The 144,179-nt window shown below is 43.3% G+C and overlaps 1 protein-coding gene across 1 annotated transcript; it reads left to right on the top strand.

The window, feature by feature from the left end:
* The first annotated feature begins 73,062 nt into the window (after positions 1–73,062).
* Positions 73,063–122,060, top strand: LOC148525427 (sialic acid-binding Ig-like lectin 16). The gene is made up of 11 exons (XM_088470949.1): positions 73,063–73,213; positions 80,384–80,746; positions 87,700–87,996; positions 95,139–95,168; positions 98,136–98,390; positions 102,603–102,650; positions 105,250–105,498; positions 107,906–108,196; positions 115,444–115,546; positions 118,009–118,099; positions 121,538–122,060. Exons 2-11 carry the CDS (start codon positions 80,398–80,400, stop codon positions 121,694–121,696), a joined length of 1,872 nt encoding a protein of 623 aa, XP_088327075.1. The 5' UTR covers positions 73,063–73,213; positions 80,384–80,397; the 3' UTR covers positions 121,697–122,060.
* The last annotated feature ends 22,119 nt before the right edge of the window (positions 122,061–144,179 follow it).

Below are 144,179 nucleotides of genomic sequence, written 5' to 3'. Positions count from 1 at the left end.
GTGCCGCTCCCAGCCCCCCAGAAAGGCAGGCAAGCCTCCCGGCAGCCAGCAACCCTCCCGACCTCCCCCCAGAATAAAGTAAAAAACCCCACAGCGGGGGGAGCCGGTGACGCGATTCACACTGAGTCGCGTCACCGTGGCCCTGCCCCCTGCTTCACAATGCCGAAAATAACGGCATTGTGAACAGGGGGCAGGGCCATGATGACGCAATCACGTGCCCCAGCCCCCGGCTCTGCCCCCAAAGTGTCGTCAATGGCCGGGCACGCCCCCAGCTGTTAGCCGACAATCAGCTCCCTCCCGGAGAAGGGAACAAATTGTCGGCAAGTATGGTCTAGATCCGCCACTGATTTGTATGGGTGCAGCACTCTATGTGTGTGGGGGTGATCTGAGTAATTGGGGAGAGATGTGTGTGGGGGTGTGTGATGGTCCAAGAAAATGTTGCTATGGAGACCCCCAAGGTCTAGTTACGCCCAAGTAGTTGTGTGTGTATTGTTATGCAGTTGTTTGTACTTAAAAACACCTTCTCTGCCAGCTGACTAACCATGCACATGCCCATACAATGCAACAAGCAACAAAAGAGGTTTTGGCCCAGTAAACCAAATCCTTAAATACAGACACGCCCTCTAACTTGATAGGATCGTACACCGCATGTGATGCACAGATAAGCCGGCCCCAATCTAGAGGTATGAAAGACCTCATTTTTATTCCAGTCATTTGCCTCCCTTTTAACTTACCGGTCAACATGCAGGACAGTCAGTGTACAGAATTCTTTACATCACGGGCTGAAGAATACTGAAGAATTACCTGTGAGGAGAAGTGTTTGTGGGTGTAAAAAATAAAATACAATGATTGGCTGCAAAGCTGAACTACACGACCTTCAACCTCTGCTCACACTACTTTTTCCTCCCCTAGTATTTTATTATAGGTTAGAGGTGACATTTCCATAGATGTCCCTGCACATAGCAAATCCCCTTAGTACTATGCAACACACTCACAGCAACCATTCTTCCCACCACTTCCAGGTGCGTGCTAAACTTTTGTGAGCCTATTTTTTACCTTAGTCCTGCACTAAGTTACCGGTCTGATTGACTTGTGTCCTGAGGAGGAATAACAGAAGAATCTACATGCCATACCTGTATATTCTGCACTTGTGGTCCTTTCACTTGTCAATTCTCGCAGCCCCTGACATGCAAAAAATTCCAAGCCTTAAGTTTTAAAAATTAAACATATTAACTCTGCCTCGTAATCAATTGAATATCTTTGTGCTGTTCTTTCCATTTGGAAAGTGCACGTTAAAAACAATTCATCGTGCTTGTTTTTTGAGCACGAGAAAAATGATTTTGAGTGCATGAAAAACAGGAGCAATGGGATAGCATGTGATTTTTTTTAACAGAAAATCTAGGAAAAAAAAATCACGCGTGGCACGTAATATTTTTTTCAGTTTCCCTTATTTATATTGATTTATATGATATTCATAAATTGCTTTAAGAAATGTTATACCAATTACTATAATCTGATCCATCCTAATATGTAACTATATTTATTTATACAGCACCGGTCACTCTTTTAACCTCAGCAATCTGGCTGGGCCAATATGCAGAATTTATCCTGGCTCCTGGCGTATCAATACCTATTTACAGTAACTATAGAGTGTAAGCTTGTGAACAGGGCCCTCTTACCTTTGTCTGTCTGTTATTACTGTTTTGTTCCAAATTGTGAATTGAATTTGATAGTGTTGTAAGTAAACGTTAATAAATAAATAATATGAATATGCATTTTTTTTTTAACTTAACCCATCTTTTTATGTACTGTATATGTAACTATCCTACAAATAATTAGGTTGATAATAACATCATATTTTATTTAAGAGAAAGAAATGACCACAAAGTATCTGTTCTCTTGAGGTTTTTTTCAGGAAGCTCATCTGTAGCCACAAGTTCCTCTTTTGATTGACTTCTCATTATAAAATAATTTTCATAAATTATTGGCACAATCATCTTAGAGGATCACCATAATTCAGTGATCTTGTAATGTACATCTTAGTCAATGTTATTTAACAAAGTTACAAAAGGAATGTATCGAATATTGTTGGTGCTGGTCTAACAGTTTGGGCTAAATGTAATTGGGTGCGAGTTGCATTTTTTTACAACTTGCACACGTAATAAGGTGCGAGAACATGCAAACTTGCATGTTACTTGCATTACTGCAACTCGCAATTGCTGAACTTGCATCCAGGGCTGTAGCTAGGGTAGTGCGGCCGGTGCCATCGCACAGGGCACCACAGGTCAGGGGGCGCTGTTTGGGCCTGTAAAATTTCTGTTTATTATCATTCTTGCTTGTAGCTTCCTCTTATTTCATCCCCAGCATCTCCTGGCCTCTACTATCTCTTCCCTGGCCCTTCCCCATGAAGCCATGGCCCTTTTTTGGGTGCATTATGTCGCTTTGAAAAATGAGGGGGGCGCCAATGCTCTTTCTGGCACAGGGCACCAAAAAGTCTAGTTACGGCTCTGCTTGCATCCATATGTATTCCCATGGAAAACATACAACTCAGCCAATGAAATAGAGTGCAAGTTTTTAGCTCGCACAAAACTACTTTAATGAAACTCGCAAAATAATAGACCTGCTTCAGCCTGGCGAGTTTAGCATAAGCAGGTGCGAGTTTCACAGAAGCCTTCACAGATCAGTGAGATCCGTGAATGCTTCTATGTGTAAAAAGCAATGAAAGTACTGAAAAAAAAAAAAAAGACATGGGGTCCCCCCCGAAAAACACAACCAGCACTGGCCGTGTGAGCACCAGGTTGTGAAGATACGGTAGGGGGGGGGGAGATGAAAGATACTACCATATTTTCAGCAACCAGCACCAGGCTCAGTGAGCCTGTCTGGGTTGTGGAAATATGGGGGACGAAATGAGTAGAGGTCCCCCGTATTATCAACAACCAGCACCAGGCTCTTTCTCGCAGGGGTTTAATGCTGTCGCCATGGGACCCGCTTCACGGTGTCCCCCGGCCAAAGCATCCGCACCCCATGCAGGTCAACCCGGGCTGGAGATCCCTGGGGAGGTGGAGACACCAACCAATAAAGGGGTCCCCTCTCCAGGGCACCCCAGGCCTGGGCTGAAGCTCAGGCTATCTTCTGCATCCCTGGGCACCAAATTATTGCATGAGTACAAACTCGCACCTTGCCTGCACATTTTGAAGGCACAAGTTTATCCCGCAACTCACAAATGTAATAAGGTGCGAGTTTGCGGCTGTGGGTTTGACTGGAACCAAGGTTACTGGAATCAAGAGGTATGTGGTATGTATTTTCTTTTACAAGTATCAATCTGGATTTTACAGGAGAAGGGGACAGACAGGCACTAGGGACAGGTAAGTATGTCGTCTGAGTGAAGGTGAGTGTGAGTGAGTGAGTGTATGTGTAATAAAATATTACAACCTTTGGCGTGAGTCTTGTCTTCTTTTAATATTTCTTTGCAGGTGAACTAGAGGAACAAGTGGGCCCTTAATGCGCTGCATGGTGGTACTTGTGGTTCTCCAAGTATCAGCATACTGGGGTGGCTTGCTGGGACCTCTAGTTCTCCTGTAAAGGACAATATATTTTCACTACTTATACACTAACAACTTGGCACCCACCACCCATGGATGTCGGGGATAGCCCCGGGCTTCAGCCTAGGCCTGGGGTGCCCTGGAGAGGGGGGTGCTGCTTTATTGGGGAGGTCATTACTGCCCCAGGGATCCTCTGCAGGGGCTCACTAGCACGGGGTGTGAATGCTTTGGCCGTGGGGCCTAGTGAAGCAAGTCCCACGGCTGTGGTATTACACCCCCGCTAGAAAGAGCTTGGTGCTGGTTGTGGATAATATGGGGGACCCCTACTCATTTTGTCCCCATACTGTATTTCCACAACTAGGACAGGCTCAGTGCACCTGTGCTGGTTGTTGAAAATACAGTGGACCCCTATGCCATTTTTCCCTCGTATTTTCACAACCAGGCCTGACTCACACAGCCTGGTGTTTGTTATGCTTTAGGGGGGGACCCAACATCATTAATTTTTATTTTAACAATTTAATAGCTTTTTTGACATAGAAGCCTTCATGGGTCTCACTGATCTGTGAAGGCTTCTGTCTATCTTGCACATGGTAATGAAAATCGCATTACAGTGTCAGTTTCCCAGCAGTTTAACGCGCATGCACTCACATGCCAGTCAAACTTGCACCTGCAAACTCCCACCCTATTACATTTACGAGTTGCGTGACAAACAGAAACTTTAATATGTGCGAGCAGGTGCAAGTTTGTACTCGCGCATTAACTCTCTCCCAATTACATTCTACCCTTTCTATGTTTTTAGATGATAGCTACCTTAGAATAGTGTAACTTACTGGATAGATTGATCTTTCCAGAAATAACATTGTAGCCATCAGAGACAGAGGCTGTGTAATACTAACTGCAAGAGAGGGGAAAACTGGTTCTGTAAATTTAAAAACAATGCAAAAATCAATAGTTCAATGTATTAGATTTGGATTTGAAAATCTTCTTTTCCCCTAGTTGCCACTTGTTTGTAGATTTGTTAGAGATGCATCGTGCTACTGTTTGGAAGGTGAGAGATGAATATACAGTAGCTGCCTGGCGGCTCCATCCCCCACTCCGAGTAATAATCTAGTAATGAGCCACATACAGCAGGAGCCAAGGGCTGGCAAGAAAGCAGTTGGCACCAATACTAGAAATGAGGAAATAATAGTAAATAGGAATGTCATATCATAACATATCCTGGGACAATTGTTCTACAGTCCTGGTGGAAACCTGGATCCCAAGATTGTAGTGAAGGCCAAGGCCAAAAAGGAACATTAAACCTCACTATTTTTCAGAATCTACACTTTTTAGCAGTAACTCACACTCCAATGCATTGTGTGGAGCTGCTAGAGATTACTCCTGTACCCAGGGCCAAATGCTTGAACTGAGAGCCTGGTGTCATGTCACTGCTCTCCAATCAGAATGCTGTTCTCCTTCTTAGTAGTGAATATAATGTGACCATTATCAGACATACTGTTCTCTAGCAGCTTCTTTGACTTCCATTTAATACCTTAGAAATATGCCCAGCTACATACTTGCCTGTAGCGCAGCGAATCGCGCCATGCGTGGCGTGAGACGGACTCCTGCGATCGGAGATGCGCATTTGCGTCTCCATAGGAATGAATGGGAGAAGCACTCCCACAATCGGAGATGCGCTGTAGTGTACCGTGGCGCGCGCACATTTGTGACACGATCAGCCACAATGAACTTGGGTGCATCTGTATATGCCTGAAGGCCAGTGAAGCCAACCATTGTTTTTATTAAAATGTTAATTTACTTTTATAATGACAATGATAAAGTGGGTGGAGCCAAGTTGTATGTGGCAAAGAGCATCATTATAGACATGCTGCATTATGATGTGAAACGCGTCACCACATTCCTCTACTTGCCACTATGACATCTTCTCCAAGATCTCCCAGGGAGTGGTTCCAAAATTAGGCCTAACAAATGCCATGCTGGCTTAAACTACATTGCAGGGGTTGCGATATAGCAGGAAGCTAGAGGGATCCATAGAGACTTCACATTCTGCAACAGCAGTACTTACGCCAAAGGGAAGTCCAAACGCAGAAGGAGAGCAGGTGCTACAGAAGGACAGATTACATTCAGGGGCATAATTCTACATTGCCAGGCACCAGAGCAAAACTTTCAAAGGCAAAGTATTGGTCTGCCCCTAGATATCACTCAGTATATGCATTGTTGTGTTTCCGTACCTTTAGAGATAAAAATAATATTTTAGCATACAAAAAGGAGGTGCTCTGCTATAAAAGAAGCACAAGGAATAAATATATGACAGTAGCCCACACCAAAACTTGCTAGCAACCTGCTCAGCAAAAAAGTTTAAAGTTGGGATGAAGAAAGGATTCTCTGTTGTAAGAGCATTGACATTATGACATGGACTCCCACAAAAACTGGTATTGGTAAAGGCTGTAGAAAGATATGTAAAAATTTTACACATAAAGAAATAAAAAAGTATAAATTAACATTAGCCTTGTGGAGTCTGATATTAGCATAAGGTAGTAAATCAGGTTTCCCCGGCAGCCCGCAACCACGGCCATCTTGTGTGTAACTCAGAATCAGCCCCAAAGGATCAGGCAAGAGCCGATCACAGCAAAGCGGTTTAGCAGTAAAGTGATAGCAAACCAGTGTTGGACTGGGGCTTAAGGGCCCAACAGGGAATGCAATGATAGGGACCCAAGCTTAAGGGGTGTGGCCAGCCAAAGCAGATGGACTTGGCCAACCATTAGAGAGAATATGCAAAGAACAAGGGCCTTTTATAAAAGAGGGTACAGGGGTGTGTCAGCATCACCCACTTTGATTGGCAGGAGGGCTAATCTTAGTGTAGTTTCCATACAAACAAATCAACCACCCAAGTTCTTCCATGACCCTGCTCCACCACTAGAGGAGGGGCTGGGGCCCTTAGGCAGTGGGTCCCAACTGGGTTTTGCCCTGTACCCTGTGGGCCAGTTCGACCCTGTAGCGAACGCTATTGTGCATGCCGACATAAGACTGCGCATGCACAATATGCTTTTGTGATAAAGTTGAGGGAAGGGCTTCCTCATAGGAGCAGATGATGATGGCATTAGCCAAGAAGGGCAAGATCCGAAAATCCGCCATTTGCACATGGTTTTGCCCTTAAATATTGTAGACCTCAGAGTTTCTAATCCTAATCCTGTTTACTTAGTTGCTACTCAGGGGTCTAGTTACTAAGCAGTGTTAGGAGACAGAGTGAAAAGTGATAAGGTGCCAGCCAATCAGCTCCCAACGGTCATTTTTCAAACACAGCCTGTGAGATGGCAGTTGGGAGCTGATTGGCTGGCATCTTATCACTTTTCACTCTGTCTCCTAACACTGCTTAGTAAATAGACCCCTCAATGTTGTAAAACATAATGTTTTGTTTATTGTCATTTAAAGTGCATTTCTAGAGCTGTATGGTGCAATACTATACTGTGCAGCCATGCGTTGATTGTTTTTTCTGTGTCAGAATGAAGTGATCAGATGTCACTGGATTGTACATTGGCTTATGTTTGGCATTCAGGAAGTAGATATCAGGATCCAACTAAATGTTTCAAATTCAGACTTGAATGAAAATCAGAAAATCACTGTGTAGTACATTACACGGGAAATTACACCTTTGCCTTTTGCCAAATACTAAAGCACAAACTTTATAAATGTGACCACGTAGAGACCATTACATACATAAACTCACACCAACCAATAAATATACATATACGAGGGTGGATCCAAAAGTCTGTTTCCTAATGTAGTAGTAGATGTCGCCCCATAATGATGTTCTGTATGTATGTACTAGGGTTCTTAGTAGAACACTACGGAAAATTACAGCAATATTTTTCATTTATTTTTGAAGATATCTATACTTATAATAAAGTTGTAATGGTTGTGTCTGTACATATAATTATTTTGCAGATATGTACTCTTTGGGACTGTGTATGGACCATGGAGGCAAAAAAAAATTCGGAATATTTGTTTGTTTGTCTGTCTATTCGTTCCAGCATCACGTAAAAACTACGGGATGAATTTGGATTTTGTTTTCATGATTGTATAGCTTAGTCACCTAGAAATAAACTTAGGTATGTATTATCTCAAAGTGACATCTGGGAGAAAAGCAATAAAGGTAAAACCAGATGCTTGACACTAGGCGCGTGCAGTGTGCAGGCTCCTCAAGTCAAAAATGACTAGATGTAAATAAATATAATTATTTTTGGACAAATATACTATAAGGGAAAAAGTGAAGATGCTTGGTTAATAACAGTGTTGCTCCTCCTTCCCTCAGCTCACGTCACCTCAGGGGATATGAACGCAGTGTCAGAGTGACAATGACACTATAAAGCAGTATGGTGTATGTACGAAATGTACTTACCAAGCGATGTGCCTCTGCTGGTCCGTCATTCTTCCCCACGTCCTCCGGTGTGCGCATGCATGTGAGTGAGGGGTATTGGGAGTAAATGCGATAAGAATGATGAAACTAATCAATCATAAATGATGATTTATTGTGACTTCAATATGCAAAAGAATCCAACAATGTACAAAGTACGGTATTGATGGAATGGGTTAAAAAAGTCTATGGGTATAGTCTCTATGTCCCAACGCATTTCGTCCCTATTAGGGACTTTTTCAAGGGCAAATGTCTCATGTTGTCCCATCTCCTCTTAAATAGGGATGCCAATTGAAGTTCAAAACCTCCGGTGTGCGATGTGAATGCCGCACTTCCGGGTATCGTGTGCGCGCATGCTCAGTGCCGCACTGAATCTAGAAGTCAGTGGACACTGTCCCTGGTCTATTGTTACCTGCAGCCTAATGATTGCTTAATGTGAATCAGTCTCTATATTCTGTGCGTCTGGGCTCCACATACAGCGGCGGCCATCTTTGGTGGGTCCGTTTGTTACTCTATGACGTGTAGCTTCAAGCGGCCATTTTTGTTGTGGTTTCTACCCCTCTGTGAACGCTAATACATTTATCTTTGCATAAACAATATATCCGTATATAGCGTTCATGTTACATAGCATAATCATTAAGTTACAATTGTGTCCAATAATTGAAGTATATTGGACACTTTAAATGCAATATTCCAGTGATTGAATTCGGCGTAGGTTATCCTAATTTTTGCACCTAATATATCTATTAAGGGAAAATTGGAGGAACACACTCAATGTTCCTACAGTGAATTATAGTTTGATTAATTAAATATTTGAATGGAAGAGTATTATGATAAAATTGTAATGGTCTTGTTAAAGGGCCATTCTGTATGTGTGTATAATGATTTTGGTCTGCTTGTACCTAACCATAAGAATAGGAATTATAAATGCAAGATAAACATTAAGGGAATTATTGTCCTAAATAAGGAAATAATCATGATATGTGGCATCTTGGGGGCATCAGTTTGTGTATATCTAATTTTATTATTTTTATTTTATTTTAACTCCTAAGTGTTGGAGTTTGGGTAGATGTGTTATCCTTCTATCTAAACTGTTCTACCTGGAGTAAATCTTAATATTATGACATGGGAGTGATAATCCCTAAATATTGTCTTTCATGGCTGCTCCTAACATTTGAAACTATCTTCATATAGAGCACTGGTTTTTGATGATGGATTGTCCTGATGAACATCCACAATTGTTATACCTTCTGGGCCTGATCAGAGTAGGAGTATCGTCAGTTAATATTCCGGGGTACCCTCATTGGCAACTGATACTGGTGTAATATTGAGAACAACAATTCTGACATCCAGATTATGGTTATGTGCGGTATGTATAATTGGGGTTCTGTCAGTAGTTCTGCATTTTGATTATTATTATTGGTAACCTATGGATCAATATTTAGACCTTCTGGATGTAGTGTCTGTAATTCGTAAATCCATCTGCTTTCTATGCGGTCAATTTTTTCAATCTTGTTACCCCCCTCTCCAGTTGAATTGTACTTTCTCTATTGCTGTAAATTTGAGATCCTTCGGGTTGCATTCATGTTTGATCCTAAAGTGTTCTGAGACACTATGATTTGTAAAACCTTTCATGATATTGCGGATGTGTTCTCTAATGCGGACCTTCAGAGGTCTTGTGGTCCGTCCTATGTATTGTAGCCCACAGGTGCATTCTAGTAGGTAGATTATATTACAAATCATAGTGTCTCAGAACACTTTAGGATCAAACATGAATGCAACCCGAAGGATCTCAAATTTACAGCAATAGAGAAAGTACAATTCAACTGGAGAGGGGGGTAACAAGATTGAAAAAATTGACCGCATAGAAAGCAGATGGATTTACGAATTACAGACACTACATCCAGAAGGTCAAAATATTGATCCATAGGTTACCAATAATAATAATCAAAATGCAGAACTACTGACAGAACCCCAATTATACATACCGCACATAACCGTAATCTGGATGTCAGAATTGTTATTCTCAGTATTACACCAGTATCAGTTGCCAAGAGGTACCCCGGAATATTAACTGACGATACTCCTACTCTGATCAGGCCCAGAAGGTATAACAATTGTGGATGTTCATCAGGACAATCCATCATCAAAAACCAGTGCTCTATATGAAGATAGTTTCAAATGTTAGGAGCAGCCATGAAAGACAATATTTAGGGATTATCACTCCCATGTCATAATATTAAGATTTACTCCAGGTAGAACAGTTTGCCAAGATAGAAAGATAACATCTACCCAAACTCCAACACTTAGGAGTTAAAATAAAATAAAAATAATAAAATTAGATATACACAAACTGATGCCCCCAAGACGCCACATATCATGATTATTTCCTTATTTAGGACAATAATTCCCTTAATGTTTATCTTGCATTTATAATTCCTATTCTTATGGTTAGGTACAAGCAGATCAAAATCATTATACACACATACAGAATGGCCCTTTAACAAGACCATTACAATTTTATCATAATACTCTTCCATTCAAATATTTAATTAATCAAACTATAATTCACTGTAGGAACATTGAGTGTGTTCCTCCAGTTTTCCCTTAATAGATATATTAGGTGCAAAAATTAGGATAACCTACGCCGAATTCAATCACTGGAATATTGCATTTAAAGTGTCCAATATACTTTAATTATTGGACACAATTGTAACTTAATGATTATGCTATGTAACAAGAACGCTATATACGGATATATTGTTTATGCAAAGATAAATGTATTAGCGATCACAGAGGGGTAGAAACCACAACAAAAATGGCCGCTTGAAGCTACACGTCATAGAGTAACAAACGGACCCACCAAAGATGGCCGCCGCTGTATGTGGAGCCCAGATGCACAGAATATAGAGACTGATTCACATTAAGCAATCATTAGGCTGCAGGTAACAATAGACCAGGGACAGTGTCCTCTGACTTCTAGATTCAGTGCGGCACTGAGCATGCACACCGGAGGTTTTGAACTTCAATTGGCATCCCTATTTAAGAGGAGATGGGACAACATGAGACATTTGCCCTTGAAAAAGTCCCTAATAGGGACGAAACGCGTTGGGACATAGAGACTATACCCATAGACTTTTTTAACCCATTCCATCAATACCGTACTTTGTACATTGTTGGATTCTTTTGCATATTGAAGTCACAATAAATCATCATTTATGATTGATTAGTTTCATCATTCTTATCGCATATACTCCCAATACCCCTCACTCACATGCATGCGCACACCGGAGGACGTGGGGAAGAGTGACGGACCAGCAGAGGCACATCGCTTGGTAAGTACATTTCGTACATACACCATACTGCTTTATAGTGTCATTGTCACTCTGACACTGCGTTCATATCCCCTGAGGTGACGTGAGTTGAGGGAAGGAGGAGCAACACTGTTATCAACCAAGCATCTTCACTGGTACTGAACACCCAGCCAAAAGTTTTTGCCCACCAAGCTGTAGCGTGACTGACAAGCACAAATATCATTATACACCAAGTCTAAATAGGAACTTGGGATACACATCGAACACTCAGCCGAAAGTTATTGCCCACCAGGTTTCCGCATATTGATATTTTCTCTCAATTTGGGACAATATATTGATTACCACGAATTCCCAGCCCCAAGTTTTTCCAACCAGAATTTTATTAAATATTCATATTGACATTTCCAGACAGACATATATATTACTTATTTATATTATTCACCACAGAGCGCTGTTTCTCCTCCCCCCCCTTTTATGCTATTATCTATATTTCGGGAATTATAGGACATTCCCTGAGGTAGCAGCTAGTGGTGTCATCCAATTCCCCCTTCAGGAGCGCTGATCGCCTTTTGTATTATTTATAAGGGAAAAAGGGACTGATTCAGAGCCACTCGTAAGCGGCAGTACGCTCGTTCCGAGCGATGTTCGCCCATCTGCGCATGCGAACGGTTTTTAGTACGCATGCGCAAACCAGTCAGTGCGGCCGAAAATCGTTTGTTCGCTATGTAGCGAGTGCCTGCTATTTTGAGTGACAGAATGAGGCGTATGTGGGTGGAAACAGGGGAAGGTGCTTGAAAACGGGGAGTGGAATTCAGAACGCAGGCGTGCTTAAAGGTCAAAGCGGGCGTTTCATGGGTGTGCATAATTAATACAGGAGCATCATTGACCACGTCACTTGGTTGTTTTATAGCCAGAACTGCTCGCAAGATAGCGGTAGGAGAAACCAACCACAAGAATAGCGAGCAGTACATACGCTGTTCGATGTACTCGATTAATCTAATAAATAGCGGACATGACGTATGGTGCGAGCGGCCAGGGGGCGTTTTTATCTAATAAACGAGCGTATGTTTTGCTCGCTCGTTCAGACATGGAGGCGGCATCAGACCGCAAAGAGCGAACGGTTCATTTGAATAGCCACCCCCTTTTTCTGAACGAGCGAGCGCTAATTGCGAGCGGCTCTGAATCAGGCCCAAAGATACCTTGTATCGAAATGCGTTGGTAAGGGAGGACCATCTGTAATTTTGGACTAGCACTTGTTCCTGGAGGCGTTCACTGACCTGGAGTCTGGACTTTTCCATCTATTTACAGGTCAGGTCACCTCATTTGTTTCATCTGTACTTTTGGAACCCCTGCTGTCCTGTTTTTATATTATATTATTTTGGCTGAATTAAAATGTAGGAAATTGAGGGAGATTCCTTCTTTATTCTTTCATATGTCTGGTGTCCCCCCTACGAGTTGAGGGAGAAAAGACCAGAAGGGGTTGAATATACGACCCTAAAGAAACCTTTATATGCATTTACAAAGATTGATCACTGTAAGTGGGGTATGTTTGCCTTCACTGTTGGTTTGATGTAAGCACAGCTTCCTGTGGTGAAAAAGGGATTTAAGAAAGAAACCATTATGTGCACAACACCTTCCTGATTACTGTGAGTTTAAGTGATTCAAGGGAACTTTATATACTTGTGATTTTAAGAATATACCTCGGACCTAGGACATACTACACTATAAGTGCTTCTTTGGTCTTTTTTCGGTTCCATAACCTGGGGGAGACAATACTCAAGGAAAACTTCCAAGGGCACAAAACTGTTTCCGTCGATCTGGATTAGATGAGGAATAATCCCATTGGAATCTTTTGAGGATTGAGTATACTGATACTCGATTATAGGATAAAAAGTGGGAGGCAGATATAGAAAACCGTTGTAATTCCTACACCGTTCACCTGATTTGGATGTAATTACCCTCAAATTAAATCTGAAACTCTGCATTTAAAGTACATCTTGTTTGTTTCATTTCAAAGCCATTGTGGTGGCGAATAGAGGCCAAAATATGAAAATTCTGTCAATGTCCCAATATTTATGCACCTGACTGTATATGATAAGGGCGCAGATGTGCCCTTATATTTCGGCTGAATCTAAAAAATACAGAATTCTCCCATTGAGAACTCCTAAGGGGGGGAGGGCATTGTGTTTAAGGGGCAACACCTCAAAAGATATTAGGGTTACCAAGCTGAAATTTGGCAGCAGCTGGTAGAACTACTGCTAGGTGCTGCATGCCAAATTTCAGGGCAAAGGCTTAAAAAATTAGAATTTGGGAGTAATCTAAATTTCCAACTGTTAGTGTTTCTGACACTCTCAATTAGGACCACTTTTTTGCTGTTCTCTGTGGGGGATTTTTGGGAAGGTATAACTCAGGGTAGGGGGCGAATTTAGACTTGGGGTTTGTTTTATTAGGTAGCTATTGTTCCCGGGTAGGTGCTTTTGGGGTTTACTTAATTGAGAAAGTTACAGTTTTTAAACTATTACCTCACGAATCTGCCATTACAGAGATTGGAAGTTTCAAATTGTTATGCAGCCTCAGTAGGAGCCTCCAGCAGGTGTACTCACTGTGGCTTCACTTTGGTGCACCAAGATGGCAGGTCAGTGTGGAAGGTAGCGGCGGTGAGCTCAGGGGAAGGAAGCGGCCGTTATTTGCGGCCGGGACCCGGGGGAGGGTGGTAGAAGGCATTAGCTGCTGCCGGGACCCAGGGATGGTAGCGGGCATTAGCAGTGGTGGTGCGGGCAGCAGAACCTGGGGGAGGGAGCAGCATACACATGCAGGCTCAGATCTGAAAGATCTGTGATACCTGCATCAGTGTTTAAATAAACAAACACAGAAGCAGGGACAGGATCAGTGAGACCCGTCTGTGCTTCTGTGTTTAAAAAAAATGAAAACCTGTGTAAAAAAAAATAAAAAAATTGCGTGGCTCCCGCCCCCAAAAAAACAACCAGCACCAGGCTTTGGAAACCCAGTACTGGTTGTGCTAAATACAGGGGACAAATGATGTAGGGGTTCCTCATATTAAGCACAACCAGCACCAGAATTTTTAGAACCAGTCCTGGTTGCCAAAATACAGGGGACAAATAATGTAGGGGTCCCCCGTATTCAGCGCAACCAGCACTGGGCTCTGAGCTGGTCCAGGTTCTTAAAATACTGGGGGGGAAAATGTGTAGAGTCCCCCTGTATTTACCAGAACCAGTACCAGTCCCTTTCTAGCGGGGGGGGGGTAATGCCGCAGCCAGGGCAGCCCTTTCACCGGGCCCCCCCAGCCGAAACATCACCCATGACCGCTGGTCAGCCCTGGCTGGGCCCCCTCTCCAGGGCACCCTAGGCCCAGGCTGATAGCCCAAGTAAAAAGTTAAAATATTGTCTTTTGCTGTGAAACTACAGTTCCCAGCAAGCCTCCCCCGCATGCTGGTACTTGGTGAACCAAAAGTACCAGTATGTGGGGCATTACGGGCCCGCTGGTACCTGTAGTTCCACCGCAAAAGCAATATTAAAAAAACACAGAACACACACCATAGAAAGTAACATTTTATTAAAACATACATGTACACACACATGTACACCCACTATCTCACATACTCACCTATGTATCCCTATAGCGCATAGGTCCTCTTCTCCAGTAGATTATCCATAGGATACCTAAGATAAAAAAAATCCATACTCACCTCCTCCTATGCATGGATCACATCCTCTTCTTTCCAAAGTAGGCAATCAAGGGTCTTAGCAAAAAAAAAAAATTAAACACGCGGACCAGCGAACTTTAGTACTGTCCTCTAAGGACAGTACTACACGAATGACAGCTCTGCCACGGGATTTCAGTACCGAAATCCTGGTGCAGAGTGCTCATTGACTGAGAGAGGCGAGTCTTCCGCCTCTCAGCCAATGAGCGGTTCTCACCATTGACCCATTTCTAAAATGGCGCCTCAGCACCAAATTTGAAATTCAAAGATGGCCGCGGCGAGCCAATTCGAAGCTCGTGACGTCATCACCCCACCCCCTCAGTTGGCTTGTATAAGCCAGGGAAAGCAGCGGCACGGCAGTCTGACCGCAGAGGGGCAGCGGGTGAAGACTGCCGAAGAAAGAAGATGCCGGGGAAGTCCTGGTTGGGCGGCGGCCATGTAAAAGAGCTTAAAGGCCACCGCCCTCCAGGTGAAGATGCAGAGCAATAAATTATTAAAACAAACAGTGTCTGTTTTTTTAAAAAATATTTATTTTACAGGGGTACTATAGGTACCAGCGGGCCCTTAATGCCCTGCTTGCTGGTACTTGTGGTTCTCCAAGTAGCACCAAAGCCCATGCATCTATGAATTATTGATTTGATTTTCTCAGGTGCATGCCCAGCACCAGTAAGTCCCTCTGTCGCCCGCTTATGTTTCTGTGCACGCCCTGTTGCTGCCACTGCTCCACACCCCTGCTGCTTACAGCCATGCTAATGTACATATTTGTTGTCCTTCTGCCCTGCAGGTGGCCCAGTATGCTGATCCCCCTCTAGTTGGCCAGCCTTCCCTGCTCTGCCCCCTCCAGTCCAGCCAGCTTTTCCTGTGCCCCCACCCCAGTCCAAACTGCCAGCCTGCCTTCCCCTGCCCACACCCGCCCAGTCCAGCCTGTCTGCCTTCCCTGTCCCTCCCTCAGTCCAGCCAGCCTTCCCTGCACCCCCCTCCCTAGTTCAGCCATCATGTCTTCCCTGCCCTGTCCCAGTCCAGCCAGCCTTCCCTGCACCCCCCCTTGTCCAGCCAGCTTGTCTTCCCTGCCCCAATCCAGCCAGCCTTCCCTGCACCCCCCATACCAGCCAGCCAGCCTGCCTGCCCCGCGCCCAGTCCAGCCACCCTTCTCTGCCCTTTGCCTCCCCTAGTCCAACTAGCCCGAACTGCCCCAACAGCCCAAACTATGAGCATTTATAAACTGGTTTATGCACCAATTGATGCCACTCCAAAGTAGCTACACCCACATTAGCCACAGCTACTCCCACCTCTGCAGCATTCCTCCGGAGGGGAGGCCCCTTCCTATTTTGCCAGTACCAGGCCCCACAATTTCTGATGGCAGCCCTGGATGGCGACAACCAAGAAAACATATCCGTCACTACACAATCTCCTACAATTTGTCTGCAAGCTGAATCAAGCAGGGGAAAACACCAGTGCCCATGAACTGTGCTTACCGCTCTGCTTAACATAGTAGTGTTCTTGTGCATAGTATTCTTGAGAATAGGAAACTGCGTGGTTTATGTGGAGACCAAGTGTCAGCTTGCCATGCCGAAGAAGAGGAAATTAGAATATCATCATTTGTTTTGACTATACAGCTGTCTTCAGGTGAAGCATGAGAAATATAGATATTGAAAAGGGGAAGTAGAAAATGAAAAAACAAATACTTTGATTAATGATCATCAAAAGAGTAATATAAATCAGTATTATTATATTGTCAGGGACAGACGTGGTTGTGTGGGCTTTTCCACATGTGGGCTACATTATATACTTTCTGCTTTTGTGACATACTGTAGGCAGTTTAACATGAGCAAAAAATCACTGTTCGTTTTTCACTTCTAAACCTACCACAGTCACATAGGGGGAGATGTATCAAGCAATGAAAAGAGTGGGGAAGTGGACCAGTGGAGATGTTGCCCCTAGTAACCAATAATCTTTGAGGTAGCTTTTATCAAGTACATTCTGTAAAATGATAGGTAGAAGCTGATTGGTTGCTATAGGTAACTTCTCCACTGATGTACTTCTCTCTTTTTCATATCTGGATGCTTCTCCCCTCAAATTCCCAAACATGGCAGTTGTAAAAGAGAACACTTTGCTATCCTGGAGAATTCATGCCAAAAGGTAAGCGTAAAGCCACACGACGAGGTTACTGTGTTATTTTCATATTTATTTGATGTTAGCGGGATATAGATGTGTCCTCTTCCATCTTTGCTTCTTAAACGGCAAACGCGTTATGTGATTTGCCGCGCATGCGTGCGCTGCCATACGCCAGGCCTCTGCATCGTTCGCACCCTGCCTTCCTATGGATCGTGAATGCAAATGTACCGTGCGTACCCGGTCATGTGACTCGCGCCATATGTGCCGTGATTTGCCGCATAAGCAGCAAAGATAAAAGAGGCCACATCTGTAGTAGGCCAACCAGTAGTTTATGTGATATTAAGATGGTCATTTCTTTGTCCTGATTCAAATGGGACTGCTGCTCCTATATGGTATATACTAACAAGTCAAGAATATAGAAAAATAGGGTTTTATCATGTGGTGCACTATCAGCCTTATGTCCTAGGGGCCTGATTCACAGATGTATACAAACCCAATGGCAGGAGGAATGAGCATGTGCAGAAGGGGTCCTGCAAGATCGCTCGCAGTGCCAACTAAGCCATTTGGGGGTGGGGGCCCCTACCAGGTCTGTTTTACAAAATGGGGGCGCATTGCCACCGTTATGTAGGCATGCTGAGGCCAGCGCCGTCCCTCTCTCCCCGCGCTGTCGCCCAGGGTGGGAGGGAGACCGAAATGGGGGCATGACCACATGGGATGGGGGCGTGGCCTCGTGGCCCGAACTACGTGGTCCAGTTCTTCTTACCGGTGGTGGAAGTCAGGTGTGCAGGAGGGGAGGTGCGGACTGCCTTGTGATTGCAGTGGCGGCTCCCTCACAATGTCAGGAGCCGAGTGTTGCACTTAATAATACAGTGCAGCACCTGGCTCCTGTCACTCAGGGGGAGTCTGCATCTTGGTGTCACCCCTCGGTGGGTGACACCCGGGTGCGGCCCGCATCCCCCACACCATCCTTGTGACGCCACAGGCTGGGGCCATGGCTGAGCCATTTTGTTAAGCAGTCTGAGTAAGCTTAGGCTCCGATGCTGTGTCTTCAGATGCTGCAGTGGTGATTTCAGTGATGGGACTGCAACATGGTCCAAAATTCAAATAGGGGATCAACACCAACTGCCAGTGATATTTGGCAGCATTTGGGGTGGCAGTTGGTGTGACTCCCCTATTTGAATTTTGGACCATGCTGCACCTCTGGAGTCGCCACTGAGACGCAGCGCTCGGATCTACAATACTGACAGGAGGCGTCTTTTGTCCACAGACCCCTCCTGCTGCATTAGCACATTTCTGCTATTAATGTCCATCTCTGAATCACCCCTTAGGTTAGCCAAAACATATCTTTCAATAATATGTATTAAATCTAGGGGAATATTACAATATATCACTAAAAGCAGCTAAATAAAACTGACATTAAGTTAAAGAAATAAAAAGTAACACTAAGTACAGTCTGTTTTTCTCTCATTCACATATATTGTGTGTAATACCCCTTTTCCACCTAAATTCCGGGTCTGACCCGGAGTTGGAACAAAGTTCCTATCCAGATCAGACCCGGAATTTTGCCGGCGCCGACTCGGGATATTCCCGAGTCAGCGCCGCTCACACCGGAGTCGGGTCTGCATAGACCCGGCTTTTGCGGAGTGAAAGTGGTCGCTTGGAGATGACGTCATCTCCAAGTGCCACTGAAGCCGGACCAATCGGCCAGCTAGCAGCGCACTCCAGGTTATCGTGACCCGGAGTGCGCTGTTCTCACTACAGGGTTTCACGGGCTACGCCCGTGTTAAACCCTGCTAGTTACCTGGGTTGGATTGCCGGGTCACTCGACCCGGCGATCCAACCCTCTCCCCTTTTACACCAGGGAGCTGCCCGGGTTAACCCTTCAAAAACCCGGGTTTTAGCTCTGGTGTAAAAGGGGTATAACAGTGTGTATGATAGATTACACTGTTAACACTGACAAGTATACAACTCCATACCTTTAAATCAGATGTGTTCCAAGTCATTCTATTCCTTAGCAAATTCAGAATACATTACATTAGTAAACAGCATCACATTGGAACACATCCGAGGTAATAAAACACCTTGCAAGGAGATATACTGTAGCACAATACTAGGGGTGTGCACCGGCCACTTTTCGTGTTTTGTGTTTTGGTTTTGGATCTGGATCTTTCTTCGTGTTTTGGATCTGGATTGGTTTTGCCAAAACCACCCTTCCGTGTTTTGGGTTCTGGGTTTTGTGTTTTGGATCTGTATTTTTTTGAAAAAAAGCATAAAAACAGCTAAAATCACAGAATTTGTAGGTTTTTCTGCTCCTATGCTATTATTAACCTCAATAACCTTAATTTCCACTCATTTCCAGTCTATTCTGAACACCTCACACCTCACAATAGTGTTTTTATGTCCAAAAGGTTGCACCGAGGTAGCTGGATGACTATGCTAAGCGACACGAGTGGGCGGCACAAACACGTGACCCATCTAGGCGTGATACTGCAGTGGCAGACAGGATGGCAGTTTGAAAAACTAGGCCCCAAACTGTACATAATGCAAAGAAAAAAAAGAGGTGCAAGATGGAATTGTCCTTGGGCCCTCCCACCCACCCTTATGTTGTATAAACAGGACATGCACACTTTAACAAACCAATCATTTCAGCGCCAGGGTCTGCCACACAACTGTGGCTGAAATGATTGGTTCGTTTGGGCCCCCACAAAACAAGCTGGCAATTAATCTGTCCCTGCACAAACTGGCTCTACGGAGGCAAGATGTCATCCTCATCCTCCTCATCCACCGATTCCTCACCCTCTTCAGTGTGTACATCCTCATCCTCACAGAGTATTGATTCGTCCCTGCTGGAACCACAGGTCCCTCTGTACGTTCTGGAGGCTGGTCTCCCTGGAAGAGTTGATAATTCATTTTATGAACATCATCTTCTCCACATTTTGTGGAAGCAACCCTCTACGCCTTTCGCTGACAAGGTTCCCGGCTGCACTAAACACTCTTTCGGAGTACACACTGGAGGGGGGGCAACTCAGGTAAAATAGAGCCAGTTTGTACAGGGACCTCCAAATTGCTTCTTTTTCCTGCCAGTACAGGTACGGACTGTCTGACATGCCTACTTGGATGCTGTCACCGATGTAATCCTTTAACAGACAGACGCACGCTTGTCGCTGCTGCTTTAAGGATGCAGGTGCGGCTACAGCCCACACAATTCACAAAGACAGAAAAAAGAAGAATATTTTTATTGTTTGTGTAGCACACTTTGAGGGTGTCACCACCCTTTAACAGACAGACGCACGCTTGTCGCTGCTGCTTTGAGGATGCAAGTGCGGCTACATCGCACACAAGTCACAAACACATTAAAAAAATAGTTTTTTATTTTTTGGAGCACTTTGAGAGTTACTCCACCCTTTAACAGACAGACGCACGCTTGTCGCTGCTGCTTTAAGGATGCAGGTGCGGCTACAGCCCACACAATTCACAAAGACAGAAAAAAGAAGAATATTTTTATTGTTTGTGTAGCACACTTTGAGGGTGTCACCACCCTTTAACAGACAGACGCACGCTTGTCGCTGCTGCTTTGAGGATGCAAGTGCGGCTACATCGCACACAAGTCACAAACACATTAAAAAAATAGTTTTTTATTTTTTGGAGCACTTTGAGAGTTACACCACCCTTTAACAGACAGACGCACGCTTGTCGCTGCTGCTTTAAGGATGCAGGTGCGGCTACAGCCCACACATTTCACAAAGACCGAAAAAAAAAGAACAATATTTTAATTGTTTGTGTAGCACACTTTGAGGGTGTCACCACCCTTTAACAGACAGACGCATGCTTGTCGCTGCTGCTTTAAGGATGCAGGTGCGGCTACAGCCCACACAATTCACAAAGACAGAAAAAAGAAGAATATTTTATTGTTTGTGTAGCACACTTTGAGGGTGTCACCACCCTTTAACAGACAGACGCACGCTTGTCGCTGCTGCATTGAGGATGCAAGTGCGGCTACATCGCACACAAGTCACAAACACATTAAAAAATTTTTTTTAATTTTTTGGAGCACTTTGAGAGTTACAACACCCTTTAACAGACAGACGCACGCTTGTCGCTGCTGCTTTGATGCAAGTGCGGCTACATCGCACACAAGTCACAAACACATTAAAAAAAATGTTTTATTTTTTGGAGCACTTTGAGAGTTACAACACCTTTTAACAGACAGAGGCACGCTTGTCGCTGCTGCTTTGAGGATGCAAGTGCGGCTACAGCCCACACAATTCACAAAGACAGAAAAAAAATGAACAATATTTTAATTGTTTGTGTAGCACACTTTGAGGGTGTCACCACCCTTTAACAGACAGACGCACGCTTGTCGCTGCTGCTTTGAGGATGCAAGTGCGGCTACATCGCACACAAGTCACAAACACATTAAAAAAATATATATATTTTTTGGAGCACTTTGAGAGTTACAACACCCTTTAACAGACAGACGCACGCTTGTCGCTGCTGCTTTGATGCAAGTGCGGCTACATCGCACACAAGTCACTAACACATTAAAAAAAAAAAATTATTTTTTGGAGCACTTTGAGAGTTACAACACCCTTTAACAGACAGACGCACGCTTGTCGCTGCTGCTTTGAGGATGCAAGTGCGGCTACAGCCCACACAATTCACAAAGACAGAAAAAAAATGAACAATATTTTAATTGTTTGTGTAGCACACTTTGAGGGTGTCACCACCCTTTAACAGACAGACGCACGCTTGTCGCTGCTGCTTTAAGGATGCAGGTGCGGCTACAGCCCACACATTTCACAAAGACAGAAAAAAAAAGAACAATATTTTAATTGTTTGTGTAGCACACTTTGAGGGTGTCACCACCCTTTAACAGACAGACGCACGCTTGTCGCTGCTGCTTTGAGGATGCTGGTGGAATCTAGACGGGATTTGGAACCGAGGACACACTACCTCCATCAATTGTCTAAATCCCACTGCACTAATGGCGGATACCGGACACACGTCTAACACCAACATAGCAGTCAAGGCCTCAGTTATACGTTTTGCTTCAGGATGACTGCTGTCGTACTTCACCCTCATCGCTAGGGACTGTTGAAGGGTCAATTGTTTAGTAAAAGTAGTGATGTTCCTACTTCCTCTCTGGGATGATGAACAACTCCCAGCAGCAGCAACAGCACTAGGAGGAAGTGGTTCTTGATCTTTCCCTATTTTATTTTTATCGGAGAAAGTTTGGTCCACCATTTATGTTATATTGATATATACGTGCGGCTAAAGCGCACACAAACACAGAAAATATTTTTTTATTTTTGCTGGAGAGTAGTGCACTTTGTGGGTTACACCACCCTTTAAGAAATGAGCCAGCCGGCTCTTTACTTATGGGACACAGGCGCACGCTTGGCGCTGCTCCTTTGTTGATGCACGTGCAGCCACAGTGCACACAAGTCACAAACACAGAAAATATATATTTTTTTGTTTTGGAGTGTACTTTGGGGGTTACAGAACCCTTTAACGGTCAAGCCAGCCGGCCCTTTACTTATGCCACAGGCGCACGCTTGGCACTACTTTGTTGATGCACGTGCGGCTACTGCGCACACAATTCACAAACACAGAAAATAATTATTTTTTTGGTTTGGACTGGAGTGTACTTTGGGGGTTACAGCACCCTTTAACAGTCAAGCCAGCCGGCCCTTTACTTATGACACAGGCGCACGCTTGGCACTACTTTGTTGATGCACGTGCGGCTACTGATCACACAATTCACAAACACAGAAAATAATTTTTTTTTTGGTTTGGACTGGAGTGTACTTTCGGGGGTTACAGCACCCTTAACGTTCAAGCCAGCCGGCCCTTTACTTATGACACAGGCGCACGCTTGGTACTACTTTGTTGATGCACGTGCAGCTACTGCGCACACAATTCACAAACACAGAAAATAATTTTTTTTTGGTTTGGACTGGAGTGTACTTTCGGGGGTTACAGCACCCTTTAATGGTCAAGCCAGCAGGCCCTTTACTTATGCCACAGGCGCACGCTTGGCACTACTTTGTTGATGCACGTGCGGCTACTGCGCACACAATTCACAAACACAGAAAATAATTTTTTTTTGGTTTGGACTGGAGTGTACTTTCGTGGGTTACAGCACCCTTTAATGGTCAAGCCAGCCGGCCCTTTACTTATGACACAGGCGCACGCTTGGCACTACTTTGTTGATGCACGTGCGGCTACTGCGCACACAATTCACAAACACAGAAATTAATTTTTTTTTTGGTTTGGACTGGAGTGTACTTTCGGGGGTTACAGCACCCTTAACGGTCAAGCCAGCCGGCCCTTTACTTATGACACAGGCGCACGCTTGGCACTACTTTGTTGATGCACGTGCGGCTACTGCGCACACAATTCACAAACACAGAAAATAATTTTTTTTTTGGTTTGGACTGGAGTGTACTTTGGGGGTTACAGCACCCTTTAACGGTCAAGCCAGCCGGCCCTTTACTTATGACACAGGCGCACGCTTGGCACTACTTTGTTGATGCACGTGCGGCTACTGCGCACACAATTCACAAACACAGAAAATAATTTTTTTTTGGTTTGGACTGGAGTGTACTTTCGGAGGTTACAGCACCCTTAACGGTCAAGCCAGCCGGCCCTTTACTTATGACACAGGCGCACGCTTGGCTCTACTTTGTTGATGCACGTGCGGCTACTGCGCACACAATTCACAAACACAGAAAATATATTTTTTTTTGGTTTGGACTGGAGTGTACTTTCGGGGGTTACAGCACCCTTAACAGTCAAGCCAGCCGGCCCTTTACTTATGACACAGGCGCACGCTTGGCACTACTTTGTTGATGCACGTACGGCTACTGCGCACACAATTCACAAACACAGAAAATAATTATTTTTTTGGTTTGGACTGGAGTGTACTTTGGGGGTTACAGCACCCTTTAACGGTCAAGCCAGCCGGCCCTTTACTTATGACACAGGCGCACACTTGGCACTACTTTGTTGATGCACGTGCGGCTACTGCGCACACAATTCACAAACACAGAAAATATATTATTTTTTTAGCACTTGGGGGGAGCACCCCTGATGGACAGAGCACTGCCTGGACAACACTACAGCACCCCTTTAGGACTGGGACACTGCACAGGACTTTGGAGTGGACACAGCCCCTATGGAGAACTGACTGCTCAACACAGTCCAGCCAGCCCCTATGGACTTTGAAGTAGTGGACACAGCCCCTATTAACAACAGCAGCACAGCACAACACAGCCAGCCCCTATGGACTTTGAAGTAGTGGACAACAGCAGCACTACACTACACTACACTACACAGCCCTAACTCCCACCCTCCCTCTTCACTGTCCACAGCCGAGTGAGAAAATGGCGCCGACGCGGGTACCTTATATAGGATCCAAAACCCGCGAGACTCGGAAGGCGGGATGATGACGTTTTGCCTCGATTTCAGATCCGTGTCAGGTGGGAAAAGTCGAGCCTGACTCGGATCGGACTCGGATCGGGGGGGCTCGGGGGGGTTCGGATTTCAGAAATCCGAACCCGCTCACCCCTACACAATACCATGCGGAGTAAGGAGAACATTACGGGTGATATCCTAACATATAAGAATGGAATGTGCTAACAATAAACGTCTGATTCATAGGCAAATGCAGGGGGGGGGGTGTTCCGTCTGCCTGGAAACCCCCCTCCCCAGCCCACACCATGACCACAATAGAAATAGTAATATAATGGAATTTTACTAGCGCTGCATGTTCTTCTCAGTATCACAAATTAAATAATAAGCACCAACTGGGGATCTTTTAACATGTATCAGTCAGTAAATAACCTGTGCACCAATTAGGGAATTTGGAAATATGTGCTGTTCGGGATGCACTGCTATAGAGTCCAATATGTACATATATGTCCAGGGCAGTGCTAGGTTCTTCTGCTGCTCCTCCAGACTCCCCGACTTGCTCCCATGTTCTGGAATGGTGCCCACATCTAAAATAAAAACATTCAGCTCAGGCAGGATGGCCCTACTCAGTGGCAAATGCAGGATTTCTAGAGAGGGGTTTCCAAATGCTTGATTTTAGAGTGAGTGTGGCCAGTCCATCAAGAGGGTATAATTAGTACTTATCCAGCTTTAATATGTTACATACAAAGTATATTGTGTTGCATAATTCCAGCATATACGGGACCAGCGATCACAGTAAGCCATTAGATGCGGCAGTAGGTCCACCCTGTCTGAGCAGTGTCAAAGTCAAATAATTGGGTATGATCGCTTTACAATTATTATCTGACGATATAGTCGTCTACAGTCTGATGGCGTGTTATTAGGATGCTACTTTGCGTTGGTGCAATCCAATGCGCACAAATGCGAACACACACATGTATTCACATACACACACATACACAGACGCACATATGCGAATTCCACACACAGACGCACATATGCGAATGCATACATATAAAATGGTTCCCACACATTATAGATAATAATCAGAGTTATTAAAGGTATTGTTAGCTAATAATTAAGATGTAAGATGTGCTTAAAAGAGAATTAAGGTTCAGAATACAGTGGACATGTCATGTTTGGTATCATACTAAATCCCTGTTTATTTGCAGACATACATTTCTATCGGCAAAGAAGTCGCATCATGCGTCCGCTAGTTATGGATGATAGGGAGTTATTGAGTAGAATGCTATTTCTTGTATGCAGTGTTGTAGCCAGTTTTAACCAGTTCTTCAGCGGAAGATACACAATGTGACCGTTGGATGACTGAGCCATACCCCTGATGACACTGTATGAACTGACCAATGACCAGATTGACCAGAAGCAAGAACCAATGAAAACCTGCCAACTTGTCCCTTTGTTATCTCTGTAACCTGTACCGTATATAGGCCTGTGTACTGGCTTCAGTGTACAGACATCTTCTTTGCGACCGCAGACTTCTGGAATGAATGACTGTATACTGGGACCAGTGTGCATGCGTATGTATTGGCTGTACCTATTGTTCATTTTCTTGCTTTTTACTCTAATTGTTAAACTTATATCGTGTTACCCCTTTTTACATAAAAATAACTTTTGTGCTTTGGAACCACACGATTAGACTGGAAAGCAATTCTTTCTAAAGTCACTTGCACCGCAAATTAGCGACTGAACGGCATTCATAGCAGAATGGTTTTTTTTCAGATGTGGGCATTGGAGCAAGTCCAAGAGTCTGAGGGAGCAGCAGAAGAACCTAGCACTGCCCTGGACATATATGTACATATCGGTCTCCTTATGTACTGGATAGTGTATTATTATACAGTGTTAATTAATAACCCTATTGATGGTCTATAGCAGTGCATCCCTAACAGTGCATGTTTTCCACATCTCCTAGTTGGTGCACAGGTGTATTTATTACTGGCTGACACATTTTAAAAGATCCACAGTTGGTGCTGATAATTTCATTTGTGATACTGAGAAGAACATGCAGCACTAGTAACATTCTATTATATTACTATTTCTATTGTGGTCACGGTGTGTGCTGGGGAGGGGGGTTTCCAGGCAGATGGAAACCCCCCCCTGCGTTTGCCTATGCTACTGCCGCATTTAATGGCTTACTGTGATCACTGGTCCTGTATATGCTGGAATTATGACACACAATACACTTTGTATGGTGCATATTAAAGCTGGATAAGTGGTAATTATGCCATCTTCATGGACTGGCCACACTCACTATAAAATCAGGCATTTGGAAACCCCCCTCTAGAAATCCTGCGTTTGCCACTGTGATTGTGACAATAGCATTCGGACAAGAGATGTTCCCCATTAATAATTAATTAAGTGCCAACCAAAGAAGTAAACTTGACATTGATAACAGTGTAATTTATCATACACTCTCTCACGCACAATATAAATATTATAAAAGCGAAATATACTGTAGAACTGTTTTTATTGGATTTATCTTTATTTATTTCATTCATATATATTTTTCTTTTAAAAAAAACACACTCCAGACTATATTGGGTTTACGTGTCTCCCTCGCAGACACCGGCAGCCCTGACATATCCCCTCAGCTGTGGACTCCAAGTGTTTATAAAACAGCGCAGCCACGCTCAGATATCACTGGACTGAACACAAAAGCGGTAACTATTCTTATAACAAATTGACGTGGACTGTTCCCTTCTTTCATGCTTATGGCTGCCTATATTGCTTTTGCTACCTTATGCTTTTATTAACAAGATACCTGCTATATCACAGGAGAGACTAGCGGGCTCACGTTATACTTACTGGGATGTCAGAATAGGATAGATGTTATTACTAACAAAGAAAAATATTCTTAAGGTTTGCTCAGGTTTTTAGACATTAACCTGTTCATACGGCTATTGCTTTATTTAACACTAAGGGGCATATTCAATTGCGTGCGTGAATTGTAAAAATCCCTGCGAGGTTTTTCCTGTACTTTAGGTGCGGTATTTTTGCAATTCAAATAGGTGCGAGTTTTTTTCTTCTTTGACTGTCGGGAGGTTTTTTTTTTCACGCAACCCCAGAGCAAGTGTGATTTTTCCTAAAATCTTTATTTTTAGGAATAATCAGTGGGACTTGCTCTGGGACCCCGGGGGCTCCCCCCCACCCCACCCCACCCTTAGGACTAATTAAGCAACTGGAAGTTTCCAATTAGCTTAATTAGTCCTTAATTACTCTTCTGCAGCGCTGTCTTCAGCATCTTCTTGTGCATCCAGCGTCGGGAGCCAGCTCTTCTGCAGCAGGGTGAGTATGTCAGTGTGTGTGTGGGTGTGTGTATGAGTGTTGTGTGTGTGTGACCCCCGGTGTGTGTCCCCCCAGTGTCTGTGTGTCCCCCCCGGAATGGGCACTGGGAGAACTACATCTCCCAGCAGCCCTTGCCCCTCCCACCAGCCCCTGGCACCTCCCAGCAGCCCCCTCTACAGTAAGAAGATAGAGGGGAGGCCACCGGGAGCCGCGGAGACCACATAGCAGGTAAGTGTTTTTTTTGGGGGGTGGGGGTTTACGTGGCGTGGGGTTTTCTGAGCTGAAAAGCCTGCGACCAATATTTTCTTAAATGGATACCGCAGGTATCGGGAGCGCACATACCCACGGTATTCCAAAATTGGGCGCAAGGGGCGCAAAGTTTCTTCATCGCTAAACCTCGCACCCAATTGAATATGCCCCTAAGTGTTCTATTCAGCAATGATTTTTATTACATAAAAAATGCGGAAATCATAATTTCCAAATTTTTTATGTAAATCCCCTATTCAGCAATGGAATCATGGAGAAGATAATGCAATTATCAGGGATCAGCCATTGATATCTACAGTGCTTTAATGCTCTTTGCTATTCAGCAAAGCAAAAAGTGTTAAATTACTCGATAAATCATTACTTTGTATAACGCCATCTCAGAATGGCGTTATATGAAGAAAATGCATAAAATTTCTGAAAACTGCAGGGACAGAGGGAAATTTTCCCATAAGCCCCTGCAGCATCGTGTAAGACCGCCCAGTCTCCGTACCTGCTTCCCGGTGATCGCCGGCAGGTAAGACCAATTAGAGCCTGTTAAACCTGCCGAAAGTGATTGACATGTGTATACAGGCGTTATACTAGCCTGTTATATATAAATGTTAAATATAAAAGCACATAAATATACATGTATACAGACTAATATAAAGCCTGTATACATATGTCAATCACGTTGGATATGCTGTATTTGCACTTACCCGTCTGTGGTCACCTCAAAGCCGTACGGAGACTGTTCGGAAGCTCATGACTGAGCATGTGCAGTAGCAGCAACAGAAGGTATTGTTTTCGGTAACTGATAACAATGCCTTCTGTAATATCGCAGGGACATAGGGGGTCATTCAGACCCAGTCATTAGCACCGATGCGCTCGGACCGGGTCGATGGCCCCCCACAGAGCATGCGCACGACGGCACGGCGCCGTCGTGCGCATGCGTGAGACCCGCTACGACCGACAGCGCCGGTCGTAGCGGGTCTCTATCCAAAGGGGGCGAGCTGTCGATGTTGATTGACAGCTCGCCCCGTTTGGAAGGCGGGCTGGGGGGGTGGCAGCCCAAATGGGGGCGTTCCCATGGGAACGCCTACCATTTGGGGGAGGCCCCACTGACATCACTAGTGAAGTCAGTGGAGAGCTTCCAGCTCAGACAGAGCCAGAAGCTCTCCGGGGCTTACGACAAGGGAGACCCTACCCTAGGGTCTCGTCGTAAGCCCCGATGGTCGCGATGGTCTCTGACCATCGCGACCATCACCCGAGCGGTCGTTAGAGCTGTGGGTGTTAACCCACAGCCTAACGACCGCAACAGAGGCGGGCGGTCAGGATGCAAGTGGCCGCCCAGTTTCTGAGCGACCGCTTGCATCCTCCGACCGCCTCTGAATGAGGCCCATAGTGTTACCGCAACCGTTGTCCCTGCAAAAAATAATGCTGAATAGCATTCATAAATTGTAATAATTCATAAAAAATCATGACGATGTTGCCCGATAATATTCTGGGCAACATCATCACTTTTTCTGGATAGACCCCTAAGTGCTATTAACTAATGACACACTGCTCGCTTCTTGCACTTTTCTTTTGAAGAAGAGATTACCGAGCTGATTGTGATTCTATTTTTATATAGTGCTAAATTTATCTTCTTATGTCTCATTGTAATATGTATTTCTATATGTAATGTTTTTATATGATTTATTGTAATAAAGTAAAGAACTAAATATGCATTCTGGAGTCTGTGTGTCCACACTGAGGGGGAGATTTATTAAAGCTCTGGAAAGTGATAAATTGGAAAATGATCAACTGCCAGCCACTCAGCTCCAAACTGTTACAGGCTGTGCTTGAAAAATGACAGTTAGGAGCTGATTGATTGGTAGTTTATCACTCTCCAATTTATCACTTTCCAGAGCATAGTACATCTGCCCCTGAATAAGAAGCAGATATATTTTTATTGACCTATTTAACTCTGAGCACAACGGTCTTATGTGACGATGTCTTTTCTTTTATGCTGCATTTTAAATATGTTATTAAAAATTAGATTTTTGATTTTTTTATAGTAAATAAGGGCCCATCATAATAAAAACCTGTGGTTCCCTTTTTTCTGGGAGAATTGCCTGCTCTCCTGGGAATCCCAGAGATCTCATCCTAATTTAGGACTAGTATCCCAGAAATCCAGGAGAATATGAAAACATGATTTTAATAGATTACATTTGTATTCAACTATATTTTGCTTTCTTTAGGGACATATTTATTATTGTGTACTAGACCTAATAATTTAATTTATAATCCCGCTTATCACAGTGATAAGAAATTATGTAACAAAATGCACATGCGGGGACAGCGTGAAGATGGCGCTTCGCATTCTGGATCTCGCTAAATTTGCCATTTGCTTAAATGCCGAATTTAGTTATATTTAGCCCCCATAGCTTTTCTATGGGGGTCTGCTTTTGCGATCAAAAATTGGGGATCACTAAGGATATCTTTGATGTCTGATGTGGTCCCCTGTAGATATATTCAAGGGATTATTAATATTTGTGTTCTGGGGATATCTTGCAAATATGTTCTAATAAATATGACCCTTAGTATGTTATGTTATGTTTATTGATTTTAAGTCAGATTATGGTTGGATCTTGCTCAATGCTGTTTATATATGATTATCTAATGCATATTGAGAATGGAGGTTTCTACATTATGGACCTTATTCAGAGGCGGCCGTAAGGCCTATGACCGCACGGCCACCTCGATGTTTGGCCAGTGCGCATGCGCACGAGGGAGCCGGCTTCCTCGTGCGCATGCGTGAGACCCGCTACGACCGACAGTGCTGGTCGCAGCGGGTCTCTTTCCAAAGGGGGCGAGCTGTCGATGTTGATTGACAGCTCGCCGTGTTTGGAAGGCGGGCCGGGGGGGTGGCAGCCCAAATGGAGGCGTTCCCATGGGAATGCCTACCATTTGGGGGAGGCCCCACTGACATCACTAGTGATGTCAGTGGAGAGCTTCCGGCTCTGACAGAGCCAGAAGCTCTCTGGGGTTTACGACAAGTGAGACCCTACCCTAGGGTCTCGTCGTAAGCCCCGATGGTCGCGATGGTCTCTGACCATCGCGACCACCACCCGAGCGGTCGTTATAGCTGTGGGTGTTAACCCACAGCCTAACGACCGCAACAGAGGCGGGCGGTCAGGATGCAAGTGGCCGCCCAGTTTCTGAGCGACCGCTTGCATCCTCCGACCGCCTCTGAATGAGGCCCCATGTGCCCTAACATTTAAGTGTTAATGCTCTAGCGTAAAATATATTCATGCTATTCTGCACTGAGAGTATTATTCTCTTTTTTTCATATACTTATATAATATGTTTATATATACTGTCATTTTTTTTTCACTACTTTGATCTGCAATTTGCGAATATGTTATTTATACTAGGTGTTCTATATTCGTGATAATTAGTGTTGGTTTTTTTGTCTGTTTTATTGTTATATTGTATTTATTAAAAAAATATCAATTAAAAAAAAAATATGACCCTTAATATTCTATTATACTTTGATGGGGAACAGGTGGTCCATGAGCTGCCAGCCAACCAGTGGCCCTTCACCTGTGGTTCCTGGCCAGCGGTTTACTATCTAATTTATACTGTGTTTTAATATAAAAGCAGAAAGTAACATGGAATGAGAGCAACCAACTTCCTCTGGACATCACAGACATTTCACGGTGCATATACATACCAGGGGATGGGGAAGTGCAGTGTGGTGTGTTTCCTTCCTCTGCGGGAAGGAGGAAGAGCAGTAGCTTCTAGTAGAAGCCGTAAAAGTCAGCAAAAGTGGTGAAAGTTTGAGAAGCATGTGGGAATGTCGAATAGTCATGTATAAAAGGCAAGTTGGGAGGTATGATGGCATGTGGCAAGGTCTGATGGCTGGAAATAGTCATGTGGGGTAGTGTGATGGGCATGTGGATAGTCAAAATAAAAAAGTGGTATCACCTGTTGCGTAACAGCCCATGCAGCCTAAACACCATAAAAAAGGGGTTACACCAAAAACCCCACAGACAGTATATATATATAATAGTAGTAGTAGTAGTAGGATCCCAATTGGATCGAAACGCATTGGTGGGGACTTCTGACATTTCTGTCTACTGTGTGGATCCACCCAAAGGACAATAGGAGGGTTCTTGTTCGTGGTCATATATTGGGATCCCTTTACCATCTACCATGAAAGGACTCTGCCCTTACCATCTGACTGCTCTGGGTGTGGATTCCATTCATATTTTTATGTAATTTTATGGATTTGTGATTTTTTAATAAATACTTTTGGTGATTATACCCATCTTTTTCTGGCACACAAATAAAATCATCTTTGGAATATTTGAAGGATTGAAGGGATTTTTCCATTCTGGATCGACTAAAGTACATGCTACATGCCTACAGATCAGTGAAAGCTGTGATTGTTTTGTGTTTTGTGAGGTGATTGGTGCAAGTCAGAGGATTTGGAGTACTATATGCTGCTATACCAGCTTCCAGCTGTGAGTGCCTTGTGTGGGGGGCAGCCCCATTACACATGCTTTTTACCATAAAAACCAGCTCATTCCATAACATTTGTTTTTTATTGCACAATATTTGTCATACTGGATTACACGATTGTTTATTGTATCTTTTCTTCTCTTTTTATGTTATCCCAATATGTGATTTGTCATCCAGTGACATATAACTACGGAAGGAATCAGGGGAGTACTGTCTATTTTATATTCAGCATGTGGATAGGTCTTAGGGAAATGTGGGGCACGAGAAATGGTGTAAGTGGCATGTAGGTGCATGTGAGTAGGTCTGATGGGCATGTTGGGGTATGCAAGTTGGTCTTAGTGGCATGTGGGGGAAGTATGAAGTACATTTGGGTTCTGAGTGTCTGTGAAGGTCTAAATCAACATACCGTATGTTATTATTAATATGCTAGGCAATATTTTATTGGATTGTATTAGTATGATTATGTTGTAACTGTTGGCAGAAGTATCGTTGTTTGATAACCTCAGTCAGCCCTGAAAGCAGGTGATGGCATGAGTGGCTATCCTTGCCTTTCAGAGTCTATTGTCTAATTAGGCCAAACAACAGGAGTATGCTTACTGTCCTTTAGCAATACCATACTTGGATAAGTAAATTAAATATACTGACTCACTAAACAAATATTCCTCTGTGTAAGAGAACCCCATAGCTCTTTTCCAGATTGAATTAAGAAATGAATAGTCTGCTAGTTGTGTTATGTAATTATATCCAGGTAAATAATCCTAGTGATAGACTGTGAGAGAGGTGATGACATTTTGTAAACCACGCCCAGACAGTGTGGAGCTTTTCATCCAGGGATGCTCAGAAGAAATGGGCTAAAACTTTTCATTTAGAGCCCCTGAAAGGTTTGAAAACTAGAGCCAGATCTAAAGTGGGTTGCTGGACACCTGGAGTGCAGGCCCTGACTAGGCATTGTGGTGCTGTCAGTGAGGAGACTTCATGAGTATGGTGCTGTGTGAGATGGTTTCCCATGCCAGGAGACACATGACTACTGCCGACATTTAACAGCAGACTGCAGGCATCTGTAATTCATAAGCTATTGACATGTGATAGGAGGGATAATGGCAGTATGCCTCTTCCAGAAGTAGAACCCTCAACTAGAGGAGAGCCAACATCTATTTATTTTGGATGCTATTGGATTTGTTCTATATCAAATTTGATTCACAGGTCTTTCTACAGACACACGGAACAGCCGTGGGCACCAAGTTTGCCTTAAGCTTTGCCAATGTGATAGAGAATATGTTCAGGGTGGCCCATTTGGGGAAGACTTTGGCCCTCATTCAGACCAACTCGCGAGCGGCTGTCCGCTCGCAAGTGGGTCGATGGTCCGCACTGCGCATGCGCGAGACCCGACGAGCGAAGGACTTTCCTTCGCTCGGAGTGTCTCATCAAAGGGGGCGTGCTGTCGATGTTGACTGACAGCACACCCCCTTTGGTGGGCGTGCCGGGGGCGTGCCTGCCAGATGGAGGCGTTCCCAAGTCACTCCCACTGACATCACTAGTGATGTCAGTGGGAGTGATTTTGGCTCTGACAGAGCCAAAATCACTCCTGGCCATGCGGTTGAAAAACTCAACCATAGGCTTTTGCTTGCAGTTTTGATGGTCGCGATGGTCAAGACCATCGCGACCATCATCCTGCACGATCGTATATGCTGTGGGTGGTGACCCACAGCTATACGAGCGTCCAGGAGGACGCTCCATATTAATGGAGGTGGGCCCTGATTCAGAGCGAGCGCTCTGGTCAGAGCGTCCGGCTCTGAATCAGGGCCTTTGTGCATTAAGGCAGGTTTATTGATTATTATAATTTAGGTATTGTGAATAATCCTCTATTTCTGACTTTATTTGTTATTTGAATACAGTATTAATGCTTATGGGTTAAGCTCCACAAGCACTTCTAGCCATTTAGAACAATATTATTTCCACCAAGACATATCAAAAATTGGTTTGTTGATTGTAACCATTATCTTTACTATTCTAGATGTCATCAAATAGTCTGGAAAGATTACTACCACGAGGATACTATTTGAGATCAAAATGAGAGTTCCAAACATGAGATTTTTCTTGAGCGAGCAGCAGTCTTAAAGAAGCTATTCAATGGTCAACTTATATAATGTGAAACTTTTAAAGATGTTAGATAGATAGATAGATAGATAGATAAATAGATAGATAGATATTCACTATTGACATTTAAAAAAAGAAGAGAAAACATGGCAATGATGAGAATGATTTTTCAGTAATAGCACTGTTGGAATTTATATGAGTCATGGCCAATCAGCTCCTGGGTAGAAATCATGTGAGCAACACATGACTGCAAATGCTCCTGACCAGCTGTAATTAATGAGCAGTAAGAAGCCTAGCAAGGCTAATGAATCAGCTGCAGAAGAATTCTTATCAGTTGAGGAAGGCAAGGTGACATTTGGTTGCCTAGCAACCTCAGTACACAAAAACCAAACTACAGAAATTCAACGACATTACATCACATAATCAGACTGGTGATAAAAACCACTCAATAAATTCAAAGGTTGTTTTCAATGCAGTAAAATATATATTTAACATGTGTTAGTATAGATTTTAGTTCCTCTATATTTGAGCAAACATTTAAGATAGACAGTTTTATTATTTGTCTGTCCACTTACAGTATGTAATTTATCTGATCAGCTGTATTTGCGGAGGGCAGTTTGAACTGTAGGATGTTTTATAACACAGTCATAATGTTGTAACAGATATTAATCACAGTTTCACACAATATTATGTAAATCTCCACAAGGGTGATATTAATATATTATCTGTGCAGGGGATTGAATATACCCCCCAACTAAAAGGGATGGTTGTAGTTTCAATATACTGTAAAAACAGGTGTTCTGGATTTTTTCCCCTTGGAGCTTTTTTCCCTCAAGGTTTCGATGAATCAATAGAACTAGTAAATTTACTGTATATAATAAATATGTGTTCAGAAAACCCACTTTAAGTTGAAAAGTACTAGGAGACTAATCACCTGGTATAAATTGAATAACAAGGGAGAAATTATTTGAAATGTTATAACAAAATAAAAATTATTATATGGGGAATATTCAAGAGTTGTTCTGTAGAGACGACATGTGGACCTATTTCCACAGAAAGTAATATTGACATGATGCTGTTCTAGATTTAATATTTGAAGTTTTAACTTACTAAAACACTCTAAAAAAAAATTTGATATCTCTACAAATATTTTATATTTGTATATTTTAAGTGATGCCTATGCATTGATGTCTATTTATGTTTTCTAATTGTATTTAATTTGACAGAAATACATTGAACAAAATGGATTACTTACTAATTAGTTAGTAACAACAATTGAACTGTGTCCAGGGGTTTAAAAAGAGCATAGTTACTCCTCTGATTAAAAAACTAAAATCAAATGGAGAAACACGTAGGACTGATTTGCCAGTGATCGAGTTTTACCCTCTATATGTAGTTGCAGAAGGATACTAAGTGAAGGCGATATATAAACAGATTCAGCATTCATTATAACAGTGATTGTGTTGGGTGTAATTGGATAACATTAGCATGTGACTGAAATATTGCTCTTAACATCTGTTTGTTGAATGAGACCTTGGGAAGGATTTAGATATATTCCCAGCAATAGATGACAAATATTGAGCTTTGATCTTTTCACAGGAACAAAGTAGACTTTTGTCACTTGGATAAATAATTTACTGTTAACCTGTATGTTTGATTGGAGTGAGTCTATTATCACCTGGATAAGGGGCACCTAGACAGTTCCATATTATTATTATTTTTTTGTTATTAGCAGTTAATTATATTATACACCACATCATTTGCTCTTTCTAATTTATGATACTGCTTGTTATTACATTTTGTCGGTATGATAATGTATTTTTACTTGTGACGCATATTTTCTAATTATCATTGATGTTTTTAGTGTTTATTTGCAATATGTTTTTAATAAATTTTCACACTATTTTGCATTAGCATAAGTAACTAAAGAAGTACATTTTAATAATTATCGTAAATTACACTGCACAGTCATGTTCTATATCCATTCCAATTACCAGCTGAACTGTCCTTTGCTAGGTAACATCACACCTCACCTGACAATCATAATCTCTTTAGCAAACATATCTTGTTGCATTTAATCTTACGACATGCTTGAGGAAACATAGGAAAGATGAATGCAGAATAGGTCATAAAAGATCTCAGTAAATTAAAGACGGCAATGGGGTCCCACCGTACATGTAAAGTTGGGTACACACTACTGCCGACCTATCTGACGATTGGTAAGTGTGTACACACTTACCAATGCATCTGCCCGATGTGCCGGGCTTGACAGCTCAAATGGGCAGGCATTTAAATTGTCTGCCCAGTTGAGCTGTCAAACACCGCCGGGTGCCGCAGCATGTGTACAGACGATCAGTGGGTCGCCCGTACACAGCACCAGATGATGGATATTTCTTTCAGATATATCAGCCATCCGCTGTCCTGCACAGTAGCTCGAATATGTCTGTGAACCACATCGTTCACAGACATAACCACGGTACACACCCAACAATGCACTATAGATATAGAACGGGCGATATACTGTATCTATCAGTGTGTACCCAGCTTTAGAATCTAAAACAGCTTAAAAGGGGTAATCTATTTTAGGGTAAATTATTCCTAATGAAGTTTGTACCCATTGTTTTTAAATAGCCACCACCAACAGTAATAGGTCACATCACCTGATAGCCCAAGTCCATCCAAAAAGAAGGAGCTATCCATAATAGCATCTCACAATGGCGATGTTTCTGAGTAGCACTCATCGGTGCCTGCACCTGCATCTATTGCTGGCCGCACATCTGCCACTATATGTTAATTCTGTTACAAGCCCTTCCATGGTGTACAGGTGTGCATCTGACTGTGCAAGGACTGTGATGCCCACTTTGAACCCAAATTCTGCTTGGTTGCACCTTTAGATGTAACCATAGGTCGCGTCATCAAAACTTGCACCAGCCCCATGCTATAGGTGCAGATTCTCCAATGTGGGCGATTGAGCGCCTGAGTTTACGAGTTCAGCGATGTCCCTGTAACACTACTATGACATGCCCATCAGACAGACAATCTCCATACGTTCGCTTAGTCACCTCCCTGTGCCCGAACGTTTAATACATTTTCAAGACATTTCTGAGACAAAGTATCTCCCGTGCATCTAAATTGCAACTGCAACTATGTGTGACTCTAGATCAGGGGTGGCCAGACTTTTGGACTCAATGATCTACTTTTAAAACTTCAAACCTTTCGTGATCTACCGAGCCAAAAACGGGGGCGTGCTATGTAAAAAAGGGTGTGGGTCCTCATAGCAATGCTTCAAGACTTTTTAGCTTGTTCTAAACCTCTTTTCATATCATCCGTAAGTGGGGAAAAAAATCTACAAAATTCCCTTTCCTAATCTTTTCCTTCACACTCTTATGCAAATTCCTCATAACTGGCGTTTTAGCGCAATGAACTATAAAAAACTGATTCACTTTCGACCTGACCGGCAGTAACCACACCTTTCTTACGCTAACAAGATTTCTTTACAAGCTGCTGCACAATTAAGTTGCGGGCACTTTGGTGAACCATTTGAATGTGAGCTATCACTAGAACTAGACATGTAATATAAATCAAAATCAATCAGTGGTTCATACTCACCAACACCTGATGCCCGCGGGAGACCTTGAACTTCAACCTGCTGGACACTACCTGAAGCTAAAACCTGATCACCTCCTTGACTTGTCAATGACATTCTTCTGGCCAAAATAGTTTTGTCTTAAATTATCACAGACATATTAAGAGCAGGTACTAACATAATGACTGATGGAGGGGGATGGGGGGAATGGGCAGAGCCTATGAAGGAGAGGAGGTAGTGGCACAGGGGAAATCCTCTAATCTGGTGGGGGCAGAAACCCATGGAGTGCTTAAAAGGGGGTACGGAAAAACTTGCTGAGGCCATTGCAGTGGTTGAATATAGTCATGCTGAAAGAAAGCATAGCCTGACCCATCACCAGTTAGGTCTGACACCTGTAAGGGAATTGCTGGCTAGCATTAGTGGGAGTAGCATAGATAACCTGAAAGGTGACAGACAGAGTAACATATTGTGATGAAGAAAAAACAGGATGGAGAAAACCAGAACTCCATGTAGGCATGAGGGAAGAGACAGCTATAGAACCATAGGAGAAAGGAGGAACCTGTAGAACAGATGGTCTGAACAGCAACATGGCAGAAGATGCTGTAACAGTGACAGGATCAGGTAAGTTCCCAGCAGATAAGAACCCCTCAGACCTACACAAAACTGGCCTGACCAAGGTTAATGTAAAACTTGTGGAGGAGGTCAGTGTATGCTGCACCTCTTGAATCACAGAACCCTGCTGTAATCTGATCCACAAAATCTAAATTGGCCTTCCGTCTTGTCATGGCGCCCACCAGACTGAAACCTCTGGGAGCCAAGTGGCTCCTCTCAGTCAACACTCCCTGCCTCATCCTGACTAGGCTTAGAGCCTGCGGGTCATCCAGTACTGTGAGGCCACTTACTAGTGCCTATCGTGCCAGCATGTTAGAGCTGTGTCTAAAGACTCTGGTCCATATTCAATTTGTGATCGGAGGTTTTGGCTGCGATAAAGTATCGCGCTCGACCCTGCGTATAGTTGTTTTCAATTCCAAATCGGCGAAAAAGGGACCCAGCAAAACTGAAATGAGTGAAAAAAATAAAATTTTTGGGGAAATCAGCCTGACACCCCCCAAAAGATGCTCTGACATGGGGGATGACTATGGGTACCCCCAAATAGCCCTGCTAAAGGTATTTGGGGTTTTTAAATGGTCTCAAAAGCTGCTTTTTTGCATCTTTGAGAAGAATAGCATTTTGCAACTTTTTTGGGGAAAAATAAGTAGTCCCACCAAATTTGGTGTACATGTAAATGGGTGCAAGCATAGTTCAAAATCACTAAAATCAAGCTTTAAAAAAATGCACCTTTAGCAAGCTCCTGCAATAAAAAAAAAACCTCCCCCATACTTGCAGACCCCCCCAAAAGGCTATTTCGCTAGTTTTTGAATTTGTACCCCCACTTTTAACTTTTTAGCCCACTTTTTCAAACTGCTTTTTGGGGGTGTATTTGTGTTTTTTTCAGGGTTTTTTAACGCAGTTAGCATCAAGGGGGGTGTACAGAGTGTGCAGAGTGGTTTCCGCACCTCTGCACCCCAAAACCCCAATTCTGCACTTTTTTCCGCCGGCTATTCATAGGCGAAACCTATTACATTGCATTGCATTTTTGCACCGCCGAAAAGACGCTAAAATTGAATACGGGGATAAGTGAAAGGCAGCAAAAATGACATCATCGGCGAAAAATAAGCGGCAAAAACAGCTTTTCTACGCTAATTGAATACCCTCCATTGTCACTGTCGCCGGACTTCATTGCAGCACCTGCAGACTGTCTCCCAGACTCAAGACAGCTACTCAGTTACAGGTAGGAGGGAGGATTAAAAGAGGAATAGAAATAAATAAAGGGCAAAAGAAAGGTTAGCAAATAAATAAGAGAAGGACTTTATAAACACTTAGAAGAAAGATAAAAACAGAACGATGAAAGGGAAAAAAATCTCTGAGGTGAAGTGTGTGATACAGGGTACTTATCAGTAGGACATCTAACCGATAACATAACACTCTAGAAAACCAAACAGCCTATTTATAAACTACTGATGTGTCCTCAGTCACCGAGCATCAATGAGCCACGGCAAGCAGTGTAGCGTAGCACATTTTCTTTACATGTGCATGTTTTTCGAGCTGCAAACACAATGAAACACCACTCAGTCTGTACCACAGACTACTGTGACTTTACCTGCACAGGAATTAGTTATCTATCTTTACAAAGTCACAGAAGAAGTCACAGCTTTTATTAACGGAACTTGGCGTGAATAAAAGCTGCGGCCTCTGCATTGTAGCACTTCCAAATTCCTATACAGATTAAGAGCCTGATTAAGACCCGCTCGCGAGCGCATAGCGCTCACAAGTGGATCGATGTTTGGCCCCTGCGCATGCGCCGCCTCTGGCGTACTCATGCGCAAGCCCCAGCGAGCGACTGAAGCTCAGTCGCTACGGGGCTCACTACAAGGCGGGGCGGCTGCCGATGGTGAGTGACAGCTCACCTCGTTTTGTAAGCGGGGAGGGGGGTGGCTGCACCAGGCCCGCCAAGAGCCACGGCAGGCCCCTGTAATAGGAGGCGTGGCCTAATCGTGGGAGGCGTGGCCATGCCCCCTACCGAGAAAAAAAAAGATTTGCAGCTGGGGAGGGGGCGTGTTCTGAGCCCCCTCAGCCCGGCGCAAAGCCAGGGGGGGCGCGATCAGTGTGATCGCTCCTCCGCACAGGCATAGGAGACTGCTGTGGCTGCTGCTCACCAGCCACGAGCAGTCTCCAACTGCAGCTCAGCACACGCTGTGTTCTGGGCTGCTGTGAGGGGGGGGGAGTGGCGCCGGACCCGGGCCTCCGCCGGGCCCCTCAGGAAGCCCGGGCCCGGGTTATCTGTACCCGCCCCCCCCCCTCTCGGCGCCCCTGGGCTGCACAAATGCAGGCATTCCATAGGAACTCCTGCCGTTTGTGGGCGGCCCTATTGACATCACTTGCGATGACAGTAGTGGATTTCCTGCTCTATTAGAGCAGGAAGACCACTCGGGATTGCGGGAGCCGAGACCCTCCTGCAGGGCCTCGACGCAAGCCTGATGGTCGCGATAATCGCAACCATTGCCAGGCCGCTCGCACTAGCTGTGGGTGGTCACCCACAGCTTTGCGAGTGGCCTGGAGACCGGAACCAAAAAAAAAAAATTGCCCTAATTCAGAGCGAGCGCACGCAAACAGCGAACTCCTCTGAATCAGGCCCTAAGACTCACAGATAAACAACTGTCACACCATCAAATTAATTAGTGCAGTGTTGTTAAGTGGTTTTATCACATCCGCTTGTTTCATTTGTGTGTCTAAGGGTGGGGTGCATGACGCATTGCATTTGGGATGCGATGCCTCCTGCCACCCTTCACATACACGCCACCGCTAGCAATGCCAGTATGCATGACGAGCACCGCAAATGACCGCTCTCTCAGTAAGAGCATCCCTTTGCGTTGGAGAGACTTCCAGGTCTATGACTAAGAAGTCCCTCTGGCGTCCTTGTGCAGATGCATAGAAGGATGCATGCGCCGTGGAGGGTGCTGGGAGGGATTGCTCTCACCGCACTCTCCTGATAGATGCCATAGGCTTCTATAGGGTAATACCAATCAGGACATGGCATTACCCACTGCAATCAAGTCCTGGAGTGCATCGCATTTTTGGGTTTGGTGCATATGAGCAATGCGGTCAAACCCGATTTTTGGGGGTTGACCGCATTTTTTGCTTCACTGCATCCCGGCCTTAAGCCGCATACACACTAGACAATGGCCCTCATTCAGAGGCGGTTGCAAGAAGCGATCGCTCTCTCTGAATGAGGGCGGCCGCTTCTTTTTTTTAGTGCGGCCTCATGGTCGCTAGCTAAGCTGTGGGTTACAACAACCCACACCTTAGCGACTGACCAGGTTGATGGTCGTGATGGTCAAGACCATCGCGACCATCGGGGCTTGCGACGAGACCCTAAGGTTGGGTCTCGGCAACCGTAAACCCTAGGGTCAATCAGAGCAGGAATCTCCCCACTAACATCACTGCTGATGTCAGTGTGGCCACCCACAAAATGACAGGCGTTCGCTTGGGAACGCCTCCGGTTGTGTAGCCTCCCCCCCGCCCCGCCTACAAAACAGGGCGAGCTGTCGATCAACATCGACAGCTGGTATTTTATAGTGAGCTCCGGAGCTAGAGAGTTTCACTCTCGCTCCGGGGCTTGCGCACGCACAGTGCGGCCGCTGCGCAGGGCCTAAACATTGACCCGGTTACGAGCGCTCAGAAAAGGTCCAATGTGTGTATGCGGCGATATCATCATCGGTGAACCCCGGCAGGGGTGTCAGTATCGGCAAGTGTATATACACTCACCGATGCCGACCAGTGACGGACGACGGCAGGGGGGGAGGGGCAGCATGGCATCAATCACGATATTCCCAGATTGGGCTACTTGTACAGCTGACAGGGGATATCGTAAATGACCAGCGGGATTGCTCATCGCTGGTCGTTTTTATCATACACACTTGCCGATATTGTGTACGATTGAACAATAACGATATCGATATCGTTCAATCGTTCAAAATATCGGCAAGTGTGTACACGGCTTAAGATTTACATTCAAGCGAAAAAGAAGCTTAGCACACGTTGAGTCACACGGGACCTGGCGTGTTGAGAAGGGTGCAATAGGGTATGAGGACACATCTGTACTCTGCAAACACACCCCTCAAACTTAATTGGATAACACTCTAACTGATGGAAGCAACGCTACCCAGCAACATTTCTGCCCAGCAACTGGGTTCTATTATTCAGCCAATTATATATAAACTTATGCAGCTTTCATCTATTTTATGATTTTAGGAACCTTACATGCACTAACCAATCAGATTATGTAATTTAATCTAGTGTGTTTTACACATTAAGAGCTCATGTCTGGTTGGTTGCTGTGCGTACATTTTCCTCTGCATAATTTTTTTAATAGACTAATATAAAATAATCAAAATTACATGCACTGTGAAACCCCGTAATTAAGGTCTGTGGACCTCATTCAGAGTCGGTCGAAGCGGCCGCACGGTCGTACGCCACCGTAGTTCGCTATACTGCGTATGCGTTAAGTTCGCAATGCGCGTGCGCAAACTAGCCGCTATGATCAGAAATTTCTCTCTCCTTGAACACAGCCAGGTCGGTAGTTTGAGAGACAGATAGAGGCGTTTGTGGGTGGTAACAGGGGAAGGTGCTTGAAAACGGGGGAGTGGAGAGCCGAACGCAGGCGTGCCTAATTATGCGAACGGCGTTTTATGGGAGTGCGTACGGTTTATGGGAGTGTATACGGTTTATGGGAGTGCATAATTAGCAAAGTAGCGTCATGGCACATGTGACATGGGAGGTTTTTACACTGACATGATCGTAGAGCTTAAGAGAGGGTATTGTCAACCTTAAGCTCTACGACCAGTTCCAATGGTTACCGATGCTCACGATTAATCCTTATATGCCCGGAGATGACGTGTAATGCGTACGAGAAGGGGGCGTATTTTATGGTCTTCCGGCCGCTTCCTCCCCTTGGTCGGCCAGTAACCGATCCGAACTTAGGGACGCAACTTGCGAGGGAATCATTTGCATATCCGGCCCCTTTTCCCGTACGACCGTGCGGCCGCTTCGACCGACTCTGAATGAGGTCCTGTATCTTTACCCAGTCCTATTACCACTCAGACCGTCCATGGCTTGGTGACAGCAGAATGCATAGTCTGAGGACAAGCTTCAGCAGTCAAGTCTTACTAAACAGCCTGTTATACTCTATATCTCTACAGAAAGAGGAAATGTAACAAGTTTCAAGATAATAGAACATATTAGCGCAATAAAGTAATAACTGCAATGCAGAGACAATAAAAGTCAAAGAAAATAATTCCACTGTATGACAACCTTTATGTTTGAATAAACTCTTTGGACCTGATTCTGAGGTGGGAGTAAAGCAAAAAAAAGCAAGTTACTGTGTTCCTGGACAAGCCATGCTATAATGCAAGGGGTGCAAATACATTATTATTATAATTATTATTATCATTATTATTATTATTATTATTATTATTATTATTTTTTTTTGCATGCAGGGTAAATACTGGCTCCTTTTGCATAAAACTCACAACAATTGGACAGCTTTGTGCATTTAGGGCCTGATTCAGAGCCGCTCGCTATTTGCGGTCGTTCGTTCAAAAACAAGGGGTGGCTATTCAAATGAACCGTTCGCTCATTGCGGTCTGTTCACGCCTCTAAGTCTGAACGAGCGAGCAAAACTTGCGGTCGAAATGTTGAAAAATATGCCCCCTTGCCACTCGCACAATACGTCATGTCCGCTATTTATTAGATTAATCGAGTACATCGAACAGCGTATGAACTGCTCGCTATTCTTGTGGTTGGTTTTTACTACCACTATATTGCGAGCAGTTCTGACTATAAAACAACCAGGTGACGTGGGCAATGACGCTGCTGTATTAATTATGCACACCCATAAAATGCCCGTTTTGACCTTTAAGCACGCCTGCGTTCTGAATTCCACTCCCTGTTTTCAAACACCTTCCCCTGTTACCACCCACATATGCCTCATTCTGTCACTCAAAGTAGCAGGCATTCGCTATATAGCGAACAAACGATTTGCGGCCGCACTGACTGGTTCGCGCATGCGTATTACAATCCATACGCATGCACAGTTGTGCGAACATCGCTCAGTGCGAACGAGCGGCCGCTTACGAGCGGCTCTGAATCAGGCCCTTAGTTATGACTTAGGACACACTCCCAAATATAGATCTCTCTGCACATTTTCTGTCTGCCCCACCTGCAGTGCACCATTTCTTTTGCCAAAGTGCATTTACTTGCTCTTTTTTGCTTTACTCCCACCTCAGAATCAGCATTCCAACTTCACTTCCAGCATTCTGATTGTTCCTGTGTCAGCTCCTTCCACCAGTGCCTCTGGTCTTGTGCCTTCCCCCTTACATTCATTGTAATACGTTGACCCACAGTGGTCTCAGCTTGTGCTAGCTACAGTAGGAGGGCCACGATCTGTGTGCTCTTGGCAGCAAAGTCTATCCTGCCTTGCGGCGGTCCATGGTGAAACCCAGAGAGTGCGCTATACTCTGTGCCTCCAGGTTAGAAGTGCCAAATTAGGGTATATTTGATCAAAATCCTGCACTTCACTAGACAGTGCGGCTTTGTGGCTTCACAGATTTTTAAATCGTTGACTAAAATAAAACATTGGGATGCTATTTCTAATATAATATATAGTACAATAAATACAAGTGCTCTGCAAAGTGGAAGGTAAAATAGAAATATACACTGAATGGCTTCACCAAACATACTATGGAGAATTAAAGGAGTAATCACAACACAGAAATAAAGTAAACTCATTTATGTTGAATGTGCTGTAAGTAAATGTGCCCCTTTATTGGTAAGTCATGTAACAGGGATACAGGAGATATTCGAGTAATCAGACGTGATGATGGTGATTATAATCATTGTTTATTTATAAGACACAACACCATTATGCAGAGGGTAGGTAGGGTCTTACTCTTGTATTGACATTCAGACGGCTGACAGAAGATCAAGCCTAATGGGGGTTAGACCCTAAGGCAGTTGAGGGCTATGTATGAGTCAGATTGTTTCCATAGATTAGTTAACCAATGAGGTAGTAGGGAAATGGAGGGGTTTTTAGTTAAGGATTCTGCACCTCCTCCCTTGTTCTTGTTTTGTTTCCTGGCGGTGGGAGTAAGTGTCAGGTCAGAAATTATGCTGTGCTAACATTGGTATTCTTTTCTGAAGGGCATTGGCTGACTTTGCTCGTAACTAAGGGTCAGCGGCATCTTTGTTGGCACTATTTGGTGGATGAGAGACCGCTTCTTTCTCCTTGCCACCACACAAGTTATAGTTATCTCTAATCATTGAATTGATGACCACATTTAACACCAACTCTTGTAGACTGTGTGGCTATTTATTAATGTTTATGATTGTTATTACACTGTCTAGTTGTACATAGACGGTCTATGCCGTCAAGGGGTTTAGTATCGGTGAAGTCAGTATCCCGTAGTGTCTAAATTCAAATCAACCAGTCCGGTATTCAACGATATGGATTCAAACCAAGAGATCCAGATAGACTTTTGAGGCCTGGCAGGTCAGGGTGACACCTAAGATATACTTAATATCAACTGGATACAAGAACACAAGGGGAATGCCAAAGGCCTCAATTACTGTCATATTTATCATGAGTGTGAAGGGCATCTGGTGAAAAGGTTGGCAGTAACATTGGAATGTTGACATGGTGCAAACTGTCGATAGGCAACATGTCAACATCCTCACATGGTGACAGTTCTCGAAACCTGCCGCTATGTGAAATTTCGACATGCTGAGGATGCCAATACAGGTTGAGTCTCCCATATCCAAAGTGCTTGGGACCAGGGATATTTTGGATAACGGAATATTCCGTATTTTGGAATATTTTCATATCATAATAAAATATCTTGGGAATGGGACCCCAATATACACACAGAATGCATTTATGTGTTATATACACCTTATACACACAGCCTGCAGGTAATTTTATACAATATTTTTAATAATTTGTGCCTTAGACAATGCTTGTGTACATTGAACCATCAAAAATCAAAGGTTTCATTATCTCAGTCATGCCAAAATTATTCCGTATTTCGGAATATTCCGTATTTCGGAATATCTGGATATGGGAGACTCAACCTGTAGTTAGTCATGGCTGGGAGGGTTAGAGTTAGGTTGATGGGGGAGGTTAGGGTTTGGCTGCGGGGGGAGGGTTAGGGTCTAGAGGGAGGGGTAGGATCAGGGTTAGGGATAAGGGATGAAATACTCACCAAAACTCTCGAGCATTGGAGGTCCTTACTTGAAGTGACTGTGACATGGCCACTGGGACCCTGAAGAACACACTGGAGCTGCCGCTGCCACCAGGGAGAAGGTAAGTGATCAGTGGGCTACCAGGGATGGTTTGCCAACAGTTCATCATGTCGACATATCATCCATGTAGACTTGATGAGTGTTGCTATGGTCACTGTCGACAAAGCATACCACATCCGTGTAGAGTGATCGAGTGCTTTTTGTTTATACTTGTACGCCACTGTAACTAGAAAAACACAGACAGCCAGAAAGGGGAATCAGTGCATGTGAGCCAAACATTACTTTTGTGCCAACGCTACAGTACCTGCTTTTAAAAAACAGTCCTGACCACATTTTCAGTGAGTCAACAGATAATTTTAGTGCACTCATCCCTCAGAAATAGGGTTAATCCTTATAACATGTAATTTTGCAAAGGAGAGCAAATTGTTCTTTATATTAAATACAAACTTTGTTATCAAAATTTGGAAAGGCCTACCTACCAGTTTTTGGGGTAATTGTCAGTTTCCTTAATTTTGGCTGGATTTTACGAGATTTAGAGCTATTTAGTGCTCAGACTGTAGAAAATAGCAACTGTGCTTATGTTCTTGCTAGAGATGTGCAGTTCGGTTCTCCAGAAATCTGAATCCACCCAAATTTTGTGACGCTGGACAGATCCAAGTTATGGTTCTGATATTCCGCAGTTTGGAATTCGGATTTTTAATACAATTTTCGGGTTTCGGATTGTAAAAATTAGCTCTTTTTAAAAACATTTTATACTGTACATTTAAAAAAAAAAAAAACCCAGATCCAAAACCAAAACACTTGAGGGTGGTTTCGCAAAGCCAAAACACGAAGATGAATAGATCCCAAACCAAAAGCAAAACACGGGGTCAGCGCTCATCTCTAGTTCTTGCACAACAAATCAGGCATCAGTACCAGAAACACAGGAGGAAAAAACAATGACCTTACCAGTTTGAGGAATGTTTATATTTTCTGCAGCTGTTTGTGCGGGGTTAGGTATGAAATAACGACGTCTTACAAGCCGCTGGTTCAAATCCCGACAAGAGAAGCCCGACAGATTAAAATTCTGATGCCGGCTCGTAAGTATATTAAACCCTCCCTTCTCACCCCCATAACCCAAACCCTCCCTTGGGGGTGCCTAACCCTAAGACTCGAGGGGTGGCACCTAACCCTAACCCCCCTAACCCCCCTCCCCGCACACTAAATCTCCCGGGAGGGTTCCTATCCCTAATCTCCCCCCCGTGGTGCCTAACCCTAACCTCCCTTTCCCCTAGCCTAAACCTAACCCTCCTGGGGGGGGGGTGCCTAATCCTATATCCCCCAGGGGGGCCTAAACCTAACTCTGTCCCCCCACAGCTAACAGGACGCGACGCCCGGCTAACCTAAGTTTGGTATGCCGGGCGTCGGGATTTCGGCGTGGGGCTAATGATAGGCATTGGTATTTAGATGCCTATCTTTAGTCCCATGCCGGGCATTCAGTGTCGGGATTCAGACGGTCGGCATTTTGACCGCCAGCATCCTTACTACTTCCCGTAATTAATTAATTACCACCTGTAATTAATTAATTATCGATGCAGAGTAATTGTTTTATTACTTTTAATATAGATTTATTTAACAAAATATTGATTTTAATTCCTCTCTTTGTGCTATAAATCACAAACACACAGATTATTACCCTTTACTTGAGCAACCCATTTCTTTCTCCTAATGTCAGCAATGTGTGTATCAAGATACAGAATTGCAAAGCTTTACTGGAAAGAATATCTCTTCTTCCTGCCAGAGAATTGTCACTGGGTGTCACAAGGTTCCTGTACAAAGAACATTTGAAAGAGGAGATCACATAACAGGTAGACCTCAGTTATAAATGTACAGGTTTAACCAGTTCTTTAATTGTTTCTGAAATATTATAGATTTAACCCTCCCCTCTACCATGAGAAAAGCATCGCCCACTCAGGTCTGTACTGTTCTTTAAGATAGCTGGAAAGGTATGTGCTGAAGAGCTTACAGCTATGGTTTAGTAAAATGAGAGAGGATGGGTGGGAACGCTAATATTTACATTGCAAATGTTCATTAGAATTCTGCAAACTATGATTACACAAAGAATGTATCAGAAGAAAAACCCCAGTCTCTGGATGTCATTCATACCCTTTGTACATTAAAGTCCTGGGTCGGACCCGCTATTTGGAACATGGTTGGAATATGACATCAAGCTCCTAGGAGCAGGGTCCTCCTCCCTACTGTCTCACAGCCTTCTTCTCTAGCACTTCTATGACAGCCTTCACCTTCCCAGCTGTACTGTGTATGGGGAATTGTGTTTGCTAATTGTTACTTATGCTCTGTTTATAAGTTGGTTACTGTATTGTAATGTAATGTTCTGTGTATCCTTTACTGTATGTATGGCGCTGCGGACCACTTGTGGCGCCCTATAAATAAAATGTAATAATAATAATAATCTCCAAGTGCAGGGGGAATGTGGAAATTGGTGTGCTGTAAGCAGGGCCTGGGTTGGACGAACTGGTTACCGGTTTACAGTGGCGTAAGTTCATCCCAGACGCCCGGAGGCAAGTTATAATTTGGAGGCCCCCCTCGTCACAGCCAAGGGCACTGTAATGTAGCAATTTGCATGCAGACAGGCTATAGATAGACAAAGGCAGCAGCTGGTGGTCTGACATGGAGCTCTCCACTAATGTATGGTGGCTTCTCAGGTCCCGGGACGGGGTGCCATGTATTAGGCGGCCGTGATGGTACACTTTGGGTACATAGTTACAGCCCTAAGTGGGGGACATGGAGGAGCTGCCCCTTCAGTGCTGGTGCCCGACGTCTCCATTGTCTCCCATAGTTCTGCCCCTGCCAGTTTACACTGCAGGGTTGCACGAGTAGCTCCTGTGGTAAACTCTGCAAGCTACCCGGGTTGAATTGCCGGGTCACTCGACCCAGGAATCCAACCTTGGCAGCAACCCGGGTTAACCTGGCAATTAACCAGGTTTTAGCTGCGGTGTAAAAGGGGCATTACAAAGTTGTAGGTCACCTCTCTGCAGTGCACACACCCCAATGTATTTGAACCCCATTGATGCTGAGCCTAGTTTGGGCAGGTCACGTTCCAAAATCAATATCAGTGATTAATTATGCGACACTCACACACGTGTTTACATATGTGTCCTTTTTATATGTGTCTTCAGACGTGCCAAATACCCCATTTTGGCGCACCAGGGGTCTGCACGAGTCCGCCGCACTGAGCATCTTGTTCCCTTCAAATGTGTGCCTTATTCACATCAATAAAGCAACTATGATTGACAGAACTGCACTGCAAGTGTATACTGGCCACTGAGGTGTGTGACATTTGTATATCTGTGCACAAATGAGTCTGAAACTGTATACAAAGGACTTCGATGCAGCTCTATGTTCCAGTGTGCTTCATTTGCGACCTTGTACATGTGTAAAACCAACTCCTGTGTGGGTAAAGTCGCAGCCCAGCGTCTCTAGTAGACTATGGGGTATATTTACTAAAGTGCGGGTTTAGAGGAGTAGAGTTGTTGCCCAATCAGATTCTAGCTAATATCTTTTAGAAGGTGCTAGATAAATGCTAAGCAGATTCTAATTGGTTGCTATGGGCAACATCTTTACTGTCTATAAACAGGCACTTTAATAAATATACCCCAATGAGTGGATTATTTCTGCATCAGCATTGCGACTAAGGTCCTGATTCAGAGGCGCTCGCTATTTGCGAGCGGTCGCTCTGAATCAGGGCAGATTTCTTATTAAAAAAAATCCGCATCCTGGTCACTCGCATGGCTGTGGGTGACCATCCACAGCTTGTGTAGGCAGTCTGGCGATGGTCGCGATTATCGCAACCATCGTGCTTGCAACGAGACCCTTGTGGTAGGGTCTCGTCCACCGCAAGCCCTAGTGAACGTCCTGTTCTAATAGAGCAGAAAGTTCACTACTGACATCACGTGTGATGTCAGTAGAGCCGCCCACAAACAGCAGGCGTTCCATCAGGAACGCTTCCGTTTGTGCAGCCACCCCCCGACCCACCTACAAGACGGGGCAAGCTGTCGATCAACATCGACAGCCGCCCTGTTTTGCTGTGAGCCCCGTGCAAGTGAAGTTCTCACTCGCTCCGGGGCTCACACTACGTGTGCGCACTGACCGACCATCGACCCGCTTGCGAGAGCTGTGCGCTCACGAGCGGATCTGAATCAAGCCCTAAGGGCGGTATTCAATTAGCTTTGCATCGGCTAAAAAGTTCCACCTGTCCGACCTTTTGCCTACATCACGTGTTTTCGCCGTGTAAACTTATTATGCGCATCCCTGATTTTCGCCCTATTCAATTACTAACCATGCGAAAACGGCAAGCGGCGAACGCAGTACAGGTGGAAAGTACTATCAGAATAGGGGAAATCAGTCTGAACTTTTTTGGGGTGTTCTTATGTTTTTTCCCGGGATTTTTTGACACAGTTGACCTTTGGGGTCTGTCCAAAGGGTTCTGAGTGGTTTCCCCACGTTTGCACCCCAAAATAAAAATGTTGCACTTCTTTTCTCCTGCTATTCTTAGACAAATCTTTTTCGCCTATTACATTGCATTGACTTTCCGCGTACACGAAAACCGTCTGGAATTTGGAGATAAGTTCCGACCACGCAAAAAGCCGCAATCGGCGATACTTTTTCGCAGAAAGCGGCTTTTCGCTTCTAAAATGCAAAATAAAAATACTGTACACTAGTCCTCTCTGAGCATTTCAGTTACACCGGACGTCTCGTGCCGCATGGTGTAAACACGCCCAACATATGAGGACTCATCTACACCGTTTTTAGTATACCAGAGGGTCTCTTTTTTCCAGAAAACAGCATTAGTTTGATTATTTCCGCACACATGGCAAAGCCATTCTGACCAAAATGGCCAAAAAACTCCTTTTTTATTGCAATTGCAAGAAAGCAAAATAAAAGCCTTTGGCCCTCATTCAGAGCCGTTCGGTATCTGCGGTCGTTCGTTCAAAAACAAGGGGTGGCTAATCAAATGATCCGTTCGCACATTGCAGTCTGTTCACACCTCTAAGTCTGAGCGAGCAAAACATACGCTCGTTTATTTGATAAAAACGCCCCCTGGCCGCTCGCACCATACGTCATGTCCGCTATTTTTTAGATTAATCGAGTACATCGTACAGCGTATGAACTACTCGCTATTCTTGTGGTTGGTTTTTTCAACCGCTATTTTGCGAGCAGTTCTGAGATAAAAAAAAACAAGTGACGTGGTCAATGACGCTGCTGTATTAATTATGCACTCCCTTAAAACGCCAGTTTTGACCTTTAAGCACGCCTGCGTTCGAATTCCACTCCCCCGTTTTCAAGCACCTTCCCCTGTTACCACCCACATACGCCTCATTCTGTCACTCAAAATAGCAGGCATTCGCTATATAGCGTACAAACGATTTTCGGCCGCCCTGACTGGTTCGCGCATGCGTGCTAAAATCCGTACGCATGCGCACATGTGCGAACATCGTTCGGAACGAGCGTACTGCCGCTAGCGAGCGGCTCTGAATGAGGGCCCTTGTATTTTATTTTAATACAACCATCATCAAAAGCCACTTTTTGATTCTTGAATTTGTATTAATGCACTTTTTCAAAACAGCAAAAGAAAACTCTTCTAAGTGTTCATTTTAAAATCTACACTAGAATACTATAATGTATTTTTTTTTTACGTTTGCATGAAAATGTGTAGGAAAAACAGTAACCCAGCGAAACAGCCTACTGCATCAAATAAGGGTAATAAACTCCTCCATCGCTAGAAAGTTGACCGCTCACTCAAAACGTATTTCCACTATCGATCGGCTTAAGAGGGGCCTTCACGATTCCTTAGTATGAATGGTGCTGTGACATTACCAGCAGCACTGCTGCGTACTCTGGCTTAGGTGTCTTCTGCCTGTACTCAAGCAGGTAAATCAGTAAACATGCACAATCACTACACCGCCCCTAAGTACATATCATCCTCCCATTATTTTTGAGTTTGCAATTTACTTCTGGCTGACAATTGCCAAAAATGGTTATGTTAGTAGGGAAGAATATAACTTCTTGTGAAACCGAGTGACCGATTGTTCTCAAATTTCGCTTTTGTCCATCCTCGGATCTCCAACCCCTGTTTCTGATCCCTTGGTCCTCCCTTTTCTCTGTGAGTAAAATATTAACCCTACGTTTACCTGCAGTGACTGCTCCTTGCCCCACTAACTTCCCTGTCATGCCTTCGTACACCAGCAGGGTTATGACTGAAATATTACACAATATGTCCCCACTACTAAAGCGCTAATTAGGCTTCGTGATCACTCTGGATCATTGCTTAAATATTCTGCATACTTATAAGACCTGGCACTAATTTTGTAGTTATATCACTGGTAATAATAAAAACAGTCCTAAAGTTCCCTCACTCTAATGATTTATATAAGCCATGCATAAGGCTAAACAGTGTAGTGTTTTGGGTGGAAAATGAAAAACAGTTGCTTAATGAAATGGGTCTTTGATTGGTACCAGTGGTGGCTCCAGAGGTGAGGCTGCAGAAGAGTCCAAACTTCAAATAGGGGAGCCACACCAACTGCCAGTGAGTCCCAGCCAGTGATGTTTGGCAGCGTTTGGAGTGACAGTTGGTGTGGCTCCCCTATTTGAATTTTGGATTGCGCTGCAGCCCCACTTCTGGAGCTGCCACTGATTGGTACAATTTTAATGTAACCACTTCAGTGCTATGAACAAGTGGGACTCAGCCTTAGCAGGTATATAAAAAATGCTGATGCTGAGTATCACTTGTCCAGAGAACTTCTGTGTAAAAACTTTATGTTTACCAGAGATGGGGGGAGAGGGTATTAAATGTGCCTTACCTCCTCCATAGAGGGGCTTGTACAAGCAAGGTCACTTTCATTTAAAAGAGCTAAGTCCCCCTCCCCTCTCTTAGTAGTTACCTCCTGGAGTTCATGTGTGACCATCAGCCAGTGACATCCTAAACTACAAAAACATTGTTTTCTATACTGTAGATATGGGTGTTCCATTCTGGGTCAAATAAAAACACGGTAGAGCATAGGTTCTCAAACTCGGTCCTCAGGACCCCACACAAGTCAAATTTTCTAGGTCACCCAGCAGCTGCACAGGTGTGTTCATTACTCACTGACATATTTTAAAAGATCCATAGGTGCAGCTAATTATTTCATTTGTGATTCTGTGAGGAGACCTGGAAATCATGCACTGTTTGGAGTCCTGAGGACCGACTTTGAGAACCTGTGTCATAGAGTGTAATTCCTACACATTATGGCATTTCATCCAAGATCACGAAAACTAGTAAACAAAATGTATTGTCATTTTCAAGTGGAGATTTTATTATGAAAACCTATGTGTACAATACAGCAAGTTGGATTAATGATGAAGTAACAATCACAACATATTTCTATCTTTGTTTTCAGTTTACTTTCTTGCAATTTCAATAAAAATAAACTTTTTGCACATTTTGTTTAGACTTTCGTTTACTACTTTGCTATTTTTTCTCTAAAAAACAACAAAAATAATATTTGTGTGATTATTGTGTGATTATTAAACAGATTATTGATAGTGATGTGACCATCCCAGGAAGTGGCAAAATAAATGCAGCATAGAATTGAGAAAAGTCTCAGCTGTGGAGGGTTTAAAGTAGGGATGTGCAGGCTCGGATTAGTTAGGATTTTCCCACCAAATTCGGATTTTTCCCGCCAAAAATCGGATCTCAGAAAGAGGCAAAACGTCATCTTTCATGGACTTATGTCCAGGAATAATGAAGTTTGTCTATGAAAGATGATGTTTTGCCTCTTTCTGAGACCCAATTTTTGGCGGGAAAAAAAATCAGAATTTGGTGGAAAAATCCGAACTAATCAGAGCCCGCACATCCCTATCTTAAAGGAGGAGAGGGGAAGAATGGGGGGGGGGGTAATAATAGCAGGAAAATTGAATGCCTTTGGAAAATAAAGGTACAGTAGGTGCAATAGTATAAAACTAAACCAATTTGCAGTATACATGCTGTGCAGGTCATACATTACCTTTACAGGAGTGGATTCATTTTTCTCACACCAATGTTTGGGTAATTTACAGAACTTTAGGTGACAACTTGACTTTAACCTCCCCAAATCCTCACCCATCTACTAGACTAATCTTTATCTTTGAGCTCTCTTCCCTGTCCTTCCTTCATGATATCGGCTTCTATCACAGATCAGATCTGTAAACAACAAATTAAATACAAAATATATAAAACAAAGTGCTTTGTAATCTCACTAGTGTTCTATATTTAAAGGCAAATGCTAATACTGTAAAAAGACAGAAATGATTACAATGCAGGTTAAGGAGAAATCTAAACTGATTACTACATCCCTACATCCTGCCTAGCAGGCGTATTGTTATAGGTATTCACACTTAATCAGATGAGGAACAGATTTGGTTGCAGCTTATTTTGCTGCGTCTTTCAGTTTAACTTCTGCTTTTGTACCTCGATGAACAGAGCCGGAATGTATAGAACAACAGACGGAAGGAGGAAAGGGAGGTAAACAGACTTATACCAGCGCACAAAATACTTCATATTGGAATGAAAATAAATATAACACCATCTTCTGACTACAGAAAGGGAAGGGAGAGAACATATGTAACAATTGCAGGTAATTTAAAAAACACAAGAGAAAGTGTAAACATTTTGCAGCTTATGTTTATAACTATATAACATTCATTTTGATTGCGCTGAGTCTATTCTACACTGTTATTCTACACTGTCTATTCTACACTGAGTCTATTCTACACTGAGTCTATTCTACACTGAGTCTACTCTACACTGTGTCTATTCTACACTGTCTATTCTACACTGTCTATTCTACACTGTGTCTATTCTACACTGAGTCTATTCTACACTGAGTCAACTCTACACTGTGTCTATTCTACACTGTCTATTCTACTCTGTGTCTATTCTACACTGAGTCTATTCTACACTGTCTATTCTACACTGAGTCTACTCTACACTGTCTATTCTACACTGAGTCTATTCTACACTGTTATTCTACACTGAGTCTACTCTACATTGTGTCTATTCTACACTGTCTATTCTACACTGTGTCTATTCTACACTGAGTCTATTCTACACTGTCTATTCTACACTGAGTCTACTCTACACTGTCTATTATACACTGAGTCTATTCTACACTGTTATTCTACACTGAGTCTACTCTACACTATGTCTATTCTACACTGTTATTCTACACTGTTATTCTACACTGTTATTCTACACTGTGTCTATTCTACACTGTCTATTCTACACTGTCTATTCTACACTGAGTCTACTCTACACTGTCTATTCTACACTGAGTCTACTCTACACTGTCTATTCTACACTGAGTCTATTCTACACTGTGTCTATTCTACACTGTCTATTCTACACTGAGTCTACTCTACACTGTCTATTCTACACTGAGTCTACTCTACACTGTCTACTCTACACTGTCTATTCTACACTGAGTCTACTCTACACTGTCTATTCTACACTGTCTATTCTACACTGAGTCTACTCTACACTGTGTCTATTCTACACTATGTCTATTCTACACTGTATCTATTCTACACTGTCTATTCTACACTGAGTCTACTCTACACTGTGCCTATTCTACACTGTCTATTCTACACTGAGTCTACTCTACACTGTCTATTCTACACTGAGTCTACTCTACACTGTGTCTATTCTACACTGTGTCTATTCTACACTGTCTATTCTACACTGAGTCTACTCTACACTGTGCCTATTCTACACTGAGTCTACTCTACACTGTGTCTATTCTACACTGTCTATTCTACACTGTCTATTCTACACTGAGTCTACTCTACACTGTGCCTATTCTACACTGTGTCTATTCTACACTGTGTCTATTCTACACTGAGTCTACTCTACAATGTGCCTATTCTACACTGTGTCTACTCTACACTGTCTACTCTATACTGTGTCTATTCTACACTATGTCTATTCTACACTGTGTCTATTCTACACTGAGTCTATTCTACACTGTCTATTCTACACTGAGTCTACTCTACACTGAGTCTAATCTACACTGTCTATTCTACACTGAGTCTACTCTACACTATGGGCCTGATTCAGAGCCGCTCATAAGCGGCCGCTCGTTCGCTCCGAGCGATGTTCGTACATCTGCGCATGCATATGGGTTGTAATGTGCATGCGCCAACCAGTCAGTACGGTCGGAAATCGTGTGCTTGCAAAATAGCGAATGCCTGCTAATTTGAGTGACAGGCTGAGGCGTTTGGGGGTGGTAACACGGGAAGGTGCTTGAAAACGGGGAGTGGAGATCTGAACGCAGGCGTGCCAAACGGTCAAAACGGGCGTTTTAAGGGTGTGCATAATTACTAAAGCAGCGTCATCGGCCACGTCACTTGGTTGTCTTTTAGCCTGAACTGCTCGCATGATTGCGGTAGGAAAATGCTACCACAATCATAGCGAGCAGTTCATACGCCTTTCGATGTACTCGATTAATCTAATAAATAGCGGAGATGACGTATGATGCGAACGGCCAAGGGGCATCTTTACAAAATAGCGAGCGTATGTTTTGGACGCTCGCTCAGACATAGAGGCGTCAACAGACCGCAAAGAGCGAGCGCTCAATTTAAATAGCCAGCCCCTTTTTCTGAACGAGCAAGCGCATATAGCGTCCGGCTCTGAATCAGGCCCAATGTCTTTTCTACACTGTGTCTACTCTACACTGTGACTACTCTACACTGTGTCTATTCTACACTGACTCTATTCTACACTGTCTATTCTACACTGTCTATTCTACACTGTGTCTATTCTACACTGAATATATTTTACACTGAGTCTATTCTACGCTGTGTCTATTCTACACTGAGTCTATTCTACACTGAGTCTATTCTACACTGTGTCTATTCTACACTGAGTCTATTCTACACTTAGGGCCTGATTCAGATCTGCTCGCAAGCGCATAAGACTCGCAAAGCCGTTCGATGGTGGGCCAGTGCGAACGCGTGAGCCCCGGAGCGAGCGCAAAAAGCACTCGATCTGGTGCTCGCATCCAATAGGGGTGGCTGTCGATGGTGATCGACAGCTCACCCCATTTGGAAGGCAGGGAGGGGGGGTTGCTGGGGAAACAGAGCCGTTTGTGGGCGGCCCTACTGACATCACTCGTGATGTCAGTAGGTGGACTTCCTGCTCTAATAGTCCACTGGGGCTTGCGGCCATGAGACCCTACCGCAAGGGTCTCGTCGCAAGCCCAACCATCACCTCGTCGCAAGACCATCGCAACCATCACCTGGCCACTCACAATAGCTGTGGGTGGTCACCCACAACTATGCGAGCGGCCAGGAGGCCGCACAAAAAAAAGAATGCCCTGATTCAGAGCGAGAACTCTTTCAGAGCATTTGGTGGCTCTGAATTAGGCCCTTAGTCTATTCTACACTGAATCTATTCTACACTGAGTCTATTCTACACTGAGTCTATTCTACACTATGACTATTCTACACTGAGTCTATTCTACGCTGAGTCTATTCTACACTATGACTATTCTACACTGAGTCTATTCTACGCTGAGTATTTTGTACACTGAAGGCCTGATTCAGCAAGGGACGCAGTCACTAATACACATGCACTCCGCCTATTAATTCGCTCTGCGCATGCGTCAAGACCATCGCGCTTGCGACGAGACCCTTGCGGTAGGGTCTCATTGCTGCAAGCCCCAGAGAGCTTCCGGCTCTAATAGAGCCAGAAGCTATCCCACTGACATAACTGGTGATGTGAGTGGGGCCGCCCACAAATGGCAGGCGTTCGCTTGGGAACGCCTCCGTTTGTGAAGCCACCCACCGCCACGCCTACAAAATGGGGCGAGCTGTCGATCAACATCAACAGCCGCCCCTATTGTAGTGAGCCACAGTGCGAGTGCTTTTTGCACTCACTCCGGGGCTCGCGCACACGAAGTGCACACGCCGCACGTGCGCACTGGCACACCATTGACCCACTTGCGAGCACTCTGCGCTTGCTAGCGGGTCTGAAGCAGGCCCTGAGTCTATTGTAAACTGAGTCTATTTTACACTGAGGACCTGTGTCATACCTGGTTGCTAAGGCACGATCGCTCGCTGCCGGGCGATTGTTGCTCAGTGCGTATGCGCAAGCCAGTCTCAGCGATGGAGAATCGTGCGCTTGTAGTACACAGACTGCCTGCTAGTTTCAGTGACATATAGTGCCGTTTGTGGGCGGTAACAGGGGAAGGTGCTTGTAAACGGGGGAGTGATGTTGTGGACGCAGGCGTGTCAGGCTGCCAAAACGCCATTTAAAGAGTGTGCATAATTAGCAAAGTAGCGTCATTGTACACGTCACCTGCATGTATTTCAGCCAGCACTGATCGCAGTGCTTGCGGCGGGGAAAGGCAACCTCAAGGGCTGCGAGCAGCTCCGATGGCTGTCGATGTTACTGATTAATCCTACAATTCCCAGAGATGACGTGTGTTGCGAGTGGAAAGGGGGTGTCTTTATGACCTAGTGAGCGCTCAGTGCCGTAGCTCGCTAAGATATAGAGGGCGTCCTAAAGCCATGCAGAGAGAGCGCTAATTTAAATATCTGGCCATTTTTTTGCCAGCGATTGGCCACATCTTGCGATCAGGTCTGAATGAGCTCTAGTCTTTTCTATACTATGTATATTCTACAATGAGGGCCTGATTCTGTAAGGATAGTAATTGCAAAGCTGCACTCAGGCTATAGATATATGATTTATGCACATAGGCAGCTTTGCAATTGCGATCCTTGCAGATATGGTAATAATGCAGGGGCATCGCACCTCCTGTGCATTACTTATCCAAGCTGCAATGTTCAACGCAGCATTGGTTAATCTGTGTACCGTCGGCTGGCTGTCGTGACCCATAGGGTCCCGCAGCCGGCCGCTGCAGTTTACTGGAAGAGGCCAGGAAATCTCTGTCACCCGACGGTGTATACTGCATAGCTAGCAAATATTCACTGTAAGCATTGCATGGCAATACATAAGGATAAGACATCTAAGTATAGGAAGAGAAGACATTGTATCAGTTTGGAATACTGACTATACACAATATTAGTCACTGTATTGTTTGATACAATTTTCCACTTCCTTCTAGGAGCTGATAAAGGCATTTAGAACCTCATTCAGAGGTGGTCGTTAGATGCAAGCGGTCGCACTGAATCAGGGCGGCTGCTTGCATCCTGAACGGCCACCTCCTTGTTGATCGTTAAACTGTGGGTTACCACCCACAGCTTAACGACCGACCAGGTTGATGGTCGCGATGATGATCACCATCGCGACCATCAGGGGTTACAACCAGACCCTAAGGTTGGGTCTGGGCACTCGTAAGCTTCAGGGAGCTTTCTTCCCTGAAAGAGCAGGAAGCTTCCCACTGACGTCACTGCTGAGGTCAGTGCGGCCGCCCACAAAATGGCAAACGTTTTGGAAACCACCTCCCCGGCCCACCTACCAAACGGGGCGAGCTGTCGATCAACATCGACAGCCACCCCTTTGGTAACGAGCTCTGGAGTGACAGAGTTTCGCAGGACTAACCATCGAGTCGGTTACGAGCGCATCGGCGCTCACGACCGACTCTGAATAAGGTCCTTAGCCTTTAGCTTTTAGCCTTATTATTTGCAACATAAATAACAGAATAAACTATAGTAAGTAATGAACCACTGTGCTACTAAACACTGATCATATTGAAAGAATGACAAATTGACAACGGTTTTGTTTTGCATATTTTATTGTACACATTAAATTTCATCTCTTTTGCACAATTCTCTCTTTTTATATTTCATCATCTTAGCAAATTTAATATAGTGAGATTTTAATGCATACCTATTAAAAATATTACATTTTAAATTAACAATATGGGTCCCAGTGCACCCATTAAAGCTACTTACTTTTCTTCTTTGTATATGTGACTCCTGAATAACATTATACCTTTATTATTTCATTTGGAATACAAGAACCCAAAATAGTATGTCAGTGGGAACATTGTTTGACATCTGAGCTACCAGTGGTATCATGTATTGTAAAAGATATTTTAACACAGAAAACCATACAACACTTTGATATGAAAACTGATTATTAGCATGTTTGCGACATCTAAATTAATTATTTATTTATGCTTAATAAGCTTAGAAACACAAAGACAATGATAAGCAAATAAAATAAAAAACAAAGACTGTCAGGATAACAGGCAAATGCAAAATACTGTAACAGTATGCTATAATATATATATATATATATATATATATATATATATATATATATATATATTAACATGATCTGTAAGCTTCTTACTGCCACCTGTTGGAAGGAATTAGAAAAGCAGATATAAAATCTATATGATAAAAAGGAAAAAGAGTCTATTGACACACTCAAAAATAAAAGGAGGTACAAAAATGAGACAAAATATGTGACAAGTATTAAATTGAGGCAGAGACTAATAAACAAATATTACAACAATGTAAAAGTTGCTTCCACCAGTACATACATTTAAATAGTGAACTAGTTTGTGTAGTCAGAAATATTTGACAGGCCATCAGAATCTAATCTTTAAAATATCGATAATGTTTCTGAAATCCCAAAAATATTACCCAAAGCCTCAATCAAATTTTGTAAAATGTTGTCTAAAATTAGTCTTTAATCGTTTAATTTCACAATTTCTATTGCTGTGAAAATGTGAATTTATCGCTAATCTCTTAGCAATAGGTTGAGTACATTTTCATATAATACCTTTTTTATTGCACTATATGGATATAAATATTTCTATATCTTCATAAATGGAATGTATAACATATGTGCTCTAGCTTTAATTGAATATAATCTGCATATAAAACTCTTGGCTATGTGGTCAACGGAGCGCCATTTTTTATTAAATGAATTTCTTTAAATTATAAATTTCAGTAGCCATAACATAATATTAAAATCTCTTTGTGTACATGTGTAATTATATTCTAATAGGGCATCTTGTTCACCCCAACAAAATTATATCTTGTTGGATTTGTGCAAATAGTTGGATGTATTTCCAACTAGTGGATTTTTGAGTGTTTTTTTAAATAGTTTTACAAAAATATAATGCGGATCAGAATGGCTTATCAGCATTCAGAATGCCGACAAGCACAAGGCTACAGCGGTATATCAAACATGACATGCCGACATGGTTTTAATGCGATGGTAAAACATAATTTTAAAGTTCTAAAGCCGACGCAGTGACAAAGCTTTACATCACATTATTACTAGGTTGGCATGTCAGATTCTATATACACATGTGCCCTTATACACTGTGGCTCAAGTCATGCCAAACAGCCCCTCTCGGCACACCGGTCTCATGCAACTCGGCCAAACTAAGCGTCTTTGATGCATAAAATATGCATCTAATTAAGACAACTGGAAGCGATAAAACTACATTGTTATGTATGCTGACCATTGGGTCTTGCTGTACTTGTACATCTGTGTGCGACATAGGGCAGTATTCAATTTGGCTGCGAAAAGCCATTATCGCCAATAATATATCGCCGATGACGTCATTTTCGCCTATTTCAATTATCCCTCTATTCGATTACAAAGACTTTTCACCGCTACAAAAAGTCTTTGTAAAAAAACGAGGATAAGTTTTCACCATGTTCTACATGGCGAAAAAATTGCAGAATTGGGGTTTAGGCATGTAGGCTTAAAAAAAATATCCTGCACCCCTGGGAATGGCCCCTAAAATGATCTGTGTCAAAAAATGTTTTTAAATAAAATCGAACACCCCAAAAAAGGAAGTTTCATTTTGGGGTGAAAAAAAAAAGGGAGACAGACTTCTGAAGTGCCGAAATTAATTCCAGAGGGGATCCCAAGTATGCGGCAGGTGTTTTCTTCATTGCAGCTAGTAGCGGCATGTGCATTTTTGAAGAATTTTTAAAAATAATTTTAGGGACTTAAAAATATGCTTGCACCCATTTTCATGTACCCCAAATTTGATGCCCATAGTTATTTTTCCCCAAATAAATTCCTAAATGCTCTTCTTCATCACTTCTTCACAGGCGCATTTATGCACCTGCCACGGCTATTTAAAATCCCGACTTCCCTTCAGCAGCCAAAACGGCGGTACCCATAGTGATCCCACATGTCTGGACATCTTTAGGGGGGTCCCAGGAACATTTCCCGAAAATTCCCTATTTTTTGCGATACTTACCTTTCAGCAGGCTCCCGTTTTTGCTCATCCCTAATTGAATACGGGTATAAAAAGGGCACGCTCCCGATACTTTATCCCCGTCAAACCTCCGATGTGGAGCAAAAAGTCCAGCACAGACTTTTCGCTCCTAATTAAATACCCCCCTGAGTCTGAATGATCTGTGACTTTGTACATGTGTTATACCAATTCCTGTGAGTAACGTCACAGCCCAGCACCTCTGCTACATTGTTTTTATCGCTTTGTCTGCTATGATACTAAGATGGAAAATTTTGGTAAGCTTTCTGTCGCACAGCGTTTCAGTCGTGCCAGACCTCTAGCTACATATAACGCAAATACACTAGGTGTATTAGGACACAATTTTATCCGTTTCCTTTGTGCTTGACCACAGTCTGAATGTCAATAAGATAGCTGCACCCCCATCACTAACAGGGGCCAAAATCGCCGGTGATTACAGCAATGCTGCGAGCTGTAAGGGCAGCAGTGTGATTGTCTGAAGCGTCCTAAGGACGCTCCAGGTGGCACTGCTACATAGATTCTGGCTGCAGGGTGCCATTCTAGGCACCCTGCTAGCCGGATGAGGCTAGCAGAAAAAAGCTCAAAGGGCCAGATCAAATGATTCCGGGGGCCTTATATGGCCCCCGGGCCTGAGGTTCCCCATCCCTGCTATAGGGCATCTTCCTAACACAGTACTTAAACACCGTGACGTACAGTATATGTGGACAGTTTTTTTCATCTTCCAACAAATAATGATAGAAGTAAATTATTCACAATACTTTACAATTGGTTAATTAGAAGGATACAAATAATCAAATCTAAGTTACAGGTCAAAGTAAACCTAACTAATTTGCTTTTGTCAACATTTATAATCAAAGACTATAGGACAATTTTTTTTGTTATCTCTTTATAATTCTGAAGTTTAAAGATACCTAATTATAATTACTGTGTTATATCTGTTTAGCTACATTTGTCAATGTGATATCTAATTCACATACTGGACATACCCACAACAAATAGATATCTTAGCAGGTACACCTGTAGCTCTATCTGGCACATTGTATCAAATATAGAAAGAGTAGATATACTGTAACCCTGAATGAAACAATGTAACTCTTGATTTGAACTGCTGAGAATGTGATTCTTTTCCAAATAGACTCGCAGTGGTGGGGAACCCTGGCACACCAGCTGCTGTGGGACTACATATCCCAGCGTTCCCTGCCACAGTTTTAGCATTCCCTAATAGCAAAACTCTGGCAGTGCATGCTGGGATATGTAGTAACACAGCAGCTGGAGTGCCAGGGTTTCACCTCCACTGCTAGAGGAATAATCAGGGTTTGTGAACAATATAACTTGGATTTCTTTTAATTTATGTAAATCAATACAGAATTACAATGCATTTAACACCCCTATTTATACAGAAATATTTAGGTGGCGCAAAATGTACTTTTATATTTGGATATGTCAACACTAGAATGTCATCAGGTTATGAATGTCGACAGCCAGTTTGGCGACATGGAGACTAGGGTGACAACCATCATGTTGCGATACAATTAGGTCGACATGGCTACAATGTCGACAACACCATGATGTCGACATATGGGTTTTTTTTTCATTTATTTTTAGGGTTAAGTTTAGAGGTAGGCTTAGGTTTAGGGTTGTGTTAGGTATAGGGTTATTGTTAGGTTTAGGGTTGTGTTAGGCACAGGGTTATTGTTAGGTTTAGGGTGTGTTAGGCATAGTGTTATTGTTAAGTTTAGGGTTGTGTTAGGCACAGGGTTATTGTTAGGTTTGCGTTAGGCATAGTGTTATTGTTAGGTTTAGGGTGTGTTAGGCATAGGGTTATTGTTAGGTTTAAGGTTGTATTAGGCATAGGGTTATTGTTAGTTTTATAGTTGTGTTAGGCACAGGGTTATTGTTAGGTTTAGGGTGTGTTAGGCATAGTGTTATTGTTAGGTTTAGGGTGTGTTAGGCATAGTGTTATTGTTAGGTTTAGGGTGTGTTAGGCACAGGGTTAAAGTTATTTTAGAGGTTTGCTTTATTGTTAGGCTAAAATAAGCAAAAAAATCACATGTCAACATTTTGAGCGTGTCAAAATTTTAACCAAAACTATCTAGTTGTATGTCAACATGGTGGTCGTCGACATTCAGAACCTGTTTAAATTTTGAAGTCAACATTCTGACTGTTGACCTTCTAAATGTGGACAAGTCCTGACCATGCTATTCTTGGTTTAGGTATAATAAAATAACAGTGCAGAGGTTTTTCCCTAACATCTTCCTTTATAAATAGAATCGACAAAATATTATAATAAATTATATTGTAAACTAATTTGATTCAAGAAAGGACTATCTATGTTATCTGTTTCTTCATGGCTAACTAAAACTAGCATTCACTATAGTAAAATAATCTTACCAACCTCAATAATATTTGCAATGCTCTGCAGGGGAGATTATATGTAACTACAAAGCTGTGATGATACTTATAAATGGAACATACAATACACAAATAATAATAGATCCAATATTAGTAAAAGTGCAATACTTATCTAACTTCTTAATTAGGTTTTGATACAAAGTAATCCCCTGTTAACTTGCATATCCCATACTGAATAAAAACAAAACCCCCATTGACCCCACAAAGCTGTACCAAGGAGCATCCTACACATAATGAGATAAGCTCAGATAAACATGGAAACTTAATACCTGGCTAGCCAATCAGTAGCGGACTCTTAAGGCCCCTACACACTAGATGATATATTGATGATTTGGCCGATTCCGATGCATTGGAATGACAAATCGTTCATATCATCCAGTGTGTACACTCTATGACACTCCCAATGCGTGTTCCCGCAGTTTGTTGGTCACATCTTCAGATCTTTTGTACATGCAGGAAGATCTGTCAGTCTCAATGACGATTCCACTCTACCGAACGATGAACGATATATTGTTCAGACCTGCACGATGCGGACGTCACTTGACAGGCATTCCCACTCCTCTCTCATACCTGCTGACACAGATGCATGCACAGATCAGTGAGCTAAGTGAATGTGTAAAAAGCTTGTAAAATGTAAAATTTTTAAAAAATTAAGTAGGGCCCTCCCCTAAAAGCACAACCAACCCTGGACTTCACAGAGCCAGTTCTGGTAGTGGAAATATGGGAGACAAAAGATGTAGAGGTTCCCTGTATTTAGCACAAACTGCACTGGGCTCAGCGAGCTGTTCCTGGTTTTGGAAATAAAGGGGACAAAATGAGTAGGGGTCCTCTGTAGTTTCCATAACCAGCACTGGACTCTTTTAAGCAGGGGTGTAATGTCACAGCCAGAGAAACCCTTTCACCTTTGACCGCTAGTCAGCCCAAGCCGGGGATCCCTGGGGAGATGGGGACCCCCCAATAAAGAGGTCTGCAAGGTACCACAAGCCTGGGCTGATAGCCCGAGGCAATCCCAGACATTCCTGGCCAGTGGGTGCTGGGTTGATTTGTGTCTAGTGTTGTGTAAAAGATAGATGAGATAATATTGTCTTTTGCTGGAGAACTACAGGTCCCTGCAAGCCTTGCCCGCATGCTGGTACTTGAAGGACCACAAGTGCCAGCATGCGGGGCATTAAGGGCCTGCTGGTAGCTGTAGTTCACCTGCAAAATAATTATTAACCTAAACACAAGACAAACACACCAGATCAGTATAATTTTATTAAAACATACATGCACACTCACATTCACACATACTCACCTAGAATCCCTACATGCACACTCACATTCACACATAATCACCTAGAATCCCTGTAGCCATTCACATCCCCTTGTCCAATAGAATCCACGACACCTGTAAAAAAAAAGTCCATACTCACCTATTCCTAGCGTAGATCACTTCCTCTTTGGTCCAGGTAGGCATCCACCATCTTCTTAAAGCAAACAAACAAAAAATCTGATCCACGAACATAAGTACCGTTCTCTAAGGATGGTACTTCCCGAAAGACAGCTCAGCCGTGGCATTCTCTTTAGAAATGCCTGGGCTCTGCATTTATTGGCTGAGAGAGGCGAGCCTCCGCCTCTCTCAGCCAATGAACATTTGATCACTGGTAAAATTGCACAGTGTGTATGCACTTTATCGCTAGTCCAGTTGTTCTGGGGAGTTCAGGGGAAATCGTTAACGACATTGCATTGTTTGCAAGTCGCTTAATGTGTACTCAGTTTTACACTGCTCAGCCTGTCTCTGTAAGAAGCCATTCCTGATTGGCTTCCTGGCTACTAAACAAACGAGAAGAAAAAGGATTGTCATAGACTGATGCAGTTAAATTAAAACTTAACCTTTATTTTTCAACTTCTAAAAGTCTATGGGTCTCATTTACTAACAAGTTTTTGCACCAAAACGAGTGATAAATTTCACTGTCTATGATAAATGATGCTCCAGCCAATCATCTCCCAACTGTCAGCTGTTAGAAAAATGAAAGTTGGGAGCTGATTGGCTGGAGCATCATTTATCATACACAGTGACATTTATCACTTGTTTTGGTGATAAAAGTGGTTAGTAAATGGGGGCCTATATTTGGGCACTAAAACAGTGAAATATAAAAAACAGAACTGTGTTCAAAAAGAAAAGAATATTAGTGTAATAAGAAAACATACAGGCTGCTTGGAGCTCATAGGTTGACCTCAATGAATTGTATTCTTTGTGACAATGACATCTTAAAAATCCACAAAAATCATTAAACATACATTTTTCCTCTGAATGACTGAATACAGGTCTTTATTTCTCAGACATTAATTAATGGAATCGTGACATAGATCTTGTTATTCATATGTCCCATAAACCAATAGCGAAAAATCATTTCCTTTCTCAGATGTGTTGTTGTATATTGTGGACAAAGGATCATCTGCATTAAAAAAGAACAAAATAGTAACAGTTTCTATGGACAATTTTCACAGAGAGCATTCAATTACCATTTACTGATTCAGAATCTCTGATGTTAATTAAGGAGTTAATTAGTTAATAATGTCAGATCTTAAACCTGATTAATGTTAGATTACTAATACAAAGTCATAAAGGGATTCCCTATTTTGATGTGTATAAGTTTGTGGCTTCTACTCAATGACCAGTGGCGCTGTTACTATGCGATAAAATACAATGAATGTGCTTATTATCTGAAAACGGTATCCAGTTTGTTTCCAGATAGTTTCCATGATAATCATACGGTGGTTATCCACTTGATACTTCATCTTTTCATATACCCCCAAATAGATGACTTGAATCATAATTAGAGATGTGCGGTTCGGTTCTCCAGAAATCCGAATCCACCTGAATTTTGTGAATCCGGGTAAATCTGGGTCACGGTTCTAACCTTTTTGCGGTTCGGAATTCAGATTTTAAATCCGCATTTCGGGTTTTGGATTGCATACATTACATGATTTTAGCTGTGTTTAAAACTTTTTATCTATTTTTTTTTTAAATCCAGATCCAAAACCAAAACCAAAACACTTGAGGGTGGTTTTGCTAAAACCAAATCCAGATCCAAAACCTTGAAGGAGATGCAGATCCAAAATCAAAACATGGGGATCGGCGCACATCCCTAAACATAATGGGTTCTTGTGTAATACACCCACCCAGCCCCAAATGGATATGTGACTACGATGCGTATGGCTCTGAATAAATTGTGTGTAAAGTCACTAAAATTAAATTCATGTAAAAGATAAAATATGCTCGGAACTTATCTGCAACAATATTATATTGCAGCTTATATGGATCATCAGTGAATGTAGATCACGGAAGTTCGGATGCCGGAATGAGGGTAACTCACCTGGAGCATTACTTGTCCTTGGTCTTCTTGGTGTCCCTGATATGGAGTGAGTATGATCTAACGTAAATCACACAAATAATGAATAGTAAATACATTGAATACTTAGCACAGGATCGGAGCCATTATGCCGCTATGCCCATTTATTCCACCAATTGTAGCATTTTACCAACGTCTGTGTTGCTGGGGACTCCTTAGCATGGATGTTACTACCATAGCTGCAAGGGGTGTAGTTGCTATGGGCCCCAGAGTTGAGGGGGGCCCATTTTCCTTGTCACAGTTATATGTGTTATATACATTTTTCACTATTGGGTGGTACATAGGGGCCCTTACACACTTTTGCTATGGGGCCTTCAAATACCTAGTTATGTCCCTGCTACTTAGCTACAGAATCTCCCATTTAGCCCTAAATGGACATGTTCCCCTACATACCCAGCCCCCCGTCATTGTAGATTTCAATGGTTGAAGCACCTATGGTACCATGGGGCCGATTCAGACCCGGATGCTAAGCCACGTGCGCTCGCTATGGGCGATGGTCAAAATACGCATGCATGAACCAGTCTGTGCGATGGAGAAGTGCTCGCTAGAAGTCCGCAGACGGAGCACTACTTTGAGTGACAGATAGTGCCGTTGTGGGTGGTAACAGGGGAAGGTCCTGGAACACGGGGGATTGGTTCTGCGAACGCAGGCGTGTCTGAGCATCAAAACGGTGTTCTTTGGGCGTGCATAATTAGCATGGAAGCGTCATTGTACACGTCACCTGGTTGTATTTCAGCCTGCAGTGATCGCAGTGCTTGCGGCAGGGTAGGGTCTACCTCAAGCGCTGCGTGCAGCTCCGATGGATCTCGATGTTACTGAGTAATCATACACTTCCTGGAGATGACCTGTGCTAAAAAAGAAATACCGGTGTGCAATTATTCTGCCGTTGCTCTCTAAGACATAGAGGGCGTCCTTTCGCCTGGCTGTGCGATCGCGCCATTTGCATATCCGCACCATGGCGGCTGCGAGAGAGCACAGCTTATGGGTCTCAATCGGCCCCCATGCATTTTACAATAAATTCAATGGAAATAAATGGAAATAAAATCAGAACTAATGCTGCCAGATTCACCTGTTTAGTGGAAAATTTGTACATTTTTAAAAGAAAATGAAAATTGAATAATGATAAACAAAGAGAGGAGAATTTTGCCCCAGAGGATACTGCTTGGCAGGAGGACAATGCTGGACATCGCCGGACAGGTAAGTATCGGCGTCATATTCATAAGTATCACTGTGCTACTAGATGGAATATGCCACCAGTATTTGGTATTGTACTGTATATGGTTTATCCATTACATTTCCCTATGAGGTTACCCAGCTCTGACCCCTCTCAAGTTCTCCTACTTGATAGCCTACTTGTAGACTGGCACTAAAATTCTATACGTTTGCTAACTAGCAACCTATAAAATGGTAACATTATGTTTCATCTTACAGCACAGCGAGACTTACTTACTAATATTCAGAAGATCTTATTTAAGATCTCTCAAGCTGTATCCTATGCTAGGCATAAAACACATAATAGTTCACAATGCCTATGTGCATAGCCATACATTTCTCCTTATTGAACTTCACCTGCCATTTCTCTGTATAGCTTTCTGCAGCAAGTTACTGTTCTGCTGTTTTCTAATAACTCTACATAACTTAGTAGCTTTTAGACTCTGAGAGTATATGCAAGAGGGGGGTAATTACCTAGGCCCAAGCTTGTTGGGGGATCTGGACAGTGGTATATCTACAATAGATGCAGGGTGTGCTTGATTTACCAGGTGCAATGAAGTAAATAAAGGAGTATCATCTTGTTTCATATTGAGATGGTCCAATGTCCATCCTTCTGACATCTGGACAGACAGCTGTGTTGGTGTAGCCCTACTAGACCTTTATCACTTGTGATTGCCTGTCACTAGAGGCAAAGTCTTGGGGGAGTCTACAATCCATCTCGTCCCCACAAGTTTAAATTTCCTACCAATATATACTGAGCAAGGGTTCATCATGACTTCAGATAAGTTAATAAGTTATCACACGCATGGACAAATAATTGAAACAAAAAATATATATTTTTAAGTGATTTTTATTAATTTAATATAAAATCCATGACTTAAATTTTTTTTGATTAACTGCAGTGGAAATGTTTATTGGGTGCACATATTATTGGTAAAAAAAATAAAAAAGTCACCAGAACTGAGTGCCGGACAGTCAGCATACAAAAACATGAATACAAACACAAGTATGAGTTATAAAGGTACAATGACACATAGCACAAAACAAGTACAGATTATGTATTTTTATTAGAGATGTGCGCCGACTCCTGTGTTTTGGGTTTTAATCCAGATTCATCTCTGTGTTTTGGTTTTGAAAAACCACCCTCACGTGTATTGGTTTTGGATCTGTTTTATTTTTTAAAATAAATAAATAAAAAAACTTGCTGAAATTACATCATTTTGACCTTTTAGCATGCAATCCAAAACTCAAGTTCCGAATCGCGGGAAGAACCGTCCCGGGACTCGGTTCGACTCGGTACCCCAAAGGTATTTCGAACTAGGATCCCATAAATTCAGTTGCTGTCGTTTCACTGAAAACCGGACCCGCACATCTCTAATTTTTAGGTATAAATTGAATATAGCAGGAAACAGTCAAATAAAATAGCAGCATAAAACACAACAGTTACAAGCAGGATAGACAGAGAAGGGACAGACATAATAGACAGAGAGGTTGTGAGCTATAAAGACCTTAATACTATGGGCCTCATTCAGACCCATTCGCTAGGCTGCGTTCGCACGTAGCCTGCCGATGTTTGCAATGTGTTCATGTGTATAAGACGCAGTGCCAAGGGGGCTGAGAGGGGGGGAGCAGGTACTGATTACCCGGGCCGGGCTTGCTGGAGGGGAATGGTGGGGGCCCGGGTCCAGCGCCGCTCTCCCCTCCCTCTTACAGCAAAGCAGCCCAGCACACGTTGCTCTGTGCTGGGCTGCACTGGGAGACTGCTCACAGCTGCTAAGTAGCAGCCACAGCAGTCTCCTATGCCTGTGGGGAGAGCGATCACACTGATCGCGCCCCCCCCACTGGCTATGCGCCGGGCTGAGGGGCTCACAGCGCCCCCCTCCCCAGCACGCTGCAAATGTTTTAATTTTTTTCGCTAAGTGGGTGTGGCCATGCCTCCCACGATTAGGTCACGCCCCTTCTTCACCCGACCCCGGCGTGGCTGTAGGTGCCCCTGCGCTGTTCGCGTGTGCAAACTAGTCGGGAAGCATTCACACCCTATACACAGACGCTCCGCTGGAATGAGTGACAGGTCGTGCCGTTTGTGGGTGGTGACAGGGGGTGGTCGATGGTAACGGGGGTGTGGTGGTGCGAACGCAGGCGTGTCTGTGCGTCTCTTTTCCTAAAAGTGCCCAAGCTCCATGCTGGTAAATGTGTGGTCTGGCTAACATGATTAGGACATTCCATGCAGGCTGATATGCACATAGACTGGATATAAAAGGGCAGCTAATCTGCTTTTAATTCTCTGTGGGTTCTGACCAGGGCCAGCCGGCCCATTACGCCGAGTATGCAGCCGCGTATGGCGCCAAGTAGTAAGGGCGTCATCTGTCCCGCCGCTGAGCTGCTGTCCCCCAAAGCTGCCGGAGTTACAATGAGTCACACTGACTCATATGCCGCTGCGCAGCGGCAGCCAACCACAGCCGCTGCCGGAACATCGGCCCATACTTTATTGATTGACAGCAGGCAGGGCACGGCTGGAGGGGGAGGAGTGGCCGCTCTCTTCTCCTCCCCTCTCCTGATCTCCTCCCCCTCAGAGTGACACAGCTTAAGAGTCTGTGCCCGGCTGGAAGAGGAGGAGGGGCCACGCTCTCCCCTCTCCTCCCCGCTCCTCCCCTCCAACCCCAGCTTCCTCTGGCTGTGCTGCTGCTTGGATGCCGGGGATCTGACGTTACAAACTCGTAACCATCCCCGGCGTGTTCCAAGGTTAGGAGGAGCCATCCACGCGCTGCAGTCCCAGGTAAGACAATTTAATTTATTTTGTATTTATCATGCACTGGCCGTCACCCTCTTCCTGTCATCACCCTGTCACTGTCACCCATTGGTCATTCTTTCTTTCCCTGTCACCGTCTCCTGGCGTCACACTCTCCCTGTCACCTAGTACTGCCACCCTCTCCCTGTCGTCACCCTCTGTCATGTAGTGCTGTCACCCTCCCCCTGTCACCTAGTGCTGTCACCCTCTCCCTGTCGTCACCCTCTGTCATGTAGTGCTGTCACCCTCCCCCTGTCACCTAGTGCTGTCACCCTCTCCCTGTCGTCACCCTCCCCTGTCACCTAGTGCTTTCACGCTGTCATCACCCTCCCCGTCACCTAGTGCTGTCACCCTCTCTGTCATCACCCTCTGTCACCTTGTGCTGTCACCCTCTCCCTGTCACCTAGTGCTGTCACCCTCACTCTATCGTCACCCTCTACCTGTCGTCACCCTGTCCCTTTCACCCATTGGTCACTCTGTCATCACCCTCTGTCACCTAGTGCTGTCACCCTCTCTGTCATCACCCTCTCCGTCACCTAGTGCTGTCACCCTCTCCCTGTCACCTAGTGCTGTCACCCTCTCCCTGTCGTCACCCTCCTCTGTCACCTAGTGCTGTCACCCTCCCCTGTCACCTAGTGCTGTCACCCTCTCCCTGTCACCTAGTGCTGTCACCCTCTCCCTGTCATCACCCTCCCCTGTCACCTAGTGCAGTGGCCCTCACTCTGTCGTCACCCTCTACCTGTCACCCACTGGCTGTCTCCCTCTCCCTGTCACCCACTGGTTGTCTCCCTCTGCCTGTCGTCACCCTGTCCCTTTCACCCATTGGTCACTCTGTCATCACCCTCTGTCACCTAGTGCTGTCACCCTCTCTGTCATCACCCTCCCCATGTCAACTAGTGCTGTCACCCTCTCCCTGTCGTCACCCTCCCCTGTCACCTAGTGCGGTAGCCCTCACTCTCCCTGTCACCCTCTCCCTGTCACCTAGTGCTGTCACCCTCTCCCTGTCGTCACCCTCCCCTGTCAACTAGTGCTGTCACCCTCTCCCTGTCACCTAGTGCTGTCACCCTCTCCCTGTCGTCACCCTCCCCTGTCACCTAGTGCTGTCACCCTCTCCCTGTCACCTAGTGCTGTCACCCTCTCCCTGTCATCACCCTCCCCTGTCACCTAGTGCAGTGGCCCTCACTCTGTCGTCACCCTCTACCTGTCACCCACTGGCTGTCTCCCTCTCCCTGTCACCCACTGGTTGTCTCCCTCTGCCTGTCGTCACCCTGTCCCTTTCACCCATTGGTCACTCTGTCATCACCCTCTGTCACCTAGTGCTGTCACCCTCTCTGTCATCACCCTCCCCATGTCAACTAGTGCTGTCACCCTCTCCCTGTCGTCACCCTCCCCTGTCACCTAGTGCGGTAGCCCTCACTCTCCCTGTCACCCTCTCCCTGTCACCTAGTGCTGTCACCCTCTCCCTGTCGTCACCCTCCCCTGTCACCTAGTGCTGTCACCCTCTCCCTGTCGTCACCCTCCCCTGTCACCTAGTGCTGTCACCCTCTCCCTGTCACCTAGTGCTGTCACCCTCTCCCTGTCATCACCCTCCCCTGTCACCTAGTGCGGTGGCCCTCACTCTGTCGTCACCCTCTACCTGTCACCCACTGGCTGTCTCCCTCTCCCTGTCACCCACTGGTTGTCTCCCTCTGCCTGTCGTCACCCTGTCCCTTTCACCCATTGGTCACTCTGTCATCACCCTCTGTCACCTAGTGCTGTCACCCTCTCTGTCATCACCCTCCCCATGTCAACTAGTGCTGTCACCAGGGCTGCCATCAAAATTTGTGGGGCCCGGTACTGACGAAGTACACAGGGGGGGAAAGACAGTGACGGCTAGCTGTACTAGGGGGGAGACGCACAGGGCAGGGAAGTTTAGGTGGACTAGGAGGGAACAGGGAAGGCTGGCTGGAGTAGGGGGAGGCTCAGGGCAGAGAGTGGGGGACAGGGTAGGGAGGGCTGGCTGGATGGGGGGGTCAGACAGGGGTGGCTGGCTGACTAGGGGGAGATGCACAGAGCAGAGAGGGCTGTCTGGACTGGGGGGAGGGACATGACAGGGAAGGCTGTCTAGACTAGGAGAAGGACAGGGAAGACTGGCTGGACTAGCTGGGGAGGCTCAGGGCAGAAAGGGGGGGACAGGGTAGGGAGGGCTGGCTAGAACAGGAGGGGCAGCACAGGGCAAGGTCAGGCACTATGTAGTACCTGGATTGTGCTTCTTCAGTTGGCGCGGTGACGGCATATCAGAATCGCTCAGGCACTGTGACTGGAACTGTGCACTTCTGCTGCACCCACCGGCATTTCACACATGGTGCCGGGCCCAAGCCAATCAAAGTCTGCAGACCAGCAGCCAATCAGGAGCGTCTGCTCCTGATTGGCTGCCGGTCTGGGAGCCGGAGCTCGTGGACCGGCAGCCAATCAGGAGCATCCGCTCCTGATTGGCTGCCGGTCCGCGAGCTTCGACTGGCTCGCGGACGGCACCATATTTGTTATTGTAATACATCAGGCACTGTCAGCTTCAGGCATTATATCAGTACTCCATGGCTGCCGCAGCCCCCCGGGCCCCCCTCTGTCTCTGCTCTCTCCGGGCCCGGGACTTGAGGCCCGGCGGTCCCCACCTGATGGCGGCCCTGGCTGTCACCCTCTCCCTGTCGTCACCATCTCCCTGTCACCTAGTGCTGTCACCCTCTCCCTGTCGTCACCCTCCCCTGTCACCTAGTGCTGTCACCCTCTCCCTGTCACCTAGTGCGGTTGCCCTCACTCTCCCTGTCACCCTCTCCCTGTCACCTAGTGCTGTCACCCTCTCCCTGTCGTCACCCTCCCCTGTCACCAAGTGCTGTCCTGTCACCCTCTCCCTGTCACCTAGTTCTGCCACCCTCTCCCTGTCGTCACCCTCCCCTGTCACCTAGTGCGGTGGCCCTCGCTCTGTCGTCACCCTCTACCTGTCACCCACTGGCTGTCTCCCTCTCCCTGTCACCCACTGGTTGTCTCCCTCTCCCTGTCACCCAATGGCTGTCTCCCTCTCCCTGTCACCCACTGGTTGTCTCTCTCTGCCTGTCGTCACCCTGTCCCTCTCACCCATTGTTCATTTTCTTCCAGTCACCCACTGCTTTCACTGTCTCTTGGCATCACCCACTGCTGTTACCCTCTCCTTGTCACCCTTTGTCACCCTCTCTCCGTCACCCTGTGCTGTCACCCTTTCCCTGTCGTCACTCTCTCCCTGTCACCTAGTGCTTTCACCCTCTCCCTGTCATCTCTTTTCCCTGTCACCCTCTGTCTGTCACCTAGTGCTGTCGCCCTCTCACCCTGTCATCATTCTCTCCCTATCATCACCCTCTCCCTGTCATCACCAACAACCTGTCACCTAGTGCTGTCACCCTCACTCTGTCGTCACCCTCTACCTGTCTCCCTCTGCCTGTCGTCACCCTGTCCCTTTCACCCATTGGTCACTCTGTCATCACCCTCTGTCACCTAGTGCTGTCACCCTCTCTGTCATCACCCTCCCCATGTCAACTAGTGCTGTCACCCTCTCCTTGTCTGTCACCCTCTCCCTGTCGTCACCCTCCCCTGTCACCTAGTGCGGTTGCCCTCACTCTCCCTGTCACCCTCTCCCTGTCACCTAGTGCTGTCACCCTCTCCCTGTCGTCACCCTCCCCTGTCACCTAGTGCTGTCACCCTCTCCCTGTCACCTAGTGCTGTCACCCTCTCCCTGTCATCACCCTCCCCTGTCACCTAGTGCGGTGGCCCTCACTCTGTCGTCACCCTCTACCTGTCACCCACTGGCTGTCTCCCTCTCCCTGTCACCCACTGGTTGTCTCCCTCTGCCTGTCGTCACCCTGTCCCTTTCACCCATTGGTCACTCTGTCATCACCCTCTGTCACCTAGTGCTGTCACCCTCTCTGTCATCACCCTCCCCATGTCAACTAGTGCTGTCACCCTCTCCCTGTCGTCACTCTCCCCTGTCACCTAGTGCGGTTGCCCTCACTCTCCCTGTCACCCTCTCCCTGTCACCTAGTGCTGTCACCCTCTCCCTGTCGTCACCCTCCCCTGTCACCTAGTGCTGTCACCCTCTCCCTGTAACCTAGTGCTGTCTTCCTCTCCCTGTTGTCACCCTCCCCTGTCACCTAGTGCTGTCACCCTCTCCCTGTCGCCTAGTGCGGTGTTCCTCACTCTGTCGTCACCCTCTCCTTGTCACCCACTGGCTGTCTCCCTCTCCCTGTCACCCACTGTTTGTCTCCCTCTCCCTGTCACCCAATGGCTGTCTCCCTCTCCCTGTCACCCACTGGTTGTCTCTCTCTGCCTGTCGTCACCCTGTCCCTCTCACCCATTGTTCATTTTCTTCCTGTCACCCACTGCTTTCACTGTCTCTTGGCATCACCCACTGCTGTTACCCTCTCCTTGTCACCCTTTGTCACCCTCTCTCCGTCACCCAGTGCTGTCACCCTTTCCCTGTCGTCACCCTCTCCCTGTCATCACTTTTTCCCTGTCACCCTCTGTCTGTCACCTAGTGCTGTCACCCTCTCACCCTGTCGTCATTCTCTCCGTCACCCTCACCCTGTCATCACTTTTTCCCTGTCACCCTCTGTCTGTCACCTAGTGCTGTCACCCTCTCACCCTGTCGTCATTCTCTCCGTCACCCTCACCCTGTCATCATCCTCTCCCTGTAACCTTCTTCCTGTCACCCTCTCTCTGTCACCCACTGGCTGTCTCCCTCTCCCTCAATATGTTTCTTAGGGTGTATTTGTAGCTTAACACCCAGGGTGGTCCTCCTGTATAGGGGCCCTTTAACACTTCATACATTTTTATGTGGCGGTCTGTGTATGTGTCTATGTATGCGTTTAATTATTTTCAGGCCTATGTGTGTGGGGTTTTTTTATGTGGCGGTCTATGTGTGTGTGTCTATGTGTGTTATTTTTTTTTTCATGCAAATCCTATATGTTTTATTAATTTTATGTGGATGCTAATGTGTGTGGTGTTTTCTCATATGGGGATCTACGTTTTTTTTTCTGCAAAGCGATATCTGTTTTATTTTTACGTGGGGGCAGAATGTGTTTTGATTTTTTTTAATGTGGAGCCTATGTGCTTTATTATTTTCATGTGGGGGCCTATGTATGTAGTTTTTTCATGCAAAGCCTATGTATGTGTTTTTTATTTGCCACGTGGGGCCCCACACAGTGGAGGTTAATGTGTGTGTTTTTTTTTCCCCCTTTTGGGTCCATTGTATATCATTACTAAGGATTCTGTATTTTCTGATGCAGGAGAAGGTCCATGTGGGGTGACACCATTAGTTACTACACTTGGTTACACCACTCTTAGTGACGCCACTGAGTATAGTATTAACTTATAGCCATGTGTATATAAAGCTGGTATTTTGATCTATAGTTTCCATTTTGTCATTGTTACATTATTATATGCACTCCCGATATTTCACACACCGAAATATGAGGCTTTATTTCAACAAGGGGCGCCAAAATCTATATCCGCTTATCAAAAAAATTAGGCTTGGGCCGGCCCTGGTTCTGACCCTCTGTCACATACCACTCCTGCCAGTCATACTGGTTTGTTACCTTTACTAACCTACAGTGGGTTAATATAACTATACATCTCTATTGGGGCGGGATGTATCAATGTAGAAATTGTGGTAAAACTTCATGAAACTGCCAATCCTACAGAATTCTATGGGCCTAATTTCGCAAGAAGCCCTCCCTGCGGCTTGCGTATGTGCAGGCCAATAGGACTCCTACGTCATAAACCGGGAAGTCTTCTCATCACTGGGACAGCTCTTATCGGGAGAGCTGTACCAGAAGATAAGTATTCCTGCATACCGATCAAAAAGCTAAAAAGAGTCAGAATGTATCAGAATTTTCTTTCCCTAGGACAGTTACAGATATGAAATAATTTTTCCTCAACTCAATATCTGTTTCTAAAAATGACAATATAAAAAGATAAGCTCTGCAAGTACTGTAGTGCAGTTCTCGCTGTTACCTTATGTCTGACATACCCAATTATTTTGATATAATCTCCTCGCAAATAATAATTTTATGTTATGTAAAATACAATATGATCACATAATATCCAGGTCATACAAATACATTTTAAGCAACATAAATATTAATGTAAGTAATATAAGAATAACTGGCTGAATGCACATATGCTATTTGTACAAGGAACTGTTATTCACAAGCACCTATAGTGGTACAAGGAACTGCCATTCACAAGCACCTATAGTGGTACAAGGAACTGTTATTCACAAGCACCTATAGTGGTACAAGGAACTGCTATTCACAAGCACCTATAGTTGTACAAGAAACTGCCATTCACAAGCACCTATATGGTACAAGGAACTGCTATTCACAAGCACCTATAGTGGTACAAGGAACTGCTATTAACAAGCACCTATAGTGGTACAAGGAACTGCTATTCACAAGCACCTATAGTGGTACAAGAAACTGCCATTCACAAGCACCTATAGTGGTACAAGAAACTGCCATTCACAAGTACCTATAGTGGTACAAGGAACTGTTATTCACAAGTACCTATAGTGGCGCACATGCTGAATACAGTACAGTTCACACCATAATATTACCTATTCATACAACACGTAGTTTTTGTGCTGGCATATAAGCGAGTGAATAGAGACTGATGACTATTTGTAGCTGTCGTTTCCCTGCAAAATTTAAGTTACACAGTAAGTCCAGCATCATACAGTATATGTCGTAGATCAGCATTTTAATTTAACACAATTTGTAAATTCATTAGGAACTTATACAATACACTGCTAATAACAAAATGATTTATTTCTATTGTATATGTCATCTAATATCCGGTTATGCAGAAATTTCCTTTAGAACCTGAAAGAATAAAGACAATTGTTTCTGTTTGTTAATATAATAAATACACAGGTGTGATCGCAGTGTCACTGTGAAGAGCAGTACAATGGGGAAAGGAATATGACAGGGACAGTGTGGGCAAAGGCTTGTGTATCTTTTTAATCCTGTATATTTGGGTCACCAAGCATTGAAATAAGCCCTTGTAAAGCCCCTAGTATTCTGGATGAGAGATCCTTTATCTCAGTTCCTTAAGAAAACAAAAAGTACATGATTAAATTTTCTTTATTCTTTGCAGGTATTGTTGCCCAAATGCCAGGATATAACATATATGCACCAAGACAGGTCACAGTGCAAGAAGGACTTTGTGTACACATCCCGTGCACTTTTACAGTACCTAAAGATGTGACATTATCCAAGAACCCCAATGGTTTCTGGTACAGACCAGAATCCCCTGTTGAATGTGTGGCCTCTACTGATGTATCTTCAGTTTCTGAGAATGCTAAAGGACGATTCTTACTGATTGGAGACGTTTCGAGAGGAGACTGTTCCTTCTCCATTAATAATGCACTGTCAGGAGATGAGAACACTTATCAATTCAGACTTCAAGATGTAGTTCACTTCAACTATCGCGGCATTATACCCAGATTGACAGTAACAGGTGAATAAAAGGACAATTTCAATTACAAGTATCATAATTGAAAACAATTGTTTCTAAAATTTTTCTCTTTTTTTATGTGCTGGCAAAGAATTTATGAATTACGTCACATAGAGCGTCAATGGCAACTAGACTAGTGCAGAGGTTCCCAGACTCCATCCTCAAGGCACCCTTAAGTTAGGTACACCCCTGAATGATCCAGCGATCTACCGACAGGGTGAATCAACACGATATATATCATGCCTACGTAGATTTGCATGACCCACCAAACAACTGCACAATATATTGTTACACAGGAGGCCGCACTGAAAAATACAAGCGGCCGCCCTCATTCAGAACGAGTGGTCGCTTCTTGCGACCGCCTCTGAATGAGGGCCATAGAGGGAGATGTATCAAGCCTTGGAGAGAGATAAAGTACCAACCAATCAGCTTCTATCTGTCATTTTTCAAACACAGCCTGTGAGATGACAGTTGGGAGCTGATTGGCTGGCACCTTATCACTTTCTTATCACTTTTCACTCTGTCTCCTAACACTGCTTAGTAAATAGGCTCCTTAATCTCTCTCCAAACTTTGGTAGATCTCCCCATTGGGATTTTCATTTGCAGCCAAAATGCTTTATTTTTGTCTCATCTAACCACAAAACCTTATCCCACATTTTAGCTGGGTCACTGTGTTGTTTTCTGGCAATCCTCTTAGATGCTTTGATGTGTTTTTTTTTCAATAATGGTCTCTTTCTAGCCACCCTCCCATACAGGCTAGTTGTATGCAGAGCTCTTGATATGGATGACTGGTGCACCTTCACTCCAGTCTGAAGCTGCATACACACGTAAAGATTTTCTGTCCAACCATCCAACTAGTTGATTGGTAACATTGGTATCTGGTAACATATGGGAGTAAATGATGATCAGCAGTTTGCACCTAAATGCCAGAAAACAGATGAAAATGGACGTCAGACAAGTTTGTTAAATGTTTGATCTAAACAATTTGTTCAAACAACAGTTCTTGTCCATTTTCCGGCTTTTGGGAGCAAATTGCTGATTGTAATCTTTAGTTGTGCGGCCATCTTAAGCCACTGAACTCTCTTGCTCCTTCATAGTGATAGTTGGCCTCTCTGTGGTTTCCCTCACAAGTGTCTTTCTTGCTCTGATCCTGATTTTTGAGGGACGGCCTTGTCTAGGCAGTGCCTGGGTGGTATGGTGCAGATTCTATATCCTCAAAATGTATCCACCAGTGCTCACTTGTATATTATTGTGTTGCCTTTTCCTACCTGCACATGTCTATATATTTATCTTTCATTTTCTTAGAATGATCTTTGGTTTTCATTTTTACAACTTTACTTTATCACAGTAAGATCAATGTTATTTGAATTAAAGTTTTTTTAATCCATAAATCCATAGAAGAGTGATTCACAGGTAGAGGCTAATTGAAATCCAATTGATTAAGGCAATATCTTTCATCTCTGTAAACTTGAGCCCTCCACAACACCAGTATTGAATACTTATGCAAACACCATTGTTCATGTTAGATTTGAAAAAAAAAATGCAGACAAATAATGAATATGAGTTTGATAATTATATTCAAGAGCCCACTGGTTCACAATAATAAAATACTGTCTGGAACAATATGCGTGTGTGATTTGTAATACAGACAAATCTTATGATTGTTTGGGGGGAGTTGAATACTTTTGCAAGCTACTGTATCTCAATACCCAGGTTTACTAGTAAGACTAGATTTTTTGGGTCATAACTTTAACCTTAATGGTGCTGTTGCCTACTTTTGAACAACAATCCCTTAATATAATATCCTCCCCTCCTGTAGATGAAAGGTTGAGCATGCCCCTGTGTCTTACAGCTTGAAACCAGGATTGCTTTGTTTTCAATGCAACTCCAAGATAAGGGTTACAATCCATCCACTCTGCTTCAGTAGAGCTTTATGGCACTATAATGAAAAGAAATGGACATATGGATGGATAAAAGAATGGATGGATTGCATCTTGCAGCAATGGGGGCTGTTTCATAATGTAGTGTCCTGGCATAAAGTAATGTTACATAAGGAGACAAGTTCTATGAACACAGAAGTTTCCAAAGTGGTAATCCTCATTAACCTAATTGTATTTATCATCCTACACAGTTACATTGAGGACCTATTATTATTATTATTATACTTTATTTATATGGCGCCACTAGTGTTCCGCAGCACCTTACATAGTACATAGAACTAATAGGTGAACAAGAAACAAGTAACTTACAGTACATTACAGTGCAGGACAAGGACACAACTTATATACATTGCTGATATAGTGATTAAAGCACTCACAATAAGCTGCCGGGAGTTGGAGTCCCGTGTTAGGTGCCCTAATGGGGAGTAGAGGGTAGAAGAAAATGTAAAGAGAAGCACATGAGGGAAGAGGTCCCTGCTCATGAGAGCTTACTGTACATTCTAAGGGGAGGGGCAGACAGACAGGCGTGACACAGAAGGGGCAGATAGCAAGGAAAGAGCATGAGGTGGGTTAGGATGAGTGCTGAAAGGCCTTGATGAAGTGTGGGTCTTGAGAGCCCGTTTGAAGATTTGTAAAGAGGTGGAGAGTCTGATAGAGAGAGGGAGAGCATTCCAAAGGTAGGGAGCAGCATAGGCAAAATCTCGGATGCGGGAGTGGGAGGAAGTAACCAGTTGGCAAGAGAGGCGGCATGCATTAGTTGAGCGAAGTGGACGGGCGGGAGTGTGAAGGGAGAGAAGGTCAGAAATGTATGCGGGAGAGGATTTGGTGAGGGCTTTGTAGGCGAATGTAAGAACCTTGAATTGGCATCTGAAGGGGAAGGGGAGCCAGTGTAGGGCTTGAAGGAGAGGAGAAGCAGATGTAGAATGTCTGGAGAGGAAGATGAGCCAAGCAGCAGCATTGAGAACTGATTGTAGTGGAGAGAGGTGAGAGACTGGGAGGCCAGCTAGGAGAAGGTTACAGTAGTCCAATCTGGATATGACCAGTGAGTGGATGAGGGTTTTAGTGGCATCCTGGGTGAGGAAGGGTCGAATCCTGGAGATATTTTTTAGGTGAAAACGGCAGGACTGCGAGAGGTGCTGAATGTATGGTTTAAAGGAGAGGGAGGAGTCTAGGATAACTCCAAGACAGCGCACTTTGGGGCGAGAGAAGATAGTTGTGCCATCAATAGATATGAAATTGTGGGAAGTGATGTAGTGGAAGAGGGTGGGAAGATGATCAGCTCAGTCTTAGACATGTTAAGTCTAAGAAAGCGCTGGGACATCCACGAAGAGACAGCAGAGAGACAGTTGGAGATACAGGTAAGGAGCGAGGGGGAGAGCTCAGGGGTGGAAAGGTAAATTTGAGTATCATCAGCATAGAGATGATATTGGAGGTCAAAGGAGTTAATGAGTTCACCTAAGTAGGATGTATATAGGGAGAAAAGGAGAGGTCCAAGAACAGAACATTGGGGAACTCCTACTGTTAGTGGAAGAGGGGGGAAGAGGAGTCATGAGAGGACACAGCGAAGGAACGTTCAGAGAGGTAGGAGGAAAGCCAAGAGAGGGCAGTGCCATGTAAACCGAGAGAGTGAAGGATTTGCAGGAGGAGAGGGTGGTCTACAGTGTCAAATGCAGCAGAGAGGTCAAGGAGAATGAGCAGAGAGTAGTGGCCCTTGGATTTGGCAGCAAGGAGGTCATTGCTGACTTTCGTGAGGGCAGTTTCAGTGGAGTGGAGAGATCGGAAGCCAGATTGAAATGAGTCAAGGAGGGAGTGGGAGGAAAGAAAGGTGGTAAGGCAGTTGTAGACAATACGCTCAAGGAGTTTGGAAGCAAAAGGGAGAAGAGAGATAGGTCGATAGTTGGAAAGTATGTCAGGATCAAGGGTAGGTTTTTTAAGAATGGGGGAGACAAGAGCATGTTTGAATGCAGAAGGGACAGTGCCAGATGATAGGGAGAGATTAAGGAGGTGAGCCAGATGGGAACAGACAGAAGGAGACAGGTGGGAGAGGAGACAGGAAGGGATAGGGTCAAGAGGGGAGGTGGAAGGAGGGGAGGACCGGATGAGGGCCATGACTTCCTCTCCAGAAGCAGGGGAGATGGATGTCAGAGTTGGTGAGACAGAAGGAGAGGGGTGGTAAGGGCAAGGAGGGGGAGGAGCGCTGAGGGTCTGATGGGATATGATGTCCTCACGTATGGAGTCAATTTTAGATGTAAAGTAGGTGGCAATGTCGAGGGCAGAAAGCGAGGAGGGAAGGCGAGGAGGGGAAGGGCAGAGGAGGGAGTTTAAAGTGGCAAAGAGACGCCGGGAATTTGAGGACTGGGAGGAGATGAGGTTCTTGAAATATGTTTGTTTGGAGAGAGATAGGGCAGCACTGTAGGAAGAGAGAATAAATTTGAAATGGAGGAAGTCAGCCTTAGAACGTGACTTTCTCCACTGACGTACCCAAGCTTTAACGCTAGACGGATGTTTCTCAACTCCACTCCCCAATGAATCAGTGCATGTTTTCCAGATCTCCCCACACAATTACAAGTACAATAATTAATTGGTACCACCTGTGGATCTTTTTAAATGTTTGAGATAGCAATGACTACACCTGTGCTTTAGATGTGGAGATATGGAAAACATGCACTTTTAGGATTCCCTGAAGTCAGGAGTTGGGAAACACTGTAAAGGCTACCTGCCTGTGCTGCTCCCTACCTCTGGAACTCTCTCCCTCTCAGACTCTCCACCTCTCTACCAATCTTCAAACAGGCTCTCAAAACCCACTACTTCATCAAAGTCTTCCAGCTCTCATCTTAACCCACTGCTCTATGCCACTACCTCACTGTTTACCCCATCTGTCTCACCCAAGTCTGTCTGACCCGCCCCTTTAGAATGTAAGCTCTCACGAGCATGACCTTTTTCCCTCATGTGCTTCTCCTTCCCTTACTTATACTATAATTTACTCCTAACTCCGCACAAGGGCACCTAACACTTGGGTCTGACTCCCTGCTGCTTATTTGAGTGTTATGATCGCTAATGCAGCAATGTGTATAAGCCATATCCTTGTCCTGAATTTGTTTTGTACTGTTAATAACTGTTTTCTTGTGTGCTCATTTGTTTATGCACTTTGTAAGCCTCTGCATAACCCTTGTGGCACCAATTAAATAAATAATAATAATAAACATAATAGTAATAATTATTTATTATTAACCTTAAGCCTAGCTTAGACTGCCTAACATTGATGTGATTGTCCCTTATAAGAATCTCTTATACATAACATATACCAGTGTCTGTATACTGACATTTTTGTTGCTGTTTTCTTCTGTTCTGTTGAGAAATTCACAAGCATTTTATTTATGGAAAATTATTGCAGATTAGTCTTTGTGTTGTGTCCACTAATGTGACCTTTCATGACCACTTATGACATAAACTGGTAGGCATCCTATAGTAATAATAATAGGATCCCTGATATTACTACTGTAGGATCTTTACTTGGGAAAGGGACGTATACTGTTAAGGCATTGTTTGAAACCAAACCCACAACATTTTACTAAACGTTTCAATAGTTTACAATCGATGTGATTGTAGATTGTCTCTTGGAGGCTACAACTGGTGTTTGGCCTCATCCATATGTTTGGTGTCTCTGTAATGGTGATCAAATGAACACATTTCCCTCTATGTTACTGTCTCTGAGACTAAGGAGCTTATTCAGAGTCGGTCATGAGCGCTGAGCGCTCGCGACCGACTCGATGTTGCCCCACAGCGCATGTGCACGACGGAGCCGGCTCCGTCGTGTGCATGCGCAAGACCCGGCTAACGAAGGGCACTCCATCGTTAGGGGTCTCGTAGCAGACGGAGCGAGCTGTCGATGTTGAGTGACAGCTCGCCCCATTTGCTGGGCGTGCCGGGGGCGTGCCCGGCCAAACGGAGGCGTTCCAGTCGGAACGCTTGCCGTTTGGGGGCGGCCCCACTGACATCATTGCTGATGTCAGTGGGGAACTTCCTGCTCAAACAGAGCAGATAGCTCCTGGGGGCTTACGAGTACCCAGACCCTACCCTAGGGTCTGGTCGTAAGACCATCGCGACCATCACCCATGTCAGTCGTTAGAGCTGTGGGTGGTAACCCACAGCTTAACGATCGACAAGGAGGCGGCCGTTCAGGATGCAAGTGGCTGCCCTGATTCAGAGCGACCGCTTGCATCTAATGATTGCCTCTGAATGAGGCCCTAAAGGCCTAAGACAGCTGCTGCAGTTATAGGACCATCCCTGCTCTGTAAGCAGAGTAATACTTGGCAGTTGACAGTTTATCTTCTCAGTTTTTCCAGTCCCTTAGGATTGAGTAAGGGTTATTTACAAAAGTGAACAACGACCGTGCATGCAATTTCATCATGTACCGATTGTTGTGCATATCTTGTATCCATTTTTCTGGAAGGAGCATGGATGTACATATCGACATGCCAGAATTTGCCAGGATGGAAACCATAGCACCAGCTGCATGTTTTCAAATGTCTCTAATGTTGACTTGGGGCCTGATTTAGCAAGGATTGCAATTGCGATTACGCACGTAGACGATCAATTGTTGCATACTGCGCATGCATATGCATCGCAGTGGGCATGCACGAAGGCATCGCTGTGATCGCAAGGCGGACCCATCGCAGAGTGATTTTCAAGAAGTGAGCATTTGGGGGTGGTCGCAGATTTGCAAGGTATTATGAGGGTGAGTAAGGAGGAGTGGACATCCTTATGTTATTATTATGTTGGGCTGCGACGTCATATCGATCACAAACATTAGCATATTTTCGCAGCGGGTCTGTGTGCGTAATCGCAGTTGAATCAGGCCCTTGATCCAGTGATCATATTGTGCTAAATTCATGCATTTTTGCTTTCATGGTTCATGACAGGCTATGTGTATATTAATGTTGGAATATAACCAGTGAAAGGCTGGCAGTAGAATTTGGCATGCCATCTAAGAATGTTTTCAAATTTGTTTTATAGCACTAAGAGAACAACCTGAGATCTCTTCGGTGAAGAGTTTGTTCCCTGGTGACGAGGTGACAGTTACCTGCACAAGTCCTGGGAGATGCGCTGGATTTGCTCCCATAATCACATGGACAGGGGTACAGGGGACTTCTACAAATTACCAGGATGAGCATGCAGATGGTAATAGGACATACTCCTCCAAATTTACATTCACAGCTTCGAAGAGAGACAATGAGGCACCGCTAACCTGCACTGTGAGCTTCCAGCCCAGCAAGGTGACAACCAGCAAGGAGATTATTTTAAATGTTCAGTGTAAGTCCAATTTTCTCTTATGTGTTGTATTATGTATTAAGCTTATCATTCACATTTTATACACTGCTCTATGTACAGTACTAAAGCAAATACAGCAGGGAAGAAAAACTGGTACATCTGCTGTCTTTCCTCCACATTTGCCTTCTCTAAGCTGCATTTTGTGGAGGGCATGCCTGGAGAAGGCGTCATGTTGGAGCTAGTATGCACATGCATGGTAATGTCATTAATAGCTACCATGTGATGTGTGTGTCACCCGCTACCTTTCTCCCAGGAGCATGTTATCAGTGGAGGGCGCCTGAGTGCAATTTCCAAGGGGCTCTCCACATACTGTGCTAGAGTCTACTGCTCACGTACAATATCTCCAAGCACTGGGAAAATAATACTGACAGCCGCAAGTAAATTCAATAGGTGCAGAGTGTATGGTGCGAGCTCTGACTCTGTGGCCCATGTGCACCTCACACCAGAGCCGGCCCTCGGCATAAGCATTATAAGCAAATGCGTAGGGGCGACTGGAATGCCCAGGGGCATCCGACAGCTCTGCTGTTTCCCCCCGGCGCTGCCGCGATCAGAGCTCAGCTCCGATCGACAGCTCAGTGTTTGGCCAGGACCCAGGTCTGAATGAGCTACTGTACAGAAGCTCATTCTGGCAGGGCTGGAGGTGCACGCGCACCGGGTGCGCCGCTGCACCCTGCGCCGGTGTCCTCCAGCCCGGCACCGCAGGGAGGCTCCAAGCTGGACGCCCGATGAGATGTTATTAGTAGTGGGTGCCTGGCTCCTTCCCTGCAGCACCGCGTTAGCCAGAGGCTGGAGTTCTTTCCTGAACTCCAGCTTCCAGCTCTCTCCATGCGCACTATGGAAGAGATGTCATGACGTCTCTCCCATAGTTCCGAGGAGCAGCCGGGCGGACAGGATGGCGGCAAATACAGGAGCGAGGATTAAGGTAAATGTTGTTTTTTTTATAAGCAACACTACAGGGGCATTACTATGAGGATATATGGGCACTACTACAGGGACATTACTATGGGAGTATATGGGCACTACTACAGGGGCATTACTATGGGAGTATATGGGCACTACTACAGGGACATTACTATGGGAGTATATGGGCACTACTACAGGGGCAATACTATGGGAGTATATGGGCACTACTACAGGGACATTACTATGGGAGTATATGGGCACTACTACAGGGGCATTACTATGGGAGTATATGGGCACTACTACAGGGGCAATACTATGGGAGTATATGGGCACTACTACAGGGACATTACTATGGGAGTATATGGGCACTACTACAGGGGCAATACTATGGGGGTATATGGGCACTACTACAGGGACATTACTATAGGAGTATATGGGCACTACAGGGACATTACTATGGGAGTATATGGGCACTACTACAGGGACATTACTATGGGAGTATATGGGCACTACTACAGGGACATTACTATGGGAGTATATGGGCACTACTACAGGGGCATTACTATGGGAGTATATGGGCACTACTACAGGGACATTACTATGGGAATATATGGGCACTACTACAGGGGCATTACTATGAGGATATATGGGCACTACTACAGGGACATTACTATGGGAGTATATGGGCACTACTACAGGGACATTACTATGGGGGTATATGGGCACTACTACAGGGGCATTACTATGAGGATATATGGGCACTACTACAGGGACATTACTATTGGAGTATATGGGCACTACTACAGGGACATTACTATGGGAGTATATGGGCACTACTACAGGGGCAATACTATGGGGGTATATGGGCACTACTACAGGGGCATTACTATGAGGATATATGGGCACTACTACAGGGGCAATACTATGGGTGTATTACTATGGGGGTATATGGGCACTAGTACAGGGGCAATACTAAAGGGGTATTACTATGGGGATATATGGGCACTACTACAGGGGCATTACTATAGGGGTATTAATATGAGGGTATATGGGCACTGCTACAGGGGCACTACTACAGGGGCATTATTATGGGGGTATATGGGCACTAAAGAAGGGCAATACTATGGGGGTATATGGGCACTACTACAGGGGCAATATTGTGGGGGTATTACTATAGGGGTGTATGGCCACTACTACAGGGGCATTTCTATGGGGGTATATGGACACTACTACAGGGGCATTACTATGGGGGTATATGGGCACCACTACAGGGGTATTACTATGGGGGTACTACTACAGGGGCGTTACTATTTGGGCACTACAGGGGCATTACTATGGGGGTATTACTACTGTATACGGGCACTACTACAGGGGCATTACTATGTATGTATACTGTGTATATATTTATATATATATATAAATCTATATATATATGTGTGTGTGTGTGTGTGTGTGTGTGTGTGTGTGTGTGTGTAGGGGTAGGGGGCACCAGTCAAAATTTTGCCTAGGGCACCAAATTACTAGGGCCGGCTCTGTCTCAAACCCAGTGCCCAGCACCTATTATAGATATGTTAAATTGTCAATGCCTCCTCACTGGGGTAAATTATTCCATTACTCCAGAGGTTGTGGAGATCAGTAGTGCCTAAAGGAGATACAAAGTACATGGGCCCAGGCCTGCCATAGAAGTGCACTGTTTCCACACCCTTTTCTGCAGTTACTCAAGCAGATGAGTCCCAATTTTCTGAAAGTGGCATGGCCACCCTCCTCACACATAGCCGTGCCCACTTTATAACAGGGCCCAACACACAGTATCTGATGGTGGCAATAGTGCAGATAAGCTTTGCTCTGTTTTCTAGAAGTGATGCATTAAGTAGGGGGTGGGGAGTATAAAGGGGAATAGGATGTAAAGCAGCACTCAAATAGCCTGTACTTATAGAGTGGGTGAACATACAGTATGAGAGTCGCCTGTGGGGAAACAAGGTGCACAGGTGTCAGAGAGAGCGCTAGGAGGAGAGAACAAGGGAAGAGGACCCTGCCTGGGTCTACAGTTTACAAGTCTACATTTGGCACTGCACTGTTCCAAAAGCACAGTGGCCATCTATGTTAGTACATAGGGCCTGATTGCAGAGCTGTACGCTATTGCTGCCACAGCTGTGGATGTGCGAAAATATACTAATGCAACAGCGGCCGGGACTTGCACTGAAACGTCCACCAGAGCCATCACAGCTGTCCGCAACTGAGTACACATAGGCAGCATCGGACGCTGACCAGGCAAACATCAACTTCCTGAGTGAGTCTATGCAGGGCCATCTCTTCCATTGGGCTTGTTGGGCAGTTGCCCAAGGGCCCGAAGCTTGTAGGGGCCCGCCAACCCGCCCCCCTGCAGCTGTGGCCAGTTGGTAAATTTGTGATATTTTTATAAGCCGGCTGCCGGTGCTCTGTATTCTGACCTAACCTCCCCCACCCCATCCTCCCCCTGGTGACGAGTACTCACTTCTGTCCCAGTTTCTGATGGGCATGCAGGAAGGTATAATTTTATTGACCATTTAAATTTTTTCCCGTGAATGGGTGGGTAGGGGCCCAGTGCATTGCTTTGCCCAGGGCCCACACTGCTGTTATGACAACCCTGAGTCTATGGCCACTCAGAATGGCTGCCGTAACTGAGACGCCGAAGCCTTGTTTACCGCGTAGAGGATCGCAGTGAGCGGCAGGTACATGCCCCAAAAACGCTTGCGACACGCCCACCTTTTTCTTCCCGTTACCTCCCACAAAATGGCCCCTGCTTGTCAATCACTGGCTAATAAACCCTCTTGGCCCTTTTTCATTAACATTAAGAATACAAAGCTAATTTAAATACTAAAACAAAATGCATTTTAGGGTAAATGTACTAAGAATTGTGTCAGGCCAAGATTGCATTCCCATAAGAGTCTTGCCTGATTTTAAAACATGGAGATTTACTAAAGGCAAACACAGTGTAAAAACACGATTCTGATTTAGTAGCAATCGCAAATAGAACTGCGTATGCCAATCGAGCAATTGTTAGCCATTGCCATGTGTATAAGCCGCACTGCTAAAGCTCTACTATTACGCATGCACAGAGGAATCCATTCCAGAGTGAGTGACAGGCTGTGAGCGTCTGGGGGTTGTCAGAAAAATATGGGCGTGCCTGGTCGTTTGAACGCCGTTTCATGGGCGTGCATAAATTAGCCACTACGATTGCATATGCAGCATGAGAGCGCTCTGTGTTTCCGACGAGACTTGTAGTATCTGCGGCTTGTCAGACCTGGTGTAAATGCTGCGTGACTGGCCGATGTGCGTCAATGGTACCGATGTTTATGCAGAAGACTGAGGTTGGACGGATATGAGAAAGCAGCAGTGGGCGTCTTTATGCCGGCTGTGCTCTGGGAAGCATTAGCATATTTTCGCATCTGCGTTCTGTGCAATATTGTAGCTCTGAACGCATTCAAACTAGGGATGTGCAGGCTCGGATAGGTTAAAAGTTTCCCGCCAAGTTTGGATTTTTCCCACCAAAAATCGGATCTCAGAAAGAGGCAAAACGTCATCTTTCATGGACTTTTGTCCAGGAATGCTGAAATTTGTCCATGAAATATGATGTCTTGCCTCTTTCTGAGACCTGATTTTTGGCGGGAAAAATCCGAACTTGGCGGGAAAATTATAACCTATCTGAGCCTGCACATCCCTAATTCAAACCAATTCGCTAGTACTTTCCATAAACAGGAATACAACACGGGGATTAACCAAGAATCAGGTCTGCAAACAGGAACGTTAATGGAGCAAACTCAGTCAAAATGTAAGTTTAAAATAGACCACCTCCTTAGCAGCGTGCCCTGCAGAAGCACTACACAGATCAGTGTGATCTGTGCAGGAAACCTTGTGGATTTCTCGTAATTTGGGTAGTGCTATACTTAATATACAGTATAGCGGTACGTGGGCTCCTGTTAAGTCATTTTTTTATTTTCTAAAGACCGGGTTCTACAGGACAAGAGAGCCCACCAGTGCCAGGGAGTAGGTCAGTATGTAGTGTAAGTGCGGGTGAGAGTGAGTGAATGTGTAATAAAGTAAGATAATTGGTGTGTGTACTGGTTTTTTTCTTATATTTTTCTTTCACAGTGGGGATACAGGTGTCAGTGACATGCTGGCACTTGTGGTACTACAAGTGCCGCAGGGCAGGCTGGCACGTGACTTGTAGCCACATCATGAAGAACAATATTAGTACTTGATTTACCCTACTACCCCTGCACCCACTGCCACTAGGGGTGCAGGCAAGATAAAGGTTGATCCTCGAGTTGGGGGGAACCCATTTTATTTTTGGGGTCCCCACTTTTTGAAGATTGCCAGCCCTGGGCTGTCCAGTTTTGGAGTTAGCTAATGCTTTTGGCAGGGGGACCCCCACTCTGTGTGACTTCTATGGCATTACCACGCTGGCTGGTTCCGCCCAGGGCTGGTTATAGGAAAGTAGGGGGAACCCCACATCGTTTTTTTCATAAACCAGAACAGCCTCAGAGTGATAGGGCTGGTTATGTATTTGAGGGGGGACCCCACACTGTTTTTTTTTTTTTCAAAATTTTAACACTTTATTTACCCTTTAGCACACAGAAGTACAGCACAGATCACACTGATCTGTGCAGCGCTTCTGCTAAGCACGCATCTCACAGGCAGGTCTATACATTTCAGTCTGAATATTACTGAACTCACAGACTTGCCAACATGATTCCATACATCATTGGAAGACACGGTTCACTCAAACACAATTCTTTGCAAATTTGTGTGTTTGATTGGGAAAATCTCACTCGTGTCCCAGCAATGCCTAGTGTATTTAATACTCAGACAGACACGATTCTTAGTAAATATGCCCTTTAGAGTGCAGAATTTGTAGGCACTTGCGTCTATCTAATCACTTTGTACATGTGTAGGGGCTTCCATTTTCCACCGTTTTTGGCTGTGGAAGAGCATTAAAAAAAACCTCACTGGCAGTTGGTGTGGCTCTCCTTTGAATTTTGGACTGCGCTGTAACCCCACCTCTGGAGCCGCTACTGCTAATAAGTGTTCCAATCCACCCCCGGGCCATCCCTTAATTTCGCCTATGCCTGCCAGGCCCGCCCATTACAGTGCTGCCCTGCCTTCCTCGGCCTGCCTGTCATACAGTTTGACATGCGCAGCAGTAAAGTGAGCAGCGGGGAGGGCCCCTCACCAGCCTGGTTCCCCGCTGCAATGCCTACCCCACAAACTGCATTGCTCTGGCCCTGATTATACAGCCCCATCAGTACATCATACAGTCCAACCATAACACTATACGGCCTCCAACATGTCACCAGGAGACCTTTATTCAACATATTGAAGTTCCATCATTATACCACCATACAGCATCATGTTGTGACCATACAGACCTGTAACACCACCACTGTACCTTGTTCTAGTAGACCCCTTGCCCAGGTCACAGTGCTCCAGAAGCTTTTACTCTCAGTAGCTGTCATGGGTTGAAGCGTAAAGGATGAAATTAGAGCTTACTTTGGGTATAAATTCAGCATCCTGGTGGAGGGAATGTTGAACGCCGGGATGCAGAAGGTAAGTAGTGGATGGGGGGGAGGGTTAGGGTTAGGTTTAGGTACTATGTGGAGGGTTAGGCACTAAGGGGGGAGAGTTAGGTTTAGGATGCAGGGAGGGGGAGGTTAGGTTTAGGCACTGGGGGGGGAGGTTAGGTACAGGCACCAGGGAGGGAGGGTTAGGGTAGGGAGAGGGGGAGGGTTAGCATACTGACCACCAAGTGTTGGTAAGTTAACCCTGTCTGGCTCCATGTGTCTGGATTCTGACTGCCTGGGTCCCGTTTTTCTGTCGGTATTTCATACCAATTCCTTACTAGGAAACACATGCGTCCTATATTGCAATTTATTATCAAGGGCACCATGTGGATTAATAGATAATTTCTTGGAGTTGCTGTAGAAACGTTATTATTGCCTCCAGTGAAGTGTGGCCATACTAGAGCAGGGAAGACCCACTCTCTCTACTGTGTACCCCATATACTGATACAGTAGCATCCAGCATTATTATATAAGTGATGTCACCATGCTGTGGTGCAGGGGATATCTATATTGGGCAGCCCAGTAATAATGACCTTGTTGTATTCAGTCTTCTCAATATGTTTATACATTTTATAGAAATATTTATCAGTGTGTATCATATTTTTTGTTTGTGTTTTTCAGATCCTCCTTCTATAAGTATCACCATTGGAGGTAAATACTCTAATCATACTTAGATTGTTTTAAATAAATGACTAATAAACTTGCACAGTGATCATTCATGATCTATTTCAACATTTTCAGAAATATAACTATAGATCATTTATGCTGCTGAATATCTTTTCCATCTGCAAATGAATAATTTGAAATTTAAAACACTCACACACTTACACAACTGTCTATTGTGTACATAGTCAAGGGTGTTGGTTCTGAATTTCCTCTCTGCTAGAGTAAGTCTATATTCCCCTCATGTCTCTTTGCATGGCGGATGAATGTAACAATGGATGCCTTCTTTACCCTCTATGGTAAATTTGGAGTCATACAAACTAAGTAGCACATATAGAGTTCCCTGCAAAATGCATGTGCACCAAAGATTTGTACCCATGTTGGCTGAGATGCATTTTGAGCTTATGACTTCTTGCGCTAAGGGCACAGGACGGGTGTTGGAGGAACCTGTAAGCTAGGAAGTGCAGTGTGGGCATTCACCCAAAATGCATGCCTAGCTGGCCACGGGAAATATGCAGATCATACTTGCCGACTCTCCAGTATTTCTGTGAGACTCCCAGGAGAAAACACAAACCTCCCTCATGATGCCTACTTCTCCAGTAAAGTAATACCAGAAATCGCGACATTAAGTCGCGGTGGGCATGACTGTGAAAATGCAATTTGTGGCACCGTTCTGCCACCCCTTCTATCTGGATCTGCCCAGATCTCATGAAACACAACAAGAAAAGTAGGTAAATAGATGCACCAGAAAGGAGGTGTATCACTTACAGGTGCTCGACCCTTGGTGCAAATTACAAAATGATGATGACAATTGTTGACCAATTCTGATTGGCTGAAAGCATCTGAATCTCTCTACTTACACTTACAATTGTAATGTATATCCTGCAAGCTATTTTCATTCCAGCTGTGAGATTAGCAATCATTGTACAGAAATACGGACTATTTCCAAATTATATTTTCACCCCTTCACCACATTCCAACATCAATATCACTACAAACAGAAAAAAACCACAGGGTAAAGGTCGCACCAAAGTAGAAATCTATCTCAATTACCTATATACGCTATATTTTCCACTTGTATATATCACATAAGCCTCAGGGCCCGATTCAAACCCGCTCGCTAGATGCGTTCGCATGCAGCCAAAGTATGCAAATCCCGCCATCACACAGCAAGGCATTAGCACGCCCAATATGTCTTGGCGTGCGATCGCGGTGAGTATGTAGACACCCACCAGCCTGTCTGAAGACGCCCACTCTCCCTTAGCGATACACGTCACCTCCAGGAAGTGTATGCAACAATCGGTAACATCGAGAACCATCGGATGCATACGCTGCACTTGTGGCTGACCATACCCTACCACTAGCACTGCGAGCGCCACAGTGTAAAATTCAGCCATGTGACATGTACCAAGACGCTGCGCCTTAATTATTCACGGCTATGAAATGACGTTAAGTTGCACAGACACTCCTGCGTTCGCACAACCACTCCCCCGTTTCCATCGACCACCCTCTGTCACCACCCACAAACACCTCGTCCTGTCACTCAAGCTAGCGAGGTGTCTATGCACTAGGGGCGATCGCTTTTCGATCGCATGGACTGGTTGGCGCAAGCGCACTGCAAACATTGGCAGGCTGCGTGCAAACGCATCCTAGCGAGCGGGTCTGAATCGGGCCCTCAGTACAGAGAAATCTAAATACTGATGATAAAGATACATTTGGTTTAAAATTTACCCATGCAGTTTGGGAAATAGAACTGACCCGGATACATTTGTTTCAAATGAATTGCCACTATGTATGCAGTACACACTGAAGAGAAAATATACCTATGTAACTAAAATATAAAGGGCAGAAAGATAGTAAAAGTGTACAGTAGAGACGTGTAACCCTTAAGTTACTAAGGGATTTGTGTACCTCAGCTGGATAACATTAGGCTGCATATTTATTCCATTACCATATTAGACTAATATAGACTCCCATTACTGCCTTGCTTATAAAAACTAACTGATATCTACTAAGAAATCCTGATGTGTGTGCACAGAAATAAATATACACAATAGTATGCACACAGCAGCCTGGGAATATTAACAAGTGAGACACTATTCTATGTCTTTTTATTTTGCTGATTTTTTGTATAAATTGTTTATTAGAAATAAGTAAATAAAAGTTGATTTGATAAGATTTGTATTGACCTAATACCTATGCAATAAACATGTGCATTCCACTTTAAGAACTACTGTTCTGAGGTTTAGGATTTATCAGTATCACTATATCGAATAACGTTTAGAGTCAAACAAAGTATAACTTGTACCAGTGGGGAGCATGCTATTCTTTAATTGACCTGTTCCGAGACTTTGGGCGCGATGCAGCAAGCATTGCATTTTGCATGCGATACATCCCACCGCTCATCCGGTGAATGTCGACGTTAATAACACCGGTATGCATGAAGAAATTGCACAGGACAGCTCTCCTGAACAGAGCTGACTTTTGCGACAGAGATACTTTGGGGTTTATGACCCAGAATTCCCTTCTGTGCATGCTCAGAACACTATGCACGCCGCAGCGGGAACTGGGAGGGATATGATTCGATCTCTTTCAGTGCTGAATGTGAAAAGAAGTCCATCTATTTGCAATGCCATCTGAAGATGAAGTTGCCTACCAGCTCTGAGCTACGGAAAGCTTTGCTTCCTGAAGCTTGGTGCATAGGAAAAAAGTAAATAATAGAGAATAGTGCATCCCACCCATTGTCAATTTATAAACTTATGGGCTTCCCTTAATTGCCTAGTGGATAATTTAGGACTTACTTGTTGTATTTTATATATACAGTATATATATATATATATATATATATTTATATACATACATATGTTTATTCCTATTTTTTTTTAAATACATAACCTTAACTTATACTGCATTTGACCTTAACCTAATTATTTAACATTTGCATTGTTTTATTAGAGATTGTCACAAGTGAAAGCATACATTTTATTATGAAAGAAGGAGAAGACTTAAGCATGCATTGTGTAGTGGACAGTAACCCAAAGTCTGTCATCAGCTGGTTCATGGGACGGCAAGAAAAAAATGGTAAATTAAATGGAAATGTTCTAAGCTACGAGCTGAAGAACATTGGACTCAGTGATGCTGGAATATACTTGTGCTCAGCACAGAATGTGTACGGGATGACTAACAGAAGCATTGAAATCATTGTACAATGTAAGTCACAATAATGTACTTATATATAATTGCACCCGAGTGTTATTATTTGTAGTACATTGAAAGGTTATTTTTTTATAAAATACAACAACTTGGAGAGGAAAAAGTTCCAAGCATAGAGAAAATTCCCTATAGGGCACTCTTCTTTTTAATTTGTTGTTGCATGAATAACTAAAAAGTAAACTTTATTACTGTAAGTATGCTTTAAAATAGTACATTACTGATACAAAATAATAGTTAACAAATAAACCAAGGTGAAAGAAAAACAATTAAAATCATGTTACTTAATGAACAAAGTTTAGTAATATTTTCTAGCTGTAATCAACGATTTTTAAACCTGTAATAAATGTTACCAATGAATAATAAACAGTATTAATGAAAATGATTACATAATATAACCCTGTATGTAATCAAATAAGGAAATAAACAACGCAATAATTTGTACTGTAAAAAGGTTTTAAAAGAAAAAAACACACACAAAACCGCAGCCAGAATATGATATGATAGACGCAGAAGGCAGAGTTTAGATTAAATAAATATTGTTAAGAAGTGACAAAGTATCTCCTTGTTTGAAATTACTGTATTTATTGTTACTATATAGCAGATGTGGCTGTCAGTGTGACTTTATTGACATTGTATCTAGAGTAGCTCCCAGTAGTTTATATTTATTATAATATCACAATTGTGACTGCACAAATAGCTAGATGAAATGTTAACAATAAGCATTTGTCTACAGTTGTCTGCACAATAAGTAAGAAAAATTGGCAGTCACTGAGATTGTTCAATTGGTAACTGTGATATCTGCACTGAAATATATTCTGTTGTTTAATAATGAAATCTTATAAGGTTAATAATATCTCATATGGTAATATATCAAATACATTAACTGACTGCAGAATAAATTGCACTTAAATTATTAAGCAGATGGACACCAATATTACATATTAATACATACTGTAGTATTGTAGAATCATTAATGTTCTGGAATCTACATATGTGAACACAACAAGGGGGGATACAGTCAAAATGCAGATGGCTGGGAAGCCGGTTGACTAAATCCCAGCGTCTAAATACCGACGCGGGACTAAAGACAGGCGTCGAAATCCCGACGCCTGCCTATATCCCGATGATGGAATCTAGACAGATGGCTTCCCAAATGAAAATAAGCTGGGCAGTGTTAGTGCTTAGCTGTGGGGGGGGTTATGATTAGGGACCCCTGTGGGGACTTAGGGTTAGGCACCACCCTGGGAGGGTTAGGTTTAGTGTGCGGGGAGGGGGAGTTAGGTTTTGGCAACCCTGGGGTGAGGTTAGGGTTAGGCACCGCTCCTGGAGGGTTAGGTTTAGAGTGTGAGGTGTGGGGTTAGGTTTAGGCACCCCGGGGGGGAGGTTAGGGTTAGGCACCACCGGGGGGAGGTTAGGGTTAGGCACCACTAAGGGAGGGTTAGGGGTGGAGAGGGGAGGGTTAGGGTATTTACCAACCCCAATCGGGATCTTCAGCGTTCGGGCGTGCAGAGTACGGATTTAGTCAGATTGCTTTCCGGCCGTTGGCATTTCATACCCAACCCCAACAAGGGGACTAAGCGCTGTAGCCATGGTAATCAGTCTGCCTTCACATTAAACAAGGTCCGACATACTGTATGTGTGCTGTATCTTGAATGACCAGTATACTTTCTATATTAAGCCATGCCCTGCTTTGTACAGGCTACGTGCTACAAAAATAAAGGAACCAAGCACTTAACAATTGTAGTCTGTCTCCCAAACTACTGTTAAAGTAGTTTGGGAGACAGACTACAATTGTTAAGTAGTAAAAGTGACTGGCATATGTACAGGCTGTGTTCTGCATTCAAAAAGCTGACTTTACGATTAATGGTATTCTGTCAGACAAACTACTGTGGCCTAAGGGCCAGGGAGATTTATCAAAGCTTGTGAAGAGATAAAATAGAGAGAGATAAAGTCCTACCCAATCAGCTTCTAACTATCATTTTAGAGGCTGTGTTTGAAAAATGTCAGTTAGGAGCTGATTGGTTGGTATTTTATCTCTCTCCACTTTGTCTCTCTACAATCTTTGATAAATCTCCCTACTCAGAATGCCATTATTTTATTCTATGTTTGCAGCTATATCCCCAAAAACACCCATTTTCGGCGGTTAACCACAAATATTTAGTATCCCCCGGATGTATTAAGGATACCTGCTGTGATCCCTCCATTCCTGCAGGCAGCTGTATCCCCCATAGATTTCATAGGTTCCATGCACAGCATGCCTGGCAGCTCTTCGGGCAGATCGCAGAGATGGGCTCCTTTCGGTACCCCTCTCCCTGCATGTGCCGGATGATACATTCCAGAGATAGGATCACATGTTGCAATGCACTTGTAGATGGTAATGTCATGCCCTGATCGCACTGAAATTGCGATCATTAATAAATGGGGGCCAGGGTCATATTAGTATTACAGGTCATGTTAACTGAGAATAAGAAGGAGCTCATGCCAATCTGTGTGGTAACTCCCAAGACACTCGACACGCATTTCGCATTGATGTTTTCAAAAGAACCCAACTTGTGAGTTCCCGGAAGCAGCCATGCTATAGAGGGATTTTGTGAGTTCCCTCTCCGGTGTGCTGGTGCTGTTTGCAATTCTATTCATGATCTTTTTGGATTGCACATGTGCAACTGGATAGTTGCTCTAAGGCAGTATAACAACCAAGTAAAACCATATGTATATAATATACAGGTAGAATTTATGTGCAATTTGAATTCAGTTGTATATGAATTTCACGTTATTATACTAAACGCACAACAATAAAAAATACATATAAACACATACTGTATTACAGTAAAAAGAACTAATTCAGAATCAAGGGGTCTATTTACTAAACTGTGTTAGGAGATAAAGTGAATGGAGTTCAGGTACCAGCCAATCAGCTCCTAAATGTCATTTTTCAAACACAGCCTGTGAGATGGCAGTTAGGAGTCAATTAGCTCCTAACTGCCATCTCACGGGCTGTGTTTGAAAAATGACAGTTAGGAGCTGATTGGCTAGTACCTTATCATCGTTCACTTTATCTCCTAACACAGTTTAGTAAATAGACCCCCAAGTATCCAAAAACAATATTTTCCAAATATATTTCCGTGTAAGAAATACAGCAAGATATGTCGCAGTTAAAATTGTAGAGAGAGTTACAGCTCCAAAATATAACAGCAGAAGTGTATCTGTGTTTCTTTGATAATGAGCTGAAACCACTGTTCCACCTACAATAAGGTCTGCTGTATTAGACGGCGCAATGTTCCATTTTCCAGTGATAGCTGATAAAATCCAGTGAGCAGAATATAGTAGAGTACTTATCTATATGTGTGTAAATGAGTAAATAGTCCAGTCCAGAGTAAGGATGGTAAAATACTTGCCAATCGGAATACATGCAGTGTGAAAATAATATTCCATGTGATTCGCAAGGTGGGATGTTACCAGGATCCGCCGGCTGAAAGTACCTTGCTCTATCCACAGACTGTTTCAAAGTTCCAGATAGAACGAAACGCGTCAGTGTCTGTGAGGGATACATCCCTGTGGGCAGAACTTTGGTCAACCTGCAGGAGACCAGAACCTTTGCTCAGTCACAGTGACCAGTGTGACAGCCTAATAGCATTTACCTGCACTGTGTGAGTAGAACAAGGTACTTTCAGCCGGTGACTTTTGCACTGGGCTACAGCTAATTTGCAAACTTTTGAACCTTGTAAAACATAATTATTATAATTAGTGTATTATTTATTTTTAAAGTGCATGAACAACAAATAACAAGCACAAAAGTATATGGAGCTATATTCTATATGTAATCGGACATAAGAACGGCAAAGTGACAATCACACCTGTGGTTTGTCCTGGCATCATGGTGTGTCAATAGGAGAAGTGAACCCACTAGATTTCGTTCCTGTATGAAGTTATCCACCGTCCCACCCCCCCAAAAAAAAAAAAATCCCCAAATTTCTGTATAGTATTTTGATGAAACAAAATTCTGCAAAATAAGGAAGATTTATAAAAGGTAAGATTATTTATGTATTACCAGTAATTGGTACACACGCTCTGCCATCTATTCATAAAAAGTGAATAGAAGATTTAATGCTGATACTCTCATAAATAACAATTACACTATTGCTATTAAGGTTCTAAGAATTTAAAGAGATTTGCAAAAATGTGTAATCTTATTTTTTTATGTCATTTTAGATCCCCCACGGAGACCAATGATCATCTGTTCCCTGACTAAAAACTCAAGTAACAATTTTTCTTTGTTTACTTAATAAACTTGATAACATTTATAATAATCCACAGTAGTTACTGTACTGTATATCATTTGAATTTCATTTAGGTTAATTAAAGGACTCATTAACACTGATAAATTCTGGTAGAATTATTGATTTTTTTATATTTAAAAAAAACAGATGAATTAACTGAAAATCCAAAAGGCTCCTTTTTGACAATGCAAAAGCATAGCATTTATTATTTGTGATGTCATGCTATTTTGTACAAATTTACCTGTCTTATGGTTTTGGGATATTGGGCCTGATTCAGACCCGTTCGCTATATGCGTGCGCTCGCAAGCGGCCCGATATTCTGCGTACGCGCGTGTGCACACTACGCTCGCGTGCGCGAACTATTCACTGCGATCGCATACTGCTCGCTCGCCCTGCAAAGACAGCCCAGTGTATTGAGTGACAGGAGAGGCCGTTTGTGGGTGGTAACAGGGGCAGGACACTAATAACGGGGTGGTGGAAATGCGAACGCAGGCGTGCCAGAGTGTTTCAACGCCGTTTTAGAGGCATGCATAATTAACAGGCAGCGTCATAGTACACGTCACATGCCTTTTTTTTACACTGATTTTCTCGCAATCCTTGCGGTAGGGTAAAGCTACCTCAAGCACTGCGTTCACATCCGATGGTGCTCGGTGTACCAATGTTTTAATACACTTCCTGGAGATGACGTGTTGCTGGTGGGCGGCTCTGCCTGTGCGATTGGGCATACGCATACACAAAGTGGCCGCTCACTAAGACATGGTGGGCGTGCTTATGCCTTGGCGAGCGATCGCTTCCTGTGGTGTCACTTTCACAAATTTGCATACGCATCCAGCGAGCATACGCAGATAGCGAATCGGTCTGAATCAGGCCCATAGTTGCAAATTTCCCCTTTACTAAAGGTCCCGGGAGCCACTCAAGTGGTTTTTGCCCTGAGTCCACTTATACCATTTGTGACTTTTCTTACCCCTGTGCTGAGCCTATTTTGGCACTTTTTGGGCTTGTCACATTCCAACATCAATATAAATCATTTGTTTTTGGATTACCCAAACTAATTATGCCTTGATTGGTTTTTTTTTCCAGAAGACTGAATTATCAGTAAATACCATTATTTATTACATACCTCCTGGCACAGCAAACATAATCTACTCAAAATGACTCCAACTTTTTAAATTATTATTATTGAAATTCAAGAAATCTTATTAAAAGTAATCACCTCGATTTTGTTTATTTTAAGTACTAAAATAAAGCATAGTCTGTTTTTTTTGGGGGGGCATCAATTTGCCATATAAAAACAGCAAAAAGTTGGATTCTACGTATAGGTTGCATAATAAAATCTGCACTTGCAAATGAAAATATATATTTTTTTCTTGAATTAAACTAATAAATTGTTTAGGAATAATAAGGGTAACCCATATAGGGGTGTGCCCTATTGTAAGGTGTGGTTACACCTCCTTACAAAAAAAAGGGGCCAATCTAGGGCACGGGCACGAACAATGTGATCACTCCCCTCCCCCACACAGAAAGAGGAGATCAGCAGCCTCCCTGGTCCCAACACAGCCCAGCACATAGCAGCGTGTGCTGGGCTGGGGAGACACAGGGTTCTGCCCCTGACACGATAATGAAGGGGGCTGGGCAGTGCCCTTAATTAGTACCTGTGCCCCTCATCCCTATGAGCAGCAGGCAGAATGAGGGGCAGGGCAGCAGTTAGAGGAGGGGGTGGGGTGAGACAACATATGCCAAATCCCTTTACTAGTATAAAGTAACTGAAGAAATCAAGACCCAGATTTACTGGGAGTGATAATTATGTTATTACTCGTTACTAATCCAAAATGGTGCTCCAGCCAATCAGCTCCTAACTGTCATTTTTCAAATACATGACAGTTAGGAGCTGATTGATTGGAGCACTATTTAAGATTAGTAACAAGTGATAACAAGAATATCACTAGTTGATAAATCTGTGCCCTAGTTTGAGAGTTGACAGAATATGTTTCTTCATATTGTAGTTTATTATCACAGGAATAAATATTATCTTTCCTATTTATACATTAAGCTTTTACTTTGCTTATGTAGAAAATACACTAAAGTGTATTTCAATTAATAGAAGCAAGATGATCTAATAGATGTCTGATGTTTGATATCCCCATAAATAAGTTTCCTCAATAAATCCTTTTATAGCATCAGACTTGGCCTTTGGGAACCTGTAATATTTTCCAGATATTGGTTTTATCCCCATCTCCTTCCAGCCAAAAGCGCTGGTCATCGCATCATAGGGGTAAATGTACAGTAATAGCCCACGCAACACAGGCACTGGCTAGTTTCTGGGGTGTATTCCCAATGTTTTAAAGGGGTAATCATTTAAAAGGCAAAAACATGCAAACGGTTATTGCTGTACATTTACCCCAAGTGAACAATATTTATTACAAATAACCACTATGTTGGGCTATTAAAGTCAACACCATAACCAATATCAAGGAATAGATAATTGTCTCGCTGGCCAACTTGATATTAAATCTGAAAATGAAATAAAATTCTCACCATAAATTCTAATGAAATGTAATGTGATTTTCTTTTTCCTGCAGGCTGTATCATGGAATATAGTAATATTACATATGCTCTAGAGGGATCCAGTCTCTCTCTTTTCTGCTCTGTGGATAGTTTCCCAGCAGCTACTTTGATCTGGATAAAACCTGAGCATCACATATTTCCAGCTCTTTCTTCAGAGCAAATCAACCTCCCTAATATATCGCTCAGCGAGGAAGGATTATATACCTGCCAAGCTAATAATACTCATGGGCTGTCAAAAGCTCCAATCACCATCAAAGTGACATGTAAGTAAATATTTTTTCTTATACCAAGGTGACATCATGATAGTTTGCCACTTTCTCGCCACCACTGGTTCTATAAATAAATTATTGATTTAAGAGATCATCAGTGATTTGAAGATGAACGTGTTCCTGGATATCACTGATAGGGAAAAATGGATTTGTGCCAAAGATTGGGGAACTTGTAGCAAAGTATTGTGATTGTAGAGACTCATATGCTTACTTTGGCTTTAATAATATATGGCTTGGGACCAAAAGCTTGCTTCTCCGTGAGATTTGGAAAGTTTTTGAGCAAACAGAGTGGTTTCTGTACTGTCGGCTAAATAAATCCTCTCGGACAAATCTTTAACTTACTCAAATTATCATGCAAAGTACTTTCCATGTCTCACATTTATGTTCACACCCTTTATTGAGTATTTTTCTCTCCTGGGAATTGACCCTTTTCCTACCTACCAGTATTTATAAAATGGGATCATCTGCTTTATTTATATTGCACCTTTCTTGCACATTTTTTTATTTTACTTTGTTTTCTTTTTGTATTTATATTTGATATTGTTTTATTTTGCTATGTGACCAATATGCTTACAGTACTTTAGATGTTTAGATGACAATTGTCTATTTTTGCTATCTCACATGTTTTTTACATGTTTGCTAAACTCTATTTCCACGCTATGCCTAAAAGTTCTAAAACTGGATTGTTATCTGCAACTGTTTAATTGTGAAATGTAATAAAAATAGTTTAATAAAATAATAATAATAATAATAATAATAATAATAATATACTTAATTGTTAGTTAACTGACAATTCCTTAAGATTAATTAAATTCTCAATTTAAAGATGAACAGTAGGTGTTAGAGTTAATGTTGGTCTTTAACAAGAGAGGTTAAAAATGCCTCTAAGTAAGATTTCAAACCACTGTAATGCCTATTTCGACACCTGCAGGGATTACCGAGGATCCCGTCTTTTTATTTTTTTGATCAGTAATGGCAGCTGTTTGAATCTTATTTAGTTGCTCCATTTTTCTTTTATTCAGACAATGGGTTGATCTTGGCTTGCTCCATTTTTAGTTCAGTTCTTGTTGAAACCCGCAATTTTAAATAAGAAAATAAATTCTCTGAAAACAGGAATATTGTTCTAGTTTAACATCAAATTTCTTAATATCAATTTGGCTATTAGTAGATAAGCAATAAGCATTATGGACCTCATTCAGAGTCGGTCGTAGCGGCCGCACAGTCGTACGCCACCGATGTTCGCTAAACTGTGCATGCGTGAAGTTCGCAATGCGCGTGCGCAAACTAGCCGCTATGATCAGAAATTTCTCTCTCCTTGAACACAGCCAGGTCGGTAGTTTGAGTGACAGAATGAGGCATTTCTGGGTGGTAACAGGGGAAGGTGCTTGAAAACGGGGGAGTGGAGATCCGAACGCAGGCGTGCCTAATTATGCGAACAGCGTTTAATGGGAGTGCATAATTAACAAAGTAGCGTCATGGCACATGTGACATGGGAGGTTTTTACACTGACATGATCGTAGAGCTTAAGAGAGGGTATTGTCAACCTTAAGCTCTACGACCAGTTCCGATGGTTCTCGATGCTCTCGATTAATGCTTATATGCCCGGAGATGACGTGTAATGCGTACGAGAAGGGGGCGTATTTTTTTGTCTTCCGGCCGCTTCCTCCCCTTGGTCGGCCAGCTACCGATCCGAACTTAGGGATGCAACTTGCGAGGGAATAATTTGCATATCCGGCCCCTTTTCCCGTACGACCGTGCGGCCGCAACGACCGACTCTGAATGAGGTCCTATGTCCTTCACTGGAAATTGCAGGCAGTAATCTAGTTAATGAGTAATGATTACTATATTGATATTAAATCGATTCATTAAAGGCAGATAGGACAATGTGGGGGCGATTGTAATTAATGGGCGTCCAGTGTTGCAATTCAGTTGTTCTGGGCACCCATTAATTATCGTGGTCTTCGTGCCCAATTAAACCAGGGTTTAGCTGTGAAATGCTAAACCCATCTAAAGTCCTAGTTGGGGTGCCCAAACTCCCTTTTGGGCACCATAACCACGGGTTTATTGCACATTTTTGCTCTCACACTCCTGAGAGCAGAAATGCCGCACTGGTGTCTTTCATGCCCGAATGGAGGAACAATTGAATTGCTCCGTTTGGCACCCAAAAACAGATAGCCGCCCCAAAATACATTTCAATTTCCCCCTTTGTGTTCATTCTTTACAAGTTACATAAAAATCAGACACAAGTTCATTTGTAACAGTTTTGATACAAAATGTCACTTATTTTCTGTCATGTCAGTCACATGGTTGTGTCATCATGACCGCCACATTCCTCATATTATATACAGTTCTTCCATTCTTGTGTCTTCTGCTATCACAAAATGTCCTTATGTTGTTATAGATAAACCGAAGCAAGTTGCAGGGGAAAATTCCACTTGCCTGCAGGATGAAAGCCACATTGAGTGCACTTGTAAAATCCAGTCATTTCCACAGGCAAACGTGCAGTGGAAGATTGATGAGAAATTATATACCTCTTCCTACAGTGATAAAGACCTTAATATTTCCACTGCGATAGTAAACGCAGTGATGAATAGCTCGCTGACCCTGAAAGTAAGCCTGCAACTTGTTCAACAAATACACTGCTTGGCTTCCAATAAGTTTGGGAACCTCAGCCTTCTTCTGTTAAGTAACAGTAAGTATCAGTTTCAGTGTTAATGGGTACAAGTACAGAGGAGTCCTATTCCGACCAGAAAAATTGTGATTGTGAAGCACCTTAACTTGTTGGCAAATGTCCATTACATTATTATACAATAGCGCCCCCATTTTGCCATTTGCTGATCGTGCATGTAGAAATACAGGGCCTGATTCAGACCCGCCCGCGAGCGCTGAGTGCTCGCAAGCGGGTCGATGGTGCCCTAGTGCGCATGCGCACGACGGAGGGAGCTCCGTCGTGCGCATGCGCAAGACATGGGGAGCGGCGGGGAAGCCGTCGCTCCAGGCCTCGCACCAAAGGGGGCGTGCTGTCGATTTTGATTGACAGCACGCCCCCTTTGGTGGGCGTGCCGGGGGCGTGGCTGCCAGATGGAGGCGTTCCCATGGGAACGCCTACCGTCTGGGTCCGGCCCCACTGACATCACTAGTGATGTCAGTGGGAGTGATTTTTGCTCTGATAGAGCCAAAATCACTCCTGGGTTTGCGGTCACCGAGACCCTACCGCAGGGTCTCGTCGCAAGCCCGATGGTCATGATGGTCTTGACCATCGCGACCATCATCATGGACGCTCGCATAAGCTGTGGGTGGTAACCCACAGCTATGCAAGCGTCCAAGAGGCCGCTCCAAGTTTAGGTAGGAGGGCCCTGATTCAGAGCGAGAGCTCTGGTCAGAGCGTCCGGCTCTGAATCAGGCCCACTGTGTGATATTTTTTCAAGGAACATTTTAATAAAGGGGCAATAGGTGTACATTTCTTTGGACCACTTTTTGTTTTCCTCATATTTTTTATGGATGTTTATGTTTATGAATACATATCTTTCTCTTTTGAAAAATGGAGAGAGCGAGCGCCTAATAGTGTAGTAATTAAAAGTATGTGTAAAAGTATTTTTGTGTGCAAATAAAATATTTGTGTTTGACAAAAACATATTGCACTATGGAAACTTTTTATTTCTCTGAGGTCATATGCTGGTGTTAAGCAGAACAGAGGATATAGAAGTTTTACCATGGGATATCGACCAAACGGGAATTAAAGACTTCTACATATACGCTTGACTATATTAAGTTATCTGGTACGCATATTTCAAATAAGTGTGCAGAAATAATACTTTTAATTACTACACTATTAGGCGCTCGCTCTCTCTCTCCATTATTCAAAATAGGTTATTTGCCGTTCTATCTACCTGTGTTTTGATGAGCTGAGCCGCCATCCACAGAAGCCAGTGGAAAGTGTGTCTGTGTCATTAAGGGAATAAGTGATCAACTGCACTACAATCAATTTCGACCACTTAACTTTCTATGACTGTTGGCTCCTATACTGTAATCCCCCCTGTTCTGACACATCTTTCTCTACCTGATGGTATAGACTTATTCATGCTGCCTAGCAGCTTACTCTATGCACTTCCACAACCCTTGTCAAAATCACCCCATGGGCTCTGGTGCAGCACTATGGACCTCATTCAGACCCGCTCGCAGCTCACCCCGTTTTGTAGGCATGGCAGGGGGGGGGGGTTCACAAATGGAGGCGTTCCTTAAGGAACGCCTGCCGTTTTGTGGGCGGCCGCACTGACATCAGCAGTGATGCCAGTGGGGAGCTTCTTGCTCAATCAGAGCAGGAAGCTCCCTGGGGCTTGCGGTTGCCGAGACCCAACCTTAGGGTCTTGTCGCAAGCACCAATGGTTGCGATGGTCTTGACCATTGCGACCATCAACCTGGTCAGTCGCTAAAGCTGTGGGTGGTAACCCACAGCTTAGCTAGCGACCAGGTGGCCACACTTCAAAAGAGAAGTGGCCGCCCTCATTCAGAGCGACCGCTCGCATTTTGCGAGCGCCTCTGAATGAGGGCCTATGTCCAAACATTCACACCCAAGACATCAAGGTACTTTACTAAATGCTCCACAGCAACGATCAACTAAGAATAACATTTTGTAAGTGTAGGGCACTGTGTTTATAGTACATACACATACCACTACCCACTTCAGCTACAGGTGTGTCCTCAGTCACCTAACATTTATGCACTATATTGTGTGAGATGCTTGGCATGACTTAGTCGCTCTGCCATGGGTGGCAATTTAAACTTTTTCCTAAATTTTGCATCTTATTAGCCAAATACAAAGTCACCTTACAGTGTACCACACACTCTAGACTAACTGTTATAAAGATGCATAGTAAGCATAACGATACATGGCACGAGGCATGGAGCGGGTTGCTCGTATCTAATTTTACCCAGAATAGCGATGAGAGACAGACAGTAGTGCATGAAATGCCAGCGCCAGTAGTCAGTATACCCATGCATTTTACATTTGTTGCATTACTAATGCCAATGAGATGCATATTTTAAGAAATAGTTCTCTGGTTGGGCACATGGCACGGCTGTCATAAAGACTATGGTGTGTCAAATGGGGCTAGTTGGCATGAGTTCAGCAAAGGTGTATGTAGACTCATCCAAAGGTGCATTATTGGCATTAAAGGATTACACCCCATCACTGCCACCATAGAGGAGCAGCCAAAATAATGTCATTTTTGGCATCTGAGAAGTCTCTGTTGATACTTGGGTAACCTAGAATGACATCATGAAGCCCGATTTTGGGGCACTGTGATTTAAAGTGCATGTTTATGTGAAACCTATTATAAGAGATTTACACCTAAGAGTACCGGTGTATAAATTACCACCTATATCCATTGAATGGCTTCATTATTGCAGATATACAGTACATGGTACCAAGTGCATAAAGGACAAGATATGCACTCTAATTGGATCTATATTCCCATGGCATTTTATGTTGTGATATGTTCCTTTGTCATTTTGAATTTGGAAATATTGTTGCATAAACCATCTTCATTCTTCTTCTTCTGTGGTGTGTAGTACACTGTACTGTGTCTTATGTTTAATTCTGTGCATATTTAACTGTACGTTTTTACCTCCTGTATTTACTGGAGAGATAAATTAACTGCTAATAAATAACATTAGCAAGTGCTAAGAAAGATAAGATGTACTTCGATATGATCCATTATATGATCACCATGGTGTATAATGTTGTGATATGTTTACAATTCAGAAACTTTGTTGCAAAAAGTATTAACCTAATGAAATAGCACACATATATATATATATATATACATATATATATATATATATACATATATATATATATATATATATATATATACAGTATATATATGTATTGTGATATAGTCGGGGTAGGGGGTCCCTCTCCTGGGGTAGATGGTCACCTCCTTACACACAGCAGCCAGGAAACAGTACACCAGTCCAGGGTTTTCGTGCAAGCTGGTTGGTACCAGTTTTATTGTGCAATACAGGTTGAGTCCCCCATATCCAAATATTCCGAAATACGGAATATTCCGAAATACTGAATATTTTTAGCATGACTGAGAAAAAGTGAAACCTTTGCTTTCTGATGGTTCAATGTACACAAACTTTGTTTAAAGCACAAGTTATTAAAAATATAGTACAAAATAACCTTCAGGCTGTGTGTATAAGGTATATATGAAACATAAATTAATTTCATGTATGTACACAAACTTTTTTTGATGCACAAAATTATTAAAAATATAGTATAAAATGACCTTCAGGTTATGTGTATAAGGTGTATATAAAACATAAATGCATTCTGTGTTTAGATTTGGGTCCCATTTCCAAGATATTTCATTATTTTATGCAAATATTCCAAAATACAGAATATTCCGTTATCCAAAATGCCCCTGGTCCCAAGCATTTTGGATATGGGAGACTCAACCTGTATAAACAACAAAATAAACAAAACATAAAAATAAATCCTAGCCCGTCCGGGCACTAACTAGACAGGTTATTCCCTCTCTACTAGTGGCAGGGCCTACTGCCTTACCACAAACACAGTACTTCTAAATAACACAGTGTCTCTGAACAAACCTCAGTGTCTGTTCTTCCCCAGGGTATGTGAGACACTCAACCAAAACCTAACACAACTTATCTGAGCCACTTCCAGGTGCAACTACTAATCAGCCTGCTCTCAGACCTAAAGGCCCAACACCTGGAATGGCCTGTGGATGGAGCCCTCCCTTCTCTTCTCACATCCGCACCCCTAGGACCCATTATCCGGCTTTTACCAAAAGCCGACACGTCTGGACTGTTTGGCATAACAGACTTTTCCTGGGGTTTTTAAAACACATATGATAGGAATCTGGGACACACATATATGCCATCCCAGACTTCTCCAGTGCTTCTACCACAATATATATATATATATATATATATATATATATATATATATCATACAAGTGAGCAGTAGAACTTGATCCACTACTAAATTTGAAGTGATGATTTCTGTATAATCTCTCTCCCTCATTGTGTAACCTGAAGGTTGTAATTGAGCAGAAAGAGCTCTTCAATTGAAAGATGAGGGAAATTGAATGTTGCAATTCCTCATTTGTGCTTTGAAGGTCCTCAGATGTTATGTATACATTTATTATAGATCAATAACTTTGATTAAAGCAACATATTACTCTATTATATTACATGATTTTTTTAGTTCATTTCAGATTGTGACTAAGGGGCCTATTTATCAAATAATATTTGTAGCATAACCCTTCAGGGTAGGCCCGCAAATATTAAGTATCACCTGTATGCTCCTTCATTTCTGACAGCAGCAGCATAGTTTCTAATAGGGCTGCAAAGCTGTCAGAATCACTAAGTTTAACCCTGCCAGCCAACACCATCCGAGGGTGGCATTAGCTGTTGTAGCTTTGGCCCCCGCACATCCGTGGCCAGCGGACCATGCATGAGCAATAGCACTCCAGGGGGCCCGATATAGCAGTGATGGGACCCCTACTTCAATCACTTCACTACTAACATATCGTAGAGATGCGCTCCTTCCGGAGCCCCTGTCCCTGTGTTTTTTGATACATTTGGGTGTAATTATTTCTAAAACCTGATCATTAATAAATAAGTCCCTAAATCACAAGGCTATTTTTGATTGGATTTATTTTTATGTTGCATATTTTGTAAAGGTTAAGTTTTAATATAACACATTGAACCATTCACATCAATAAGAGTGCGCCCCAACAAAGCGGTACAGTGTATTTACTAAAGTGAGAGTTTTTAGAAGTGGAGATGTTGCCCATAGCAACCAATCAGATTCTACTAAACCTTTATCTTGCACCTTCTAGAAGATAATAGCTAGAATCTGATTGGTTGCTATGGGCAACATCTCCAATTTTAAAAACTCTCACTTTAGTAAATATACCCCAAAAAGTCTTCTTTTCTCTCCACTAGTAGTTTGTTTCTGACTCCGGGGAGCTCCACCAACCACATGATCTCTGATATACTTGTTCTTGTTATTGATATATGAGTCAGTTATATACAGATGTGTCCCATTACACTGTGACTTCAAATCACACCAAATAGCGGAAACCTCCTTCCATCAGTATAATGGTGAAGACCTGGAACTCTGTATCTTTTCTTTGGGGACAGCTTTATTTCTAAGCTCTAATGTGCCTTTGCCCATTTCTCCGATGGAGACGTTAATGAGGAAGAAGAAAATGTTTCAGACTAGCCCTTGTAGCAACATGTTTGGAGGGTATGCAGTTGGGATGCCGATGGTCGCAATGCTGACAGCCGGCTTCCCGACTGTCAAATCCCAGCAAGTGTCTAATGACAGGCATCGAAATCCCCATGCCTGTCATTAGACCTACGTTGGGAACCCGACACCCGGCTTACCGATCGAAGATAAGCCAGGTGCCGGGCACGGACAGCCGCGGGGGGGGGGGTTAGGTTAGGGCCTCCTGGGGGGACTTAGGGTTAGGCACCCCCTTGGAGGTTAGGGGTAGGCTAGGGGAAGGGGGGGTTAGGGTTAGGCACCCCCGGGGGAGGTTAGGGTTAGGCACCCCCGCCGGGAGTCTTAGGGTTAGACTGCGGGGAAGGGGGGTTAGGTTTAGGCACTTGGGGGGAGGTTAGGGATAGGCACCCCTAAGGGAGGGTTAGGGTTAGGGGGGGTTAGGTTAGCAAATAGAAAATATACTTACATGTTGGGATCTTCACTGCCGGGCTTCTGCTGTCGGGATTTGAATGCGGCCGGTGGTAAATCATACTGATCCCGTTTGGAGTTACACTCTCAGTTGCTCTAGAGCACTTGGAAAAAAAACTCAGATAAATTCTCTTCTCTGAGTATTCACATACAATAGTCCAAACAAGTTGCTTCATTGTGGCATGTGGATTGTGGCAGGGTCATCAGATCTCTTGAATGAGATTTAGCTTTTGAAAAGACAGGTTATCCCCACTTAGATTGTTGAAAGGAGGTTTTTTATGAATCCAAGATGAGAGCGCTATGCTGACACTATGATGAGAAATAAAGGGGTGGTCCTTGCCAAACACTTCCTCCGTTCTCCTCCCCCGCAGTCTCTCCGCTGCCTGTGTCTGAGCATCACACATTCTCACAACAATATAAAATAAACTTTGTGTGTGCCACTCTGCTCAGACCATCCCCTGTCACCAGACATGTACTGCTCAGCCATCTGAGATCAGAGCCCTCTTACAGGGAAAAAAAATGCAGAGTATGAAACATTTTTTTGGGGTGACCTCCTACTTATGTCAGATTTACATTTTGGTCTCCCAAATTATATTTCTCCCTTTTTTGTATAAGCTAGAGATGTGCGCTGACCCTTGTGTTTTCGTTTCGCAAGAGGATTTAAAAAAATATATATATCAAGTTTTTTTTTGCAATGTAAAACGCAGGCTTATAATTTAAAATCTGAATTAGAGATGTGCAGTCTCGGATCGGTTTGGATTTTCAAATTTTTCCCGCCAAATGGACAAACATCACCTTTCATGGACTTTTGTCTATGGAAGATGATGTTTGTCCATGGAAGATGACATTTTGCCTCTTTCTGAGACCTGAAATTTGGTGGGGAAAATCCAAATTTGGTGGGAATATCAGAACTGATCCAAGCCTGCACATCTCTAATCTGAATTCTGAACCGCTGGAAGATTAGAAGGACTTGGATTTATCCGGACCGTCTCAGGAGATTAAAATGGCAACTCAGATCTGTCCGGATTCACAAAATTCAGTTGGCTTTGGAATTCTGGAGAACCGCACATCTCTAGAACCGCACATCTCTAGTTTAAGTATTGTAACCATAGTCTAATAATGTCAAATTAGAAATCTTCTGAAGTCAGGTATTGAAGAATCTTAGTACAGAAATAAATTACATGGCATGCTTTTTTTTCCATATTTTGCAGCTCAGTCAACCTTGAATATCCAGGCAATTGCTGCAGCTTGTGGCGTCATTTTCATTGCTGTGCTGGTCATAGCAGGCTTCTTAATAATAAAGTACATTAGAAAGTAAGTTTCTCTTATTTTTTTATCCTGTATTTCATTATTTGATATTTATCCAAAACGGCTGAGGAGGAAGTACTCCATCTTTTTTAATTCAATTACATGTTATGCTTTAATACTATTGATGATATATTTCTGCTAGAAACCTGTTAAATTCAGAGAGACAACGGGCATTATATTATTCATAGCATTATAGTGGTCCAATAGGGCGTATTTGTCAATTAATATGTCTACGATTTCCCCCAAATAAACACCCATTTTTAGGGGGGAGTACCCACAAATACTAAGGGCCTCATTTATCAACGAGTTTATCACTCAAAACTAGTGATAAATATCACTTTTTATGATAAATGGTGCTCAGCCAATCAGCTCCCAACTGTCAACTGTTAGAAAAATGACAGTTGGGAGCTGATTGGCTGGAGCACTATTTATTATAAAAAGTGATATATCACTAGTTTTGAGTTTTAACCTCGTTGATAAATGAGGCTGTAAGTATCCCCTGAATGTATGTACAGGGATCCTCAGCATATATCAGAGATATCTGCTGCGTTCTTCCATTTTCAACCACAAAAGCAGCTCACATAGGTTTCTATGAGGGATTATTTATTGCAAAATTTACCAAGCTCTGGAATGCAAAGTATTCTAGAGCTTAGCTCCGGTAGTTAACACCATGGATTTTCTTCACAAAGAACTGATCACTTCACTTCCAACACATCAGAGGGATAAGCTTGTTTCACAGCCCCTGTGCCTGCATGTGTTTGTTTGTACCTTTAGGCAAACAATAATTTCTTACTGTCACGAATAGCAGAGATAAAAAATTATAATTATTGAGTCTAGAACCCGATGATTAATTAATATGGTCAAAAGCTATGGAAGCACGTAATGGTACCTCCACATAAAATAACATATGTGTATAATAATTAATATTTTTTGCTACTTTTTTATTTGTTTATGTTTTATGTCTAGATTATGCATGCAGTGTTTTAACTTTTTATTTTTTTTATTTATTGTGGTGTGCCAGAATCCTGTTTACTGTTTTGCTAAAGCTATAGACAAAAAGAAAAAATTGCCAAAAATTAAACTGCACATGTAGAAAATAATGATAATAATATTTATGAAATTATGTTATGTGGAAAATACCAAAGCATGCTGTATTTTAAAATGATGTAATGTAACACATAATAGCTTGATTATAATGTAGTATATTTTGTCTTTTTTTTTTTTTTAGTAAAACACTTTTTTTTTTAAAAATATATATTTATATGCCTGTTAGAACACAAAATTTCCATTTCATAAAAACACAACATTTTGAATGAACCACAATGATATCTACCGTAATTTTAAATGCAATATATTTTGGAAGAGATTGGTTATTTGATATATTTCTTAACTGTTTAGATGTAATAGGTTCAGTTAAATGCCACTTCCAACAGCTGGCTATTAATATTATTATAGAACTTGCAGAAAAGATCATTTTAAGCATTGGTGCCAACATGAGGTGCCTAGACTTGATTACAAAAACATAGAAATAAATCAGGAGTAGATCAGTGGTTGGTATCAAAAACTGGATTATTATTTTTTTTTAGATGTGTTGTGATTTGAAATAATTTTTTTTAGCTCCAGACTTTATTATTTCTTTGCTAGTGTAGATGGCTTTATTGTAATTGATCCTGGTTTTGTCTTTACTCCTGGGCAATTCTGGTGTTGCATAAAGAGCTCTCACTTTCTTTTGTTTGGTGTATTGCATGGTCATAACCATCATATGCATTCCTTTTATTTAATTTAACTATTTTTCCCCTTTGTATGTGGTTTATTTTATTTTTTCTGTTGAAAAACTAAATAATGAAAGAGTCACATGACATGGGGTTCTATCTGGTTTCTGGAAGAAACTAGTGCTAAAATTCTGAAATCTGAGTTTCCAAGCTGCCTTAAGCAGGCCAGGCCAGTGACCTTGAACTTTTTTGGTAGAGAGACTCCTTCAACTCCTGTGGTTAAATTTACTAAAAGTCAATTTTGGTTCCATTTAAAATCCACCAAAATAGAACCAACATTCCCACAAAATTGACCACAGTTTTTCTATTCAAAGTAGGTAATTTACTAACAGTCGAATTTGAGTTCCATTCTGATATCAATGGTGCATTGGTTTCTATTTGAAGTTCTATTTGTGTTTAAACTTGAAATCTAATTTCTGGGGATTTTGAGAGGATTTTGAGCGGGTTTTGCCCTTAGGCTATTCCTGATTGTCAAAATCACCACCAATTCACCTCAAAATCACCACAAAATAAAATAGAACTGAAAATCGACCCTTAGCAAATTTACCCCTTGGAATAATAACACAATTTCTTTGCCCTTAATTTCTGTGACCCAGGTGTCGTAATCTTGTAAATATTTTTATGTCTGCAATGGACACAAAATCTTTTAATTCTGTATTGAATTTGTTTATCATGTAAGTGACTTTTTATTTTCAGGAAAACATTAGAACCGAAACCTGAAGACAAGAAGGATTTCAACACTAGTGACTGTAATGTCATTTACAGCAATACGGAATTGTACTGTAATGTAAGTGGCTCGGCTAATTAATACTATATGACTGAAGGGGAGATTTTTTTTTTTCAGATAAAAGAACATTTCTTAAAAATCACAAGATCACCAAAGTGATCAATTGAAGATATAAATACTCTTATATATGTGATTGCCTTGAATAGGGGTTAATATTAAAAAATACTGTAAGGGCCTCAAACACATAATATTGAATATGGGACGCTTGTGAAAAAATTTACAAATAAGGAAAATGTGCAACATTTTATACTTATATCCAGTGTGGGATTAGTACAAGGAAATAAAAGGAAAAGGAGATCCAAACTCACTTGTTCTTCCAAATCCCTCCCTATCACATTCCATTTCTTTATCTCAGTCCTTAACTTGTGAATCGATGATTTTTCAGTTTACAGACCATGATTAGTAATGGCAAAAAAGGGTTTAAATTTGTCTTATTGCTTGTTTTTCTACATTGCAACCGATCCTCTAAATTATAAGCAATCCATTTTTGGTGTGATGAATCTATCTTACTCTAGGGAAAATATCCAATTAGCCACGGGGTTTACCCCGTGGCTAATTGTCTCGCTGGTCGGGATTCAATTAGCGGGGATTCCTCGCGCTGCAGTCACCGAGACCCCACGCGCGAATCCCCGCTGTCGGACTTTACCTCGCACCTCATGGAGGATCGAGATAATATCCGTAGAAAACCGACTTATTCTGCTTCGCGTGAGAGGTAAAAACACACTGATTCCGCAGTTCCCATGGAATCAGTGTGTTAACGCGCGCATGCCCTGAATTAATGTCGCTGGGAAAAAGCTATGTAATTGAATATCTTAATCCCGCGCCGCGGGGCTTTTGGCTGACAGTTACTCGTGGTTGAACTCCCGTGGCTAATTGGATATGCTCCCTAGATGTTTTCTTTGTTTAATTTGTGCTTTATTTGTCACGGTAAATATTTTTAAAAAAATAAGTAAATAGACTAAAATCATGTCAAGAGGTGGAGAATGCGAATTTATTGGGGCATTCTCTGCTGATTTCCCCCTTCATACAGACTTCCATTTTACATCAGCTCAAAAGTCCCAGAAATTGTCTCATCTTTTATAGTCCCGATTCAGTTAGTTGAAAGCAAGTTGCCTTTCTGTTGATTTCTGGTAGTAGTCTAAGGAGGTACAGTATGAGCACAAATCAGACTACCATAATTGTGCTTATGATTGCAGTGTGGGCTGCTGGTGACAGCTCATGTCTAGTTGAAGCTGGCCCTCTGTCTGCAATTCTGCAGAGAACATTTCTCCAACCCCAACCACAGTCTAACCCTAACCACAGCCTAACCCTAATCCTAAATACTGGCTAACCCTAATTCTAATCACAGCCTAAACCTAATCCTAATCAGAGCCTAGTACTAATCCTAAAACTAATACTAAAACCCAGCCTAATCCTAATCACTGGCTAACCCTAGCCATAACCACAGCCTAAACCCAAATTCTAATCACATCCTAACCCTAATCCTAATTACAGCCTAGCCCTAATCCTAAACCTAAAACTAACCCTAACCACAGTCTAACTGTAATTCTATCCGAAGCCTAACCCCAGCCTAAGCCTATTCCTTATTATAGCCTAACCCTAATCTTTATTACAGCCTAACCCTAATCCTTACTACACCCTAATCCTTATTACAGTTTAACCATAATGTTATCACAGCCTAACCCTAATGCTAACCACATCTTAACCCTAATCCTACCCACAGTTTAACCATAATACTAATCACAGCCTAACCCTAATGCTATTCACAGCCTAACCCTAATGCTAATCACAGCCTAACCCTAATCTTCATTGCAGCCTAATCCTAATACTAAACCTAAAACTAACCCTAATGCTAATCACAGCCTAGCCCTAATGCTAATCACAGCCTAGCCCTAATGCTAATCACAGCCTAGCCCTAATGCTAATCACAGCCTAGCCCTAATGCTAATTACAGCCTAGCCCTAATTCTAATCACAGCCAGCCTAACCCTAATCCTAATCACAGCCTAACCCTAATCTTCATTGCATCCTAACCCTAATCCTAAACCTAAAACTAACCCTAATGCTAATCACAGCCTAGCCCTAATGTTAATCACAGCCTAGCCCTAATGCTAATCACAGCCTAGCCCTAATGCTAATCACAGCCTAGCCCCAATTCTAATCACATCCTAACCATAATGCTAATCACAGCCTAACCCTAATGCTATTCACAGCCTAACCCTAGTGCTATTCACAGCCTAAACCTAATGGTAATCACAGCCTAACCATAATCCTAATCACAGCCTAACCCTAATCTTCATTGCATCCTAACCCTAAACCTAAAACTAACCCTAATGCTAATCACAGCCTACCCCTAATGCTAATCAAAGCCTAGCCCTTTTGCTAATCAAAGCCAAGTCCTAATGCTAATCACAGCCTAGCCCTAATGCTAATCACAGCCTAGCCCTAATGCTAATCAAAGCCTAGTCCTAATGCTAATCACAGCCTATCCCTAATGCTAATCACTGCCTAGCCCTTATTCTAATCACAGCCTAGCCCTAATCCTAATCACAGTCTAACCCTAATCTTCATTGCAGCCTAACCCTAATCCAAAACCTAAAACTAACCCTAATGCTACTCACAGCCTAGCCCTAATTCTAATCACAGTCTAACCCTAATCTTCATTGCAGCCTAACCCTAATCCTAAACCTAAAACTAACCCTAATGCTAATCACAGCCTAGCCCTAATTCTAATCACAGCCTAGCCCTAATCCTAATCACAGTCTAAACCTAATGCTAATCACAGCCTAACCCTAATCCTAATCACAGCCTAACCCTAATCTTCATTGCATCTTAACCCTAATCCTAAAACTAACCCTAATGCTAATCACAGCCTAGCCCTAATGCTAATCAAAGCCTAGCCCTAATGCTAATCAAAGCCTAGCCCTAATGCTAATCAAATCCTAGCCCTAATGCTAATCACAGCCTAGACCTAATGCTAATCACAGCCTAACCCTAATCCTGATCACAGCCTAACCCTAATCTTCATTGCATCCTAACCCTAATCCTAAAACTAACCCTAATGCTAATCACAGCCTAGCCCTAATGCTAATCAAAGTCAAGCCCTAATGCTAATCACAGCCTAGCCCTAATGCTAATCACAGCCTAACCCTAATGCTAATCACAGCCTAGCCCTAATGCTAATCAAAGCCTAGCCCTAATGCTAATCAAAGCCTAGCCCTAATGCTAATCACAGCCTAGCCCTAATTCTAATCACATTGTAATTTATATCATTGTATGTTTTAATTATTTAGATGCAAATATTTTCTGCATTATGAAGAAAGTAATTTTTTGTCTGTATCATAAAACAATAGAAACGTTTTTCATACAAATAAAAATCAAACAAACATGAAAATGCTTCCACTTTTTCCTTAATGATAAATTTTTGTTTCCTTCTTAGGGAGCCCAAGCGCCTCAGCAGCTTCCAGCCCAAGAGGATGGGTCTGTGTACATGAACTGTGAGGATATTCACTATGCCAGCATTAACTTCCCAAAGACGAAAGCTAAACCTGTTGAAGGAGAGACTGAGATTGAGTATGCAGAGATCAAACGCAAATAACCGTCCCTATTTCAAGAGTAGCATTTCCTTTCAAGTCAACTGGAAATAATGAACCCTTGAAAGAACAATTATCCATCAATGGGCTTAGGGATCAGCTAACACGTGTAGAAAATAAACAACTCTCTTTGGCATGCTGTCATACAGTATACATTTATTTTCTGCTCAAAAATGTTATATATATAATGTGTGTATATATATATATATATATACACAAACCTATATATATATATTTTGTATGTGTGTATATATATATATATATATATATATTCATACATTCATGTACAGTTGAATTTACTGTGAACTAATTTGTGTCTATAAACATTTACATTGAAATTGTTGTTTTGATTTATAATAAATTATTAACCAGTTGTATTATTTGAAAGTATATTTGGGGATTATATCTACAGATGTGTACTCTTGCATCTTTGTCAATCGTGTGCACATATCGCGTGTACCCACCCACGGGTACACCAACTTTCACGCAAGCGTAGCCAGGTGCAGAACTTTTTCTTAATGGTTTTTAATGTATATGCAGTATGTATGTATATATACAGTATATATATATATATATACAATACATTGATAGATAAACAATGGTGCGGCACTGAGCATGAAAAGAAACAACTCCAACTCCTTAGTTGTTACATCAACATTTCAGTATATTAGCACTTTCGTCAGGATATACAAATATAAAACACATCTTACCTTATAAAGGTTCCCCCACATGTGCAAGACCGCATGAACAGGACGGGTACTGTGTCCCACTTCCGGTTTATGCGGTCTTGAACACGTGTAGGCACTGCTAGTATGATATAAAGTGGTATATATATTTCTATAGTAGGCTCCTTGGCATGGAGCAGAGGAGGCTGGTGGCTAGAAGACTGGCTCCAGATTGCAGAGAAGGAACCAGGCGCCCAGCAAATAGAGATTGCAGCTGCGGCTGGTAATGCCAGAGGGCTGCCTAGAAGGCTTCCTGCCTAGAGGGCTTCCTGCCTAAAAGATTTCCTTCCCTCTGTGCGGCTTCAATGGATGCACGGCCCTTGGTAACAGTCCTGCATGGGTTGTACAAGCTGCTGTGTGCTCTTCATTTATGTGTGTGAAACTGAGAACAAATAAAGAGAATATAATACCATAGTATATAGATATCCACTCAGATACATTAGTATAATAAACAGCAGCAGTAAAGGTTACTTAGAATAAAAATTATAGGTGCCAATGTATTAAATTAATATATAAAATCTATAAAACACATAGAACCAGTGGCTGTGTGCACACTATTATTTTATTTTTACTCCTTTGATGTCATTGCACTTTCTATCTATTGTTGTTTATTAATAAATATTTTGCTTATTTCTGAGAATGCCCATATAGAAATATGTTTGAAATGTATTAAAAACAGATTATGGGGTCTATTTACTAAGCAGTGTTAGGAGACAGAGTGAAAAGTGATAAGGTGCCAGCCAATCAGCTCCTAACTGTCATTATTCAAACACAGCCTGTGAGATGGCAGATAGGAGCTATTGGCTGGTACGTTATCACTTTTCACTCCTAACACTGCTTAGTAAATAGACCCCTATGTTTTAAATAAAATTATTTTAGTAGTCCCAGAGTGCAGTACACAGGAGGAACTAAATTGTTCATTTTATATATCTATCTTTTAAAAGGTGCACACACACGAGATGATTTTAGGCACGATTTGCATGAAAACGACCTGTCCCGCGGGTCGTTTGTTGTATCTTCAGATCTTACCTACTGCAAGTAAAGGCCCCCATACATCAGAGATGGATTGCAGCAATCGTGCAATTTGCAATCGATTGTGTATAAAAATCTGCAATGTATGGGCTTCACAGATCGCAGATTGCAACCAAAAAGTGATTGGAATTGTTTAATCAGATTGTCCAACATGTTGGATTTCACAGATCGATTGGGGCTGTAGATTGCTAGTGTATGGACATGATCAGCAGATTTGCAGACCGTTACTAGTAAAATGATGGGCCTTTCAAGATTGCCAGATCTGTGTTTGCTGCAATCGATCTGCAAATCACTGAAAAAGATCTGTAGTGTATGGGCGCAGATTCCTCGATTGTGAAATCCTAAGATCGGGCAATAAATCTTCAAATTGTTCAATTGTGGTTTTCAGATTGCTGATGTATGGGGGCCTTAAGATCTGGCAATCTCCTTAACGATGCACTGCAAATCATTAGGGACACACGATATGTCGTTAGTCACATTGCACAGTTTAGCAAGATATTGTCTGTCCAGGAGTGCCAGGGAGTTCAAGGCAAATCGTTGACGACATTGCATCTTTTGCGAGTCTTCCAGTGTGTGGGCACCTTAAGAGATCAGTGTTTTGGGACTGTTCCAAAGATTTTCACATTTTTTTCCATACTAAATGGTTAAGACCATTTACTTACTACATGAAGTTGAAATGTGATGCATATCAGATAAATAAAGGATCCATCAAAAGCATATAAATAAATATTTAAATAATTGTATTTATTGGCCAATGGCAGAAATATATTGTCCTGGATAAATACATTTCAAAATTATAAAAATATGTTTTCACTACTACAGACAAAATCGATAAATAAAGAAACAACAGTATCACGGGTTAAAAAATGGACATAAACATAGATATACTGTAACTAAAAACCAAGCGTAAAATAAATGATTGAAGGGTCTATTTACTAAGCAGTGCTAGGAGACAGAGTGAAAAGTGATAAGGTGCCAGCCAACCAGCTCCCAACTGTCATCTCACAGGTTGTGTTTGAAAAATAACAGTTGGGAGCTGATTGGCTGGCACCTTATCACTTTCTTATCACTTTTCACTCTGGGCCTGATTCAGAGCCGGACGCTATTTGCGCTCGCTCGTTTAGAAAAAGGGGCCGGCTATTTAAATTGAGCGCTCGGTCTTTGCGGTCTGTTGACGCCTCTATGTCTGAGCGAGCGAACGAAATATGCGCACGCTATTTTGTAAAGAAGCCCCCTGGCCGCTCGCATCCTACGTCATCTCCGCTATTTATTAGATTAATCGAGTACATCGAAAGGCGAATGAACTGCTCGCTATTCATGTGGTTGCATTTTCCTACCGCAATCATGCGAGCAGTTCTGGCTAAAAGACCCCCAACTGACGTGGTCGATGACGCTGCTTTGTTAATTATGCACACCCTTAAAACGCCCGTTTTGACCTTTTGGCACGCCTGCGTTCGGATCTCCACTCCCCGTTTTCAAGCACCTTCCCCTGTTACCACCCACAAACGCCTCATCCTGTCACTCAAATTAGCAGGCACTCGCTATTTTGCGAGCACACGATTTTCGGCCGCACTGACTGGTTTGCGCATGCATAATAAAACCCATACGCATGCGCAGATGTGCGAACATCGCTCGGAGCGAACGAGCGGCCGCTTACGAGCGGTTCTGAATCAGGCCCTCTGTCTCCTAACACTGCTTAGTGTTAATGTCAGTGTTAGTGTAAATAGACCCCTATATTCTCAGTTAATGAATGCAATGTGATTCATAGCACCTGGCTGCTTCTTCAGGCAGCAAAAAATGAATGTTGTCTGTGGCTTTCATCGACTCTAGCTAATCCGACACGGGTTAGAGCATTTTAAAGTGGACATTGATGGTAGCTTACATAACACCATCAAAACTTTATAATAGTAAATATTGTGATCTGGCCCCCTAAACCACAAGCACAACCAGTCACTTATTAAATTCACCTCTTTGACTTTCCTTTATTTTCCTAGATGGACTTTCAATGCATTGCAGTAGTGGAATATTTTTAAAACATTTAGAGGTAAATTTTATAACCAACAGTTTATCAAAGCCATCAACGATCAGCAGCTTTGACTGATGGAATTAAAACGGCAACTCTAATAAATAATAAATCAGGCTTGTTTAGCATTTATCATAGTTACCATTTTAATTCCAACAGCCAATGTTGCAGTTCATTTGTAGCTTTGATAAACTGCAGCTTAGTAAATCTGCCCCTAGGAGCCTGCTGCTGAGTTGGAAACTATTTGGGAGTAAATCTGCCTGCACAGAAAATGTGTATATTCACCTGTATGCAGAGTTGTACATGCAGTAGTGGCAGTGGGACTTGTAGTGTGCCCAGCACGGTGGAGTATAGTGGCACCACTGTTGCAGTATATGGCACCAGTATCCAGGCAGGCTCTCCGGGTAGCCAAGCCCTGAGCCGGAAGGATGTAAAGCGCGCTATAGGGGGCGTGGTCTAATTACCATAGTCCATGCCCCCTTAATTACATTATTTGTAGGCATGCCCGCATGGCATGCTTCCCATGTAACGTCAGGCTGGGGGCGAGCCCAACACTTTGTCACTAGCTGGGCATCCCCCAGCCCTCTCCAGGCATATGCATGCAGCATCCATTCAGCTCCTCCGGGGTCTGGCACCGCCGCACAGTTGTGGCGGTGGGGGTTCCCGAACTCCCGACCAGACCACCCACGGGACACTTCAGCCCACGGGTGGAACAGCAAGACATTGCTGTTCCACTGAAATCGGGATGTTGGAAGGGGTGTGCCCTTTATAGGGTGGCGACCCCCCTGTTTGACCGCACTGGTCGAACACCCCAAGACCCGGCCCTGCCAGTATCCCTGTGGCACGGTCTCACAATGAGAGACACTCAGGGTCTGGAGGAAGAAGAATGCGCAGTAGGGCAAGCATGTGCACATGGCCATAAGTTCAGAGATCACAGAGGCGCAATAGCATACATCTGTTACTATGAGGACCCTGTTACATTGAAGGACGCAGCAAACAGAGCATTCCTCCACAAGTGCACATTCCTCCAATCCAGGTATGCCATTAATAATATCCCTAGGGGAGATGCAAATAAAATGTGTATGACTCTAATCATCCTTCATAATTGCTAAAAGAGGTTTAGTACCAGCTCTACACCTGGCTGTGTGTTGTGGAATCTGGGTTGCGGGGTGTAGGGATACCCTAGTGTGCAAGTGTTCAATATGACATAAGTGCCCTTAAGAAGAAGAGGAAAATAAATATAAATATTGTGCTTGTCACTCCTGAGGGTTGGAGTTGGTCGGAATTGGCGTGGGAGGCTGAAGTGGAGGATGATGGTGAGGACAGGAATATCATTGTTAGGAATGACAACTGGAGATAATGATACTGCAAAGATGAGCAGAATTTGGTTGGGGACCGATGATGCTGGATTGTTGAGTAAGGCCTGAGTGACCGGTAATGCTGAGGAGCTGGATCTGTTTGAGACCAATAGTGATTAACTGGAGTTCTGGATCAGTTGGAGTGTTTTCAAGTTCTGAATTGGTATGAGACTGATGATGATGAGTTGAGATCCTGGAGTGGTTTGAGTCCGATGATGATGAATTGGATATTTGAATCGGTTTGGGACTGATGATGAATGTATCGGATGGGACCAATGTTTGAAGATAACAGATGGAGTCGATGATTGGCGATATTGGATGAGTCAGATGATTGAAGGTATCAGATGAGACCGATGATTGGAGGTATTGAATGAGGCTAATGATTGAAGGTATCGGAAAGGACCGATGATTGGAGGTATTGAATGAGACTGATGTTTTAAAGTATTGAATAGGACCAATTATTGGAGGAATCGGCTGGAATCGATGGAGGAGATTAAAAACATGTCTCAGTAGCAAAACCTGACCTGAGTGTAAGATGGCATTTGAGACTTGCTTACCAGACTTTGGAACTATATATCACAGACTAGGACTTTTCAGATACAGAGTATGGAGCCAGAGCAGTATTTAGGGCTCTGAGCGCCTGTGCCGGCCCCGCCTCTTTTGCGCGTGACATCATGACCACACATAAAGGGGGTGGTCTTCAAGGCGCTCTCGGCAGCTGTAATTATGGCAAGGTGCCTGTCTGTAGCGTCCACGGGATGCTACAGGCAGCACTGCAGCAGCGATGCTGGCTGCAGGGCGCCATTACATGCACCCTGATGTCAGAAAGTGTGCTGACTGTGCTTCCCACAGAGCCCTGTGCTCTGTACGGCCGCACCGGGCCCCACACCCCTAGTTACGACCCTGCATGGAGCTCAGCACAGAGCTGTAACAGCAAGAAGCAACGTTGTACTGGCAGCAGAGGCCAGCCAGGAAATGGAAGTTATAGGGGAGGATTCCCAGGGATTGGATGCTGCGATCAGCTGGTCAGAGTCCACCGTTCCTCTGTCAGGTGATAGAGGGCCTGGTTCAGAGCTGAACGCTCTGACCAGAGCACTCGCTCTGAATCAGTGCCCTCCTACCTGAAAATGGAGCGGCCTCCTGGCCGCTCGCATAGCTGTGGGTGACCACCCACAGCATATGCGAGTGGCCAAAAAGATGGTCGCGATGGTCAAGACCATCGCGACCATCAGGCTTGCGACGAGACCCTGCGGTAGGGTCTCGCTGCCGCAAGCCCAGGAGTGATTTTGACTCTATCAGAACCAAAATCACTCCCACTGACATCATTACTGATGTCAGTGGGGCCGGCTTCAGACGGTAGGCGTTCCCATGGGAACGCCTCCGTCTGGCAGCCACGCCCCCGGCACGCCCACCAAAGGGGGCGTGCTGTCACTCACCATCGACAGCACGCCCCCTTTGGTGCGAGACCCCGAGCGACGTATTCCTCGTCGCTCGCCGGGTCTCGCGCATGTGCATGATGGAGCTCCCTCCGTCGTGCGCATGCACATTCGCACAACATCGGCCCACTTGCGAGCGTCCTTTGCTTGCGAGCGGGTCTGAATGACCCCCAGAGTCCAACATGTCTGTGCCCATACTGTTGTTTAGAAGGGAACTCTGGTGAGCAGCATGTGCCATCATGCTGGGAAGACACGCTGTGAGCAAGAGGCTGCGGAGAGCCATTTCCATGCTCAGTGACAGGACACTGAGCGGACGGGGCAGGAGCGGCACAGATAGGCCTTAGCACCATCTGGGAGGGATGTGCAGCGTGAGAGGACCTCTGTGCTAGCCTGGAGTGACACCGTAGAGGTAAGAAAGTGGTTTTTAAGGGCTGGAGCATGATGTTGCCTGGGTAATAAGTTGGCTCTTTTAGAGAAACTCTTTCTATATGGTACTTTGGGGGTCATTCAGACCTGCTCGCGAGCAGCAGTACGCTCGCAAGCGGGTCGATGTTCCCCACTGCGCATGCGCACGACGGAGGGAGCTTTCCATCGCTCCGGGTCTCGCACCAAAGGGGGCGTGCTGTCGATGTTGATTGACAGCACGCCCCTTTGGTGGGCGTGCCGGGGGCGTGCCTGCCAGACGGTGGCGTTCCCATGGGAACGCCTACCGTCTGAAGCCGGCCCCACTGACATCACTAGTGATGTCAGTGGGAGTTATTTTGGCTCTGATAGAGCCAAAATCACTCCAGGGCTTGTGGCAGGGAGACCCTACCGCAGGGTCTCTGTCGCAAGCCCGATGGTCGCGATGGTCAAGACCATCGCGACCATCTTTTTGGCCGCTCGCATATGCTGTGGGTGGTCACCCACAGCTATACGAGCGGCCAGGAGGCCGCTCCATTTTCATCGTGGAGGGCCCTTTTTCAGAGCGAGCGCTCTGGTCAGAGCGTTCAGCTCTGAATCAGGCCCTTTGTACATAATGTTACCCTATACACTTGTAGTGTGACAGCTCTGAGGGCAATGTGGTTGTCTGGGACATCAGTCAGTACCTTCAGGGGCCCCTTTCCATATGGTTTGGTGCTTTACCTAACAACTCCATTTCATTAGCCAGGATAAGTGTGGTTGCTGTGTATCTGTGGAGTAAACAGGTAGACCTTGAACTAGCCGTGGCTTGGTATGAATTGAAGCAGATTAAGGGTTTCTTAGTGCAAATAAATGCACATTAAGGCTAAAGTATAAAATAAATATTTACCGACAAATGGGGGTGCACATTAAGCTCATTTTTAGAAACCCTGATTTTATGTTATAATATTTGCATTCAGTCTTCTTATACTGATTTTCATAAGTAAGCTTAACAAAATACTCTAAATATAATATTTGCATAAATGAGTTTGGACGGTCAGTAAATGGCTGGAAGGATTTAATAAATAATACTGTACTTCCTTCTTTTAATCCGACTTCTGCTTTTAATGTATTTTAAGTGTAGGATTCAGCAAACTGTGCAGATATAATAAACAAAGTCACAGGGAGATAACTGGACAAGAGTCAGAAAAAGAGGAGAGAAGGGATTACTGTACAATGGAATAAAGAGCTACGTGCAAAAAGAACACAGAGAAGACTCCAATCAAGGCAAAAGGAAACATACTGCATTTAATATTTCCAGGTAATCATCAAATACCATTCAGAAGCCATTCATTTTTATATATTTTGGTTCCTATGGCTCAGTAACGTTACTGCATCATAGCAAAAAAAAAAAAGAATTAAGGGATTATTTTTTAACTAGCACTCTCCCTATATTACATATAAGAACAGGGGACATACTTTCTAATGCAATATTTATTTTTTCTATACTATATTGAATGTATTCATTTTATAATAATAAACTAATAATTAACTGACCATCACATATTGACAATCTTGTGTGTTGTAAGATAAAATCTACTTTAATTGCAATGGATATTAGAAGTCACCAAGAAGGCCTAGAGGTATACTTACTAAACTGCAGGTTTTTAGAAGTGGAGATGTTGCCCATAGCAACCAATCAGATTTGAGCTATTATCTTCTAGAAGGTGCTAGATAAATGACATATCTAGATAAAGACTGTGACGTTGAAACGCATTGGTGGGAGAATAGGAACCGTCACTCTTTGCTGGACTTTGAGCTGGACTGTGACTACTGGATTGCTCATATCTGTTTGTAACCAAGGACTTCCAGTGACTCATTTGCACACATAGCCGGTATCTGGTTCCACTCCGGTATTGTGGATTTTTATTTTCAGTTTTATATGTATCAATAAATCGCTTTTTCCTGTACCCGATGGCTCCACTGGTCGATGGGATTTGAATACAGATTAACAGGACACAGTACACAAAGGAAACCAAAGATACATATTAGAGATGTGCGGATTGGTTCTCCAGAAATCCGAATCCACACAAATTTCGTGAATCCGGATAAATCCGAGTTGCGGTTCTGATCTCCTGAGGAGATCCGGGTAAATCTGGGTCGCGGCTCTGATCTTATTGCGGTTCAGAATTCGGATTGTAAATCCGAATTTCGGGTTTTGGATTGCATAAATGACATGATCTTGTTTTAAAAACTTTTTATCTCATTTTTTTTTTAAAATCCAGATCCAAAACCAAAACACTTGAGGGTGGTTTTGCAAAACCAAATCCAGATCCAAAACCTTGAAGGAGATACAGATCCAAAACCAAAACCAAAACACGGAGGTCGGCGCACATCCCTAATACATACATATGTGTTTATTTCTGCCCTATAAAGAGTGAGTGCGATATACAGATTCATTAGTCCTTTTGACATACAATATTACGCTATGTTTTTGTTTATGTCATTGTTTTGACAGGTGCCTATACCTTGATGTATGTAATATTTTTACTTCTAAGGTATAACTCTTATGGACCAGGGTTATTTGAAGACTTTGGTGGTGTTTTCATTGATGCATGTTGCATGCAGCGGCACATTGGGATACTGAGAGCACTATGAATATACTTTGTATGTGATGAATGAATGAATAATATTTTGTCTCTCTCCCTTTTGTTTTGTAAATACCTCATTACCTTGAGGAGCTTCTGAATGAGTGAGCGCTACAAAGGGTTTTATCTTGCTTCTCTGTATATGTGGATTGTATGTGCTAAGGGTGACACATTGTAGACAAAAATACATTGTTGCGTTCCTGTGTGCGCAGTGGTTCCTGTAACACATTGTGTAGAATCTGATTGGTTGCTATGGGCAACGACTCCACTTCCAAAAACACGCACTTTAGTAAATATTCCCCCATGTGTCCATATAAATGCACTAGGCCATATGCAGCTTTGTTTTGATACGTTACAGGAATCTGAGGTGACTTTCAATATCCAGAATATTGTTCCATAGGGTCTAAATTGTTCCTTTTAATTCATAAATTTCCATAGTGAATATTAGTGATCACATCAGAACTCACTGTTTATACAGATATAATTTACAGGTGTTTACATATATTAATATAATTTGTGTATTATATACTGTATTGCAGACACTTGAGAATGTATACCACCAAACACAATATCGGCATGTGGTATAATAAAACCAGGCTCTATCGGAACTCGTACGTGACTTTATTTATCATTGTACTTGGTCCTTGGAGCAGTGAGTATGATTAACCTATGGTTATTAAGCCAAAGTAACTGGGTAATTAGCACATTTGATGTTATTTTCAAGAATTTTTTGATGTTATTTTCAAGAATTAAATATTTGTGTTTCTTCTGCAGGATGGGGCTTATACTATATAATAATATTATATATTGAACTTAATGTAAACATAGCAGGGTGATGATATGACAGCTGGTGAGTGGTGCCTTTCTCTAGGTACCAGAGCAAATAATAATAGAAAGCCCACACAGCATCTCTCTCTCTGAGAAGTCAGTCTGTATGGACCATTTAAATTTTTTAGTGGTCCAAAAGAGTCTAAGGGGCATATTTACTAAAGTGCGTATTTACAAAAGTGGAGATGTTGCCCATAGCAACCAATCAGATTCTACTTATCAGTTATCTAGCACCTTCTAGAAGATAATAGCTGGAACCTGATTGGTTGATATGGGCAACATCTCCATTTTTGTAAACTCACACTTTAGTAAATATACCCCTGTGGGTGATATATATGGGGCTCTGAATGTAAGAATTACTGCTGCCGTGAGGCTTTGAGAACAGAGGATACTACAAGGTCATTTGATGAGAGTTGGTGGGTTCTGGGAATAATACTAATTAAATAAGTAACTGTACACCTGTTGAATAGTCTCTTCTCTTTGCAGGTGGTAACTGTGAACTGATACATGAGTACAATATATATGGACCGGAACAAGTCACAGCACAGAGGGGGCTTTGTGTCCATATCCAATGCAGCTTTACTGTCCCTAGCAGTATAACTCTAACCAATAATACCAGGGGACTGTGGTACAAACTATATAATGGGTATAAAACAGTTGTGGCTGACACAGATAGGAAAGTGTCTAATAATAATGAGCGATTCTTCCTATATGGGAATGTGCAGAGGGGCGATTGCTCACTTTCCATCAATGATATATCACCCGGAGATCAGGCATGTTATCAATTCAGAGTTGAAGATCCTCAAACAAGTTTCAGTTATCAAAGGATCCGTCCCTGTGTAACTGTCAGAGGTAAGTAACAAATAGTGCTGGTCTGTAGAGAAACCATTCAGAGTAAGCCAAAATGAATATGAAATATACTAGTAAAGGGACCGACATATGCTGTGTGACCTCATTCTTTCCCAGCCCTGGCCACCACTATGTCTGACCACGCCCCCTACTTCCACTGGGGTGTGGTGTAAGAGATAGACAGTAATGAGTTAGAAAAGGTCTAGTTAGACACCTGGTGTTAGACAGTCAATAGTTAGACAGGGAAAAAAGTTAGACACAAACAAGAGTCAGACACATTAAAGTTAGACATGTAAAAAGTTCGACAGGTACAAAAGGTCAACAGGGTCAAAAGTTCGACATGAAAATGGTTACACAAAAAAGTTCGACAAAATTTTGTTTTGTGTTTTAGCCCTAATCTTCACAATAACCCTAACCCTCCCCTTGGTGCCTAACCCTAACCCTCCCTCCTGGTGCCTAACCCTAACCGTCTGGGTAAGTGCCTAACCCTAACCATGGGGGTAAGTGCCTAACCCTAACCCTCCAGTAAGTGCCTAACCCTAACACTCCAGTAAGTGCCTAACCCTAACACTCCAGTAAGTGCCTAACCCTAATCCAAAACCTAGCCCTAAAAAAAAATGTGTCAACCATTTTTCTGTCGATCTTTTTCATGTCGAACTTTTGACCCTGTCGATCTTTTGTACCTGTCGAACTTTTTACATGTCTAACTTTAGTGTGCCTGACTTTTGTCTGTGTTGAACTTTTATCCTTGTCTAACTATTAACTATCTAACATCTGGTGTCTATCTAGACATTGTGTAATTAATTACTGAACCCCTTCCACTGCTCTGCTCCCCTCCCTTACAGTGCTCATCCTGACCTCCACCCCCCTCTCCATCTTATCTTGCACCACCGTTCACTTCATCCTACCCCCCGTTCCCTTACTTACCCCAGTCCTTGTGGCCGTCCAGATCGTCCTCTTCTGCGGCACTATATCTGTCCCATCTCTATAGGAGTGGGAGCCGTTGGAGGGGAAACTAGACAGACCTTACACAAATATTGTATAGATTTGTCAGATCTGATGTACTGTCTGAGTGAACTTCGGGACCTATTCATGGTTGTAGAGTATTTGTGCGCCACGTCAGCCACCTCCAAACGGCGACAACATGGCAATCATGGTGCGGCTTGGGGACATTGTGAGCGATCTGCAGACACTGATCGGTACATGTGCAATACAGATTCTGCTCATTCGCCGGTCAGTAACCATCAGAGATAAAAGCAAGCCATCTGGTTTACGTACATCCCTGAATGAGGCCCTTTTATAACAACAATCTTTTTACCTGTACACAGCGAGGCCATTAATTCACTGGGAACTAGAAACATTAAAATTATAGCCTATTAACATACTTTTTAAAATAATATTTAAATATACCAGTACAGTTTGTATAAAAATGATCAGAAGTTTTTTTTTAATGCAATGTAAATGACAGCGATAATATAAAAAAAATCATCAACACTTTAATTATGAATGAATCATTTATTTATTTTTATTATGGGACATGATAGTACTAAAGACGTGCTGAAAACAAGCTTCCACGCTCTTTGTCAGGGTCTGTACGGCTGCAAGATCTAGACCAGGGGTCAGGGAATATTTTGACCTTTTACCCCAAAATATATTTAGATACACCGAAATTATAGTAGTGCCCCCATAGTTATGCCCCTGTAGTAGTGCCCCCATATAATGCCCCTGTAGTAGTGCCCCCATATAATGCCCCTGTAGTAGTGCCCCCATATAATGCCCCTGTAGTGCGGCTTGTACAAAAAAAACCAAAACACTTACCTTAATCCCAGCTCCTGCATCTGCCGCCGTCCTGTCCGCCCGGCTGCTCCTTGGAACTATGGGAGAGATGTCATGACGTCTCTCCCATGGTGCGCATGGAGAGAGAAGGAAGCTGGAGTTCAGAAGAGAACTCCAGCCTCCGGCTAACGCGACGCTGCAGGAAGGAGAAGGGCGCCCGCTGGTAAAAACATCTCAGCGGGCGTCCGGCTTAGAGCCTCCCTGCGGCACAGCCAGGCATGCATATGAATCATTCTATATTATAGAATGATTCATATGCATGCCCGGCTGTCCGTCCATTACCCCCAGGAATTTCATTTTTACCCCATGTGGGGTAATTTACCTTTGTTCCCCGACCACTGATCTAGATTGAAACTTCAGAATACTGCAATCATTTGTGCTCTATAAATTATTATTAATTGAAGAGATATAGGGTGTGAGTTGCACGCACTGCCGATGTCAAATGCACTGATGCAATTTTTTTTTCGTCTTCTATATGTGCAAATATACGAGAGCACAAAGTGAGATGGTGCTGCGTGTGAAATCATAAATACATAAGTTACAAAAAAGTTACATAAAAATAAATATTTACTATAACACACAAATTACGCACTGTGCATGCATCCTGATAGCGTGCGCATAGAGTTGCGATTGAGGCGCACGGCAGGTGCACGGTCTCAGAAATGTGTTGAAAATGTAGTGGGTTTCTGGGCAGTAACAGGGAGGTGGCTTAACACCCGCACGGAGATGGTCCGCCTTATGGGAATGTTATGGGAGTGTTGTGGGCGTGCCTCTGGAAGCCGTTGTGTACAGGACACTCAACGACTTACATAGGAGGCCATAATCGGACGGAAAAACTGCGCCTGCTATAGGACTAGTGCAAGTTTCAATTGTGCTACTGATGGTGACATCCAAAGATTAGGGATGTGCAGGCTCGGATTAGTTAGGATTTTCCCACCAAATTCTGATTTTTCCCACCAAAAATCGGGTCTCAGAAAGAGGCAAGACATCATCTTTCATGGACGAACATCATCATTCCTGGACAAAAGTTCATGAAATATGATGCTTTGCCTCTTTCTGAGACCCGATTTTTGGCAGGAAAAATCAGAATTTGGCGGGAAAATCCGAGCTAATGCGAGCCTGCACATCCCTACTAAAGATGCACCAATTGGCATTGCAGTATCTACAGATGCTAATAGCGGGTGTATCAGTACTTGTACATTCGGACACAGATGTACACCAGGAGTTTGTAGTGGCATTTGCATAAAGGCGCAGATACGTGACTCAGAACCAGCACCACAGTCCGCTGATATGAAATTCCTTCAAAAGTAAAATTAGACCTTAAGGGCTATATTTACTAAAGTGCTGGTTTTTAGAAGTGGAGATGTTGCCCATAGCAACCAACCAGATACTAGCTTCTATCTTCTAGAAGATGCTAGATAAATGATAAGTAGAATCTTTTACCCAATCACACCTCACAGCAGACTAAAAAGACAGTCATTGTCCCCAACCTACTAATGGGCTATTAATCCTGGACGGTGAAGAGGGCATTGCCATCATCTTGTACCTCTGACTAGTGGCCTGTTCGCTCATCTCTGATATATATTTGCAGAGCTAAAAGACAAGCCTGAGATCTCCACGCTGAGGCTGGTGGCTGGTAAGGAGGTGACACTGACTTGTACAAGTCCCGGCAGATGTGCAGGTAAAGCTCCGCACATCACGTGGGAAGGAAACATTGATGATAAAGAAGAAATGCACCGTGTAATACACCATGATGATGGCAACAGAACCTACTACTCCAAAGTCACTTTCACTCCATCAAAGAAGAAGAACAGGCTCCTGGTAAAGTGTTCAGTGCGCTACCAGAATGGTCTCAGAACTGTCACACAGCATATGTTTAATGTCGAATGTAAGTTTTGCAGCTATCATTCCATTTATTGCACAATTACTTTCAAATTCCTTTCAGGGCCGGATTTACAGTATTGGTCAGGCCGCCCCTAGGTACAATTTTATTGGTTGCTTGTCTCCCCCCTTCATGGGCATCTGTTGAGCCGCCCCTCCCTCCAGCTAATGTGGCTTCTCTTCCAGGCCTCTGGAATGCTCATGTGAACGCTCTAGTTTCTCCCCCTGACATAAACCTAATCTTCCAGGCTCTTGGACTGCACATGTGCCCGCTACCGAGACACCAACCGATGCACCATGGGGAATGTAGTCTTTCTGCGGTATCCAAATAGCTGTAGCTCAATTGGGGCACTAAAATGCTTTGTTGCAGGGAGACTGCTGTGCCACTGGCACCACTAGGTACATACCTCACGTGCCTAGTGGGAAATTCAGCACTGATTCCTTGCCATTGTATTATGCAAAATATAAACGACTTTGCTCTATCTTCAGGGATTGGCATCATTGCTGCACATGTCCATACCTCCCAACATTTGTCCCAGATGAATCGGACTTCCATGCCCCGGAGGAATGCGCCCAAAAAGGGGGCATGGCCTAATAGTAGAGTGGGTGTGGCCTGATAGCACGCCCCCATTTACATCACTAATGGACGGGCCCAGCATCTCCAAGATGCTGGGCTGCCCCCGGGCCTCCACCCGTACTGTCAGGGCCGTATCTAGGGGTGTCGACCAGTGCGGTCGCACAGGGGCGCCACCCATAGAGGGCGCACCTCTCCCCAACATCCAGATTTCAGCGTATTGTCCCGCTGTTCCACCCATGGGTCAAAATGGCCCACGAGTGGTAAGATCGGGAGGTTGGGGACCCCCACCGCCGCAGCTGTGCAGCGGTGAAGGACCCCAGAGTCTAAATGGATGCTGCGCGCATGCACGCGGCATCCATTTATTGACAGGAGAGGGCTGGGGGATGCCCAGCTAGTGAGGCTCCCCACCAGCCTGACGTTATTTGGAGGCATGCCATGCAGGCACGCCCACAAACAACATCCCGTAAGGGGTGTGGCCCATGGTAATTAGGCCACGCCCCCAATTTCATGGGTGCCCTGTTAATAGCCGGCACAGGGTGCTCCGACCCCTGGAACCGGCCCTGCATACTGTGAATAGTTGCTGTGCGCATGTCCACAGCATCTATTCTCGCTCTGTATACCCGCTGCTCTGCTATGCAGAGCAGCGGTTTATGCGTCCCTTAATTCCCCCCCCCCCCCACAGCGGGACACTGCGGCCCGTGGGTGGGACAGTGGGAGAGTCCCAGAAAAACGCTGACTGAGGGACAGTTGGGAGGTATGCATGTCTGTGACCTCCAGGATTATAATATTGCACGTTAGCACATGTTATTTAAAAAAGGTCAAAACAAAAGTGACAATTTAAAATAAAATTATTTAAACAAAATAATGTAATAAGTAAAAAAATAAATTAAAAACTGGCACACAAACATATTTCATTTATACCTTTTATTATAACCAAAAACATACACCTCACATCCCATAAAGTGCACATGCAAAGTAAACCTGTAATTGTGGAGAGATAAGGGGTTGTATTCAATTCTGCACAATGGGAGCAAATAGACTTTATAATTGTCATACAAAGGAACTTTGCAACCAGTAACATTGATACATTTTCCACAGTCTCCATAGCAGTGCCAGGGAAAATTACCAATGTCTCTCTACCATATGATGTGCGCAGCTGGACATTGGAGCGGCTCATATAACTGAATTGAATTCTGCCCTAGGTATATTTCATGGGTTGAATTCCTTTTGTTAAGTATCTGAGGGAAGATTCACAAATAAATATATTTTTCATTCCTGGAAAATTATACATATGTTTATTTATTAAAAAGAGCCCTTTTCCTCCTGCTCTTCCTAATAATTATCACACATTTACTTTTGCACAGTAACATTAAATAAATATTTCCATATCCTTTAAAATAAAAAAGCATGGGCCTCTGTTGATGCCATTTCGCATATGAGCCCTGATAGCAAAATGGTAAAATATTCAGAGGTCATCGACCCAGTTGCGAGCACAGCGCTTGCGACCGGGTCTGAATCAGGCCCTCTGTTTTTCCTGACTCCCCACGGTTCTCATTGTGGATGATAATAACTCCCGAAGCCGGGACAGTTAGGAGTATTCCACTTTCATACCGAACTAGATGATGTTGTTAGATTTTATATTGGTTTGACAAAGAATTTGGATCATTTCAAACTAAACAAATGTATAAGAGTCCCTTCCTTTACCAATGATGATAATGAAGTGTCCCATATGAAATAAAGTAACACATGCTTAATGAAATGTTTGTTAAAATCTACATTTGTAATGTTAAAGCTTAAGATAAAACACTTGGTGAATGTGACATAAAGGGGCATATTTACTAAGGTCAATAGTAATAGTAATTAATTTATATCTAATTTAAATCGATGAAAATTGATGAAAATTGGTCCGCAGCGATGTTGTGTTTCTGGGGCTAAAACACACATTTACTAACAGCTATTTTTTTTTGCCTTTTTAAGTATTAGTAAATGTGTAATTTAGCCCCCTAAACACAACTTAGATGTTGATAAAATTTCACCAATTTTAAATCAAACAAAATAAATGAATATCAACCATTAGTGAATATACCTTGAAGTATTTTTTTAATTGTGTGCTTTTTTTTCCATTTGCAGATCCTCCCTCAGTTGATATCACCATTGATGGTAATGTTTTTATATATATAATTGTGGTGTGTTTCTAAGGCTTTATATAATATAAAATACAATTCTCAGAATAACCAAACAGTAAGAATTAGGACATAGGGGTATTCAATATGGGAGCGAAAACATCGTTTTTGCGTTAATATCGCACTTTTGACGTCATTATCGAAGGTTTGACTTTTACACCGTATTCAATTTCAAAGACTTATCGCAGGTTCGAAAAGCCTTTGATAAAAAACGGGGATAACTTTTCACCATTGAATAGGTGTCGAAAAAAAGTGCAGATTTGGGGTTTAGGGGTGCAGGCTTAAAAAAAATAGCCTGCACCCCTGGGAATGACATTTAAAAAAGAACTGTGTCAAAAAAAGTTTTACAAAAAATAGGGACACCCCAAAAAATTTATTTAAAAATTGGGTTGAAAAAAAAAATGGGAAAAAATTGTTTAAAAATAGGGAAATAGGTTCAGGGCTATTCTGCAAGTATGCGGCAGGTGTTTTCTAGAATAGATTTATAGCGGCAGGTGCACAATTGCAGAATTTTTAAAAACTTACTTTAGGGACTTAAAAATATGCTAGTACCCATTTGCATGTACCCCAAATTTGATGGGACCACTTAAAAAAACGAAAAAAATAACCTAAGTGCTCTTCTGCATCACTGCTTCAATGTCGGGAAAAAACACCTGCTGCGGCTATTTAAATCCCCGACTTTCATTTACAGGCTAAAACGGGGGTACCCATAGTGATCCCCCATGTTTTTACAACTTTAGGGGGGTCTTACAATTTTTTTAAGGGAAAATTCGTAACTTTACGCAAATCCAACTTCGGAGGCTCCCGTTTTCGTTAATTTTATGTTGAATACGGGGATAAGCGGGCGCGCGTCAGATACTTTAACGCAGGTAAAAACTCCGATATGAAACGTTAACTTTGACTCATAGTTTTTATGAAGGGAGAGAGGCAGAGGTAGAGAAGAATGTGCATGTGCAGTAGGGTCTCTCCAGGGTTCAATTTCGGGAGGACCAGCCATGGGCCTCTTGGGGCCCGACGAGCCCTAGGCAGGCGCCTAGGTTGCATAATGAAAAATCCAGCCCTGGAGGAGAGTGCGGGCAGAGGGGTAGAAGGAGAATGAGGAAGTTAAGGGATGGAGTGCGGGAGGGTGCAGGATGAAGAGCAGATGTACAGGAGGGAAGGGGGGCAACTAAGTTGAGAGTAGCCAATAAATGGCAATAATTAAAAATATTTTCCAAGGGAAATTGTTGTGCTAAGCACTTACGGTGATGTACAGCCTATGTAGACAATTAAGAACTACAGTTCCCATCATGATATATTTATTGACCTTGGGTCTGAAGTTTTTTTGTTTACACTTTCCTTATTATAGGTTATAAGGTTCAAGTTATAATTTCCCAAATACAAATCTGTAAAAGCTTGGATTATCCCTGGATATAGGGACCTTTGACAGCTATGATTCGAAAGTGTTGCTTTAGACTTGTAGAGTCTTTTCACTTTTGATATAGTTTCTTATACTAGGAAATATACAGTATGTACTGTAACTACTGAGCTTTGAGGTGATTCTCAACAACTGAACATTGAATAACTTTATTTTTAATGTGATTGTTAGGAGCGATTGTTCAGGCTGCAGCTCTCCATTCTTCCCACTCATTGGTGCAAATATAATATTAACTGCTAAAATGATTTTATGGTGAGGGGCAAACTGTATATTCTGTGAGATTTGGGAGATATTCTTCCTTTTCCAAATATATATGTAATAATTTCCATGTACAGTAGAGTAGTATATTGGAGTGAAAATCTTGCACTGAATTATATCGAAAATGTGAACACAAAAAGGGCCTGGAGGGTCTATAACAGAATTACTGTACGAGTGCTGTAGTGGGTGATTAGATAAAAATATAAAATAGAAATGTGGAGTATGGATGCGAGATTGAGTTCAAATATTATATCAACAATCTGCCATAATCAATGGGCCTGATTCAGAGTCGCTCGCTATTTGCGGTCGTTCGTTTTATAAAAAGGGGTGGCTATTCATATGAACCGTTCGCACTTTGCGGTCTGTTCACGCCTCTAAGTCTGAACGAGCGAGCAAAACTTGCGGTTGTAATTTTGAAAAATACGCCCCCTTGCCGCTCGCACCATATGTCATGTCCGCTATTTATTAGATTAATCGAGTACATCGTACAGCCTATGAACTGCTCGCTATTCTTGTGGTTGGTTTTTTCAACCGCTATTTTGCGAGCAGTTCTGAGTTAAAAAACAACCAGGTGACGTGGTCAATGACGCTGCTGTATTAATTATGCACACCCTTAAAACGCCCGTTTTGACCTTTAAGCACGCCTGCGTTCTGAATTCCACTCCCCGTTTTCAAGCACCTTCCCCTGTTACCACCCACATACGCCTCCTCCTGTCACTCAAAGTAGCAGGCATTCGCTATATAGCGAACAAACGATTTTCGGCCGCACTGACTGGTTCGCGCATGCGTATTACAATCCGTACGCATGCGCAGATGAGCGAACATCGGTCAGAACGAACGAGCGGCCGCTTACGAGCGGCTCTGAATGAAGCCCAATATCTTTAGCAATTTTTTTAAAAAGCAAAACATTCTCTAATTAGAATCCGCGTACAGCGCAGGAACGCTGAACTCATTGTACTAATCATACCATATATTGCTCTAATAGATGTCGTCACAAATGAGATCGTACCTGTGATTGTGAAGGAAGGAGAATCAAAAACACTGCGGTGTACAGTAGACAGTAACCCCAAGGCTGCTGTCTCCTTATATAGTAGAGACAAGATACTATATGGCCCAATCAATGGATCCATCCTAACTTATATACTGAAGAACGTCAGCCTAGGTGATGCTGGGAGATATTGGTGTTCAGCGAAGAATGAGCATATGATTACAAACAGAAGCCTTGAAATCTCAGTTCATCGTAAGTACAGTATACATTCATTATATAATATTGTATAGAAAAATAATATCAAGGGAATGTGTTGTGAGAGAATGAAAGTAATAACATCACACTGTTATGCACTATAGGCCTAATACAGAGATGTACGCTGGCTCGATGGATAGCGCACACCTCCGATTATTAGAGGACTGCGCATGAGCAGGATGTGTACTGAGCATGTGCAGCCCTTTATCTGCGATTCCCCTCACAGTGCCTCCCTGCTGCAGCCTGATTGACAGGCTGCAACGTTTGGGAGGCAGAGTGGGGGTGTTTCTGGGCAGTGTACCCAGAAATGGGGGAGTGTTGCCCCCATTTTCCAGGAGGGATGTAGCCAGGGTCTGCATCAGTGGAAGCTGATTTTCTGGCCTCGCAAGCTTCCAGGACCCTATCAGGCTGCAGTAAGCTTCAGCTTATGCAGCCTGGCCAAAGGGGCAACCATCGCGACCGATAGTCACGATGGTGATCCCAGTCTGCGTGAACGGAATTGCACAGCCGCTTGTGTGGGGGTCTGCAATTCCGTCCATCTCTGAGTCAGGCCCTATGTTTAAAAGTTATCATTTCCAGTTTATGAATTTTAAGATTTTTACATTTTAAATAGAGCTGGGATGACAATGATCAAAACATTCTGCGTTGTAATGTAGTGTGGTTGGGGTAAGACTAGCAACACCCAAGACCCCTTTTTGCTGGCACAACATGCAAAACTGCACTGTCAAATAAAGAACTTGGTGAATATTTCACGGAAAGGGTTAAAAACTTTTGCTCATCTTCTCCTTTAGCTATGGCAAAAAAACTGCTGTGTCTAGTTTCTAGGGTAAAAAGCAGAGCTAAGATGTGTTGTATTCAAGGGTAGCAAAGTTAAACAATCTGTCTGGTACTTTTAACGATCTTATGAACCGCAGAGGGGAGGCCTGAACAATACATCTATGTTATGGTGTTTCAGAAAGGCATGCACAAACCAGGACATTGCAGCTGCATGAATGTGGGGAAACCTTTTAAAAGAGGTTCAATAATTATTTGAATTTGTAGTCTATTATTGATATGTATATAAGTAAGTGTTTGTTAATAAATAATTATTAAAAAGTGATGCTTTATTTTAAGTCCTATATAACAAAATTCTGAAAACAAAATGTCATTGTAGATGCCCCAAGAAGATTGGAGATAAGTTGCTATGTACTGTCCAACGAGTTTCCCGGTGACTCTTGCGTTGCGGATGTAAATAACACTGTGTACGCTCCAGAGGGATCATTGCTGAACCTGACTTGCTCTGCGTACAGTGTCCCAGCAGCTATCATATTATGGAAGTCCCATAACAACATTTTTCCTGCTTCTTCAATGGAGAAACTCAATTTTCCCAGTATATCACTGAATGATGACGGCTTATACACTTGCCAAGCCAGCAATATCTATGGTATTTCTGAGACTTCCATCTACATCAAGGTGACCTGTAAGTAGATATTACTCTGGTAATGTATACGGTGTAAGTTATGATGTCATACAATGCTATATGATCATCTAAGTGCATTCTCGGTATAACTTGTGCTTACAGAGTATCAAGAATAGTTTATAGGCAATAAAAAGAAAAACATTTTAGTTCTCTAGCAAAATGATTTATTGCAAAAAAGATGGTACTGTAACAATCCTGATATTATTACGTCATAGCATTAACCACTTTCCTCTGAGACCTTTCTGAAAAAAATCTGTGGTCACTGCACTGCTAAGGCCCAGATTTATCAAAGAGTGATATTCTTGTTATAACTCATTACTAATCTTAAATGGTGCTCCAACCAATCAGCTCCTG

This window comes from Taudactylus pleione, unplaced genomic scaffold, assembly GCF_031769625.1.
Source record: "Taudactylus pleione unplaced genomic scaffold, aTauple2 ptg000108l, whole genome shotgun sequence".
In the NCBI taxonomy this organism is placed as follows: domain Eukaryota; kingdom Metazoa; phylum Chordata; class Amphibia; order Anura; family Myobatrachidae; genus Taudactylus; species Taudactylus pleione.
The sequence above is the reverse complement of the archived record's forward strand: the minus strand, read 5'-3'. Positions and strand labels throughout refer to the sequence as shown.

Excerpts from the sequence above, each read along its gene's own strand:
- LOC148525427 (XM_088470949.1), top strand. The coding sequence starts at position 80,398 with ATGCCAGGATATAACATATATGCACCAAGACAGGTCACAGTGCAAGAA. Across the intron at positions 98,391-102,602 it reads CATTGAAATCATTGTACAAT|ATCCCCCACGGAGACCAATG; the intron begins GTAAGTCACAAT and ends ATGTCATTTTAG. Across the intron at positions 115,547-118,008 it reads ATAATAAAGTACATTAGAAA|GAAAACATTAGAACCGAAAC; the intron begins GTAAGTTTCTCT and ends TTTTATTTTCAG.